General features: G+C 43.7%; 8 protein-coding genes and 1 long non-coding RNA gene across 16 annotated transcripts in view; 2 read left to right on the top strand and 7 right to left on the bottom strand.

Annotated features, from left to right (window-relative positions):
* LOC117046630 (DPY30 domain-containing protein 1-like) overlaps window positions 1-3,480 on the bottom strand; it is a 4,634-nt gene extending 1,154 nt beyond the window's left edge. The window contains exons 1-5 of one of the 4 annotated variants that reach the window (XM_033148762.1): window positions 3,392-3,418; window positions 2,319-2,390; window positions 2,032-2,197; window positions 1,817-1,939; window positions 1,517-1,624 (exon numbers count right to left, since the gene is read on the bottom strand). In XM_033148762.1, coding sequence (XP_033004653.1) covers window positions 1,517-1,624; window positions 1,817-1,939; window positions 2,032-2,184 — 384 coding nt within the window. In that variant the 5' untranslated portion in view covers window positions 2,185-2,197; window positions 2,319-2,390; window positions 3,392-3,418. Of the gene's footprint in view, window positions 1-1,516; window positions 1,625-1,816; window positions 1,940-2,031; window positions 2,198-2,318; window positions 2,433-3,171; window positions 3,224-3,391 lie in introns of those variants that run through there. The other 3 variants (XM_033148763.1, XM_033148764.1, XM_033148761.1) reach the window with 3 other exon arrangements.
* Window positions 3,481-5,117: 1,637 nt separating this feature from the next.
* On the top strand, window positions 5,118-10,222 carry LOC117046629 (DPY30 domain-containing protein 1-like). 3 transcript variants are annotated; one of them, XM_033148760.1, is made up of 6 exons: window positions 5,118-5,263; window positions 5,769-5,960; window positions 6,574-6,696; window positions 7,800-7,895; window positions 8,972-9,088; window positions 10,004-10,222. In XM_033148760.1, the coding sequence occupies exons 2-6, from the start codon at window positions 5,814-5,816 to the stop codon at window positions 10,055-10,057; spliced, it is 537 nt and encodes a 178-aa protein (XP_033004651.1). In that variant the 5' UTR covers window positions 5,118-5,263; window positions 5,769-5,813; the 3' UTR covers window positions 10,058-10,222. The 3 variants fall into 3 exon arrangements, with proteins under 3 accessions (XP_033004651.1, XP_033004649.1, XP_033004648.1); XM_033148758.1 differs by having other exon boundaries at window positions 5,118-5,269; XM_033148757.1 differs by having other exon boundaries at window positions 5,118-5,284.
* Window positions 10,223-24,143: 13,921 nt separating this feature from the next.
* Window positions 24,144-48,112, top strand: MAT1A (methionine adenosyltransferase 1A). Its single transcript, XM_033148756.1, has 9 exons — window positions 24,144-24,535; window positions 34,477-34,554; window positions 36,161-36,283; window positions 41,260-41,372; window positions 42,210-42,353; window positions 42,836-43,054; window positions 44,050-44,232; window positions 45,589-45,722; window positions 47,654-48,112. The coding sequence occupies exons 1-9, from the start codon at window positions 24,436-24,438 to the stop codon at window positions 47,754-47,756; spliced, it is 1,197 nt and encodes a 398-aa protein (XP_033004647.1). The 5' UTR covers window positions 24,144-24,435; the 3' UTR covers window positions 47,757-48,112.
* A 5,469-nt stretch (window positions 48,113-53,581) lies between these two features.
* On the bottom strand, window positions 53,582-63,252 carry LOC117046627. Its single transcript, XR_004426598.1, has 2 exons — window positions 62,986-63,252; window positions 53,582-53,998 (listed from the first exon to the last, which is right to left on the bottom strand). It is a non-coding gene; the product is annotated as an uncharacterized LOC117046627 (long non-coding RNA).
* A 3,186-nt stretch (window positions 63,253-66,438) lies between these two features.
* LOC117046250 (pulmonary surfactant-associated protein A-like) lies at window positions 66,439-73,879 on the bottom strand. Its single transcript, XM_033148048.1, has 4 exons — window positions 73,789-73,879; window positions 73,018-73,101; window positions 67,371-67,448; window positions 66,439-66,843 (listed from the first exon to the last, which is right to left on the bottom strand). Exons 1-4 carry the CDS (start codon window positions 73,877-73,879, stop codon window positions 66,467-66,469), a joined length of 630 nt encoding a protein of 209 aa, XP_033003939.1. The 3' UTR covers window positions 66,439-66,466.
* Window positions 73,880-79,225: 5,346 nt separating this feature from the next.
* Window positions 79,226-103,948, bottom strand: LOC117046249. Its single transcript, XM_033148047.1, has 12 exons — window positions 103,824-103,948; window positions 101,937-102,111; window positions 100,526-100,633; window positions 98,796-98,879; window positions 97,161-97,530; window positions 88,326-88,536; window positions 86,331-86,505; window positions 85,070-85,193; window positions 84,148-84,338; window positions 82,787-82,897; window positions 81,426-81,503; window positions 79,226-79,858 (listed from the first exon to the last, which is right to left on the bottom strand). The coding sequence occupies exons 2-12, from the start codon at window positions 102,100-102,102 to the stop codon at window positions 79,482-79,484; spliced, it is 1,995 nt and encodes a 664-aa protein (XP_033003938.1). The 5' UTR covers window positions 102,103-102,111; window positions 103,824-103,948; the 3' UTR covers window positions 79,226-79,481.
* Window positions 103,949-109,282: 5,334 nt separating this feature from the next.
* Window positions 109,283-115,791, bottom strand: LOC117046625 (pulmonary surfactant-associated protein D-like). The gene is made up of 5 exons (XM_033148755.1): window positions 115,398-115,791; window positions 113,827-114,008; window positions 112,648-112,728; window positions 110,773-110,856; window positions 109,283-109,884 (listed from the first exon to the last, which is right to left on the bottom strand). Exons 1-5 carry the CDS (start codon window positions 115,421-115,423, stop codon window positions 109,511-109,513), a joined length of 747 nt encoding a protein of 248 aa, XP_033004646.1. The 5' UTR covers window positions 115,424-115,791; the 3' UTR covers window positions 109,283-109,510.
* Window positions 115,792-119,118: 3,327 nt separating this feature from the next.
* Window positions 119,119-127,831, bottom strand: LOC117046622 (mannose-binding protein-like). Of its 2 annotated transcripts, XM_033148750.1 has the most exons (5): window positions 127,716-127,799; window positions 121,932-122,149; window positions 121,063-121,152; window positions 119,775-119,858; window positions 119,119-119,560 (listed from the first exon to the last, which is right to left on the bottom strand). In XM_033148750.1, the coding sequence occupies exons 2-5, from the start codon at window positions 122,131-122,133 to the stop codon at window positions 119,181-119,183; spliced, it is 756 nt and encodes a 251-aa protein (XP_033004641.1). In that variant the 5' UTR covers window positions 122,134-122,149; window positions 127,716-127,799; the 3' UTR covers window positions 119,119-119,180. The 2 variants fall into 2 exon arrangements, with proteins under 2 accessions (XP_033004641.1, XP_033004642.1); XM_033148751.1 differs by lacking the exon at window positions 121,063-121,152 and having other exon boundaries at window positions 127,716-127,831.
* A 1,614-nt stretch (window positions 127,832-129,445) lies between these two features.
* LOC117046623 (pulmonary surfactant-associated protein D-like) lies at window positions 129,446-138,693 on the bottom strand. 2 transcript variants are annotated; one of them, XM_033148752.1, is made up of 5 exons: window positions 138,555-138,693; window positions 135,740-135,898; window positions 134,199-134,306; window positions 132,180-132,263; window positions 129,446-130,156 (listed from the first exon to the last, which is right to left on the bottom strand). In XM_033148752.1, the coding sequence occupies exons 2-5, from the start codon at window positions 135,894-135,896 to the stop codon at window positions 129,780-129,782; spliced, it is 726 nt and encodes a 241-aa protein (XP_033004643.1). In that variant the 5' UTR covers window positions 135,897-135,898; window positions 138,555-138,693; the 3' UTR covers window positions 129,446-129,779. The 2 variants fall into 2 exon arrangements, with proteins under 2 accessions (XP_033004643.1, XP_033004644.1); XM_033148753.1 differs by having other exon boundaries at window positions 135,740-135,906; window positions 138,555-138,658.
* Between the last annotated feature and the right edge of the window lie 2,093 nt (window positions 138,694-140,786).

Raw genomic sequence — 140,786 nt, 5'->3', positions numbered from 1 at the left:
AATGTTCACTTCCTCTCTCCTTATATTAGTTGTTCTCCCGCTGATGATTGACTTAGTTTCCATTTGTTTTTGTTTTTCCTGTTTCAGGGTGATCCAACAGTGTTGTTGCATTTCTGCATATGTTGCAGATGTTTCCATTTTTTAGTTGGAGAGTGATAGGTAGTTACTCCCACTATACAGGAAGTGGCCTTTCAGCCTTGCCTTTCCAACCCCCAGTGTCAGACCTAATCCAAAATGGAACAGCCTATCTGCAAAAACAGAAGTTCTCTAGATGAGAGCTTTGGTTATTTCCCCCCTGAACTGTACCTGTTCAGACTGCAGTTAGTAAGACTGCATGTTTGAATGTGTCTAAGAAAATTAACCTCCTTGCATGTCGAAGACTACAACATTGGGGAGAATATGCATTTTTTCTATGTGCAGGTTACTTGGGATATACCTTAAAACAGAGAGCACACCCCAACCAAGACATGAAGTGATACAGCTAAAGACTTTTAAAATTTGTTCCTCTGTAGGTTGTCCTGGTTGCATGAATAGGGTTAGTTTAAGTAACAGAACAAACACTCACTGAGAGAAAGAAGAATTTCAAGCAGCAGTGAGAAACATAAACTTGGAGAGCACAAGCAATATTCACGAAGCGAAGACAAACAAAACTTGTTGCAACGTTTCCCCAGCTCCTAACAGGTGCTCTCGTTCCAGATTAGCTGAAGCCCTGAACAAAAGCTGTGCAACTCTATTTGAAACTTGCAGAGGAAACACACCACCACCAAAAAAAGATATCCCTCTTCTGCTATACAGTACTAAAGGGCACAGGATCAGATCTCGCCACCAGTCCTGAACCAAACCATTTTGTTGCTATACAGGGAGGCAAGTGGAGTATAGTCTGGGGAGGAGACTTTAATCTCAAGACCTACATCTCTCCTCATCCAAAACGAATGTTATTCTTCATTATAATATAAGCTATTAGGATCTTGACTGACCAATTAATTTCCTTTCTCTTCCAATTTATTTTATTCATCTGATTCCATGCATTGACCACAGGCTTAGTTTTTAGACTCATACAATCTGCTCAACCACTTCCCTTTGACCCAAGCTTCCCAGATGGAAGTGAGAAATGTCCATAAAAAATAATGGAGAAATTGAGGATTTCATTAGAGCTATTACTGGCCAGCCACACACACCTGACTCCAAGCAATAGAGATAGGAAAGACAAAGGAGTTCCTGTCTTAAGTGTTCATTGAGAATCCAGAAATTCATCCTCCAAACAATTAATTACTCTGTTTTCTTATCTCGGTGCCCAAAACATTTTTGGAAGGTCACAGTTCGTGGAAGGTCATAGAGCAGTTATTTTATTTAAAAAGAAAGCTTTTTGTTTACACTTCTGTATACGTGGGTATGTAGAAACTACTCAATTTTTTGGTGGCCTCATTTTACTCTCAAACTGAAATACTCAACCACCCAATTTCATTATTAAAAGGGAATTCTGAGACAATAAACCCACATACATGTTGTTACTCACTTCATTTATATGATTTTTGTCAGTTTCTTCAATACTCTGCAGAATTGGTGCCCCATCCTTCTCAGATAACTCCGCAATTGTCTTCTTGGATTGCTGCTCTTTAATGATCTTTATAAAATAAAAATGTGATTTAGCTAACTAAAACAAATGATTGATGGTGTCTCAGCCACTCATCATTTAAAACCCAATAGCCATTCACTACAATGGCATTACTGGCTTATTTTTGGTTCTCTGCTGTCATTACAGATCACTACCTATTCACGTGGTAAACTTAATATTGCTTAGGAAAGGGTTTCAGACCTGCTGCTGTTTTTCAAATTTCTTGGCAACCAGGAGCTCTTCTGCTTTCAGTTTTTCCATCCTCTTCGCTTCTGCAAGGGCTTCTTCATGCTCACGTTCCAGCTCGGCCCTCTCTACCCTCCTCTAGAAAAAGCACAAAGTATTGAGGAAATGCACAAAGGATTAATGGGAACCCTGTCTCCTTGATGCTTTTAAATTAAGAAGAGACGCATTACCTTTTCTTCTTCATTTAATCTGTTCTTGTAGTTGTAAATAAAGTGTGCCAGGAAATCGATTGGGTCCACAGGCCGACGGTCCGCTGCTTCCGCAAGTCCCTCAGCCAAACATCTTCCTATGCGTTCCTTGAGGTATTTGACATCCATCCCCATCTTCTGCCAAGCTCTGCATGGATATGGCACATTGGGTGAACTCTTGCCAGATCACATTCCTTCATTCCAAGTTAATAAAATCAATGTTCCAGAAATAATTCCCAAGATCCTGCACTCTAATCAGGTTTCTTTACCTTCCGCCTTTGCCAACGTCCTCCCTGCACTTTCATACATCTCAGCTGTATTTTCAAAGCATACTTTGCTTTCTGCAGCGAATGAAAACATTTTTATTATTTATAAAAAAATTGTAATATCTATGGGTCTAGATAGTAACCGGAACTAAACCAGTTGGATCATTTACATGCACCATTAGGCACAAGCAGCTGCCCTGCCGATGCACCTCTGCATGCACAGGAGGGATGCCGGAAGGGGCCTCCCACAAATCCAATGGGAGATAAATATATGCAAAGGGAGCAGGAAAAAGAGAACAGACCAGTTACTTAATATTTGCATAGCACAATGATCACATCATCTTGGCGATCCTGACAGCCCTTCACAGGAACACTGGCTACACTCATTTGGTGGAGAATGAGACTCTTAATCTCAGGGCTGTGGGTTTGAGCCCCACCTTGGGCAAAAGATTTCTGCATTGCGGGGGGTTGGATTAGATGACCCTCGGGGGGCCCTTCCTTTTTTTGCAATAAGTCTTTAAAATTTTATTATTCAATCATCTTCTGATACAAAACTAAACAGTCATTTAGTAATATACATTATGCATTTCTTCTAAACATTTTTCCCTTAGATATTTTTACAAATCGTTGGAAAAAAGTGAATAGATAAAAATGGAGACTACTACATTAAACTCCTACCGCCCAATATTGGGCAGAAACAAAACAAAACTGACCTCGGGGCCCCTTCCAACTCCATGATTGAGTCTGTGATTCTATTAACTCCCCTGATCATTCTTTTTCCAAAGACTTGGCAAGAAACGGCGATTGCTAGCCGGTGGGTGCCCCAAAGACCGGGGCTCGCAGAACAAAGCCTTACCTTTTACGGGACCAAAGTGAGCAAAAGTTTTAAAACTTTGCAGGGAAGCCTTATGCAACCCAACCAACTAAACAAACCCTTTATATTAAAAGTCTACTTAAAAATTAATTCAGAAATAAAAAGAAATGTGTCCCAGGTACAGAATTTTTTTTAAGGCAGCTTTATAAAGGACATTAATGCTACTACCCCTCCAAAGTAAATAAATAAATCTGCATCGTACCACTAGCCAGCCAAGCTTTAGTCTCGCCGGATTGCACTCTGCCTTATGGGGCCCGATCGCGGGGATTCGGGCTCCCCGTCGCCTAGCAACCGGAACGCCTTACTCGACGCGAGGCGGCGCAGTACGTCCACAAGCGTCTCGTCTCCGCGTGCGCGCGCTGTTGCTGCCGCCTCATTGGCTTAATCGCCGCGCGCCTACTGTTTCCGTCTCCCGGCATCACAAGAGATAGGAAAGGGAGTTAAAAAGAAGAGAAGCCATGGTGCTGTCATCTTCAGGGTGCCGTTCCGTCTCCCTGCCTGCAGCAGAGAGATAGGAAATGAGAGAGAGAGAATCCCTTGCTGCTCTCATCGGGATGTTCTGTGTATTATTACCGTGGAAACAGAAAAGCACACTAGCTGGTTGTACATGAGATGAAAATAGGAGGAGGAGATAGCAGAGCCCAAGTCTCCAGGACTGGAAGGCGCTGCTGTGCAAGAAGAGTTCGAGCTTGAACCCAACTGCACAGCACGATTTTTGAAATGTTTAATTTTTTTACAACATTTTTTGCTTATTAAAAGTATTTACGATCCGATCTTCATTCAAAAGTCCCAGGGTGGAAATGTACACAGTGTAAATCGAAATTTGACCTTAATGTGGTGGTGGTGGTGGAACACTCCCCACAGATTGTTGTGGAAGTCCACCAGCTGTTTCTGAACATCTGTATTTGTGAACACTTCGTGTGCCCAGCAGAAGTTGTATCACTTCTGTATGTGTCCCCTTCCTTCTTTGGTGTTGTTGCATGTCACTCCACTCTCCTAGCAGTGCAAGAATCCAGGTGTTCCCCCAGGGTTCATGTTTCCTTTTGGAATGAGCACAGCGGAGACTATGGTGTCTTTATGATCTATGGGTTATTCAAACTGAGCCTACGACCACAGCATCATCACCCCCAAAAGGGACTTGTTTCTCCCATAACTGCAGCCTTGGATTCAAACAGACATCAAACATTGCGCTCTGACTCTTTCTCCACCTTGCTGCTTTACTTCTAGGTCCTATCACTGCTCTGAAACTTTCTACTCTAAACCCTGGCTTTATCTGTTGAGGGAAGGACCCCCACCCATCTGCTGTCTCGCACCAAACCCCTTAATCCCCCTTAATGGCTTGTCACCCAGGCTATCGCCCTCACTAGGAGGCTAGCTTGGCTATTCCATGAATTAGAAGCCTTGATTAAATTCTAACACTTGTTGGATCCAGGGATTAGGGGGGTCTGGCACCCAGATTAACAGCCTAAACAGTGTGTATGATTCCTACCTTTTTGTTGCAGCTGCTAATTGGCTAAGGGAACCGCTTAGCTGTATATACTGGAGGTTGAAATTAGCATTAATTTATTGATAGATGCTTGTATAAAAAACAAGTACCTGTCATTTCTTGTTACAAGTGGAATACTGTACTGATGTGTTTACCTTAGTGGAAAGGAAAGGAATAAAAGGGTTTTTTAACCTACCTTTCAAAGGTGGAGGTTTGTTTTTAAAAGGGTTCCTTTTCTGAATATAGTAATATGCGAGCTTATAAATTACCCACATGATACAGGCATCCAAAAATAAAGTAATGCAATGTAAACATTTCAACTTCATATATTCCTTTTTCCAATTGATAACAATAAAAAACACAAAGAAATACTATCTATCCAAGAAGGAAGGAGATACAGAATCTTCAGGGAGATAGCAGCATAGGGCTAGAACACTGGTCCGTTGCTAGGATACCAAACAGCAGCATCCAGACTTAACTGTTTCCTTCTTTGGATACACACAGATCTTATTCTTCTAGACAAGAGTGAAGAAAATACCAGTAAGGGTTTGGTCACCCTTGCATCAGGAACAAAGTTCTCCTCTTCATATGAGTGTGAGTTATCTTTTAGTAAGTACTCTTTCCATGTTCTTAAGTCGATATCAAATGGCAGTTTAGTACCTACTTAGTTTGAATAGGCTCTGGAATCTACATTGAGCTAATCCAACCGCAGGTTAGTTTACGCATCAGTGTGGTTGGATTAACTGCCACGGGCTTGAACCATCCCGAAATCTGGCTTTTGTTCTGTTGTGCAGCTGCTGTCCATTTTCATGGGGCTTATGCAGAAGGATTTCTGGGGTGGATAGCACTAACCTGAAATAAATTCTTAGGAATTGCAGCCTTTAAATTCCACAGAGGAAGCTTTTAATCATAGATTTTCACCCAGGTCAAAGCTAGCTATTAATTTATTGGTTTCTTTAAATATCTCAGCAATTTTTTAAACTGGTAAAGGTTGTTAAAGCAGCTTATATTTCTGTTTGTTAAATTACTGTAATGTAAACATTCAAAATGTTTCCCTCTTCCTCCTCCTCCCACTGCTTGCCACCATTTTTAGATCCAAAAGGACTAATCGCCGTCACAGATACTTAGAGAACTGAAAATGGAGACTGCATATCTCAAAAAATGCCTAGGCAGATGCTTGGCAGAGGGCCTTGCCGAGGTGGCAGAACGTCGGCCAGCAGACCCAATCCTGTACTTGGCATGGTGGATTTATAAATATCGGAAAAATATGGATGACGCCCTCCACGTGAGTCCTCTGCTTCTATACTTCATATTGCAAGGCTCTTCAAATATTAAATGCTAATGTTGGTTATTATATTAGGGGAACAGTCTTGTGTGTGTTAAGTAAAACACAAGTATCGGCTTTGCATCTTTTGATGCTTGCTGAGTGGCCAGGTGATAATCCTAGAGCCATGAATGAGATAACACATACTTTCAGGGCAGGAGCTAAAATTACTTTGTTCCCATTCTGTCCTGGCATTTCCTGTTATTAAATTAAAGGTGTTCACTACTCTCATTGTTAATAACACTTGAGCAGAGCTTTACACTATAGAGATGTCAAGGCTGAGCTATGCCCCTTTCTGCAGCTAGAGAGAGTCCTAGCCAAGGACAACTTTCTATTATTATTATTATTATTATTATTAGGCTAGGGACTGCACTCCTGCTTGCTCTGCTTGCATATTTGTAAACAGACAAGATATTACTGTAAAGTCCCAGATACTTTTGCCTAGCAATAGATCTGAGCCTATCATTTTCTGTTGCCTGAACCTTTTGCTACTTAGGGAGATGTGAAACTCTGTATCTCCTTTTCTGTTTTCTCTTATGCCGACTTTTTTAATTAAAAAAACAATCATTGCCAGAGGAGACTGGAAAGGGAAGATCTGGAGCGAGAGCGCGAGGAAGCCAAAAGAGAACTGGAAATGATCGAAAGAATGAAGGAAGAAGAACTTTTGTTTCAGCAGAAGCTAGAAGAGGAGAGGCAGGTAGGGCAGAACAACCAAACAGAGAAACAGTCAAAAAGCCCAAGCTGTGTGTGAGTGCTTCCAGAAGGGGGCATTATCTTAAAGATCTGATTCCCCCCCCCCTTTGTGGATAGCATCCTCACATTCCCGAAGACCAGGGGGTAACCGGAGCCTTCCATTGCATGAACAGAAGAGCATTGTGCCTGCACAAGGGATTCTTTTGAATGTTCTGAGGTTATACATTGATAATTTTTGAGAGCTCATACAGTGGTACCCCGCTAGACGAATGCCTCGCAAGACGAAAAACTCGCTAGACGAAGGCATTCGTCTAGCGGAAGGCTGCCCCGCAAGACGGAAAAGTCTATGGGGCTGCCTCGCAAGACGAAAAATTTTCGTCTTTTTTTTTTTTTCGTTTTGCGGAGCGCGGCTGTCATTGCCGCTCCGCAAGACGAAAAACCCGCTAGACGAAAATTTTCGCAGAACGAATTATTTTCGTCTAGCGGGGCACCACTGTATCTCAGAGATGAATTAAAAGGCACCGGCAGGGTTTGTAATGTTTGGGCAGAAATGTGCTTTTGCGCTAGCTAATGCAATTTCATTTAATATACCTGTACAAGTCTGCTGAGAAGTAAATCTGGCTGAATTCGGTAGGCTTTACTCCCAGGTACCTGTGTATGGGATTGCAGCCTTTGTGTGCACCATGTGTGGATGGGTGGATATTTTCCCTTTGGCTGATCTCTAATCCCAACCCACAATTCATAAAGCAAAGCCAACTGGTCCTTTTTAAATGATATAAACTATTTATTCATACATAGGTGGTGGTGGGGGAACCCTTGATTAAACATGGAGCTAAGGCATAAGATTATAAATTTTTCTGTGACCATAAAGCAAGAAAGTGTAAAATTATATGATTTCTACTTTCGTTGACCAATCTAAACTGAACACCAGAGAAGTTGGCTCAGTTTGCACACAATGCTAAGTCGGCTGGTGGGTCTCATTTTTTTTAATGCCGCCACCCCACCCGCCATGCAAAAACTCCCTGCAAATCAAGAAGAAAGAAAGAAAAAGACTAGCACACCAAGGGAGAAATTCCTTTTCACCAACTTGCGCTTTTGCTTTTGCAGGCCCAAATGGAACGAGAACGGGAAGAACAAGAGAGATTAGAGAGAGAAAGAGAAGAGCAGCTTCTATTGGAGCAGAAACAACAAGCAGAGTTGGAGGTAGGATAAAATGCCATTGATGATCATTTCTATTTTGCATGCCAACACTCATCAAATAGCCGTCTCCCAAATTATGTTCCAGCAGCTTTCAGGTGAGGAATGGCATACTTGGGGTCTCACTTTTTTTAAAAAAACAACTGTGTTCAACTGCTATTTCTTTGACAGTTTTAAAAAAATGTTTCCCATTCTTACACCACAGAGTGCGTCTTTTACCCATTTATCCCATTTTTATCCTCAGAACAACCCCATGACATGTAAGCTAGGCTGAGGGAGGGAAAGTTAGTGCATGATTAGCCTAAAGTCATGCCCAGTGTGCTTCATAAGTGAGTAGGGATACGTGTCTCAAATCTGGGTACGTGTCTCAAAGCTACATCACACTGACCTGGTTCGTGCATAATGCTAAGCCATGGTTTGTTTTACGCACTGCTCGTTAACCACAAGTTGCCCTGCGGACAACCCAACAAACAATGGCTTGTTTCTCCTGTGATCTGGTCCCCCCACAAGTGTTCTTGCCTCGTGCTTTTGAAGTTTGGTGAGCATCTAAGTTAGGAGAGCCAAGCAAACCATGGTCAAGGATGAGTTTGCACATAAGGCCAAGCCCAAGCCATAGTTGTTTCCCCATCCTTTAAAACAGGACATGTGCAATAACAATAAGGGCCATTAGCTGCTGGGCAGTGGAGCAGGGGAAAGTTACATGTTGCCAATTTGTTTAAATTATTCCCGAAGAAGACATATTTACGCTTTCGTTGAAAAACAAGCAACCGTCTAATCAGCCAGAATTGGCCTCTGCTGACTATGGTGGATCATTGTCTTAGTCACATTGCTCAGAGAATAGAGGGAGAAATTCAGTGGGTCTCAAGTGCTGCTGTGCATCTCACACAGGTACCATTCATTTCAATGAAATTTTTGTGCGCAGGAGATACTGCCCATTCAGCCCAATGGTCTGAGAAAGGAGCTGGGGAATGGCTTGCACCATGATTTTCGTGTGCTTACATATTTACGGCTTTGTTCAGCTGAATACATTCGTAAAATCGCTTGGATTCGCCGTGGTATTGAAAATGGAATTTGAATTGTAGGCAAAGGCAGCTGCTGAGAAAGAGACACCGTCAAAAACCTTAGCTGAGCTGACCGACAAATATGGGGCTCCTCATCTGAGCAGAGTTGACGAGATAGATGAAATTGAACAATCTGACGTAAGTACGACCAGATTCCTCTAAGAATGCCACTAGCAGGACACAAAGGCAGGAGCCCTCTCCTGTTGCTCCTCTCCAGCAACTGGTTTTCATTGACATTTTGCCTCTGAATATAGAGATCCCATGGCGTTGTTGGTTTCATGTGACCAACAGTCTTATTATCCTCCATGAATTTTCCTAATCCCCTTTTGCAGCTACCTCTGGAAGGAAGTTCTCATTTCCAGTGCATGGTTCCGTTGAGAGCGTGAGCTACTGGTGTGACGCTCACATCAGGGTTTCTGGAATACTAGAGTGTGGGAAGAAAGCAAGGAGAGTGTTGCTGCTCACCTCTGCTCCTCTTCTGGGGCAGTGATTTTCAAACATTTTGCCTCTGGAGGACCGATACTTGCACATGGTCTGGGTGAGTGGAGGGAGGAGATAACCTCAGTCCTATCCCTCCTGAAGTGGTAAAATGCAAGGATCCAGTAATGAGAGAATACTCTGTGGTGCCCAGGTTATTATAGGGCCAAACTAGATATGATGGGAGAAAATCTGCCACAAACACAACAAAAAAAAGCAAGGGGTGTTATCCAGTTTTAATAATAAAGGGAGTGGTTGAATAAAGAGTATAGAGAGATCTCCCCCTATCTGATGCAATGATCTCTCTAGGCAACTTTCTCCCAGTTGAACTTGTTTCTGATATTAAAATAATGGAATCGCAGAATCGTAGGCCTGGCAGGGACCCCGGGTGTCATCTGATAAATTCTAAGAAACCCCCCCTGAAATGTTTGGGTTGAGTTTTTGTTCACTGAGTAGTCTGACAGCCATTTAAACACCTTTTTTTTTTTTTTTTGCTTTTTTCACAGATCATCTTAAGAGTTCCAATAAGTGATAACGTTCTCTCTTTCTCCTCCTCTCTATTTTCTTGACTTCTAGCATGCACTGACTACAGTAGCTGAGACAGAGGAAGGAGAAGAGTCGCCTGTTTGAGAGATGTCTTTCTCACCTGCAGCTGTTTATTCCAGAAACTTCAAGGGTTGCTACAGATGTGGATGGCTGGTATCTGTTTTAGGGCTACTGATACAATGAATTAATGTTGCTAAAGAGCAAACTCCCACCACCAAAATATAAAATAAAAGCAAGCTGTATAAGGTAGTCCCTATTTACTTACTGGATGCGGCGGTGCCTTCATGTACAATATAACCCAATCACTAGTTGGGATTAAACAGAGCTAAGAGCCCAACAGCAAGACCTCTCTGTTGTATTGGCAATGAGGTTGTGCCCAAGCTTGCCATGTCATAGACTTCAAAACACTGCCTCTCTGGGGAAGGCCAGAGAGGGCAGAAGCAGAGCGGATTCTAATGGGTCAGGAGTCATGACTGGCATTGACAGAATCTACATCCGGCATCCCCAAAATCGGCCCTCCAAATGTTTTGGGACTACATTTCCCATCATCCCTGACCACTGGTCCTGTTAGCTAGGGATGATGGGAGTTGTAGTCCCAAAACATCTGGCGGGCCGAGTTTGCCTATGCCTGAATTCCACATGGTCACTCATGGGTGGAGCAAGACAGGTTTGTGGGTGGAATCAATAACAACAAACGTTTACTAAAGACACTCTGAAATTCATCTCTTAACACAGGCATCAGCATAAAGCCATGTTTTTATCATATTTTGTGCCATTTAGACCCCAACATTTCAGGTGTGCACATGGGGAATTTGCATTCCCTAATGGGACTCCAGTTGGCTTCCTTTGCTGTGAAATTCTGAAATAAAACAAGACACATGTACACAGAAGACACCAAAAACAGAAGATCTGCCCCTTTTATATTAGTAACAAAATATGGTTTTTATTTTAATTTTAGGATTATATGATTATATTTGGATGAAGTGGTGTTGCTGTTTGAAAAATATGTCCAGCTATGTGGATTTCTCCCTCTCCCTCGCCTTCCCCCTCAAATGGTTCTTGCAGGTTTATTTAGCTAAACCTGAGACCCCTTACGCAGACACTGAAAAGAATGCGTTGATAGTAATATGCTCCTCACAGCTGTTGCCATCCTACTACTACTGAAAACAGATATGAGGCCCAAAATAAGGTCAAACTGAATTAAGCAGTGTAACTAGACGGGCTCCTCTCGAAGCTGGAATTCTCTTTCTGTGTGTGTATCCACACACTAAATGGTAGCTACACACACAAACTTGTTCTTTATTAAGAGCCTGCATTGCAGAAGCTTATGTGTATCTAGCAAACCTTAGGCAATGCAGTTGTGACTTTCTTTCCCATGTGTTGAACACTTAGGATTTTATTTGCACCGCAGTTAAATAATAGGCCACTTTTCCTACCTTGGGCAAGTGGCTGCCATCAACGCATAGTGGGGTAGTGAGGTTAGCCCTGTGCCCAGCTCACATCCATATGTTGGATGCTACATGTAATACCAGGCATGGGAAATTTACCAGGTTTCATGTTACGGGGCATGTGCATACAGTATTGGGCTTTATGAACCTACATGTAAGCTAGACGTTCTGTCTGACCCATGGAGGTGAGGTGAACCTAGGGAGTGAGGCAGGCATGGCCCAAAGCAAAACAGGCAGGCAGGATTCGGCCATGATTATACCCACTTTGCAGACATGTGCAAAGAGCTACAGTACAACCACAATGAAGCGAATGGCCTGAGAATATCCAAATGCAGTTGGCTAACCAAATATTGCATCAACACAGATTCTAGAGATCCGAATCATATTATGTTTATTTGTATGTCATGTTTCCATTATATTGTGCCCCAAATAGCTCACATATTCATAATCACCATATCAGTAAGTGCAACAAAAATTCTATTCATAAAACATTGTGCAGAGCAATACAAGCTAACCTAATCAAACAGCTGTAGATGTAGAACAAGTACTTCCTAGTTTATCTGCGCAAGAAAACGATGAACCAAATGCGTTTTTCGGGATCGATGCCATTTTGAATTAAACTTCCTAGTATGTCAATATAGAGAAATCCGGATAACGCAGACAAAAAAAAGATCTTGTTGCTACATCTACACAATGGCTCCAATTGTGTATTTTTCATGATGTTTGATGGAGTGTCCGGAGTTATCAACTTTTGACTTCAAAAAATTCGGGCCTGGGGCAGTACAGGCAAAGTCAGGACAGAACCTGATGGGGCAGGGCCAGTGCACGGCCGAGCCTGGCAAGTCGGGGTAGAGGCAGGATGGGTTCTGGTGCATTGTACAATCATAGAATTGTAGCGTTGGAAGAGACCACAAGGGTCATCTCGTCCAACCCCCTACAATGCAGGAATATTGTTACCCAATGTGGGTGTCGAACCCATGACCCTGCAATTAAGAGTTTCATGCTCTACTGACTGAGTGGAACCCAGCATAATTAGGCAAGCCATGGACCAGAGTTAGGCACGCTTGTTGCAGAATCCCAGTTTACTCATTTTCTAGGCTTCTCCTGTTCCAGTTAGCGGGCCCAGAACCCTTAATGGCTGGCCCAGAAAAGTATGGACTTGTTGGCAACCCTACACACGCATACCCAGGGACTAATGATTCGCTGAGGCTCCAAGGTTTGTTTCCTCCCAGTCTTCCCCTATGGACCTTGCCTTTTGAAACGCTTGACAGAAGCTGTGGGGAACATCCTGTACAAATGCAGTGACCCGTTGCTTCTTGTGAGGCGTGACGCAAATTTCCATGTGAGCATTAGCAGATTACAAGGTGGCACTTAACAACTATTTTGGGGTCCTTGTTAAAGGAAACCTGTTACCTGCTGTCAGAAAAAAATGAAGAAATGCACCAGTATTATTGCATTTCCTGATTTGCGGCACTTGCCCAAGGCCGTATGATGTATCGGTGACGTGAATATGGCAGGGACTTGAAAGTGGGTTTCCTAGGTTGGGCAACCAATACTTGACAACTTGCTCATAATGATCTAAGAGCCATTGTGAGTTCATCACACAACTTCAGGGAACAGGCTGGTTCACACACTGTGCCTGTAGGATGTCCATGCACCCAGGTATAGAAATAATGCTAGAGGTTTGTAGGCGCTTGCCCACTGATGGTAAAACTTTTACTGCAAGGCACACTGCTCATATGATGCAGCCACCTTGTTTTGACGGTGGACAAATAGCTGGGGTGTGTGTGTGTGCATCTCACAGGCATTGAAGCACATAAACTTCAATTCACATTCAATATTGTTAGGAAAACATTCTTTAAGAAACAGATAAAAGTTCCTAGAAACTTTAAAGAGGATTCCAGAATTTTCTTTAGTGTATAGGAATGGCACTCTAGGCTTGATTGGTGTCAGTTGGAGGTGCAAATAAAGGGAGGAAGTTGCAGGCGGCAATTTCCGCACAAGGAAAGCACACACACACACACACACACATACACACACTGTCAGCAGGCACACTGACAACAAGGTTGGAAGTAAGACAATGTGTGCTGTTGATGCTGTGAGTTTTGCTGTGTCAGGATTGTTAATTACTGGACTGAGATGATACCATGCTGGAGAGATAAAGAAGGAATGTAAATACAGTGGTGCCTCGGGTTACGAACTTAATCCATTCTGGAGGCCCGTTCTTAGACCAAAGCGATCTTAAACGGAGGCACACACTTTCCCTAAGGAGGCCTCCCACCGCCGGTGTTCGTCTTCCATTCGTCTTCCGGGGCAAAGTGCGCTAACCGGAACACCTACTTCCAGTTTTGCAGAAGTCCGTTGTCTGAAGCGTTCATTAACAGGACTGTTCTTAGACCGAGGTACCACTGTAGCTTGTATATAACAGTAACAGAAATGCTTGTGCAACCAGTCAAGCAGTAAAGAAGCTCTTGACTCTGAATTCGAGTATGACTCCTGCTCTTGTCCTCTGCCTCCGGGGAAATCTCTGCTACAAACAGTAAGAAGTGGTTTTAGCAAGGTGCCACCACACAAGTAGTAAAGCGCAGCAGAAGTGTGTGGGCGGTAACCTCTAATAAATATTTTGTAGCAAGGAAAAGTTCATTGACTTCCATGCCTCACTAACCGTGTGTGTGTGTGTGTGTGTGTGTCTGTCTGTCTGTCTGTCTGTCTGTCTGTCTTATCTATCTATCTATCTACCTACCTACCTACCTACCTACCTACCTACCTATCACTGGATTTGTGCATGACCTGGGAAGCTGTTTTGTAATTGTACACTCCCATGATAATCTTATCCTATTGTGGGAAAAGGTTTTGCTTTCTTCTCAGATAAAATGCACTTCTTCAGTCCTTCACTAGGCAGTGTGTCTGCCAGTTAAATGCAAGAGGCTTGATTGATAATAGGATCTGCAGGCAAAGAAACCGCAGGATGAAAGTGAGAGGAGTCAAGTAGCAAACGCAGACCCAGATCACAGAAATAAATCACATTCTGTGACACCAAACTACTCCAGTTCCCTGCAGCTGTGTCTCAGATGAGTTTCTGGGTGTGTGGCAAGAAACCGGCCAATCGTTCCTCTGTGTTTTCACCCCACCTCCCAAACAGGCTCTGTAACACGGACTATTGGCTGCATTGCAGCACACCTCTTGGTTCATTATTACCTCAAACAATGTTGTTTTTGCTATATGTACCTGGATCAGAAGGAGAGACAGAGACAAAAAGGGGGGGGGGGAAGTGGACGGATTTATTTATTTAGCCGATAACTGTAAACTTGTGAAGAAACCAGCACCGGTGACTGGTTATGAGCATAGCATAGCATGCTCTGCAGAGTGTTCATTTGTAACAGCAAACATGGAAGTTAAATGGAAAGAATTCAATTAAATTTAACAGCACTTGGAAGTGACTACTGATGCAGTTTGTGAAACTTGCTTTGTTACGCTCCTTATTTTGGAATATTGGAATATTGAAACATTTGGAATACTGGATACCTCCCCTTCCCAGGCCAAATATTTAATAGGGCCCATAACTCATCATGGTGGGGAAGGGATACCCAAGAGAAGGAAGAAGGATTCTTCTTCCTGCACCCCCATATTTCCCACATTTCTTGCAAAGGGGCAGAGCAATAGGATGTATCCTAACTCTTGCTCTTCTTCCCTCTCCCCTGTCTTTTAAGAGATACAGGTGGCATGGTTTGGGGAAGGAACATCTTCTGCAATCTGTGTAGAAGTGGAGGTTGGCACAGCCTGAGCTTTATCAGATCTCCAGCCCCAACAAAGTCAATCACAGGGGCTTGCATGAGGTTTAGCGGGTGAAAGCCCTGGCAGGATACACTCTTCCCCTGAGCCCAGCTCAGCCATAGCCCCCTATGATCACTTTGGGAATGACTGTGAGCTGGACCTCCACTTTGCTGACTCCACAGTTTGCGGCTTCACTCATCCACACACGGATGGGTTGCGCTGACAGATACAAATACAACATTTGCCCAAATCTAATAGAGATAGACTTAAAATAAATAAATAAAGCTCTCCCTGGAGATGCTGATGTCATGGACTGGTTGGACACAGAGGAATGGTGGGAGGAACCAGCTGGGGAGCCACCAAGGGAAGAAGGCTTGGCTCAGAGCCTGGGGAGTGATGGTGGGACGACGATCAGAGGGAGAAGAGAGAAAAGACCTGGAGGAGGCGGAGGTGTCAGAAGCTGAGGATGTAACAGGGCTTAGTGAGTGGGGAGAGTTGTGACAGAGGGAAGTCCAGAATCAGAGGCAGAAGCTGAAGCAGGTGGGTGGGAGGAGAGAGGGCAAGAGGCAGAGATGAGTCACGTTGGTGAAAATCATGGGTATCTCTTTCTCTTGCTGCGACAAGTTCCAACCCTCCCTGGTCTCCCATAACCAGAAGAGGCACGAAAACGGTGAAGGAGATACTTCTCCTGGTATGTCCCGGGTTGGACCTTAAGGTCCTCAAATAATAACTTTTTGGAGGTCCCGAGCCACAAGGATGTTAGGTTCGCTTCAACTAGGGCCAGGGCCTTCTCAGTACTGGCCCCAACTTGGTGGAACGGTCTGTCACAAGAGACCAGGGCCCTGAGGGATTTGGCATCTTTCTGCAAGGCCTGCAAGACGGAGCTGTTCCACCTGGCCTTTGGGTTGGTTTCAGTTTAACCCTGATGTTTCATTCTTTTGGTGTGATGGGTGGGCTACTTAAAAATGAGGCTGCAGTCTAAATTAAATTTAAAATTGTATTTTAATCTGTATTTTAATTAATTGTTTTATGTTTTTGTTGTGATTTTATTGGTGTTAGCTGCCCTGAGCCCAGTTTGGCGGGGAAGGGCAGGGTATAAATAAAAAATTATGATTATGATTATGATTATTGACGATGCACAGGTGCAGTCTCTGGTTGCTTGGAAAAAGCCCTGATAAGAAGGGGACTTAGATTGCTGTGAGGAGGCAGGGACTATCAGTCTCAGCAACTGATTTTCATGGAATAAGACCACCAGGAATGAGCTGCTCTGCTCATTAGGTCACTCAACCAAGTCTGTGTTTTTGCTAATAAAGCGTTAACTCCCAACTTTGAACAGTATGATTACTGACCAGCATGCTCTGTGACAGTGAGAATTGAACCAAGGACCTTCTGTATTCGAAGCAGAGACCCCACCAACGAGCTCTGGTGGTTCCCAATACAGCAGGGCAAAGTAATACCATCAGGTCACTTCTTCAAAGTCTTCCATTTTACCTCGTGTCACTGCTGCTGATCTCCATGCCCTGAACTTTTTCTTTTTAAGTTGCATCGTACAAATGGACAAAAGCTGTTCATTTTGTTCTCTGTTTACGGTCCCTCGCTTTTCAGTATCTGCCCATATCCTCGGCACTTTCACGCAGTTCAGTGAAAGTAGAGCTGGCGGCACACCCATTCCACCTATGTTGATTTATGTTATGCGTCACCTGGTTTTCAAGGTAACTGAACGAGGATCAAAACAAAAGATACAGTGAGGGAGAGGCACTCGGGATATGGCTTTCCAAAAGGCTTGCAAGAAAGCATGCTGGGGGAAACTTATCTATGGAAGAAATAATTCCAATCAAGTTTCATAATAAAACATCAGTATCAAAATCAGAGCAGTGAATCAACAATCCTATTATCAGCAAGAACAAGGGGAAGTACTCTCTGGCCTAGGTGGCAGCAGAAAAACAGGAGTATGTGCACACTTTAAAGTATTTCAGAGGAGGGCAAGACTGTTCAGCTGTTAGTAGGAACAGAGTGAAACACCTGGCAGCCTGGATGATAAGCAGCAAATTACCAAATTCCCTCACAGACAATCTGGGGTGTGTGTGTGTGTGTGTGTGCACGCGCTTATATCTGGGGCAGGTGGGGCCAGGAGCAAAAGTGAGTGGAAAAACATTACTGAGCACATAGGTTTCCACACACAACCCACCTTGAACACATTTCTGTATCCTCCATCCATTCAGGCAGGCAAGAGCCAGGCAAACACACCTGAGGAGAGCACAGATCAGGGCCTTTGAGGATTGTGGCCTGAGGACAGGGAATGCGGACTGGGAAGGGCATACCCTCCAACATTTCTCTGATGAAAATAGGGACACCCTATTCAATAATAATAATAATAATAATAATAATAATAATAATAATGCCCCACCCATCTGACTGGGTTGCCCCAGCCACTTCTAATATATATTAAAACATAATTAAACATTTGAAAACTTCCCTATACAGGTGTCTTCTAAAGCCTTAAGAGTTACATAACTCCATACCCTTCAACACTTCTCTGATGAAAATAGGGACGTCCTAAGGAAAAGCTGGAAATCAAGTCAGAAACCCGGATGGCTTCTTTACATCTGGGACTGTCCTTAGAAAATAGGGACACTTGGAGGGTCTGGAAGGTGTGTGTCCTTTGGCTCTGGGGGCCAAACACCTCTTGCTTCCAGGCATGTGTTGGGATCAGAGAGCAGTGTTTTGCTTTAATAATGTCCGCACAGTCACTGTGAGTTCAATACCCCTACATTCAATTCTGAGGACTCCCTGCTTTCAGCAAGCGACATGGTCAATACCAGTAATAGAGGGTAGCAATATAAAAGCAACAGCGAACATCTGCCAGATGCAGGACCCTTCCTTGTTTTTAACTTCATTTCCACACCAGTCCCTTTAAAGATCATCTTGTCCGGAACAAGTTGCACAGGTCATTTGAGCAAAGTAAATGTTTGAAGTCCCTCAACTCCAGTAAACTGTTTTGATCTGTTTAACAAAAGGATCTCTCCTTCTTCTAATGTTTTAAATTTCTGTCTTTGTTGCCAGGCGGTGGAATCGCTTCAAAAGAAAGTTGGAACAAGTTGGCTCCTTTGAAGTAGTTACAAAATAAATCTATTTGGGTGGTGGGCAGAGGGTCATGTAGTCATGTTCTGTTAGGAAGAATTGCATACAAAGATGTGTGCCGTATATTAGGAGAAAGTCACACTAAGATGCTTCTCAGGTGTGTTACTGCAATTCTGCTGCTGTCAATGGCCCATATGGATATGCAGCTCTGTATGATGGCATCATAAGCTGCTCTCTTATACACCCAAAAGAGCATATAGTAGTTGGATGCATGGTATCTCTGGAGGTCCTTCATGGTCTTGGGCAGGGGTCAGCAACCTTTTTCAGCCATGGCCCGGTCCACCGTCCCTCAGACAATGTGGTGGGCCGGACTATATATATATATTTTTTGGGGGGAGGGGTGAACAAATTCCTGTGTCCCACAAATAACCCAGAGATGCATTTTAAATAAAAGCACACATTCTACTCATGTAAAAAACACCAGGCAGGCCCCACAAATAATCCAGAGATGCATTTTAAATAAAAGGACACATTCTACTCATGGAAAAACACGCTGATTCCCGGACCATCCGCGGGCCAGATTGAGAAGGCGATTGGGCCGCATCCGGCCCACGGGCCTTAGGTTGCCTACCCCTGGGCTTGGGGTTCCTCCAATGCTTATCAAGCATTCATTCTGATTTGCTTGCAAAAAGCTGACACAGGAGGTTAGACTTTGTTTTTTTTATTGCACATTTGTTCCAATTGGTTGATGGGGAGGATATATGTTAATGTGCATTCATCCTGATTCATTTGTGTCACGTTTTCCCATTAATAATTTGTTCAACCCCCTACTTTTTTGTCACTTTCTTAACTGCAAAAAGTCATTAAAAAAAAGCGGATTTGCTGCAACAGAGCACTTTAGTGCAAATCTAAATTTCGTGTAGGTACCTGAATCCCTCCCACAGAATTCTTGACAATCTGGAGGTGACCTTAGATAAGTGTCTGTAGTCAGAACAGCATCCTCCCAGCTATCTTACTTGGTAATGTTTCAACGGAAGTTGCAAGGTCAGCTTTTTGCATGGTCATTCAATGGACACCTGGTGCTTTTGTAATACAGGTCTGTTTACAAGTTGAGCACAGAGGAATCGGCTAGCAGCCAGGCACATTGCTAATCATTAAACAGGATGAGCATGCATTAACCAAACCATCCCGGGGCAGCTGCTTTTTGCCAGCTGTGAAGTCTTCAAGCTCTTTCGGGACAACCAAGCTGTCCTTAACCTATCCAGACCCAAGCAGATGGAATATATGAAATAAATGGCAGCCACCAGCCATCAATAGTCATTAAGCTACGGTTAACAGACACCCCCGTTTCCCGGGGACAGTCCCCAGGTTTACAAATCAGTCCCTGACAAAATCCATTCATTCCGACTGAAGTTGAAAAGTGTCCTTGGATTCATTGGGGAAAAAACTGGTAACCTTACATTAAGCAAACATGGGCTAGCCATCTGTGTTAATTACCCATCTTCAGAGGGCTCTCATTTGATGGCCACCATTTCCAACAAGCGGCGTTTAGAGGGACCCATCCAAACCGCAGGTGGATCAACAGCAAAACAGAGTACCCTGTACACATCTCCACCCAATCAACCAGCATGTGGTCACTGCAAATTTTGGAAACGTGGAGAGTACCGGTAGATCCAGAATTGCTGGATTATTCAAACAGGTTTTCAGGGTACAATCAGAATACAAGGCGTTCAAGTATAGACTTATAGATGACGGAATACTGAAAATCTGGATTTTGTGAATCTATGTAGATGGGCCCTTAGTTAGGCCCCCCGATCTTGTTATCCCTCAACGATTCCCTGACAGGTTTGGTCCGACTGCATTCCAGAGCAGTCCAAGGCTTCACCCACAAAGATTTCTTAGAGACGGTCCAGGCCCCTTTTTGAAGAATGGTAACATTTCCCAGATACTTATCTCTCTCTCACACACACAAAAATTACTAGCGTCAGTTCACATCTACCCACTTTTTGGGGGGAACAGTGCAGAAGGCACAGAAACGGTGAGACCTGCTTTAATTATCAAAGTCAGAGGGGAAACCTGGAGAACCTGAAAAAGCAGAATGGCAATTATGCACACATTTAATTAATTCTGGCTGCATTCACGTGCGTTCCTTTCAGCGCAGGCCTAAGGGCTGAGTCGCATTTACTGGCAGTAGCAGAAGAGCCTTTTTTTTTTACTCCAAGGTTTCTCTCAGCACTGCTCCAGTCATGCAGATGGGGGGGGGGGGGGAGAAGAAGAGTTTGGATTTGATATCCCGCTTTTCACTACCCGAAGGAGTCTCAATGCGGCTAACATTCTCCTTTCCCTTCCTCCCCCACAACAAACACTCTGTGAGGTGAGTGGGGCTGAGAGACTTCAAAGAAGTGTGACTAGCCCAAGGTCACCCAGCAGCTGCATGGGGAGGAGTGGAGACGCGAACCCGGTTCACCAGATTATGAGTCTACCGCTCTTAACCACTACACCACACTGGCTACCAGGTGCTTCCAGACGGTTGCTATTTTTGAGTGGAATTCAATCACAGACTAGCAAATGTACGTCACACAATTATAATTGATCAGGATCTGCATAACAAACCTGCTTCTCCCCAAGACTAGGCTTTTAGTGATAAGGAAAGTAATGGGAAAATTAACCCAAAAGCTTGTTTTGATGCAACTTCACCTAACCTCCCCACAGACGTGTCAGACTGGAATACGAAATAAGCAGGTGATGCGAAAGTGCCCAGGAGCATAAGCATTTCAGCCACACAGCTGGTTTATCAACTACATCCCTCATCTCAGAAAAAGATTTTGGCCACTTCAGTCACTTCCAGATTAGAGTACAGAAATGCACCTTGTATAGAGCTGGCTTGGGGAAATGTTCAGAAATTTTATTCGGTGCAGAACAGTGGCCTTCCTAAACTGTAAAACAAAACAAATCTCTTAACTCACATACAATTGGGGAACATTTCCCAACCCCAAGTCAAATTCCATCATGTATCTCCAGGTACTAAAATGTCTCAAAACATATTCATGTGTGAGATATATGATGAAGGGCACTTAAACCTGTTCTTCTGGATTTTTTTTTTTAATGTGGCCCATTTTTTACACCAACATTTCCTCCTAGCTAGGGCTGCGAATTGTGCCATGCCATAACATTTGTTAGCTTTCGAGGTGCCGCAACACTCTCGTTATCCTTGTTGCAACACACTAATATGGTTACGCCACTGAAATTCAGAGAACAAGCATAGCAGATGACTTTTCTATAGTGGAAAGTATTTTCTCTTTTAATTCAAAAGCACAAAGCCACCCAACGAATGGCGAAAGGTTCATGACAGACAAAAGGAAGTACATACAGTATTCACAAGCGCATAGTTAAACTAAGAAATTTGTTGATGGCCACCAATGTGATAAAGGAGAAATCTAGGGGGCCTCTAAATCTAGGGGGCCTCGCCAGCCTGCCTGCTCTCCAGTGCCAGTCTCCCCTCTCCCAAAATTGTAAACCCAAGACTTCATGCAAGGGCAGGGCAACTCAGGCCCAGCAACTATTAGACTCAGGGCTACCCAGTGGGGCCCAATTTGAAGCAGTGGGGCGCAACTTGATCTTTTTTTTTTTTTGTAAGGCCCCAGTTCACACCCAAAGTCGACAAAATCTTATAGATATAAATAAAACCCATCTAGATTGCTATGGTGCAGGGGGCCCCTTGGGAGCGGCCCGCGGGGCCCAAGTTGGCCCAATTGCTCCAATTGCCTTAAGGTCAGCCCTGATGAGACTGTGTAGGGGTTGGACTGACAAGCCCAGCACCTTCTAGGTCACCATTCAGAGTACAGACTCAATGACTTGTTATGGAAATAAAGGGGGGCACTTATTGGAAATCAGTTTTGTCACCTCTTCCCCCCAAACCCTGAGACAATGAGCCCAGCCACCTTTTATTCACAGTCGCATAAGCACTACACTACAGCATGGCCTGCACCCAATCTTGTTTTTGTACAATCTTGTTTGTCCTCAGTAACCAAAATTATATTATCAACGTATACAAGAAGAAAAGTTGTTTTCCTTCATTTGCAAGGAATCATACAAAACAAAGTGGCACTAATAAAGGAAAGTTCCAGTGTGGCAACAAAAAGCAAACTAAAAATGCTTTTGCAGTTGATCAAAACTATCCAGCAATATCAAGTTATAGGAAAACTGGTGCTATTAACAGTAATCCTTCAGGTTGGTTAATTGGTTTGGCAACTTCCAGGCACATGATGTGTGATGCTAAGTATTTCCCCCAAGAGTTAAATGATAAATGATCAGAGGCAGCTACCAGAGAGCTATGAGATTCAGGTGAGGGTGATCAGAGGCAGCTACTGGAGAGCTATGAGATTCAGGTGAGGGTGTGGGTCACCTGACTTGTCAATCCTAGCAAGTATATAAGAGGACGACCCGGCCTGCCCAGGCCAAGCCCATCGCTTTCTATTCCCGTACGTTGTCGCCCATGGAGCGCAACTATGCTCAAATAGACAAAGAGGCATGTTCCATTCCCTCTGATGCAGATGTGATATACCGGTATATATATTGGGGGGGGGGGTTTGCACATGTGCCCATCAAGCTGTGTGTGCGAATTATCCCTCCGTGTGTGGTGCTGTCAGGAGGGGGTCGTGCAAATGATGCACGTTGTGCAGAATGGAAATATTTAGGTGCGATGTTCTATCCATGGATGCAGCTTGCAGAGGCGAAATTCGAGAGGGCAAGGGAGCATGGGTCCGCTGCGGGGAGCGGAGCGCATTTCTTGCGCACGGGTGCCTGCAGAAGGGATTTCTGCTGCAGAGCTGTTGTGGAAAATGCCTATGTGGTTGTGTCGACAGGTGTGCAAAGGAGGGGTGCAGAAGCTAAAGGTATCTGTCTATACAGCCTTTCCAAAAGCCAGGTTTTGCAGTCAGCTGGGGCCTGTAAAAAGCCAGGCCGGGAGCTACCTTAAGTTGAGGCTGCATAGGCCTTGTGGTGCATGTGATTCACATTCTATTCAGTTGAACCTCTGGTTACATAGTTGACATTTTTTTAGCAATGCCCCCCTAGTGAGCCTTCTTTTGTTCACTTCTTTTTATTTCGAGGCAGTGCACACCTATGTTTGTGGAACTGCAAACCTTTCCAGTCATGTGTTACTCCAGCCAAATCCCACATATGAATGTGGGGAAAGATGATGGTGTGTAGCCTGGTGTAAATTAATTTGTAGCCTGGGGGGATTGCCACGGCGTGGACTGTCCCTGAGAACCGTAGACTGTCCCCGGGACAGGTGAGGGTGCTGATCCCTTATTTTCAAATCCGAAACGTGACAGCTATGTTCAGGGTGTCTTGAAAACACACACACACAAAAACCCTCTTTCCCCTCTCCTCCACTGGGGTAAAAATGCCCCCGAGACGGAAGATGATAGTTTCAGCAGGAGACAGAAGGGGAATCGTCGAAGAGGGAGAAAGGAAAGTTACATAACTGGGCACAAGCGCTCCGAATATTGCATCATTTCAGAGCAATCCATCTCCCTTCGCTTCCTGCAAAGAGCCAAGCCAGCTTCTCCGACCGTTGCCATTTCTGTTACGCAACCGCGAAGCGCGCAAACTTCGGGAAACTTTCCCCTGCATTCCTCCCCACGAAAGAAAACGAGAGCGAGCGAGAGAGCGCAGCCTTTTCAGGAGCTGCTGGGATCCGCAGGGGGGCGCAGACAAAGGCATCCTCCTGATCCGTGCGAGAGATCTTCCCTGCGCGCGCACACTTTTTTTTCCTTTCCTTTTTCTTTTTGGAGCGTGCTTTCCCCCTCTCCCCTGCGAGGAAATGGGCTCTCCCGATCTCCTCACATGATCCCCGAGGCACTTTCGCTTTTCCATATATTTGGAGGCGGGAGGAGGTGACAGCTCCAGCCAGAGGGAGACCCGCCGTTTCCGTCGCGTGTGCGTCTCCGGCGCGCACTCGGGGAGCCTGCGCTTTACGCACTCGGGGAGGTGTAATCCGAAGCCGCCGGTTTAAATAAAGCGCAGCCTTGCTGCCTTTTTCCAAGGGAGAGGTTGTCAACGTCTGATCTCTGGCGCTGCTCTTCTCCGAGGAGATTTCTTCTTCCCTACGCAGAGGAAAGCGTTAACAGGAAGGAGGGAGAATAGAGAGCAAAAATGATGAATGGGACGCTGGATAGCCTGTGCGACCACACACTGAATGAAGACGAAGGGACGTTCATGTTTACATCGGAATCTGTAGGGGAAGGACACCCAGGTAAGGATTTGGCGCAGGGGATTGCAGCTCGTTTTGAAAGGTTGCAAGGAGATCCTGTAGTATTTTTTTTGGGGGGGAGGCATACCGCGTGCGTGTGTCTATAAAGCACATTTCAATTATGTCCCCCTCATCCCCCCCAAATCTGGGAACTGTAGTTTACTCCACGCCGAGCTGCAGTTCTCAGCACCCTTAACAAACTACTGTTCCCAGGGTTCTGTGGGGCGGAGGAAGTGCTTTCAACGTGCTTTAAATTGATGGTGTGCACGCCGCCGAAGTTTTGGGCTTCTTTTCCTCTGCTATTGACTCATGTGAGAGCTAAAAGCAGCCTCTCCGGAGATGCCATTGCAGACCCTGATTCATTCCCCAGGGGGCATAGCTTCGAAAACCACTGCTAGCCACCGCAGTTCTTTCTGTATTGCGATTTGACCTTTCAGAACAGCCCCATCAGGAATGTCCATGCCACAGCTTTGATAGCTCCAGATCTGGCACTGATGGACACGATCCAGCCAAAGTTAGATGCTTCTAAAGGTTCGCTGGTGTTAATGACATGCAATGTATTCTGTGCAGTTTTCTAGGATGCAAATCCTGGTGAGTTCTGCCAAGCCTACTTCCAAGTAAAGGGACATAGGATTGCAGCCAGTTTGAAATCAATGGGATTTAAAATACTGAACGTCTGCGTCTGTTGCAGTGAGACTCCCAGAGAACAAGAGTTGGGTGTGTGCACGCTCTTTTTAAAAATGGTTAAGATGGTGTGTTTCATTAGGCCTGTTCCCATTTTGGAGTTATGCAGAAGAGCTCGTAAGCCAAAGTGATTCACCTTCCCAGTTAAAACTTCTGTGCAACTATTAAAAATAAATAGATCTGTATGTTCCTACACCGGTAGAACTGGGCACAACAAGAACACTGGCCGCCTTTGGTCTCTTTAGCTGGGGGCTGCATTAATCTGATATTTCAGTGGACCTTGTGGAATTCTCCCACATGCTTGCTATATCATTAAACTGTAAATCATTCCCCATAGCAGCTGGGCATGATGGCAGGATATATTATCCGGCCTCCTCCCTATACACTAAGGGACTGGTTCCCCACACCTCTTTTTTAATTATTGTAAAAAGCAAGGCTAATTGAACCTTTTTTTTTTTTTTTTAAGAAAAGGGAGCAAACAGGCAGCGGGTTGTGATGTGTGCCAACATTTCAGCTCAAGTTTGTTTTAATCTGGCAAGTCTGAGACTTGCGATGTGCTTGCAGCAGATGCAAACAGACAAATGAGCTTTCGGACAAGGCCGGCGTGTGTATGTGCATGCATGCACGCGTATTAGAGCTGTTTGAGGTACTCAGATGTGTATTTGGCACTGTATATCTTTCAACATGATTCAGGCCTTCTGATTATGTAACAGTCAGCGGAATTAAAGCAAAACAGAAGGACTCGTTTAGTTATTAGCATTCAGTTGGATGGGGAAGAGGTCGCACCAGAATTTGCTCCCCCTCTCGATGCATTGACTGGATATCTTGTGCCAACTTCTTATTTGGCATGTAACAACCTCTGGTGACCGCGGGAGAATTCTGCCACTCCACAACACCGAGGAGCCATTTTTTGTCCTGTTAATGGGGCCGCCAGCACCTTAGGCTTCCATCAGTTTTTTTTCTTAAGTGGCAGTGATGCCAAGACGCTGGCTGATCCTGTTTCTTACATTATATTTATAGACACTAAGAATGACATTTGAACTTTTACATTAAGGGAGGGGAACCTGTAGCCCTTCAGTTCTTGGTAGACTATAGTTCCCCATCATCCCTGACTGCTGGCCAAAGTGACTACAAAACTTGACAAAGGTTTCTGTGGTGTCAGTGGTCTTAGATTTGTGAGATGGTTGGACAGTGTCCTCGAAGCTACTAACATGAGTTTGGCCAAACTGTGGGAGGCAGTGAAAGATAGGTGTGCCTGGTGTGCTCTGGTCCATGGGGTCACGAAGAGTCGGACACGACTGAACGACTGAACAACAACAACAACATTCACACATATAAGTCAATAAGTGATAACTATGAAATGTATGAACCAACCTTGATTCTTCTATTTGAAAGGCCAGGTTTTTGTTCCCTTTTGCCAGAGTGCACTGGTCTGTTTTGAGGTCCAGTTCCCTCTCTAGAATCCCCAAGCTGTCTTTCTCTGCTTAATGGTACGTCCAACCCTTGAACTCTCAAATTAAAGCATGTTTAAACAGGGAAGTTAAACACATGCCCAGTTCTCTCCCACTGAAATAAACAGGATTATTTAAAGTTTACAGCTTAGGATGAGTTGTTTTTTTAAAAAGAAAAAGCTTTGTCTAGATTCTTGGAGGCTTGTCAGTGGATCTTCTGATAACTGGAGATCAATGGGATTATTTGGCCTTCTGGCCACACCCCCATTTCAGATCCTGAGTGATGTGTGCCTGAAAGACTCTAATGCTCTAGGGAGAACATTGGTGTTCCAGAAAGCCAAAGAAGGTATAATTTGGCTGCAAGGGTAGGTTTAGGACAGGGTTTCCCAAACTTGGGTCTCCAGCTGTTGCTGGACTACAACTCCCAATATCCCTAGATAGCAGGACCAGTGGTTGGTGATGATGGGAGTTGTAGTCCAACAACAGCTGGGTAACCCTGGTTTGGGATATGCAAGAGCTACAAGTTTATTTGATATTTGTATGCTGCTTTCCCCAACAACAAAGCTGAGCTCAGTGTGACTCACAGCAATAACAAAGCATAAAAAGAAGCAAACCACAGTTCCATCAATACAATACAATAAAATAACACAGTATAGTTTGTTATCTGTTTGGTGTTCCCCACATACACTAATTCCCCTGTACAGTCTATGTGTCTGGATAGCCACAGTTTTGCAAGGTCCATGACTACCCTCCTTTGACCTGTCACACATGTCTCCTGTTTCTGGGCCAGCTTGTACACCTCAGAGGGCAAGATTTGGCCCTGTGGCCTCCAGTCACTGATCCGTGGTATGTGTGTGAGTCAAGTAGAGCAGTGCAAAACCTACAGTATTTTCCTTGACGAGAAATGAGCAAACTGCAGTCAACAGAAGGAATGTGCAATTGTATACTTTTCCTCTAGTGGTTATCCACCTTCCTTAAGGGAGGGGAGGGTTGATGGTGAGCGACCAGGTGGATGATGCAAACCAAAGACAGGCATCCCACTGGATAGTCCAGTTTCTCCTGGGTAAGACTCAAAAATGTCTACCACTTGCTTCTTCCAAATATATAAACTGACCCATTCTGCAAGCAAACCGGATGAAAGTTCTTAGAAGTGAAGACGTGCCTTTGTTGGGGGGTGGGGGTAATACATTTAGGTCAGGGGTCAGCAACCTTTTTCAGCCACTGTCCCTCAGACCTTGTGGGGGCTGGACTATATTTTGAAAAATATGAACGAATTCCTATGCCCCACAAATAACCCATAGATACATTTTAAATAAAAGGACACATTCTACTCATGTAAAAACACGCTGATACCCAAACCATCCGCGGGCCGGATTGAGAAGGCGATTGGGCCGCCTCCGGCCCACGGTCCTTAGGTTGCCTACCCCTGATTTAGGTCGTCTGTGCAATTGGGGCACAATATTATATAGTGAAAAAGCTAAACTGGACGAAACAAACTGCATCCCAGCATAGCATGAGCCACAATTAAGACTGCACTTCTTAAATGCATGTCTGGGATTAAGTCCAAATGAACTCTGGGACTTCTGAGAAGACATGCTTAGGAATGTGCTGTTCAATCCTCTTGATTAATTACTTGCAAAATTGTCGCCTAGTCTTTACATATTACTTTCCCCAGGCAAGTAAGCATGTTTTACCCACACTTGGGATCATGCTACAGCTCCATTACGCAAAGTTTCACAGCTGTCAAATGAGTTAAATAATCACCCAGGTTTTAGTTATTGCGACAGATTTCTGAGAAGTGCAGTGTCAACCTTGGAAGGCTCTTTTTGTAGCAGTGTAGCGCATGTGTCCCAGTGACGCACACAGCAAGTTTGGACAAACATGGCAGCTAGGACAAAAGACTACTCGATGTCATCTCACTTGGCTCTGACAATATCAGGTTGTCACATTAAAAAAAATAAAAAATTGGGCGCTGCCACTGTTTCAATGTAAACACACCGCCCTTCCTTCCAGAGTTTAACTTCTGTTTCAATTTCATCCGAAATATTCCAAGTTTCTTTTCCTAATCTAGAACAAAAATACGATGCCGTGCATTTCAGTCCATTTAACTGAAACTGTAGAATAGTTGCCATGACAGATGTTATGAACCCCAAACTGATCAGCGTGAATCAGAAAACAGCAGAATCAGAAAACAGTTGCAGCAAACGCACACTTAGATTAAGAATGTCTTTGCTGTCCTCCCCTATGGTAAGAAAGGGAGAGAGAGAGATGCCATGTGGGTTTCTATAGGGATGGACTTCCATTCTCTGGGGCCACCACTGAGAAGGTGGCGTCCCTTGTCCTGAAGGAGTTGGGTAAAGAGAAGAACTACAGAGCAAGACCCTTTTTCATGATTTGAGGAGGGAACAGTTCAACACAATGATTTTGTCTACTGTCGGGGATCTCAGAATTCCTTTAAAGGGGGGAGGGTCAAGGGGGTCCAATATTAAAGATGGATCTGAAAAGGCACAGTTCTTAAGTATTACAAAATAGCAGAGAAGCTAAAAGTTCTCTCAACCTCAACTCGGTCTCCCCGTCTCCATGCTATTGCTCACCTTCTCTCACACCTAAACTCTGTTCCCGAGATACAGCCGGTACGGCACTGCAGGGTCCTGAAATTGCACCCCTCCCTGTCCATTATCAATTAGCCTTGGTGATATCAGCTGGGGTTTTTTTGTGTTTGGTTTCTTTTGGCCACCCCTGGAGATGGGGTGGCTTGCCCTCCCAGCCAATCCGATATTGGCCTCTAACCCCTCCTCCTCTTCCCCCACCCCACTCGGAAGCCATTCCAGAATCCCTGCCTACCGTACAAACACTGGTTAATCATTAATCCTGTGAGGAAGTGGTACATGGCTTTGGGAAGTCCATTATCGCCATGGACCCGTTTAGGAGTTGAAAGGCCGAGCGTTCACGTCCACCCAAAGAAAGCCTGATGCAATCATCACTCAAATCGCTTCTAGATTAAATGGGCCAATGTGATGGAAGGTCATTTGGACGTAAGGTTGCCAACTGGCCGGGAACAGCAGCAGCAAAGCCAGCTTGGTTTGTTCCTGTGCCTTTAGCAGAGGTTAGGCATAACCCGCACATGGACTTCTCCATGGCACGGAGCTGAACACGATCACCTCGTTGCTGCTAAAGGCAAAGTTGACAGGGCCAGTTTGTAAGCTGACTACCCTAGTTGAACTCGGGCCGAGGAAAGCAGAGTTGAGAGCCAAATTGGGCTTTTTAAAATTAACATTAAAAGCAGCCGCTGGCGAATTGAAGGAGGATGTGGATATAGCCTAGCTTACTCCTCTCTCTATATCCCCTATCCCAGTCAGCTGTCCACTGCTGAATTCAAATTTTAAAACGGGAAATAAAAGGGCTGAAGGTCTAATCACAGTTCTCCCGGATCCCAAGTGCTTTGGTCTTTAGCCACAAAGCATACTGGGTGCCCTCTGCTACGTAGGTCACTTTCTCCCTAATCTACTTGTAGGGCTTTTAGGTTAAAATAGGGTGGTCCCCCACTATTCTGGGGTGAGGACACTCAGGATACTGGCACGAAAAGGGGGAAGGAGAAGTATTTCAGATTTACAGTTGCGGGAAACATCTAAGGGTGCAAGCTTTTAAGCAGTGCTTGCTTTGAACACTTCATATTATTATTATTATTATTATTATTATTACTATTATTTATTAACACTAACTGTCCCTCAGCAAAAGTTATCAGGGAACGTGACAAGTGATAATAATACAAAGTAAAAACTTCTGCAATAAAACTACAAAATAATCACAATCCTAATAAGCACAGTATATAATCCCAAAACAACAAACAGTGTTTGTTTACCTTCATGCGCTGAATGGAACGGATGTGTTTTCCATAGGTGACGAAAAATGATGTCAACAAGCATCAATAAACATATCCAACAGGAGGGAATTCCATATTTAGGGAGCCATGATTGAGAAAGCCCCACCTCAAGTCGCCATGGCACATGCTCTGGTTAAGGAAATGCACTGCCAAGTAGGCCCTTTTCCATAGATATGGGAGCATGGCCCGCACATACCAGAGAGGAACTTCATCATGCATGCTTGAACCGCAAAAAGTAACATCTGGACCGGCCGAAAGGCTCACGTGCATCACAAAAGCCTCCTCGCCGCACTGATGATGACCAGACTTGGGCACAAAATGACTGAAAGGCTGTGTAAAGTGCAGTCCTAAACCACGTCTGCTCAGAAACAACTCCTGTTTAATTCACTGGGGCTTACTCCCAGATAAGCAGGGTTAAGATCGCAGCCTTTGTCCCTGTGTACAGAACTGATCTGAGAAACACATGCAAAGAGTTTTAGCTGCACCACCAAGGACTTTGATGCCACTGGCAGGGCAGAGAATCCTTGTACCAACCTCTCTGCCAGCCTGCTTGCCCACACACTACTGAGTGTCTCTTTTCAGCATGATCCAATCTGGCTTTTTTTTCCTGATCCACATGGATTTGCTGTTATCGAAATGTCAAATTCCGCTTCTGTTTCCCCCACCTGGCAATTCTAGAGCTTCTTCTCCAGTGGAAGTTTACATCCTTGCTTCTAGCCATCTTCATTTCCGGTCTCCTTAGCCAGTCTGTTGATTTTGTAGATCAGGCATGTCCACCTGGTCGATCGCAAGGTGTTCCTGGTTGATACTGGTCGATCCTTGGACCCTGAGCAATCTCTATCCCTCCCCCCAAAAAAGCTCAACAACTCTGGTCCATTCTCCAATGAGAATGGTTAGATCACTGCCAGTTTTTTTATACTGTGAGTAGATCACAATCACAATCTCTTGGGAGTCGGATGTGCCTGTTGTAGATTATGTCCAACCCGGACCCTGCAATCACCGTCTGAGGCCCTTCTTCATGTGCCTTCTCCACGAGAGGTCTGGAGAAGGCTCCTTACTTCTGGAATGCTCTCCCCTGAGAGGCTCACCTGGCACCTTCATTATATATCTTTCAGTGCCAGGCAAAAACATCCCTCTTTTCCTAGTCCTTTGCCTAATTGAACAATCTATGGCCTTTTAAGGAAGGGACATGGGTGGCGCTGTGGTCTAAACCACAGAGCCTAGGGCTTGCTGATCTGAAGGTCGGTGGCTCGAATCTCCACGGCAGTGTGAGCTCCCATTGCTCGGTCCCTGCTCCTGCCTACCTTGCAGTTCGATAGCACAAAGTACAAGTAGATAAATAGGTACCACTCTGGCGGGAAGGTAAACAGCGTTTCCGTGTGCTGCTCTGGTTCACCAGAAGTGACAAACGCCAGCTCCCTCGGCCAGTAAAGCGAGATCAACGTGCAACCCCAGAGTCGTTCATGACTGGACTTAACGGTCAGGGGTCCCTTTACCTTTACCTTATGGCCTTTTAAACTGTGTGCGTGAGGAGAATGGTTTTTGTTTGTTATGATAGTATGTACAGTGGTACCTCGGTTTACGAACGGCCCTTTTTACGAACAATTCGGTTCCGCAAAACCTGAAGTAGTGTCCCGGTTTGCGAACTTTACCTCAGTCTACAAACAGAAACCGAACGGTGGAAGGGCACTGGCGGTGGGAGGCCTCATTAGGGAAAGCGCGCCTCAGTTTAACAACGCATTTGGTATAAGAACGGACTTCAGGAACGGATTAAGTTCATAAACCGAGGTACCACTGTATTCTTGTGTTTTTGTATTGTAAACCACCCTGTGATCCTCAGATGAAGGGCAATATAGAAATTTAATGAATTAACAACAATAATAAAAATATTAAAGAAGCATTGTGTCGGCCCAAGTTAAATCAGATATCGTCATATTTGGCATTACTCAGTCCAGTAGCAAGCAGCATGCTGTTACTGTGATCCAAGCTAGGGTATCATGCAGTAAGTGTTCCCTGTTTCCAGCTATGACGTCAGGATTCTGAGAAGTCGCTAGTCAGTTAACATTGGTTGACCCTCTCATGTAACACCATCTACAATATGTTGATGAATATCTGGTGTCCCAGGTTGACAACAGGGCAGAAGGAGGAGGTACATCTCTCCCCCCTTTTTATGCTTTTCATGTTCATACATTTCACTAATTTTACAATCTTTTTAACATTTCAAAGCTTGACTTTCTTTCCCCATCTTTCTGTGGTTCCTTAAATTTAATATCTTCTGCATTTCCAAATTAACTTAATTGCTAATTTATTCACCTACTTTAAAGATATACTCTTATAAAACTGCAGGTTATTACAATAATCCTGCCAACGTTCTTATCTGCAATGTTCTTATTTACAATTTATCTGCAAATATTCCATAAACTATTTCCATTCTTTTATTAAAAAGTTTGTTATCTTGTTTTCTTATTATTCTAGAAACCATTGCCATTTCTGCATATTCCATAAGCTTTTGTATCCGTTCTTCCTTTGCTTGGACTTCTGCTTCTTTCCGCTTTGGGGCAAGTAACATTCTTGCTGCTGTAGCATACATGAATAAGTTTCTATACAGTTTAGGTAGTTCTATCCCTATAATCCCCCCCCCCAAAGCTTCTGGGTTTGTTTGTGTGTTTGTTTTGTTTATTTACAAATATTAGTTTAAACATCCTTTTCAATTCATTATATAGCATTACTGGGAAAGATGGGGGGCACTTCTTGAGCTTTTGTGACTAGCAGTTGTTTTAAGAAATTTAAAAGTCTTATATGTGTGAGGGACTTCTTGATGCAACCTCAGAAGCTTCTTGGTGCAACCTCAGAAACAGGTCATTCAGGGTAAGTGAGCTCTGCACCAAGAACGGGGAATCTGGCCCTCCAGATGTTCTTGGACTCCAATGCCCCAGGCAACATGACCCAACGGTCAGGGAGTTCGAGTCCAGCAACACCTGGAAGGCCAGAGGTTTCCCACTCCTGCTCACTTTACTCTTCCTCGGCATACTTCAGATGACTTCCCACTGTGAATTGGGAGAACTAGAGGATCTCAATCTGGGATGGTGGTGGTGGAATTCGTTTGAGACTTGCTCTGCCGGCAGCTGTGGTCTTAACTAAAAAAGTTGGAGTTCTTGATAGAAGCGATGCAGAAAATAGTAGAAAAACAAGAACTCAGGCCACAATGATTATTCAATTGATTCAAGTTTTTCAAGTCTCTTATGAATAGATTTATTTCTTAAAGTTTATATACCAGGTGAAATTTGTGTGCCAGGACAAGGCCCTGTTTCGGTGATTCTTCTTCAGCTGGAATAATGAGAGACCCTATGTTAATTAACATATCAGCAGTCTAAAGTCATCTAAACGTTTACAAACATATATGCGAGAAGTATAGTAAAAGTTAATCTTACCTAATAGAGTCTTAACGTCTTAGGGTCGACGTGTACTGGTTGCTTAGAGTTAGGTGACTCAAAGTACATTTGTGATATTTAAAGAAAAATTAAGATGTGTTCTAATACATTGGTCACCGGTGGAAGTGAATTCTACTCCGATCTGTCTTTGCTCCTTCAAAGCCTTGAGCTGGAACAATCTCATGGGGAGGGTAGCTTGTCCCAATATTATGAAAGACGCAAAATGAGAATCGGGTCATTCTCCATCTCTGTGTGCTCTATAACAGACATATGATTACAGTAGTAGCTTTTGCTGGGCAAATAGTAGCACATGGCTTGGCTTTTTTATGGATTCAATTTGTTGAAATTTTCCTAGGTGGGGACAGGCGGCATCCATATTATAGAACTATAAAATGCAGAATGTGTAAACAAAACTTTCCGCTTGTCAATCCCATCTGTCGAAAGTGGCGCACGTTTCTGGTTTCTTCTCTCAGTTGCCCAACTGATCTCTTTCAGATAAGATATGCGACCAGATCAGCGATGCCGTGCTTGATGCCCACCTGAAGCAAGATCCCAACGCCAAGGTTGCTTGTGGTGAGAGTCCGTGTCTGAAATGATGGCTGCTCTGCACTTTCCAGCCAAACATAATTGCAATATGTAGTAGGTGGAATGGGGAACCCATATTTTGCAGGGACCTCTATCAGAAGTGCCAAAATCAGGGGAAAGGTTTTGCATAGCCCCTCGAAACTGCTTCCCAGAACTCAAGGGCAGCCTGCAAACTCCATACACTGCATTCCATTCCTTGGTCATGCCAGAATGTGACAAAGATGGAACCCAGGAACTGGCAACCATGCGTATAAAAGTAGATCTCTACAAAGAAATAATTTCGGAGTGGGCCCAGAGAATGAGGTTCCTCACACCCAATTTTGCTTTCATTTATGCCCCTATGACTTTAAGTTCTCACTTTGGTGTTTGTTTGTTTTTTGTTTAAATTATGCCAATAAAGGCGGAATGATGAACGATGAAGTTCTCACTTGAGAGGCTTTGTCAAGCTTAGAGAAATCAAGGGAGCTTCCCTTGGGTAGATAGAAAGTTTGGGGAGCATATCTGTTGATTTGTTTTTTTGCTGGGTGATACTGGTCTAATTACTATTGAATGAGTTGTACAGTGGTACCTTTGTTGTTGAACACAATCTGTTCCGGGAGACCGTTTGACTTCCGAAATGTTCGACAACCGAGGTGCAAAGGGCAGTCGGCAAAGTCAATAAAATCAATGGAGAAAATTGAAAAAACCGAGGCGCATTCGAAAATGGAAGCACTTACTTCCGGGTTTTCAGTGTCCGAAAACCAAAATGTTTGGCTTCCGAGATGCTCAAAAACTGAGGTACCACTTTATTCCTATCTGCCTTTGGTCCCTGGAACAATCTCATGAGAGAGGCAGGTCACTGCAGTATGATGAGCAGGCACAAAATGGGAAGTGAGTTATTCTCAGTGTGTATACAGTTGTACCTTGGTTCTCAAACGGAATCCGTTCCAGAAGTCCATTCGACTTCTTAAAACGTTCGAAAACCAAGGCACGGCTTCTGATTAGCTGTGGGACCTTCCTGCGGCCAATCAGAAGCTGTGGAAGCCGGAACACTCACAAACCGGAACACTCATTTCCAGGTTTGCAGTGTTTGGGAGCCAAAACGTTCGAGTCGTAAGACGTTCGAGAACCAAGGTACAACTGTATACACTCTAGATAGTCATAGGTAAAGGTAAAGGGACTCCTGACCATTAGGTCCAGTCGTGTCCGACTCTGGGGTTGTGGTGTTCATCTCGCATTACTGGCTGAGGGAGCCGGCATACAGCTTCCAGGTCATGTGGCCAGCATTTCTAAGCCGCTTCTGGTGAACCAGAGCAGCGCACGGAAATGCCGTTTACTTTCCCACCGGAGCGGTACCTATTCATCTACTTGCACTTTGCCGTGCTTTTGAACTGCTAGGTGGGCAGGAGCTGGGACTGGGCGACGGTATCTCACCCCATCATGGGGATTCGAACTGCCAACCTTCTGATCAGCAAGCCCTAGGCTCAGTGGTTTAATCCACAGTGCCACCCGCGTCCCCAGTCATAGGTACCCAAGAGCAAATAACATGCTTACTGTAGATGAATACTCGAGCCAACCTAACAGAGTTTCCCACTTGTTTTTCCTTCCCCCGTAGAGAGTGTGTGTAAAACAGGGATGGTGCTGCTCTGCGGGGAGATCACATCCAGAGCGGTCGTGGATTACCAGCAGATCGTCCGAGACACAATTATGAACATAGGCTATGATGATTCAGCTAAAGGTTGGTGATAAAACAGTGGAATGATGCCGGGTCACTCTGCTTGGCCAAAAAGCTGCAGAACTAGTCCCATCTCTGCTTGCCTGCTTACCCAGGACAAGGAAGAGCCTGATGCAATTGGTGCTGTGGATTGCTTAGCTGCCACCAGGAGACAAGTTCCCAGCTCCTTTAATAAGGAAAAGGGGAAAACTATTTACTAGGAGGTTAAAGGTTATCTCGGGGTTGAAGTCGTGGATGTCCTTTTGCACTGGGCCACTTTGTAGCATTCCTGCTATTCATGGCATACTTGACTTCTTGAGCCCACAAAGTTGTCGGGCCTTAAACAGGCTTTAAGACTTTTTACTGAGGCCAAGATTATATTTTTACATCAACTCATGCGGTGCAATTCATCAGGAGGTCTGCTAGCTGGTGGCAGCTGGTAACATTATTCTCAGTTTTTACCTGTTGCCTAAATATAGCTGATCTGGAGGGTTGCCCTAGTTCACTTGCGAGCGAGTTCCATATGCGAAGCGTGGACACTTAAAAGTTATTGGGGGCGGGGGCCGGGGAGAGAAATAAAAGCACATTTGGCATTTTTTGGTGCCAACCACACATTTAACATTGCATGTCATTTTGCCCATGGCTTGTTCCCAGTGCATCAGAATGCGTTGCAGTCAATTAACGCATGGAAACAAAGCAAAGACGAAACAATGTCAATATGAAATGAACAGGGCACCAATAGAGCAGCAAAGCCCAGAATACACAGGCACCTACAGGAAAGTAGACTTCCTTAAGCCAAAAAAATGTAGGGCCCTGTGTTTATTTGTTTTGAGCATGGGGGTATGTTTGAATTAGTCATTACACTGGATTGAGCTGGTGGGGTTCACACCCAGAAATTATTTATTATAGTACCGTATTTTTCGCTCCATAAGACGCACTTTTTCCCTCCTGAAAAGTAAGAGGAAATATCTGTGCGTCTTATGGAGCGAATGCTGGTCCCTGGAGCTGAATTGCCCAGGGGCCAAAAGAGGATCATGCTTTTTATTTTACAAAGAGAAAAGGGGGTGTTGAAAGGACCCCCCTCAGCAGTTGATCAGCAAGAGATCGGGAGAGAGATAAGAGTCCCGGCTCCCTTTCAGCCCCGCCATCTTGCCCCGCCCTCCATTGTTGAAGGTGCTGCAGAGGGAGGTTTTTTGTTTCCCCAGCGACATGTGACTCGCTGATTAAATTATCTGTCTGGAAACTGTAGAAAAGGCTCCCTTTCCGTAAGATTTTTCAGAAATATGAGTTGAACCCCATAAAAACGGGGCTTTTCCTCTTTGCTTTTCCCCCTTTGCAAAAAAAGCTGTAAAACTTTTAGCTGATCCTCAAAAAAACAGGGCTTTTAGAGGAGGAAAACCAGGAATTTTTTTTTCTTGTTTCCTCCTCTAAAAACGAGGTGCGCCCTATGGTCCGGTGCGCCCTATGGGGCGATAAATACGGTAAATCATTTAAACCACTAGCATCTCTCTTTTATGTGGTAGAGTCAGTTTGGTGCTTTGCTTCTGGTTTTGGTCATGTACAAGAGCGTAGCTTCTTAAGGAAACAGATCAGACTCCCACTGAAATTGAAGTGGGAAGGATTAAATACTGCATGAGTAAGGCATTCATTTATTTATTGCAGTTACTTCCCACCTTTTTCTCCAAGGAGCTTAAGGTGGCCTACAAGGTTCTCCCTCTCCTCCTTTAATCCCCACAACAACCTTGTGCAGTAGATTATGCCGAGAGGCAGCGACTGGCCCAAGGTCACCCAGCGAGATTTGGAGTCGAGTGGGAATTTGAACCCTGGTCTCCCAGATACCAGTCCGACACTCTTAACCACTAAACCACACTGGCTGGGATAGCTCAGTTGGTAGAGGATGAGACTCTTAATCTCAGGGTCGTGGGTTGGAATCCCACATTGGACAAAAGATTCCCTGCATTGCAGCGGGTTGGACTAAATGACCCTTCTAACTCTTCTTCGATTCTGTGATTAACGAAGAGCTTGCTTCCCCGGGATGTTGGCTGCAATGTACAAATCGGCAGCAGTATCCCTTACAGGGTGTGCGGGGGATGATGGGCCTCCCAGGCAGAAGATCTACTTGTGAGCCTTCCCCACAGATGCAGCCAATCAGCTGCCTTGGAGAGGCTCCATTCCCCAATCAGCTGGCCGCTGCATCTCTCTGCCCCTCGAAGGGGTGCAGTAGTGTGGCTGGGGAAATGGCTGAGTTTCAAGTGTCCAAAGGGGACGTGTTGCAGCTGAAGGGGACGTGTTCTCGGCTGAAGAACCCAGGCCTGTCAGCTCATCTGGCACGCTGGGTTGCTTTACTCATGGACGGCTCTGCTGCCGTTCTACATGCCAGGAACGAAGACGGTCAGTTTCTCATTCCTGGAAAACAACGCATGGGCACACATTAAGCCTTAGTAGCCCTGCGCTTAGTAAAAGAACATTTATTCCAAGAGGAAAAATTATACCTTGTGGCGGGGGGCAGATGATGAGAAAGCAGCTCTTTTTCGAGTGAGGAAAAAGGGAGACTTGACCGTTTGTTCCCCGGCTGGAGTTTCAGAACAAATTGGGGAGGGGGGTTACCCTTTTGTACTTCGTAAAATATCCTTGCTGCACCCGGTGGTATCATTTTTGAAACGCTGCCCTCTTTGGTCCCACTCGTGAAGGGAATGCAGGCTTCAGAGTTTTTAACAGCACTGTAGGTGACTTTAATGATAAAAAACATCCAACATTTTAATATACGAAGAGGGTTTCTGCAATCTGCATAGATGCTCTCATGTCGTAGAACTTGCTCCTTAAGGATCAAATTATCTCTTACCCAGGGGATTTGTGATTGATTTCCCAAGGTTTTTTTTGTTTTTTTTGTTTGTTTTTTGTTTTTTGTTTTTTTAAAAAAACCTGATACCCAAAGAAGGCTGCTGATTTGTTTTGAGATGATGGGATGGGGAGAAGAAGCCGCCCTGCGATGTTGCTGCCAATCAGTGCAGACAGTACTGAGCTAGACAGGACCATTGATGTGACTTAGTATAAGACAGCATCCTACATTTGGTCGGTGTTCAGTGTCACCACCGCAACTTCTACTGCTCCTAAGGCTGAATTTTGGGGTGTGGTTGTTTTGCTTTTCGTTTAAAGTCAGGAGATCAATCGTGGAGGTCCCATGAAATTTGTAGCAGAAATTTGGCCTCAATCTACTCTGCAAGAGCTAAATGAGATGTGATGGGGGCATCATATTTCTGCCCCACCCACAAGTAAAGTGGACCTTGGGGGCCTAAATCTTTTACAGCAAATTGGCTGTGCCGGTGAGAGGACCAGAACTCTCTCTGCCGTCTTCCCTCACCTCTGTCCTCAGATCCTAGTCTCCAGTATATGCTGTCTGCAGTTTTACCGTATTTTTCGCTCCATAAGATGCACTTTTTTCCTCCTAAAAATTAAGGGGGGATATCTGTGCGTCTTATGGAGTGAATGGTGGTCCCTGGAGCCGAATTGCCCAGGGGCCAAAAGCAGATAGTGCTTTTTATTTTACAAAGAGAAAAAGGGGTGTTGAAAGGACCCCGCTCAGCAGCTGATCAGCAAGAGATCGGGAGAGAGATGAGTCCCGGCTCCCTTTCAGCCCCGCCCTCCATTGTTGAATGTGCTGCAGAGGGAGGTTGTTTGTTTCCCCAGCGACATGTGAATGGTTAATTAGATTATCTGTCTGGAAACTGTAGAAATGGCTCTCTTTCCTTCAGAAGCTGCAGAAATGTGAGTTGAACCCCATAAAAATGGGGCTTTTCCTCTTTCCTTTTCCCCCTTTGCAAAAGGAGCTTTGCTTTTCTCCCTTTGCAAAAAAGCTGCAAAACTTTTAGCTGACCCTCAAAAAAACCAAACAAACCCCAGGGCTTTTCCCTTTGCAAAAAAAGCTACAAAACGTTTAGCTGATCCTCAAAAAAACCAGGGCTTTTCCCTTTGCAAAAAAAGCTGCAAAACTTTTAGCTGATCCTCAGAAAAACAGCGCTTTTCCCTTTGCAAAAAAAGCTGCAAAACTTTTAGCTGATCCTCAGAAAAACAGCGCTTTTCCCTTTGGAAAAAAAGCTGCAAAACTTTTAGCTGATCCTCAGAAAAACAGCGCTTTTCCCTTTGCAAAAAAAGCTGCAAAACGTTTAGCTAACCCTCAAAAAAACAGGGCTTTTAGAGGAGGAAAACCAGAAAAATATTTTTTTTTCTTGTTTCCTCCTCTAAAAACGAGGTGCGCCCTATGGTACGGTGCGCCCTATGGGGTGAAAAATACGGTACATAAAATGACTCTGATGTTTTTGATCCAGCTCAGTCTTAGAGATCTCAAGGCATGGGACTTGGATGATTCTCCTTGCCTGGGACATCCGCCAATTAGCGAACGTATTAAACAACCTCTCTGCGTTTGGCAAACCTAGCTGATGGACCATGCCGAAATGGCAAAACTGACTGGAAAACTCAGAAACCAAGAGGATAAAAACTTTATAAAAGAATGGGGGAAATGTATAAGTTACTTAGGAGACCACTGTAAGCAGATGGAAACAAAAGCAGGATTTTGATTTCACTTGTAGTGTAAAAATTACCATGGATAATATGGTTCAATATAAAAATTGGATTATGGATGAATATGCAGTAGTAGATATTTAAAACGAGACCCCATGAAGGGGATTGGGGGGGGGGAAGTCCTGAGATTTGGAGGTATTTTTTCTTATTCTTTGTTTATTTGTTCTTTGTATTTGTAAAACCAATAAAAACGTGGTTAAAATAAATGGAATAAAATACCACCATTTTTAACACTGCTCCTTCTGAGAATTATTTAGTCTTCCCTTCCTGGAAGGCCACACTCTCTGTAGAACTAGATCCTGTCAGCCCTGCTGGGGAGGGATGTTTGCAACCTAGTAAAAACGTTCCCAGCGGTCTTGTGGGACATGGCTTCGAAGGAAGGGGGGGAAAGGCAATTCACGGCTTCCAATTCTCCTCCGCAGGCTTTGACTACAAGACTTGTAATGTTCTTGTTGCATTGGAGCAACAGTCGCCCGATATCGCCCAGGGCGTACATCTGCACAGGTCGGAGGAAGAGGTTGGCGCTGGGGACCAGGTAATCATTGCGAGAACATTAAAAAAATATTCCATCTTTATATTCACCGGAAGTATTCATCTTGGTGAAAAGTGCCAGTAAGCAGCTGGGCAGTTGATTTGCACCTTGCATTTCAGGATTCAGTCACCAAGATTATGAAAGCAATTATTGCAGGCATCAGCATGTACAAGACCCAAGGCCAAATCTGCCCCACTTAATGCTACCACCTCTCAAGTCCGATGCAAGAATTAGGAGCACAGAACTGGTGATGAAAGACAGAGGTCAGGTCCTCACTTAGCCACAAACGGCTACGTTTGTCATACGTTTCGGTTCTCAAACGCCAAAAACCCGGAAGTAAATGCTTCCGTTTTCTAACGTTTTTCAAAACCCAAACGTGCGACGTGGCTTCCGCTGAGTGCAAGAAGCACTTGCAACCAATGAGAAGCCGCACCCTGGTTTTTGAACATTTCGGAAGCTGAATGGGCTTCCAGAATGGATTTTGTTCGAGAACCGAGGTGCCACTGTACTAATTTGTGTTTTTATACTGTAAACTGCCCTGTGATCTTCAGATGAAGTCTCCAGTATTCACTCTCTCTCTCCTCACAAGGAAAGAGAACATGTAAAATGCTTCCTCAGGAGCCCTACCACTCGAGAGAATACAAAATAGCATTTATAAAAACGAAACACTAAAGGGAGGAGCTGTATCAAGGAGGAAAGAGGAAGCTGATTCTAGAATGGAAAAGGAGGAAGAATCTTGTGAAGCGAATTCTAAAGATGCTAATACATGAAAAGTAGTCCTCGTTGTTGTTGTCGTCTTCTTTTTGCTGATGGAAAATAATTGCTCCTTTCCCACTGCAGGGCCTGATGTTTGGCTATGCCACCGACGAGACAGAAGAATGTATGCCCCTCACCATCATGCTTGCTCACAAACTGAATGCCAAAATGGCCGAGCTGAGGCGCAACGGGGTCCTCCCTTGGCTTAGGCCGGACTCCAAAACCCAGGTACTTTCGTGGGTTTAGCCCAGATTATTTCTCTTCTCCTCATAACTAGGGCCTATCCATTTGACCATTCTTTGGTGTTGGGAGGCCTATGCATGTTAAGTTTTTTGGAAGTGATTCTTGTTGTTCTGTGAGAACCGTGGGTTGGAGGAACGTGAGATCTGTAAATGGAATGAAGTTCCCTCCTTTACCCAGCAGACTTCTCTAAAAGCCTCTCTGGAGGACTTGGGGACCCTCTTGAATGGTACGGGTTGGGCCATGGGGGTCTCTGCCGTGGGAAGAGGATGTTGCCCCCCAATGGGCAGAGACCCCTTGGTGCAAGCAGAGTTGTCCATATATTTTTTTGGCAGGGAAGCCGTTCAAAGTCGGGCCAAGCCCCAAATGGGGGCGCAATTGTTGTTTTGGGGTTGGGTTTGCCAGTTTTTGGGGTGTGCTTTTTCTCCCGCCGCCACCCTACAGTTCACAATTGCTTCCTTCGCTCCCAGATCACGGTTCAGTACGTCCAGAAAGATGGTGTCGTCATCCCAGTGCGTGTCCACACCATTGTCATCTCAGTGCAACACGACGAGACCATCTCTTTGGAGGCCATGCGCAAGGCCCTCCAGGAGCATGTCATCAAGGCTGTGGTTCCACCCAGATACTTAGATGACAATACAGTCTACCATCTTCAGCCCAGTGGCCGGTTTGTTATTGGAGGACCGCAGGTAAATATGTGTTCCTTCATATGTTGTTAGACATGAAGAAATCTATTATTGCTCCTCTTAGGCTCTCTCTTGAGAGCCAGTGTGCTGTAGTGGTTAAGAGTGGTAGACTCGTAATCTGGGGAACCGGGTTCGCGTCTCTGCTCCTCCACATGCAGCTGCTGGGTCACCTTGGGCTAGTCACACTTCTTTGAAGTCTCTCAGCCCCACTCACCTCACAGAGTGTTTGTTGTGGGGGAGGAAGGGAAAGGAGAATGTTAGCCGCTTTGAGACTCCTTCGGGTAGTGAAAAGCGGGATATCAAATCCAAACTCTTCTTCTTCTTCTTCTTCTTCTTCTTCTTCTTCTTCTTCTTCTTCTTCTTCCTGAAACACATATTTATGTTATGACTGGTACTTTCCCCCCCAAATCAAATCTGGAGGCATACCCTCAAAAGGTACATGCCCAAAAGAAAACAAATAAAAAATTCCCTCCGTCACAGCGGTTTTCAAGCTTTCTCATTTCAGGGTACCATTTCACGTTGTCTTAGCCGCTGAGAAAAACTTGCATGTCTGCCATGGGACCCTTGTGTGTTGCAGAGAATTCTGAGGGTGCTTTTAAGGATACATATACAGTGTAAACTTGCAATTATTTTATATCATTTATTTTCACGTATATTTACTTAGGGCTACACATAGTTCCCCATAATAGGCAGGATCTTAAGTCCTGAGATGAAGTGTTTCTCAAACTTGGGGTCCCCTGCTGTTGTTGAACTACAACTCCCATCATCCCTAGCTAGCAGGACCAGTGGTCAGGGACGATTGGAATTGTTGTCCAACAACAGCTGGGGACCCGAGTTTGAGAAACACAGGGCTAAAGAGAGGAAATGTGTGGCAGTTTTCTGGGGCATCTTCCTCCGAGGCCTCTTGATAGGTTGTTGTTGTTTTCCATTTTGTAGCATTTGCCGCCTTGCCATCCCATTAAGATTTAGAAGTGACGCTTGCCATTGCAATATTGCAGGGGGACGCTGGAGTTACTGGACGGAAGATCATTGTGGATACTTACGGCGGATGGGGAGCCCATGGGGGTGGGGCTTTTTCGGGCAAAGACTACACCAAGGTGGATCGGTCAGCAGCATACGCAGCCCGGTGGGTTGCCAAATCCTTGGTAAAAGCTGGGCTTTGCCGCCGTGTCCTGGTCCAGGTAAGTTCTGCTTTTGTCCTCTTCCGCCCTTTTCTCACCCAGCAGCTGTCAACGGAAATGAAGCGTTGTGGCAGATTCGTGGTTGCCTGATGCTGAAGCCATCAAGCCCACGTTTCCTCCTCCTCTTCCTCCTCCTCCTCCATTCCTCCTGCTGCAGGGTCTGAAGTACAAACTGCACTGTATCACGGCTAAGAGAGCGGAAGCAAAGTGTGTGGCTGCTGTTTCTGGGGGTAGTTGTAGCCCTGCAACAGCTACTTCCTGCTTGAGAGATGTGGCTTCCTGTGGAGAACTGCTATATTAAGGATATCATTGAGGCAGTTGTATCTGATAGGTTCAGTGTATAAGAACCGGCTGTATGCAGAAGCAGGTCGGTAGCCCCTCTAGCCCTCTGCTTACCTGAATTCCTTTTCTTACCTGAATTCTTTTAAGCATAGATAATGTAACAGTTATCTTAGCAGTCTTTGAAACAATTCTATAAGGAAGTTCAGTACTGCATTCTTGAGGTTCAGCTCCCCTCCAATTTGGGTCTCCAGCTGTTGCTGGACTACAACTCCCATCACCCCTAGCTAGCAGGACTGATGCTCAGGCATGATGGGAGTTGTAGTCCAACAGTAGCCGGGGACCCAGGTTGGAGAAACACCATTTAGAGTCTGGACTTAACAGTTGCCTTACATACAGCAAGTCAAGCAATTAGTCTGTCTGTCTAAGTAGCATCTACACTGATTGGCAGTGACTCTCCGGGAATTTCAGGTAGGAATCTTTCCCAGCCCTACCTAGAGATGCCGATGATTGAACCCAGGAGCCTCTGCCTGCTTAGCAGATGCTCTGGCGTTGACTTGTAGCCTGTCTTCCAGTGCCCTTAGGGTGGGCTTGCTCTGGGCTTAATGCTCTCATAGGCAATCCACTCATCAGATGGCAATGTGTAGTGTGGTTCACTGCTCTACAATGTGGTCCTGCGGTCCCGCTCCATTTCTCCACCGAAGCCCTTCCCTGACAGCACCACTGGAGGCCCTGCATTGCTTCAGCTTTTAAAACCAGACGCGTGCGCCCTGCACACCAGTGTTTCTCAAACTTGGCTCCTCGGCTGTTGTTGATTTACTACAACTCTCATCACCCCTAGCTAGCAGGACCTGGTGGTCTGGGATGATGGGGGTCCATCAACAGCTGGGGCCCAACAGCTGGGAAACACTGCTTTACACCAATGATGCAGTTTTATATGCCTAAGTCTGTCACCACCACATGTCGTTGTGCCTTCGCAAGAATGGATTTCTCCAAGCAAGTCTTCACCCATTGCTTCAGTCATCAATTGCCACATACACACAGAGAGGTCTAATTGTTGTTTCTTTTCATCCATAGGTTGCCTACGCCATTGGCGTGGCTGAGCCACTCTCCATCTCGCTGTTCACTTATGGTACCTCCACAAAGCCCGAACAAGAGCTGCTAAACATCGTACACCAGAATTTCGACCTCCGGCCAGGCGCTATCGTGAAGTAAGCACTTTTACAACGGGCTTTCCCCGTTGAAGGGACAATTTTACTGCGGCGCCCCTGGCACACTGAAGATACAAAGCAACCAGAAGTATCGACTACTGAATTTCAAACACCGAGAAAGCAAAACAGCAAATGCACTTTCTCAAGTGTACCAGCTTTCTCCACTCTGGTTGCTTCCAACTAAATCCTGTTCCAGGATGGTGCAACGTTCCAGTGGAGATCTAGTTCTCCTTATTTATGAGGGTTCAGCTGCTGCTCTTAATGGGCTCAGAGTAGCACACCCCAAAGAACAGCAGCAAGATAACAAATGAGTTATGGAGTCCAAGGCAGTATCATAACATTTTAAGCAGTCACGGCTTCTCCAAAGCACCTTGGTAACTGTAGTTCACTAAGAATGCTGAGAGTTGTTACTTGCAGCGCTACAATTCCCAGAGTTCCCTGGGAGCAGGGCTTGACTGTCAAACCATGCTGAGAATATTTTATTTTATTTATAAACGGCCATCATCACAGGATCTCAGGGCGGTTCACAGGACGAACTGTGGTTCTGGGAGGAGAACAGGGGTCTCCTTACAACTCAGAGCACCCTTAACTACAGTTACCAAGATTCCTTGGGGGAAGCCGCGGCTGTTTAAAGTGGTATGATACCTGCTTTAAATGGGACCTTAGATTTGCTGCCTGGGAAGGCTCTAGTTCCGTGTTTCACAAGCTTGGGTCTCCAGCCGCTTTGGGACTATAATTCCCATCATCCCCTGAGCACTGGTCCTGCTAGCTAGGGATGATGGGCGTTGTAGTCCAAAAACAGCTGGAGACCCAAGTTTGGGAAGCACTGCTCTAGGCTGAAAGGTCTGCTGTGGGCTGTGCAGTTCTTCCAGCTAGGGAAGGGAGACCTGGTTTCAGATGTTAGAGAATCCCAGTATTGCCATCGCTGATTGGCAGGGCTTTCAGGTGTTTTGGGCAGGAGTCCTTCTCATCCCTAGATGGAGACGCAGGGGATCGAACATGAGTTATGTTGTCTACCACTCAGCTACCGTCATAGACTGGCTGGATGTAGAGGAGTGAAGGGAGGCACCATCTGCGGAGTCCTCAAGGGAAGAAGGCTCAGAGTCCAGGGATTGGTGATGGGTGGTCAGAGGGAGAAGACCGAGAGGAGGAGGAGGTGTCAGAAGCTTAGTGAGCAGGGAGATTCTGTGGCAGAGAGAAGTCCAGAAGCAGGAAGAGAGGCCAAGGGGCTGTGCTGAGTCCGGCTGGCGAAGAGGCATGGATGTCTCCCCCTCCTGCTGTGACAAGCTCCCCTCCCTGCTGGTCTCCCAGGGACCAGGAGGGGTATGGAGCGGGAGGAGCAAAGGCAGGCAGGCCAGCGCAGTCTCAGATTGCTTGGGGAAAGAACTTAAGGCAGGGACCTTCAGTCTCAGCAGCTGCTTCACATGGGCGAGACTTACCAGAGATGAGTTGCTGTGCTCATTAGGCCTGGACACTCCTGGTTTTTCTAGACTTCACTTACTTTGTGTGATTTGCTGCTGGCCCGCTCCTGTCAGCTGCGGCCCCTCTTTAAAGAGGCCCAGTTCCTTCAGCAATGCCAGAATGGGCCATGAAGTGAATGACACTAGGTGTTTCTAGGATACATCACAAAAAATAAACAGGTGCTAATGTAACCAGAGAGAATGGGGGAACTCTCTCTCTCTGTATGTGTGTGAACGGGCACACACACATTCACGCCATATCCATGGCAGCTGCTCTGCCCAACACATATGTGGCCAGCAGCTCGCTGAATAGGCATCCTAGGCTTTTAAAACAGCTGTTCTTTGAAGCTGCTATTACCTATTACGTGTCTCTGGTATTTTGGGCAGCCTCCGTTCCACGTGGGAAAAATTAGCACGCCCATTATCGAGCTGTACTTAATGACTTCTTCTTTCTCTCTCTGAATAAACCAGGGATCTGGATTTGAAGAAGCCCATCTATCAGAGGACCGCCTGTTACGGCCACTTTGGGAGAAGCGAATTCTCTTGGGAAGTACCTAAGAAACTGGCCTTTTAACAACCACGGTCCCGACCCCTGAGCTTAAGGGGAGAGGACTCTGTTACGAAAGGTGCTTCCACTGACCATCCTCGAAAATAGAGAAAAAGTTGTTTTCATGGAAATCGACGACGCTGTTTGTACTCTCGACATCTCACCACACGCACATACAAAAGATGTTTCCTATTGCTGCTATTTTTGTTTCGTTCCACTTAGAAAAGGCGCAACATAGGACTTGGGCCCACAATCAAAACGGTGGAATACCAGCCTTCAGCCCGACTTCTCTCCGTTCTTGTGTTCAAATGGGAGGAAAAGATTCCCTCAGGTTCCATAAGCTTCCTTACTACAACTGGACAATTAGAAATTATGGGGTCTAATTTCCTTTCTGCAAATACTTGGTACTGCAAATATTCCCTGGACTCTCGGTGTGGAAGAGGATTTTGGGGCCTATATTCGACACATATTACCCCAAAGGGTTCTGTCAGCTTTTCTTTCGCCTGTCTGCTATTCTCTTTCTTCTTCTTCTTCTTCTTCTTCTTCTTCTTCTTCTTCTTCTTCTTTTTTAAAAAAGGAAACTCTTTTCTCTTTTATAACAGCCTCGTGACAAAACATTTTAGATGGGTACATGGCCAATGCTGTTTATCCATGAGCTTACATATTGGTAAAGTTGCCGCAGCCCATTCCAGGCAGGGCTGTTTTATATACAAAATGTTAGACTATTGCTTACAAGCCCCCACGCCTCACCCCATTGGCTGAGCTGCTGTGATTTCAGGGAATGCTTTAGCACGTCAGGGGAGGAACATTCGGCTAAGATGGGATGCATAAGCCAAGTGGGAAGGGAGTTCCAGATGGGAGATGGCTGACCAAAATAAGGAATACTAGGTCAGTAAGCCTTTTTCAAAAAACCCTCCAACTGCTAGAAGGATGTTATGAGGATGAAAGCAAGCCTTTAGCAGCAAGAGAGTGGACCGTACCCTAGACCAAAAGGGAAGTGGAACAGTGCCGGCCCCTTGGCATGACGGGGAAGTGTCATCCTTCACTGTGTGGAGAGGTGTAAATGAAGGCAAGAGTCGTTGGCCAGGCAGCGTGGCCCATAGGGGAATAGATTTGGGATCCTCTTCAGGCAGGAAAACATCTAGCACTGAATGGAAGATGCAACAGATAAGCAAGAGTGCTTTGGGTTTTAGAAAGCTATGTATCGAGTGGGGTGGGTGGGCTAGTGGTGGGGCTGAATTTAGCACTGATACAAGCCAATCATCCAGGCTGGATGCCCATAATTTTGCCTTTCATGGTTCCATTGAAAGAAGGGGGGTTCAGAAAGTGCAGTCCCCCCCCACACATCTCAGCGTTACCCAATTGTACCAGAATAGCCTTCTTTCTGGATTCTTGACGGAACAGCAGCCCTCTCTGGAATGGGATCTGGCACTTCTCATGCATCAGCAGTTCAGGATCTTAATCTCAGTATTTTACTGTGTAAAGCATCACGTACACTGATGGTGCTATATAAAATTAATTATAACTGTAATTTAATAATAATTAATGGCTGGCACTTAACCCTATCTCAGCATCCTCATGTGCACAGTTTGCTAGAAATGCTGTTTCTTCAACATTGGGAAAACTTGATATCCTATCAGTGCCTTTGTACAGGCCTCTCTTTGCATCCGATTTGAGTTGTTCTCTCTCTCCCCCCCCCCATATATACACTTTCCCTCTCCAAAGCGATAGCCGCGACAATTAGTATGTCAAAACAAAAGGCATTAAAGCGTTCTGCCCCTTGCCGCTGTAGGCTTGAAGAATATCTGAGCGCAATAACAGGCACTGGATCAACATAGTTTGGACACGAAACGGGCAGACGGACTTAATCCTAACTTTTTCAAGGTGTTTTGAGAAGTTCTGAGTAGAAACTGCAACCCCATTGCGGAGGCAATGGCTGAGACACCCACTAGATGGCGTTGTAACCCATATTAGATGCATCACATTCTGCAGAACAACCCAGTTCAATAGCAGAAGAATGAGCCTTAAGTAGAACATTGCTTTTAAAGAAAAGATGGAGGTTTTCCAGCTGAGGTAAATTTATCACCATGCGCCTCACTATTTTCCACACACCTCAACTGGCAGAAGTCACTATTCTTTCCTAGAAGGAAAAGCTTTATTTTTCAGATCTGGCAACAAGATTTTGGAAAGCTTATTATTCGGGCCCCACAGGGCAACCCTCTTGTCAACAGAGAAAGAGGAAAGCACACCTTTAGGGTACAGCTTGAAATTGGTTTCATTGTGATCTCTTCTCTTGGGGGAAATGTACTTTAGACCACGAAGGAGCAAGCAGTCTCTTAAGCAAAATTGTCGGCACCCTCAGCAAGGCTTCATTGAGGTGGGAGTCGAGGGAGCATCCATGGCAATTATACAAACAAAAGCAGTTTTGTACCTGCAGGGCCCAACCAACTCTCCACACCTTGGTTCTGTGCTCCTTTAGCTATCATTGTATTTTAGTTGAACCCAGGAAGCCGCCCTTACATTAAAGTCAGGTGTTTGGTTCACTTAGCTCAGTATTGGGAATACTCCATTGCAAATCCCTAGTCCCTCCTGTTCCCTAGAAGACAGTCTTAAGACTGCTATCCTTGGCCCACATACCTGGGAGCAACCTCCCCAAACACGGTGGGACTTTTGAGTAAACATTCATGGGACTGCAACCCTGCTCACAGTATACACCATTGTTTTCAGCGGGGTTTGCTTCTGAGCAGATATGCCTTGTATTGCGTTGCAGACCTGCAGTGTGGACACCGTCCCCGAGATTCATTCTGGGAGGCTAGTGCTTGCATGCATGCCAATGCATTTAAGACACGTTTTTCTTTCATTTCCGCATAATATTTCCTTTCCAGCCACTTGCTGATCCAAAGTAATCTTCCCTGTACCCACGAGGATCGTCCTCGGGGGAAAGCAAAACAAATGTTGAATTTGCAGAAGTGTTTGTACTTACGCCTCTTCCGTGTTTTATGCAACGTGCTGAATGCAAGGGGATCAAGGGAGGGGGTGGTAAGAGAAAGAACTCGGCAGGAAATAACAAATAGCCGCTTTCCAGATGTATCTTGATTCTGTCAAAGTTCAGCAACTCCAAAAACCGATAAACACTGCAAACGTTTAGGCAGAATCTTGCTAACACCACTGCTTCGTTTAAGAAATTATCACCTTGTTCTAAGAAAGTATATTCACTTCCCTTTGCAAACTGCAGAGGGAGCTTGTGCCTTTCATAAAGGGGGGAGAAAACTAAAAGTCCTCTTAACAAACTCCTCTACATACACTCTTTTGGTTCTCCCCACCCAAAGCCTCTACCCGCTCTGCTCAAACTCCATTCATAGAAGTCCCTGCTATCAGCTATGAGAGCTAAATAGAACACCTATGGTCAAAGGCAGTACAGTGGCATCTCAGGTTACATACGCTTCAGGTTAAGAACTTTGCTTCAGGGTAAGAACAGAAATTGTGCTCTGGCGGCGCAGTGGGAGGTCCCATTAGCTAAAGTGGTGCTTCAGGTTAAGAACAGTTTCAGGTTAAGAACGGACCTCCGGAACGAGTTAAGTACATAACCAGAGGTACCACTGTGTATCTGAATGCTGGTTGATGGGGACAAACAAGGAATCTGTTAATCTCATGCCCTACTTTTAAGCTTTGCAGAGGCACTTGGCTGAGCACAATTGGAAACCAAATGCTCTGAGAGACAAGTGACTTGCCCAAAGGTAAAATACAAAGGATGGGTGGGGCCTGAGGCCCCATGCACAGGCCACCCCTTTCCCCCTAATATTTGTTACTGCACTGTAACATCCATTTTGCAAATGACAAACTAGCAGTTTATCAGTGACCACAAACTGGATAAAAAAAACAGGTGGGGTGTTAGGTCCCTCCATAATTTCTCTCTCAGTTAATTTCCCCCCAAAGCATCCAAATCCCATTCAGTCCTACAACATTTAAGTTTCGAAGCAGATCCCAGAAATCTATATTTTCAATCCTCATTTTCTATCTGCACCCTTCCAAAGGATTTCTCTTTCCAAAAATTAATCCTTAATTGCCCCCTTTTTTCCTTTCTCCAAATAAAATAAAATAAAATAATTGTTTTGTTTTGACTATGGCAGACCAACACGGCTACCTACCTGTAACCCAAATAAAAATGTTACCCACCAAGCCCTGTTTCTGTTCACTAATCTTCCTTAGATCAACACAGTCTGCTTCATTTCCCCTTCAATTTTCTTCTCTGTTTAGGTCGGAGGACCTCCTTTCCCCACCAGTCACCCCATGCCATTGCGGCACCTGTGAAGTGCTCAACAAACAGGAACTCAAGCTGTGTCAAAATGAGCATAAGGAGAGACTTGCTGGATCAAACCAGAGACCCATCTAGCCCAGCATCAGATTCTCACGGGGGTTGACCAGATGCCCATGCGAAGCCTACAAGCGGGGGAACACAAACTTCCCTCCTCCTGAACTGAATAAGGCAGGATACAAGCACTGGATAAGGAGTTGCAACTGTCAATAAAAGTTTTGCAGCTCAGATCTGGCTAAAGCTTGAGAACCTTCCTAGCCTTGCAGCTCCCAGAGAAAATAAAGGCATTTTGAGCTGGATGTTCGACTGTCAGACCGACACATTGCGCCAGCAGCAATGTGGCCGAACCTTTCTTTACAAAACAAATTCTATACGCTATTTGTTTGCATCACCAGTCTTTCCTTTCTGAAGCCTTTCTGGAGTGTATCCCATGTTAAATACACAGTGTTTGCCAGACCACACGTCGGGTAAAAGGCCAACTGTGTGCTTTACGCTTCCGTTAACTTACATCAAGCAGAGGCTGATAAAATCAATTATGCGGCTATGTTTCTTTCTCAGCATTGAAATAGTGGAGGCTGAGCAAATACAGCTACAGAACCTGCCACTCAATTGTTTGCTGCTCTGTCAGTTTTGGTTTCTCAGTTTACCTATTTTAAGTTCCGTTCACAATCTTTCATCAGTTTGCATTAAAAAAAAAAGTCCTCACAAAAATCTGCTTCAGCATGCATTTCCCCCAGACACATTTTTGTATGCAATTTTCCTCGATACACCTTTTCCTTTCTCCATTTTTATATGTAATTTCAAATGTGAGCTAAAATGAACATGTACACACTCTGTAGTAGCAAGGGGAGAGAGGCAGCTGACTAGAGCCATCTTCTGAAAGCAAACCCTGCAAAATCAACATTAATGTCCATTCTCAGATATAAGCTAAAGCCAACTAACCCAATCTGCAAAGCAGGTGCTTTCAATTCACCTGTTTTCCAAAGTGAAGTTAACAGCGTGATCTTAGCTGCATAAGCACAAGGACCAGTAGGTGGCGGTGTGGAAGAGGGTTAGAAGAAGTCGCAAGTTGGGGAATGAAGTTCTGCCTCTTCCCAACACAATGCCCTGTGTCTCTCTTTGAATCCTATGTGTCAGAATGGAGATTAACTGCAGGAGAACACCTGGTTTTATTTTCTGGGAAGTAAGTGAAAATCCATGCTGCATTTTGTAAGGGTATCACAGAAGACTGACATTCAAAGTTAGAAAACGTAACAAAACTAGAAACTGGCAAATATTGAATAAATAAGAAAATAAGATTGGCCATTGGCTTCATTAATCTGTCAAACATTGACTCATATTCCAAATGCACATTGTATGACATGAATACAAGAACTACTGTATGAATATCAAATTTCAGTATAGTGCCACCATTAATAAGTTAAATGTAACAATTCTCTTTTTCAATACTGTTTGCAAGCAAAGTACCATGAGCAAAAAAGGCATTATATGTGCAGAGTTAACAGGGACCATATGCCTTTTCTTTCTCTCCCCCCCCCTTTCTTTTCATCCACTGATATTCTCAAAGAGAAAATGGAACAAAGCAGAGAGGATAGTTACTTGGGCATCAAAAGTCTCAGATGTTGTTTTATATCCAGGATCCTGAATATCAGCATCCGTCGTTTTGCATATATCAGAGGAGGCAAAGCCTGCTCCACATTTATTATGGAGCTTCTCAAGCATCGTCAAGTCCCCGTGCTCACGCAGTCATCTTCAACGAGGCCGGCTAAACGGCTCCCTCCAAAGAGATCTGTGACAAGGTCTTCCTCCTGCAGATCAGCACGACAGCCGGAGGGAGGAACATCAGAAAGCTCATCACGAACACTGTGGCAAAGATGACCAAGGCAATTGTCCACGGTGCCAGGATGGTTTCCACCATGGCTTTCTACTCGGCCGTCTTGGCTCAAACACGTACCTAAGGGAGAAGGGGGGGAAACAACAACCACACACCTCACATGAGTTTTCAAGACAGCTCCAGCAGCAATACCGGCTAATACCTCCAAAAATGACGTGAAAAAAGGAATAAGTCTGAATGGAGCGTTTTCAAAAGGTTGCCTGTTGACCTGTCAAGTCACCTATGGCGTGATCTATAAAGGAAGCCCTTCCTAGCCAGCCCAGAACAGGAGGAATTTGCAGATCTGGGGAGCAGAGGGAGCAGTGGATCACTATCCATGCACCAGCCTCACGTCATGAGTAGTAAGTAGTTTCTGTGACCTGTGCTTGCCTGAAGACAGGGATGAGGAGCCTTGTGCAACCCGAGGGCCGCAACCAAATGTGGGTGGAGCAGAGAGAATGTACATTTTGACTTTCTGCACACACTCACACACCCTCCTCTTATCCTCCATCCAGTCAAGCAAAAGGCATGATCAGAATCCAAGGGCAACATTCCAGCCAGGCAAAATTATTCAAGGACGGTGTTGTTTAAGCAAGGCCAGTGAGGGCTGTCACCTGGGGAGTTGTGTGGCTAGGGAAGCAGTCTAGCTTGGGGGAGAGGCCCATGGGTCAGACTAGGACCAGCCCACCCTTGAGGCAGGTTGAAGCAGCCAAGCCAGCACCCTTGTGGGCTCCCTGCCCACCCCACCGCCGATTTCTGGGCAAGATCTCGCCAGAAATGGGCGCTGGTGCCTGAGCCGCTTCTCCATGGGTGTCGTGGAGGTGGGGGAGGCACTTTGTGTTTCACTTCAAGCAGCAAAATGTGACACGCTGGCCCTGGATCAGACTGAGAAGCCCAAAGAGGCCTTTGGTCTCTGTGTGTGATGTTTCTCACTCCTGCCTAATGGTCTGCTAGCCAGGAGAAAGGAAGAAAGAAAGAAGAGGACTCTGTTGGAAGCTGTAACCCTCCCATGTTTTTTTTGTGTGGATAATGACTTTTTCATGTTGTAACCAATGAACCAGTTGATTATATTCAGACAAAACATGCATTGCCAAGGCCTCAATTTTGGTGTTGCTTGAAGACTCCTCCTCCTCCTCCTTCTTCTTCTTTGTATACCACCTCCAGTGACATCAAAGGAACCAAAGTTTCCCCAAGCTGCATATCCACTCCTTCAGAGGGAGTGTAACCCCATCCAACTGGTCTAGGGAACCACTCACTAATGAATGGTGCCTCAGTTTTATCTGGATTGAGCTTCAGTTTCTTGGCTCTCATCCAGTCCATTACTGAGGCAATACAACAATCCAGCTCACCCTCTGCACACCTGCAGATGTAAAATAGAAGCAGAACTGTGTGTTATCAGCAGATTGCTGACAACGCACTCCAAACTTCCAGATGACCCCATTCAGTGGTTTCATGTAGATGTTGAACAGCATGGGGGATAAAACTGAACCTTGATGAACCCTACATTGAAAGCTCCATGGGACTGATAAGCACTCCCCAAGCATTACTCTCTGGAAGGGTCCATCCCAGTAGGATCAGAACCATCACAAAGGGGTACCACCCACCCCTAACTTGGAAGCCTCTCCAGAAGGATTCTATGGTCAATGGTATCAACATAGCTGCCAACTTTCCGCCCTTTTAAAGGGAAATTCCATTATTCTGAATAGAATTCCTCGCAAGAAAAGGGAAAAGTTGACAGCTATGTGTATCAATAGCTGCCAAGAGGTTGAGGAGAATAAACAGGAATGCATTTCCCTGTTTCTCTCCCAACAGAGGTCATCATACAGGGTAGTCAAAATTAAGATTACCATGTTCTCTTGAAGGGAAAAACAATTTTTAATATTTTCCCTCATTCTCTGTTACATTGGATTACATGCAAACCAAAATAGCTATACACACAAAAATGCCCTTAACTCTAAACCCCATCAATTAAAAATGGCAGACTATTGATCAACTAGTGCTTTAAGGACTCCCTACCCTGGAATAAGCATGAGGAAGTATCCTTGGATGGAGATATTTAAAACACTGAGGCATGACAACCAAAGCCAAAGAGAACTATATAGTGGAAGAAAACAAGTCCATTCTTCTGTCAGCTAAAAATGGCGGCTCAACACAAAAAGTTGGGGCGATATGTGAAGGAAAGAGAACACCAGAACATTAAGAAAACAGTCTCTTGTCAGGAAAGGTTGCTGTGTGAGCTTAAAAAAAAGTGCAACTTTCTTGGTTACCTAAGAAACGTTGACAGGATTTGGGGAGCAGGACAACTTAGGTGCACTCTCAGAGCTTTCAGCCAGAAAACAAGAAGCAAAATAATTGTTTTCAAAATGGACAAACTATGAATCTTGCTCAATGTGTAAATACTTAGAACGATCCATTCCTTCTCATTAATGACTTCTGTTTAGAGAATTCTGATACCACCATGTTTCTGTGGTCCATAAAAAACAGATCCTGTTTGCTTCCCGTTTCTTTGTGCACATTGTCCTCGGAAACCTCCCCTTCCTTATTGTTTTACCTGCTGAGTGTCCCCACTGGCAAATTGTGCAAGGCTATGCTTGAGAAGGGAAAAAAGTCCTTCCTGGAGATCAATTTGCACTTGGGACATACATGCAAATGATACGTTGCTAAGTATGCAGGCATAATTCTATGGCTTTGGAATGCTGCTAGTCAATATGGGTTTTCTTTTTCTGCACCGCACCATCATTATATAACTTTTAAATCACATGAAATCTTTTAATTATGTACCTCAGTGGTTGAGACTGCTGGCCTAATTTGTACGACCTGATTCGATGGTGGCACCATTTTTCTTCCCGGGACCTTAACCTTTCAGAGTGTAGGCACGTGAATGATGCCAGTCAATTGGTGAGCGTGTCATGATTGAGATGATGCCACAACAATACACAGCCAATTAGAACTGGTTATGTGCTGGTGCAACTGTGGACAAAGAAATGTCAGGTTCTGCACTTAGATAGGAAGAGGCAGCTGTACGAATATAAGACAGGGGACACCTGCCTTGTCAGCAGTACATGTGAAAAAGATCTAGGGGTCTTAGTGGACCACAAACTCAACAGTGTGATGCAGCAGCAAAAAATGGTAATGCTATTCTAGGCTGCATCGAAGAAGTATCATGTTCTGATCAAGAGAAACAAAATAGGAAATTCTTTAAATTAAATATAGTAAGGATCTGGTGACTTCTGTTTCAGTGTATCTGAAGAAGTGTGCATGCACACGAAAGCTCATACCAAGAACAAACTCAGTTGGTCTCTAAGGTGCTACTGGAAAGAATTTCCTATTTTGTTTCGACTATGGCAGACCAACACGGCTACCCACCTGTAACTGATCAAGAGACGTCATAGTACCGCTCTATTCTGCCTTGGTCAGACCACACCTGGAATACTGTGTCTAGTTCTGGGCACCAAAATTTAAGAAGGGTATTGACAAGCTGGAATGTGTGCAGAGGAGGGCAACCAAGATGACCAAGGGTCTGCAAACCAAGCCCTATGAGGAACTGTTGAGGGAGTTGGGTATGTTTAGCCTGGAAAGAGGAGACTGAGAGGAGAAATGCTAGCAATCTTCAAATATCTTAAGAGCTGTCACATGGAAGATGGAGCAAGCTTGTTTTCTCGTGCTCTGGAGGCTAGAACTCAAACCAATGGATCCAAGTTACAAGAATGGAGATTCCGACTAAACACCAGGAAGAACTTGCTGACAGTTAGAGCTGTTTGACAGTGGAACAGACTCCCTCAGAAGGTGTTTGGGCTCTCCTTCCTGGGTGGTTTTAAAGCAGAGGTTGGATGGCCACCTGTCTTGAATGCTTTAGTTGAGATTCCTGCATTGCAGGAGGTTGGACTGGATGACTCTCGGAATCCCTTCCAGATCTGCAATTATACAGTTCTATGATTCTATAAACAAAGCAGCCTTCAGAAAAACACACAAACACACACAAATGGGAACTGCCACACAATGTTGCAAGGTGGAGTGTTTCTTTTCTGTGTTCCAGCCAGCCATGCTCTTTTCCAAAATATTCTGTTCTGTTTCATACTCCCTAACAGTCAATCAGCATTCTCTGCCCACTGATAATGCTTAGGTTTCTAGGGATACAGATACAGATACAGGTTAGATACAGATTTATCTAAAACCTCCTTCTGGTGCTTGGAAGTACCATTCAGAGAATCCGTTTACTGTAGAAATGTTGGGTGCAGACAGGTGCATAGCAAGGTAAATTGGTACCAGGGGCAAAAATAAAATTGTCACCCCCCCTCCGAGGCATGGGAAGGTCAGGTGGTACCCGGTACGGAAAATTTCTTGTCAACCCCCCCCCATTGATCCCCCCCCTGCAAAAATGGTTTTACGTTTTTCATATTTTCTTACAAAGGAATAATAAGTAATAATAACAAATAAAACTTTTATTTATATCCCACCCTCCCCGGCTGAAGTCGGGCTCAGGGTGGCTAACATCAGATACATAACATTGGTATAAAATCAAACAATAATTAAATTACCTCCTAAAAACATCTCAAAATCAAATTAAAGTCTAATTAGATGGCTTTCCACAGGGTTAGGGTTGGGAACAGTAAAGTGTTCTCTGAACTGAAATTTCAGCCTTCATGACATAGGAAAACAGCCAAGTGAACAGCTATTTTGGTGGAGGAGGGTCAAGATATTAACCGATATGCATGAAATTTCATATATAGCTATATAATCCCTAGTGTAGTAAGATAAGACCTTCGGAGCAGGCATTAAAAAAAAAATCAAAAAAATTGTTCCTTGATAATTTGTCACCCCCTCCATTATGGAACCCGGGTTGGACTGCCCCCGCCTCCCTTGCTACGCCTCTGGGTGCAGATGAAAATTGGTTGCCCCCATTGTGCAAAGGGAGCAGACACCATGCAACATCTTGTGGACTCTGAGAAAATTGAGGCTATTGCCCTTCAAATTCCTGCAATGAAAAAAAAAAATCCCTAAACTAGTTTTCTAAAAGAGGCTGTAATATTCTATAAACATACACTTTTGCCCAATCACTCCATATTTATGCAACTTGTTTCATAATCCATTGTTAAACTTCAAAGGACTATTTTTGGAGTCGTCTAAAGGTCACTTGGTTCATTTTGCTATTGACTATGATAGCCTTGAGCTGGGCACAAGGCAGAAGGCTCTCATGGATCCTCTTGTAAAATATGTTTGATGAACAGATGATTTTCATGATCATATTATAATCATAAATATGCGTGACTTACAGAATCTGTTTTAGGAAAAAAGATATTTGTAGGATCACTCTCTTGGACATCCTTATTAGCAAACTAAATATGTAGTGTTATAATGATAGCTGAAAAGCTGAGCTTAGGAGTTAGCCGTCTGTAAAACACAACACAGTTCTTTCTTACTTTAAGGGCAAACAAAGAGTTTCAGTTCCTTGTTGAAGTTTTCTGGTTGTTGTTGTTTTGGGAGTTTCTTTGCTGGAGCACAATACCTTTGAAGGATTCCAGATTCCAATGGAAATATTTTTTCAGGTGACAAGTGATGGAGGGGGGAGAGAGAGAGAGAGAGAGAGAGAGAGAGAGAGAGAGAGAGAGAGAGAGCTAAGCATCTCCCTTCTGTCTGCTACTTCTCTGCTGAGAATTTCCTCGATTTCCGAAGTGGCTTGTCAGCTAAGGGCCAAAGACTATGACAGCGAGAGCCCTGAATGGATCTCTCGATATCTTTCTATTTCACTAAAAACAGCCGTTGGGGTAGTGGGCTGGTTTCGTTCATGGCCATTGCATAATTGCCAACTGCCCTGAAAATGCTGGGACCGTCATGAAAACCATTAAGCCATCACAGCTTCTCCCTGTATCATGCGGAGCCCCAAATTCCCATCTTTGTTGAGGTATGCTAACTAGAAATGGCTTCACGCTGTGGGAAGCGGTAGGAAGAGAGGATTGCCGACTGAGGCCTCCCCCTCCACCACTATCACCTCCTTTGCCACCGCTCCTGGGAGTCGGAGAAGGCGAGGTGGGGAGAGACATCTGCTGGATCCGAGAGAGGGAGCCAGGCTGGCCTGTGGAATAGCAGCAGCAGTAATGGGAAGAGGAGGAAGGGAGCGCGAGGCAATGGGGATGCCGCCACCTTCCCCACTGTAGGAGGCTACAACTCTCCAGCCTGCCAGGCCCCATAGCCACCCGTGCAGCTGGCCAAATAAAAAGGAGGAGGAAGAGAGCCAGGTCAGGCCTGAAGAGAAGTTGGTGGCTGGAGGAGACCCTGGGCAGGAGCAGGCCCTGGGGGTCGTGGGGTGATGGGGAAGGTTCTGGTGGGTGGGGTGCAGGTAAGCTTGTGGGGGGCTGGAGTTTGAGGGTTGTGGAGAGGCAAGGAGCACACATTTCTGTTAAATAAATCCCTGCAGCACTTAAGTTAGACCAGATGTAGCTAAGATGGTGCCCTACAGTCAGAAGTTGTTGGACTACAACTCCCATCATTCCCCTAGTCATTGAACATTCTGACTGGGGATGATGGTAGCTGGCGTCCAACTATACCAAGAAGGCACACCATTTGCTTTCCCTGAGCTAGACCCATCCTTGGAAGTGATCCCCACTGAAATGAGAGCAACTTCCACCTAGGCAGATAGGACTGAAGTGCAGAAGCACTGACTTCTGCCCAGAATCATTGTGCCTGTTGTTAATATGGCAGGCTGGTTTCCAGAATGCATTCGTTCATTGCTCTTTTGAGGGGGCCTTGCAGAGCACTGTTATCTATTTCAATTAGAAACCATTTTGTGTGTGCTACGTTTTCTTTTCCTCTTTTCGTTTGAATAGCTATTCATCTCGGCAAGGAGAAACAATGCCTCGTCTATATTTCCTTTGTGAGTGTGATAAGATAAAAACGGTACAAAGAAGCAGAAGACCCTCTCTGTATTTCCATGGTTAATGTGCTACGATAAAAATAGTACAAAGAAGCAGAAATACAGACTGAGTACCCAAGAATACTCATGCGTTTAACATATTCATTAACAATTATTATAGCTGTGCACGGAAAAATATTAGCCTGAGAATCTACCTCGTTGTCTCAAATAGGACATTGCCTCAGCTTAGCTGCTCAGATCGACCTCATATTTCACCTCATATCCATGGCACAAGATTCATTGCCTTGCTTTCCAAAGTCTGAAATTGACTACAATGGAACTACATATAGATGCCTATAACCAGTGCCATTTTTCTAGAAAAAGAGGTGCTGGAACTCACCATGAACACCTCCCTTACGATGGCAATGCCGTTTATCTGAGAAGTGCTGGAACTGAGTTCCGACAAATTCCAACTGAAAAAAAAGTCCTGCCTATATACTTTTTTTTTTTGGCACAAGTGGGTGAAGTTTGCTGTCAAAGTAGCCTCTCCTGAGAGGTTGAAACTGTTGCTTTTCAGTGCAGATCAGCTCAGGGGTCCTTGGCTACACACACTTAAAGACTTTTTTTAAAAAAAATAAAAAGATTTGAGGACCTTGCCTGTGGTTTTGTGGGCAATTAACAGGACCAAGAACATTGAGGTGCCCCTATGCTTTCAGTAAGGAGGGTAGGTGCAAGAGTTAAGAAGCCACAGACCAAATAAATAAATAAAACAGGATTCAATACTTAAAAAACAAAAACAAAAAACAAAACACACCACTCATTTTGTTCCAAAGTCACAGTCTTTCTACATCCCTCCCCCAACCACTGTGTTGGGAAGTAAAGAAGAATCTTGGTAAAGATTGAAATATAGTGCTGTCAGTCAAATACTTCCATCAATGTAGATGCCTGATAAGCATCTCAGAGGAGGGCATTCTGCTGGGGAAAGGCCAACGCAGAAAGGTTCTCTCATTGGTTGCGACCTTCCAAATTTAAGGATGCAGGTGTCGGTCAATTATTTTAGTGAAAGGGGGGCAGAGGCAGATTTAGGGCAGCGTGTGGAGCCCTGGGGTGCTACAGGGCATTTTAAGCAATGGCGAATTCCAAGTATTCAAAATCACTTCACACTCACCATTCCACTGCAACAAAGCACTTTGCCCTATCCTTATAACAGCCCTGTGAGGTAGGTACATACATTTATCCAAATGTTGCAGACAAAGGCTGAGAAAACTCTAGGTCTCCTGAGGAAATTCTGTTGTGTGGATGAGAAAGCAAAATGCATACCAGAGATGGTAAACTTCCTGCCTCATTTCTCACTCAGTTAGCCACTCCATTGTGCTAAATTAATCGTTTTATGGTGCTGCATTAGGTTGTTTTGTGTGTGTGTGTGTGTGTGTGTGTGTGTGTGTGTTTTGCTTCATAGACATAATCGATACCATAACCATCCTGAAAGAATGACAGATGGGAGGATAATTTTGGCAGGTTGACTATTAATGATACTATTTAAAACCGTGAATTGTTCATACGCCATTAGGATGACCAGACTCAAAGGAGAAGACAGGTCCAGTTCTTTTAACAGCTGTGCAAACAGAACCTTACCCAAATTGCACCACAATTAAAAAACATTGGAATCCTATTTTGAGCTGTGCTGATCATTTTTCTTTGGGGCCGTTTGTTGTGTAGAATTAAAACCAAGCTCTCCTGAAGAGTATTTTTTTTGTTGTTTTTGTGGGGAGAAGGTTCTCTGAAATTGCCTTGAGAGCAACACCGCCTCATGTCACCTCCCTCCCAAGGCATTCTGGGAAGTGTGGCCAAAAGAAGCAGGGTCTTTTCATGAGGGTCTTCCCACAGCTTCCCACTAGGCATATTTTGGTCAGAAGCCCACTAAGGTCCGGCAACAATTCCCTCCTCAAAATTTCAGATGATTCTCTTCTTCAAGAAAAAAAAAAACCCAGCAGAAATATCAGCCCCTGTTTCCACAGGGGAATAATAGTTTCAGGCAAACGTGGGGAGGATTCTATCAGAATAGGTCACCAAACATTTATTTTAAACCTAACCTTTTAGGAAAAGCAAAGCTTCCATCACAGTACCACACTGCATTTCTTGTAACTGAGAGAGACAGCTTATCACACACAGGACACACACACAGTATAATTTAGAGGTCTGGTCTTTCCGGTCTTACCTGCTTTTATAAAATATTTTTGCCTCCACGTGCCGTTGATCTCGACTCAAGTTGCTCTTTGTTGTAGGTTTTTATTCAGGGTTGCCAAACTGAAGGAAAGCACATTTTCTTCCCGCAAAAGCTTCCAGCTGTTTAATGAAGCTGTCAAAAAGCAAGGGAGACTAGCAATCTCTAGGACACCAGGATCAGGCAATAGCTGGTATTACTGTAGAAATAGACAACTATTTCGAGCAGGGTGCCTGTATCACCTCCCACCTGCTTCCTCTTAAAGCAACACCGTCCCTTTAGGGAATTTTCCATGCAGTTTTCCATCTGGTCCTGCTCTGTTTGCTTCCCACAGCTTGGGCGAAATACAAACTGGACAAAGTGGCTTTGCACCCCTCGGAGGTTTTACGAGAAGGACAAATGAGTCATTGGTACATTCTCGTTAAAGCCGTTTACATTGGAGGTGGCGGGGATGCTGCTATAATTGATGTCGTGCTGTGTACCAATTACTTTTCAGAAGCTGTAAAGACAACTGCTGAATTTGCTGGACTCTGAATTTGCCCATGATTCGGTTTCAGATTTCTAACTGAAAATTGCACACATCTTTAGCGTTGCCAACTTTTCGACTGATTACTGTTTTATTGATTTCCAGTACAGTGGTACCTTGGGTTACAGACACTTCAGGTTACAGACTCCACTAACTCAGAAATAGTACCTCGGGTTAAGAACTTTACTTCAGGAGGAGAACAGAACGGACCTCCAGAACGAATTAAGTTCTTAACCTGAGGTACCACTGTATTACAAAAGGAGGGAGATACATAAACAATATCCCAACTTACTCCCCTCCCCCCTCTGGGACGAATCAGTCTATTTAAGCTTGCCAAAGTCCAGTCTTCAACTGCATCTTGAAATGTAGGTGATCATGATTATTATTGTGTTGGGAAAAGCTTCGCCTGCTGATTTCTGTACATCACACTGCTCCTAAGGGCACGAGAGCAAGCACTAGTTATTCAGTTAATCTGCATATTAATTTGGCTGACGTAGAAATTCAATCTATTCGCTGCTTTGCGGGACATCTTCAGGAGAAGAAAAGGCTAAAGAGCAAACCCTACACAAATTTGGAGTGGAGTCCCTAAGATGCTCCTTCTGGCAACTCCCGCAGCCCAGCTGGTGCCAAACGTATTGCTCTGTTTTCCTTTGGACCACATCAGCGAGGGGGGGTCTTCTCGTCTGGGCAGCCCAGGATCTCCATACACACTGCCCAGGCTTGTACCCCGGGGAAGTCACTTCAGCGCAGCTAACACAGCAAAACAATGCAGGAGGCAGCAGCTGTGAGTTACCAGTCTCGTTGGAGGAGCCCACATATAAAAGCACTCCCCACCCTGCTGCTGTCATACCTAATGGGCTCTTTGGTAATCCTAGGATTTGATGGGATGCTTTTATATTTAGAGATGGCTGTGTGAAAGTAGTTTTCAACATACCTGTAGTTCAGAAGGACTTAACTGCCTGATAAGCCTGCTTCAGGTAGAGTTACCAGAATGAGGCAGGGAGGGAAGGAAAACCTTCTTTGTAGGGTTGTTATCGTCTGACTCAGAGGAGGTGCCTATGTATTTAAGATTCTAGTTCTGTTACAGAGATGCACTGCGCCAACCCCTGCCATATACTGTAATAATAAACAATAATAGACGTTTTTAAATAGTATCGTAAACCGGCACCCTGCCTAAATTACCCTCCCATCTGTCACCCTTACAGGATGGTTACGGTATTGATTATGTCTATGAAGCAAAACACCCTACCACATTTCCTAATTTAGTTCAATGTAGTGGCTAACGCTGTGAGAAGCTAGGAAGATGATAGTGACGATGATGACGAATCGTTTATACCCCGTCTGACTAGGTTGCCCCAGCCCTCTGGGTGGCTTCCATCATATATAAAAACCACAACAAAACTATACAGGGCTGCTTTCAGATGTCCTCTAAAGGTTGTATAGTTATTTCCTTGGTTCAGAGGTTGCATAACTCCACACCCTCCAACATTTTTCTGATGAAAATAGGGACGTCCTACGGAAAAGCGACACATTCTGGGATCGAATCAGAAACTGGGATGGCTTCTGCAAACACGGGACTGTTCCTTGGAAAATAGGGACACTTGGGGCAGGTCTACACTCATGGCTTTTACTATTAAGGAAGGGTTAAGGAATGGTTTTGATAACATATATGGACACATGACATCCTACTTTTAATGTTTGTAATGTGTTATTAAAATGTTACACCAGAGGGTGCAGCAGAGCAACCAGTAACCAGCAGCAGGGAAACAGCATTTTGACGGGGAAAACCTAAGGTAAACAAGTTTTAATTAACAAGTATGCCCTGTGACATTTTAGAACAACATATCTGATATTGTTCTAGTATTGTTAAACAGGTCAGTGTAGATCCAGCCATTGAAGGTCTGTAAGAGTCTGGTTGTCCTCTTGGCCTCTGCAGGAATCAACGTCCTTGGTGCCCGTTATTAGTTACATAGAATGTAAAACAATTTTGTAGAGGCAAGAAAAGGGGGGATATATGCACAGCATTGCCAAAATTAATAATCTGAATATCTGTGCAAATACCAACACAGGTGCCAGCGTGTCCAGTCGGGGAAGTGTGCTATTCAATAACACAGCAACTACCTTGAACAAACAGTTGTAAATCCCAGGCTGAGTAAACAATTCAGGCATCAACAAAATGGAAGGGGGAGGATGATTTATGTGCCACGAAATGAAAGCAGCATTGAATCACCCATAACAGAAATGCTTTGCTCTGGCACAGGCTGAACAGGTGGAAAACACCTGCTATTTGGCTGGTAGAGAAACAAATGATATTAAGATAATGTTCTCCATCACGTCCTCTTTCTCCTCACCTTGAGTCACCTGTAACTCGTATTACCTTTGAAGTGCGCTTCAACCCTGCAACATGTGCTTTTAGCAGGCATGAACTTCACAAACCAGTAAGTGGATGTATTACTATAGAAGTGGGCTTCTAGCCAGCAAAGCATTGTCACCATCTTTATAATGTTCATTTTGAAGTAGGTTTGCAAACTGAACAAAAAAGGAACCTCACCACAGCATTAGCATCTGCTCAGATCAGCTCATATCTCCCCTCCATACCCCATGGAAAACACATTTATGTCCTAGTCAGATTCCCCCCCCCCCATAACGACATTAGCAACAAATTCTAATTCTTAACTGATCACCCTATTTATTATCACGTTTTCAATCATGTCCCAGACATTCCAATTCTGCATCTAAACAAAGCTGACATTGACCCGGTTAGTTTAGCTCATCCTTTGCACTCAGAAAACATAAAAGAAAGCAATGCGTTGTGCTTTTATTGATTTCCCTTTCTGAACACAGAAAAATCACAGGCTTATCAAGTTACATATCTGATTAGCTGCTATAACCCACAATTACATAGAACCAAAAAACAACACCCTTTATTAAGATCTGTGACAGTTCAGTTTAAAACTCGCAAACAGTGAGGCGGTACACATCACAACGTTTATCATTCCAGGTGCCATCACTGTACATTTCAACACATTTTTCTGCCCCTTTCCCTGTGGGCTCATCTTCATACCAGTTTGTATAATTCAGGGACTCCCCGTTCAGGTACTGAAATTCCCCAGGAACATGCCCCTCAGTGATGCCCAGGTAAACATATGCGTTAAAGGATTTAACAAAGCTCATAATAGCATCATTTTCCTTCTTGTTCATCGGAGAAGCAATGGCTCCATGGGCTGCTTTGCAGATTCTTACCGAATTGTTAAAATCAGCCATTTTTTCAGTGCTGGCAAACACTTTACTGCCAACTGTTACAATCTTTCCACTCAAAGCCAAGGCTGAAAAACAAAATGGAAGACCCGGTTAGTCCTATTAGATGACAGGAGTGATCCAGCAGTAAATCACACTGTGCATGTTGAAGTTAACTCTTTATTACCAAGAACAGGATCTGCACAGGCTTGGCGGAGAGCCTGGTTTAACGAGCACAGGAACTCATTCTCAGTAGGTCTTGCCCCGTGTATCAGTTACTAAGACTAAAGATTCCCACCTCTCCAAAGCTATCTTCCTCTCCAGAGTCCACCCCCCCCCAGCAATCAGAGACTGCATCTGTGTGCTTGCCTTTGCTCCTCCTGCTTCATGCCTCTTCTGGTTCTGGGAGACCAGGGAGAGAGGAGTTGGTTGCAGCAAGAGGGGACGATGCCCATGACTGTTCACCAGCCTGACTCATATCTGCCTCTTGGCCTCTCCTGCTTCAGTTTCTGCCTCTCATTCTGGACTCCCCTCTGCCACAGACTCTCCTAGTTCACTAAGCCCTATTCCCCCTCACCTTATGGAAGGAAGCAATTATTCAAAGAAAAAAAGGTACCTCTTTCTATTATGGTGATTCTGTATTTGATTTCCTTAAGGTCACCTTGCAGTTTAGGATCCTCCGATGCAGACAGACCTGTGAACAAAAGTGACAATTATTAATTTTTTTTGTTTTATCTGTTTGTTTGTTTGTATTGTACTTTGAAATTCACAAAACGAGATAACAGTTTTTCTCAACAGCTGCCTTGAATAGGAATTGATTGTATAAAAGTGGTGTTAAATCATTAAAAAAAGGTGCACCAAGCATATTGGTTTTGTTTTTCATCGGAAATAAACACATTTTGCTGCAGTAAATGGACTTGTGATATATTTGTTATCCAGATTATGAACTGGTGAGGAATGTTTATTATACATTGGAAAGAAAATGCTGGTTTTGTCTGACTATCTGTTCAGGTTGCCTTCCTGTGCATGCTTACCTAGGAGTAAGCCCTCATGAATATACTGGGATTTACAGTTCTGAGTAAACATGCCTAGTTTGCACTTGCCAATAAAACCCAGGAGTTTTCAGACTGCACACCTAGTATCTTTATCAGATCTTTTTAACACCAACGATGACAGAGGAGCTTCTTTAAAAGACAGATTGCCCAACATAAATGTGATGCGTATTGCAAAGGGTTCTAGTATGGACTGATGCACTCATTCAGTTAATGTGTGGCAACAGGGAGATCCCAGAAGTCCGCTGCATGCCTTGCACACTCTGTGTAAGATGTCTGTCCCAGGATGTTCTCCAGAATCATTATGTAAGCACATCTCTGTTGTTGTTGGCATCTGTCTATCTTGGGAGACAACGGAAGAGTGTATCTCTTCAGGGGCAAAGTCTAACTGTTGGAGTGTTACAGAGCCTGCTGTGGCTGTAGAGACTGATAGGGGAGAGATATGTTTTATTGCTGGTGGGGCAAATGAAGGCGTCCATTTTTGCTGCTACGGGTATACTATGGTGTTTCTTAACTCTCTGTGCTTCTCCCAGAATATATACTAATTTTGTACTCAAGGGCTGGGTCAGGGCAGCTACGGCAGCTGAAACAGGGCTACGGAGAACCAAGAGGGAATAATCAGTATATTTGGGGGTATCCCAAAGTTTGCAGATGTAGAAAAAATATCTTTTGTCGGGGGGATGCCTAAGAGGTAACCCATCCCCATAGCCTGATGTGGACTGAGCATGCTCAGTGGGGACAGAATGGCTCGTGGCTCATGGAGGGGGGAACTGGGGAATGTGGGGTGGGTGGGAGGGAATATCCTGAAATAAGGCTTGGCTGACTGCATACTGAACATAGAATTGTAGAGTTGGAAGGGACCACGAGGGTCATCTAGTCCAACCCTGCAATGCAGGGGTCTTTTGTCCAACGTGGGGCTCAAACCCACGGCCCTGAGATTTAGAGTCTCATGCTCTAGCAACTGAGGAGCACTCAACACTGCACCATCATCACTGATGATATTGATGATAATATAAATAACTTGTTCTCTGCAAATCCTCAGGGGTTCCTGAGAAGACAAATCAATCTGGAAGAAAAGGTTTCCTTGGTAGATAGTTTGAAAACTATTCTTCTTCTCCATCAGTTCACTGATCAAAGGGGGATAGCAACTGTCTGATGGACTGAGATTTTGAAACCAATGAAGTGTTGTGTCTGGAGTGTTGACCTGATTCGGGCAGGAAAATTCATTTTGTTCAATTACTGTCAGCTTAGAACTCTGAATATTCTCGCGGAACGATTTTTGCCGAATGACTTTTGCAAGAGGATAGTTTTAAAGCTTATGCTTCCCTCTAGTGGCCTGGCTCTATATTATCGAGTCCAGTGGGAATTGGATGCTGAGAATATGCATTTGCACACAACTGACGAACGGAGCTGGAGTTACTTTTCTAGTTCGCCAGCATTCTTGCAGGGGCAATGAAAAGAATAATTAATATTCGGTGCTTTTAGACTGGTTGAGGACCTTGTATTTCACAGCAGGTTTATGGTTTCGCACTTATGGCCTTATTCATTGGGATTATATGTGCTTTTTCCCCGTAGAGAGAGATTTTCGAAGTAACTTTCCCATTAGCTCGGCTGTGATTCTCAAACTCTCTCTGGAAACATTCATTACATTTTCAGAGCACTAAACAGCTGAGCTGGAGGAGGTGAAGGTGCCCGTCAGCCCTGCCTGGCCCTCTGCTGCTGAGGAACACCCCAAGTCAGCCCTAAAACAAGCATTTTGGGGCAGGGAATGTAGCAACAGACCCAATCTGGGCATCTTCCCTGCTCCTTCCACCCTGGTTGATGCAATCAGTGGGTGCCTATGCCACCCCCTTAAGCCCTGCCACTTCCATCCAGGGGTTTGGACCATAGCCTAAGGAACACAGTGTGGCTTAGGTGTGCTGAAGCCAAGGACAATTTAAAAAATATCAATTTTATAAACTTCAACAGTACTGAAAGGAGTTGAAAAATTAAGGAGTGCATCCACTAGAAGGTAAGGAAATGGGGAGAGGGTTTTGCGAGTGCATGAAATAACAAATAAATAAAAGTGAAGGGGGGGGGGGAACCCACACGTCAGTTCACACCAGGCCATAGTTTAGTCCTACGTTTGCAAGCTAGAAGAAGCACAAGCCTTTATTTTATTTTATTTTTTATCAAATTTATATACCACCCTACACCCACGGGTCTCATGTTCCTCGCTCTCTTATCTTTCCATGTGGCTGGGAGAAAGACTTCTGCAGCACTTAGGCTGTATACAAAGCCATATATTTTAAGCACCCACCTACCCAGTGCTTTTTTCCCTAAAAAAAAAAAAATGTTTAGGGGTACTCTCATTTTCCCACTCATATTGAAATACTGCCCCTCAATGAGGCCAAACTTAGATTCACAAAATGTTTAGGGGCATGCGTACCCCAGAAAAAAAAAGCACTGCCCAGGTATCCTGGGAATGGGAGTTTCTTAAGAGTGCTTTGAGTTGTAGCTCTGTGAAGGCCAAACAACATTTCCCAGGGTCCTTTAGGGAGGGGAAATGTGCTTTAAATGTCCAGCACCTGCCTCAGCAGATTTGTAAAGTAAAGCACGTGATGTCACCCCCTTGAAATTGATGATCTTACAATAACGTGCTGCTGGTCGGTGCCCACCTTATTACTGAGACTGATCACCCACCGCTGGGTTTAGTTAAGGGGCAAAGTGCTTAGTGGAAACTAGAGAAGGTGACCACCCCCACTAGGCATGGGGTTTGCCGTTCTGTCATTTCATCATGTTATTGTAACTCAGACTCAGTCGGCTGTGGTTTGCATCTTGTTAAATTTGTATGATCTTGGCCTGACCTGGTGTTTTGCGAAAATAACATTATTGTTTCCAGCCCTCCTGACAGTGTTGTGAGCATTGCTTACATAGTGGGTATCACTATTTACTGTACTGCTTCTGTTATTCATTGCCCATCAACAAGTAACCAGATGCATGCCCCAGGAGTATTGTGATTTGTTTGTCTTGCAGAGTGGCATTAATTCTGACATACCCCTTTCTATATTTTGGAATCTAATGGGTTTTGTGTTTGCAACTGAACAAAATACTTTGTTTTACCATTTTGCCAGTTTTAAAGTTTGCTCAGTCTTCAATTGCATTGTTGCGCCCTGTCCATGTAGTTTTACTTTAAGCCTTGTAGTGCTGCTGTGTTCTCTTCTCCTGTCCTTATAAAGTGTGACCTTATATTGTGACTGTGAACTGTGACTGTGAACTATGCTGGATGCAACACCCAGTGTAGTAATTTACAGTACAGGCCATATTTTTGCATCCATCCACTGCCATCTCTCCTCCAGGGTCCTCAGTCTGGGTATGATATTTTTGTTCCTCAAGGCATAAATGTCTAAGCCATGGGTAGGCAAACTAAGGCCCAGGGGCCAGATCCGACCCAGTCACCTTCTAAATCCAGCCCGCGGACAGTCCGGTAATCAGCTTGTTTTTACATGAGTAGAATGTGTCCTTTTATTTAAAACGCATCTCTGGGTTATTTGTGGGGCCTGCCTGGTGTTTTTACATGAGTAGAATGTGTGCTTTTATTTAAAATGCATCTCTGGCTTATTTGTGAGGCATAGGAATTTGTTCATTTTTATTTCCCCCCCCCCCAAAAAAATATAGTCTGGTCCCCCACAAGGTCTGAGGGACAGTGGACCAGCCCCCTGCTGAAAAAAAGTTTGCTGACCCCTGGTCTAAACAATTATGATTTTGCAGATTAGCGAACCATTTTATTGGTAGGATTACCTCAGCTACTTCTGGGAGATGATCAGAGAACCATTATTCCTTTTAAAAAAATATTCCCCTATGTACTAGTGCTAGTGCTTTTTTTCCTCCAGGGGGCACTCAAGGGTACACAGTACCGGCACCTCTTTTGTTGTTGTTAAGTGTGGCACTTACTGTAACAACTTCATGGTTTTTCTAGTACTATTAAGCTTTACTACCTTATCCCCTCACTCCAATCATATAATATATGCAGAGAGACAGAATAACAATGAATATTAATGTCTACCATCAAACCTCAATTAAACAGAGTTCAATGCATTTCATCACATCAGCTCAGACAGTAACTCCAAACACCAAACAGAGCACCATTAGCATAATAGCCAGGTTTCAAAAACATTGTCGTTAAATTCATGACTTTAAAAAAAAATAAATAAAAAATCTAGTACAATAAAATATTGCTAGCACTTGCATGAAACCTGAGTTCAGTTACTGTGAAATTTTCCAACATCTCTAATTTCAACCTTAAAGGTAAATGTAAAGGGACCCCTGACCATTAGGTCCAGTCACGGATGACTCTGGGGTTGCGGCGCTCATCGTGCTTTACTGGCTGAGGGAGCCATTGTTTGTTCGCAGACAGCTTCCGGCTCATGTGGCCAGCATGACTAAGCCACTTCTGGCGAACCAGAGCAGTGCACGGAAACACTGTTTACCTTCCCACCGGAGCAGTAACCTATTTATCTACTTGCACTTTGACGTGCTTTCAAACTGCTAGCTTGGCAGGAGCAGGGACTGAGCAACGGGAACTCACCCCGTCGCAGGGATTCGAACTGCTAACCTTCTGATCAGCAAGCCCAAGGCTCTGTGACTTTTGCCTCCATGCACATAGCAAATTTATTTTTATTTTCTTTCAGTTATATCCTGCCTTTATTCCACCATCACTGAAACCATGGTGGCATCCATGAGGTTGCCAAGTGGTCACCCATCCAAGCAGTGAGCAGACCTTGGCCTGCTTAGCTTCAGCAAGGTGGCAGCTCCAAGTATCTCTAAGCCTTACCCTAGGACTGGAAGTAGCACATGCTAGGGAGAGTAGGACTATGTCTGTTGGCTCCACCCTGGTTCCATACAGCCTGTCACTCCCACTCCAACACCCAAACATTTAGTGTGACCTCTGAAAATGGGAGCCTACACACATAAACTGTCACGTCATTCATAAACTTGTGTAACTAGGATTTCCAGTCATACAAGAGACCAGGTGCGTACAGTTTGTAGGTTTGTCTTTTTAGACGTTGCACTAAATGTGCATAGGTTGTGGAAAGAGCTGGCAGGACATATGATGTTAGAGACATGGCCAAGAGGCACACAGTTCCTTGTTCAACCTCCACGCATGTAAAATCTACCTGAAGGCAAACACCTGGACTAAAATGCTGTTTTAAAGATGATACTCATAATCACCTGGTATCCCATGATCTCCCTTCTCGCCTTGTCTGCCCTTTAACCCTTGCAGACCAGGGTGTCCAGGAGGACCCGGAGGACCTGTTGAAGTGAAAAACAGAAGGATGAAAACCTGGCACACACTTTAAAGACCGTCTGCATTTATTTCACATTCATCTTTAGAACTACGTAAATTAGAACTGAACAAAATGCAACAAAGAAGGAATTCTCTTTGGAGGGGTTTTAAACATTTGCATTAAAAGCACAACACCTTAAAGGGGGTGTGCAGAATCACACTAGAATCTTATCCCTCTTTATAATGTCAATTGCATTTTAGTTAAAAAGAAAGTTTGTACATTTTGGAGAAATGTTGGGAAAAGATAAGCAAGTTACTTTATAGTATTTGGTTTGGCCCCACACCCATAACTAATGTGGATCACCTAGTCCTGTAAGGAAAATTATAACAACAAGAATAGGATGCAGAAGCAATCTAGAGAAGCTGCTACCAGGGGAGCAGGGAGGGAATCCAGAAAAGCCAGGAGTCCAGAAAAGCACAGGTCCAAATGGCACAGACCATGAGCTTTCCACATGGTCCAGATTCATGTGTCTTTTGATATGACTGTGTAATCAGTAACCTTCCAGTTTTACTCCGTGGGAAGCATGTATTTGGATTTTAAGAACGTGGAAATCATTTTCTCTTGAAAATATTCCTGTTAATTTCAGCTGTGAAATGCAGACACTTCACACCCTCCTGCTCACATCTCCCAGGCCCTTGATTATTTTCAAGCTTACCTATAAGTTGTGGACATGTTTCCTGAGCATCACTGGTTACAAGCAGAGCAGCTGCTGCCACGAGGATATAAACCAAGCGGGATGAAGCCATCCTTTTCAATCAGCTAAATGAAGCAGTTGGGGGGGGGGAGAGAGAAAAATGAGATAGGTTCATCACAATAATTTTATTCTGTTATTTCCCTTTTCACCGTTTTGTTTCTGGATAGTGTGAATTGGGTAGATTTCCCTTTAAACTGAATTGTATTTTCTCCCCATCCCTAGTTACAACAATATAAAATGACAATATTAAACTCAATGGAAAAAAATACAATCAAAAGAATAATGTGGAACCATATCTATCTATCTATCTATCTGTCTATATCTATCATCTCTCTCTCTCTCTCTCTCTCTCTCTCTCTCTCTCTCTATCTCTATCTCTATCTCTATCTATCATCTCTATCTATCATCTATCTATATCATCATCATCATATCTATCTATCTATCTATCTATCTATCTATCTATCTATCTATCTATTTATCTATCATCTATCTATCATCTATTATCAAAGGCCAGGGAAGCTAAACAATGATGATGCTAGTCACAACTTTGTATTGTATTATTGTATTGTATTGTAAACTAACTTCCTCGTGAGAATATAGTGGCACAAATCAGAAGTAAGTGCCCGTAAAGATCCATTTATTATGGTATTTTTCTTAAAGATGAATTGATGCCCTTCTTGTCTGCATCTGTCTTCGTTATATAGGATTTCTCTACTGATTGTTGTTATGATGCTAGTGTGGTGTAGTGGTTAAGAGCGGCAGACTCGTAATCTGGTGAACTGGGTTCGTGTCTCCGCTCCTCCACATGCAGCTGCTGGGTGACCTTGGGCTAGTCACACTTCTCTGAAGTCTCTCAGCCCCACTTACCTCACAGAGTGTTTGTTGTGGGGGAGGAAGGGAAAGGAGAATGTTAGCCGCTTTGAGACTCCTTTGGGTAGTGATAAAGCAGGATATCAAATCCAAACTCTTCTTCTCTTCTTCTTCTTAGAGCTTTTTAAAACATTATATATAAACGCTTTCAAAAATAAATAGATATTCTCAATAAAATATGATTGGAATGAATTGAAAGAAGAGGGAAAATCTAAATGAGCACCCTAATTTTATTCATCTTTGCCCAGAAGTAAATTTAACTGAGTCCAATGACCTTACTCCAAAGTAAGCATGCAACCTGAGAAATGTTAATGCTACACTAACAACACAATCCATATATATAAGAAATTTTATGAAGTTAAATGGGGCTTATATGGGATTTCAGCCTAAAACAGAGCAGTTTGACTTACCTTCTTCTTCCAACACCGAATACTGCAGAAGCGCTAAAAGGGTCCATTTATACTATGCGTTATTTGATATATATGTTCATGTTAGATAGCGGTTGGCTTAACTTGATTTATCCCCCTCCATTTTATTTGCATAGTTGCTTCATTACATAAAAGACGGAATGGTCAACAGCCCATATTGATTCCCTAACTTTTTGAAATAAGATCTAACATAATGGGCAGGACAATGAACCTTTGAAAAATATTTCTGCTGAGGATTGTTTGCAAAATATAGGGTTTCTATACAACTTAATCTAATTAATAAATAATGATATATCCAGTGCCATTTTTTTTGGGGGGGGGAGGTCAAATCCAGACCAAGATATAGTGCACATAAGCTACAAGCTGTTCTCTGTAGATCTCTATAAAACACACAACCTTTGTATATATTATTTCCTCACATGGTGTAGAATCTACACCTATGAAAAGATTTTTAGTAATCTGACACACCTGACCTAGAAAATTCAACACAGGGAGACATACAGCTCCTCTAGGTCAAACGCTCTGTTTTTCACCTTGACATTGGGACAATGTCAACCAATAACCTACCACCGCTATGTTTTTCTGTGGAATTAAGGGGTATTATACGATGTCCAACAGGGTTTTAGTTCAGACATGGCACAGACCCCACCCCTAGACACACACACACACACACACACACACACGCCATAACAAAAAAACTGACTTGGGAGATTTGTGAGAATGCCTGATTTATGCCACTTTTCCCAGTCAAAAACAAAAAAGTGTGTGTAGGGGTAAGATTACAGAAACAGAAACATTTATATAAAGACCCTTTATGATATGTTACGTTACCATTATCTGAGGGGAAGGTTCTTCCGTTTCCTGACTATGGCTGGGGTAAGACCGGATACACGAGAGAAAGAGCCAGCTCTGTGGCTGCATGCAGAAACTATGGGATTTTCTTCCAATGGATGCCCAATTGAACCTCTCTCTACCTGTCTTCTGCCATCTTGGTAAGAACTTTGCATTTAAAGCAAGCTTTGAGTTTACCTGCTTTGAAATGGTATGTGTTGATCCTATAGATTTTAAACGACTGAGACAGTCTCTAGCGTCTTTTAAATTGCTTTGTTAAGACAATGTACCTATATTTTAAATATTGATGTGGGCTGCTGCCTATAGACAGTGCCACCACAGACTCCCACCACATAAGGAACAGTGGTGGGATACAAATGTTGTTCACACACACACACCACAACCAAACATATTTGTTATTTTAGGGCAGAGGGAAGGGGCTGCACCTCTTTTCTGAAATACTGCTTGATATAGTATTTTATGACCCAAGCATTTTAATTTTGTGCATGTTTGCAGAAGAGTGGTGCTGAGCGGAGGAGTACCAGAAAGATTCATTTAGATTTAGAAAGGGGGAGCAGATTCCGAAGTCTGGAGAAACTCCAGGTTATAAGAACCTACTATTGCTTTAAGAAACACTGGGAACCCCCAGAGAAAGCAAAACAGCAACTGCCTCAAAGGATCAAAGAGTCAAGGCACAATCTTTGCATGTTTACTCAGGGGTAAGTTTCACTGAGTTCAGTGGCACTTGTGTCCAAAGACAGGATCCCACTATGAGACAAAGACAGAACTCTGCTATGAGGTGGCTCAAAGCACAAGAGCCATCTTTCTGTGCCCTGGGGGCAGATGATTTGTATTAGCATTTTTTTTTTTTTTTGCCAAAATGGTAAAGATTGACACCAGGACTGAGTTCAATGTTGGCATTCAGGTTGTGGAACGAGCCAGCACTGGATGAGCAGCTCAGTGTTGTCATGGACCAAGCAACCATGACAAAACCAAAAAAGCAGACTGAGAAAAGCAATGAAACCCATTCCTACTCCCTGGTAAATGTGTATAGGATTGTAGCCTCCACTTCTCAACTCCATATTGGTTGGGATCTGGTTTCAAAAACCATTTTAGATTACTCAATTGATTCATATGTGGCTAGGCAGAAAGCCTTCATAAACAAGTTCCCCAAGTACAGAGCTCTCTGTATTGAGGCACCTTTGTAAACAAAGCTCTGCTCCCTCTACAGTGCGGAATTAAGCCTTTTACAAATAATGTCTCATAATAGAATTCCTCTCATTAAAAGCAACAGTACTTGGACAAGTTCCCAAGCACTCTTCAATGCAGCGAACATCCTGTTTCTCAAACATTCCATTGGAAATTATTGCTCTCGGCAAATACTGTTTACCGATTATACATGTAATATTTAATTAGCTTTTTCTAATGCGCAGACTTTGGAGGAGGGCCAGTAGGTTGGCTCAGTTTTGTGGGTGGAAACAGCAGGCGTGCTCTCTCTCCTCCATCATATGTTCACTATTCATATGTTCACTGTGTAGGGTCATGGTAGTCATGCATGCAGGAATTGTGATGCCCTTTAAAACCTCTGGCTGCCCACCTATGTCTCTGTTGCTCCTGAAGAGTCAAAAGGTCACTAATGCCCTGTTTAAACATCACCTAGTGTGTTATGGTTAACACATATCCATAGCTGCTGCAACAGAACTCCAGGTACACAGGGCTTTTTCTCAGCCGGAACTCTCCGGAACGTTCTGGAACTCAGTTCCGGCACCTCTCAGGTGGGCACCATTGCCATTCTAAGGGAGGCATTCATCATGAGTTTCGGCACCTCTTCTTCTAGAAAAATAGCACTGCAGGTACAGCAATAACATATCTTCAGCACGACTATTTACAATTGCTGAGACAGATGTAGAGAAGGGCAAACTATTCCCCATCAGAACACTTCATTTTTTTAATCCAAAATTTCCTGTCAAGTTTTTTTCCCTGTCTTCCTTCCGTCCTTCTTCTCCTTCTCCTAAAGATGCAGCGGAAACTTTCTGGCCTATAAAAGGCTCTTTAAAAAGAAAGTAAAAAAAAGAAAGAAAGCAGCATATTTTCCCAAGGTAATGGGAAATCAAAAGCTATTGCTGTTTTAGGTCGATGAGAAAACAAGTGTCCCCGAAGAAATACTGAACTCAGATTGCTGGCTATGCAAGAAATATCCTGGTAGCATAAGCTGCTACTTTGAATTTGCCAGGCAAGAATTCACCTCAGCTCTTGGGGGTGTTCTTGCTTCCGTCTGTTTTTTATTTTTATTTTGAGTTGAAATAGTGTAAATAGAACAAAAGGGAGATTAATAATAATAATCCAAAGCACAGCAATATTCGATATATCAGGATGCAACATTCAACATTCTGAAGGAGTGAGCCCTTCCACATTTGCAGGCTGTTTAAGTTTGTGCAGTGTAGTACGTATAGTAGTCTCATCCTTGCTACTTCAATACACTTTATTAATGATTGACAGGCAAGTCCTCAAAGTACACCCTTCCTTCAGGCTAAACTGTCCACTAACTGGCCATTGTAAACATAATGAAATACCATATTGGGTCACACATCTGCTGTTATCACAAGCGCTAGACAAGTCTGTTTGGACCTCTGTTCCCAATAGGCTCAGGGCAGCTTTAATCCAAATAGCAGAATCACAGGAAAGCAAGCTTTTCCTGGACTGCACCATTTCAGAATATTGGGGGGTGGGGAGTCACATGACTGCTACCCTTGTCCTTCCTCGCAATGGTGTAAGGTATTATTTCCTGACTGAGGGCTAATGTGACTGGAATCAGGAATCCCTGTCTTCACTCTCATAGTAGAATCAGAAAATTGTAGAGTTGGAAAGGACTCCGAGCATCATCTAGTCCAACCCCCTGCAATGAAGGAAGCTCAACAAACCGTTCCCCATTCAATTTGAAACCATACCGGACCCTGCTTAGCTTTGCAAATGTGATAGCGGTTTTATCCCTGCACCACTAGGATATTGGTTTGCTGGGGCTCAGCTAACCGAGAAACATCAGAATCGCACATGAAGAGAATTGTGGTTCATGTTCCATTATTCATTTGTCTAGTTGGGATAAATATACCATGTCTTATATTTACTAAATACCAATTAGATGTTTTATGAAATACTAGGAATTTATGCTGAGATCTATTTCTTTGTGACTGATGGTGGAGTATTGCCAGCTACACCTGTGCCTTGAAAGCCAAAAATCCATGCAAAAATCACGAAAGACAACACATAACTTCACACTCATTTTCAATATATTTGAATATGCATTTGAACATCAATGATTCTGCTTTGCTTTAGATCTAACAGATAAATCTTTTTAAATAAATTCTTTGTAAATGTTCCTAAGCATGGAAATCCTAATTTTCTTGATTCTGTGTGGCAGATGTGGGTGAAAAAATAATAATCTGATTTTTATCTGCAGAACCACAATTCCTAAAAGCCAAGGCAGTTTTGTTGGTTTAGGCTTGTACTGTAGATAGAGGAATCTGACTAGAATTCACAGATAGTGAGACGATACTGGTTGCATTTTTTGTCATTCCAGGATCCATCCGTTTGTATCTCAACACAGTTTTCAGCTCCCTTGCCATTTGGTTCATATCGACGCCAGTTTGTATAATTGACAGGCATTCCATCTAAATATTCAAATTCGCGCGGAACAGGGCTCTCCTTAATTCCCAGGTAGGCATATTGGTTTTTCTCTTTCACAATCTCCAAAATAGCCTCATTCTCCTTTTCATTCATGGGTTTTGCAACAGAACCCCCAGAATTCTGGCATGTTTGAAGTATGGTTTCGAAATCAACTACCTGTGCATTGGTGGCAAATATTTTCTGTCCTGCTTTGTTTATCGTTCCTTTGAGAAGAAGCACTGCAACAGAGAAGAAAAATCATGGCTATCCATTTTGTGCTATATTGCAACAAAAATTGATGCTTGCAAGCCACTGCTACATTTTATAGCATCAGGTGAAGAACATGCATCTATAAACTAGGAATGGGTGAATCAACCTTTCTCCAGGCCATATTACTTTTTTGTGCATTGTCCCAATCTCACACCCACATTACTGTGCATTTCCTTTTTTTCTGTGCATTTAAATACATTTTAAAATCTATATTTAAAAATGCTTTCTTTCTCTAAATGCAAATCCAGGGAGGATGTCCTGAAGCCCTATAGAAAGCACCAGATCTCCCTTTGTGAGGATGGATATGGAACCTCAAAGAGCGAGGTTCGATGTCAGATTCCTCATTTCTACTACTGCAGAAACTCCCATGGCCCTTTACCCTATGAACATCAGAGCTCCAATATCAATAGAGCCAAAAGGGGCCAAAAAGAAGACTTGGATCTGAGGAACCAAATGCTTTCTCTTTGACTTGCCCCCAAACCTGAAAGAAAGCTACACCAACCCAGGCAATGGTGTAGTGAGAAGGTGGGATCACTCCTGGCTCAGTGAGAGCCCAATTGGCGTTGAATATTGCAGCTCAACCCCCTTCAGTGCTCCACCCCTCCCCCAATGACTTAAGCTAAAACAGATGTGTAGCTAGGTTCTGATCTGCATGTTAATCCGAAAAGCGTGGCTCAGGCCACTTCCTAAAACCAGCTCTGATATTATTGCAGGAGTTTTTTTGAGGGGGTATAACCACCGTCAGCTTTAAAAGTAGTAGTAGTAGTAGTAGTAGTAGTAGTAGTTTTGCTGGGTTTCCCCAGCCACTCTGGGCGACTTCCAACAAAAGATTAAAAGTACATTAAAACATCAGTCATTAAAAACTTCCCTAAACAGGGCTGCCTTCAGATGTCTTCTAAACGTCAGATAGTTGTTTATTTCTTTGACATCTGATGGGAGGGCATTCCACAGGTTGGACACCACTACCAAGAAGGTCCTCTGGCCTGGTTCTCTGTAACTTTGCTTCTCGCAGGGAGGGAACCGCCAGATGGCCCTCAGCGCTAGATCTCAGTGACCAGGCTGAATGAACGGGGTGGAGATGCTCCTTCAGGTGTGTACCTGGCCGAGACCATTTAGGGCTTTAAAAGTCAGCATCAGCACTTCGCTCGGAAATGTACTGGGAGCCAATGTAGGTCTTTCAAGACCGGTGTTATGTTAAATTTTGATTGGTGATAGGCAATAGAATTTCTCTCTCCCCACCCCTTGCCAAGATAGTTTGAAAGAGGGATTGCTCCGTCTGGTGTGGACGCTCACCTTATGTTCACATTTGGTAAACAGGGTGGGGTTTGTTTGTTTGTTTGTTGGTTGGTTGGTTCTTTTAGAGGCAGCAGAGAGAAAAATAAATAAATGTGTGAATGCAATAGGGCAGTGAGCTTCTCTCAAACCACTTTTAACTGTTTTGAAGCTATCGCTTGAAGTTACACAAAAGAAGATAAGTCAGTTATTCTTAACATTGGTTTTCAGCAGTATTAGGAAGGGTAAAAACAAAGAGATTACCTCCTTCAAGCCTCAATATTTTTTGATTCAGACTTCTGAGGACTTCTTGTACTTCTGGATCAAGAGAAGCAGGACGGCCTGTCAATTAAAACAATAAGAAAAAACTGAGTTGAGTTTGTCGGCATCCGGGGGTCAAACGGCCAGCTGGCTAGCCCCCAGCTGGATCGTCTCCTTCCAGCCATCACGCTGTGAAGATCTCTTGACCTCTAGTGCGACATAAATCAGTCACCCAAGTCTGCTGACATGGGCACACTTTATTTAGCAGAGTAAACTGCGCAACAAAAGAGGCTTGAGGCATGTGGAGACATACTAGCAAACAACAGATTTATTAACCATAAATCAGAACAAAGAAACATGTTGTCTCTGCTTGCTGTCTCATCCGAGAGAGAGAAAGCAAAAACTACAACAACACAATGGAAGTTCCGCTTGCACCAGCAAACAGTGCTGGAATGTAAACAGACATGTGACATGTAACTATCCCACGTCTTTAACTTAAGGTGGAATAGAAAACCCCAACAGAGTTGTGCTTCATTGGCTACAGCAAATATAGTGTTCTTGCTGCAAATCATTTTTGGAGGACATGTGTTCCATTTTCAGCGAGGAATAATTCAGCACATTTGTTGATCTTGAATTTATCAACGACCATGGAAAAATCCCTTCTGGAGTAAGATTTATTCCTAGCATATCCAAGACAGAAATCTCCCTTTCACCATTTAGTTTTAAGCTAGAGAATAAAAACCTATAAAACGGTTAATGCATTTTATTTTGTCCAATGATAGGTGAGTCAGTGAATTGAACACAAATGGGAATGTAACATCTGTAGCAAGTCTTCTGCATGAATTCTAATACACTTTCAAAGTCATTGATTCCAAATAAGCCTAATCTAATTGTGCACATTTTTTACATCAGTTTGTAATTTATTTATCTTTTTTTTTAAAAAAAAAAAAAATCCTCACGAAAATTCACCAGGATTTGGGTGCAAATTTATCCTAAGATACATATTTTGTCTGTATATGGATTGCCCAATATACACATCTTTGTGAAGCAATTTCTAATACAATGCATATTTGCAAGCATATTCACAAATATATGCATATTTATATACACTTTACCCTAGTATATGCATTTTGTACACAGTACATAACTTGGTTAGAGACTTATATTACAAAATTCAGGGAAGAGTGAATGTCAAAAGATGACTGCGTTTCAGTTCACATATTGTAATGTGAAATGGGTCAAATTTCTTCCTCATCTCTAAAAGTAATTAATAATTGTGTCGCCTAAGTGTACAGGGAAACTTGTCACAACAGTTTTCCTGGCTCTCTTTATATTATATTAAAGTTTATGCAATTCCTTTTTACCTTCTGGGCCTCTCTCCCCCTTTTCTCCTTGTTCACCTCTTGGCCCTTGTGGACCAGGAAGTCCATCTCTTCCAGTAGCACCTGGCAGACCATTAGGAGGGCCCATGGGACCTAGAAGAAAACACAAGAACAAAGATATACAAGGCACTCCTCAGTGGTACACTATAGAAGTGGAGACTAAAGAATAATTTCAAGGCTGCAAGTGCCCTTCAAGGAAGCAGATTGCATTACAGTCTGTGTAACTCAATACCATAGTCCAATCTCCTTGGAATGATGACTCAGAAACCAAAATCTTACAAAATCTCTTGTCCCTGATGATATAAAAACCTTATTTCACGGGCAATAAAATATGATGACACGTCAGCTAACCTTTTTAGTGTGTGCTCACAAATCACTGAATACCTCTTAGTTGCTCACTGAATATTTTGATCACATAAAAAAGGAACAATTTAGTTATTCTTTCTTTCCCAAAGTATTTTTTTTGAAAGATTCAGGAAATCATCCTTCTAGTACAAAAGTAGAACCAAACTAAGAAATCTCCTTTCTTGAATGCATTGCCTGATAATTCACACAGTTAACCTTTATTATTTGCTCGACACATTGAATTACCCAATCCAATTTTGTTTATGACCAAGCATAACAAGAGGCATGAAGACAGTCTTCAAATATCGGAAGGGCTACCACACAGAAGATGGGGTAGGCTTATTCTCTGTCCTAAAATATTAGGAGAAATGAAATACTAGGAGACACTTCCAAACGGCAGTGCAACAATCTGCCTTGGGAGGTAGTGGGTCTCCTTCACTGAATGTATTTGAGCAGAGGGTGCTGGACAGCCATCGGTCAGAGATGTTGTAGTTGTGTCCTGCAAACCTCTGGTGAGTCACAGTTTTCAATTCGTTTTGGTGGGTCACAAGTTATGCAGACCTAATCTGAACATTACTAGAGACCAATGGGACCATAGTTTCTTGAAAACACCATGACTTTAGTTTTCTTGTAATTCACAGCCAGCTGTTCTCTTTGGCAGTATCCTGAGAATGCCCTCATCAATCTTTTTAGGCCCACTTTATGTGGAAAGGAGCTCTCATGATCAAATTGATAAGTGTAAGTGTGTGTGGGGATCCTTAATGGTCCCTAATCCCCACCCCAATTTTACCCAAATCATGTTCCTTCCCCATAGCTCTCTGAAAACTGTAATTAAGGGGCATATCACAAATGGTAAAGGAGATGGGCCTTTTTTGACACTGTTATTTGAACACTGATATGAATTGGTCTACAATCAGGTGTCTGTAAGATGCAATACTAGTTCATTACCAGCAATTGTTAATACTAGGCTTTGTATTATAATAATAACAAGTTGATACCTGGTGGTCCTGGATCACCTTTCATCCCATCACGTCCATCTCTCCCAGGCACCCCACTTGACCCCGGAGTCCCTGGGATGCCTGGAACTCCTGCACATTTGTCTCCTGCCTGTCCAAGACATGGAAGCGTAAAAACAGAGACTACTACTGCCGCATGAAGGAACTGGGACAAGACTTTCATTTCTGACCAGCTGTAAAAAAAAGAGAGAATATATTTAAAATAGCACAGCATTTCTCTCAGAATGAGCTCAGTCATATTATTCAATAAAAAAATAATCAAAGCCATTAGTTCTAAACTGTGAAACTTCAAATGTTAAATAATTTTTGTTTTGGTCATTCGAGGTTTCCACCCCCCCCCCCCAATACTGCTCATCTCAAACAAAGACAGACAAAGGTCAATATTACAAAATGAAATAATGATGATTCAAGATGTTGTGATGAAATATTTCCAAATGATGATGATGATGATGATGAAGATGAAGATGTTTCAGCCAGTAATCTTGACTGCTAAATGCTAACTAAAGTCTGCTTACCCTTGTGTTCCACCTGGACAGGAAAGAAGGTTTCAGACCATGCAATTTATACAGTGCCACTGCATGGCTGGCTTCATACTCAAGTAGAAATTTGATATACAGTTGTGGACGTAGATGAAAGTTTGGTAAGGGTGGGTTTGAAGGACTCCTTGTTTTATTAATGCACTCCATTTGCTTGGCAAATACTTCAGATATTATGAAGGACCCAGTGATGACATTTCCCTTGAAAACAGGAGTGGGAAACACCAAAAGTTTTGTTTAGCTAAACGTGAAGGAAAATCTGTAGGAATAAAGAGGATGGTTCCAAAGAACCGAAATCTCAATACAAAGATATAAAGATTTACACATTGAGGGAGGGGGAACGCCATTCAAAAGATTGAAGGACTTACATGAAACTAAGTCCCTTTACAGTTAACACATCATGCTTTTCATCCTTTGGAACTGGTTTCCTGCAACACACTGCAGGAACATGGAGTGAAGAACCCTGTCCTGACGTTCTACAGGGGAGGTAACCTTAACATAAGGGTTTGTCAAACATATAGAAGAGATTCCACAAAAGAGATCCCAAAGAACCAGCTCCTTATTCAAAGGATACAAGTGGTTTAAAAGAGACAAGAGAAGGAAGTTACAGTTTCATTGACAAATTAGAAACTAACTATTCACTGGGTCTAGGTGGAGTCCACCAAAAACATCTTATGGAACTCAAATGCGAAATTTCCAATCATCTAACAAAAATGTGGAGCATATCCCTCATGCTGGCCTTTGTATCCAAGGACTGGAAAGGGGCCAATGTACTAATTTAAAAGGGAGAAAGAGAAGAGATATGAAATTTAATGCCAGTTAGCTTAATATCAGCTCCAGGTAAATTGGTGGAAAATATTATTAGAGATAAAATTATCAATCACTAGCTGACCTGGCCACGCGTTGCTGTGGCGTAGTGTGTGTAAGTTGAAAATGTGTCTCTTGTGCTTGTAAGTGTGCATCCTAACATCTGGTTTGACGTTGATCTGGTGTTTCCTTGGTACATATTTGAGTCATTGTTTGTCTTTGTTGTTCATTTCTTGATGAACGTTGTTCCTGAGTTTGTTTTGCAATTACACGTTGTGTTGCTTTCGCTGCGCGAGTACGACGACCTATGTTTTTTTGGGGGGGGTTGGCATTATTTTCAGGTATTAAAGCAGATTGATTAAGCTGAGAAAGAAGAAGGAAAGCAAAACACAAACATATAAGACATGGGAAAATGGGAAAGAGGGCACCATATGTTTTTCCATAAAACCACGTTTTTAACTGTGAAAGGTGTACTATCTGTACAATGTAAGTAATTCAAGATGGCGTCCAGCACTCTCACTCACCCTTCCTTGCCACCACCATCTTATTTCCTGGCAGACCATCTTCTTCCAACTCGTCCCCAGCCCCTCTTGTCCCCACAGTCGCACGCCTTAGACATGCTTCCCACATGCCTTGCACCACGTGGCCTCTGTGCGGCCTTTCTGGGGCAATCTCGGCGGGGTGGGTGCTCGACTCAGAAGCCAGCACTGCTGCCGCCTAAGCGGCCTGCTCTTGAGCCCAGGAGTTGGGCCGGGGCAAGTGGGTTGTGGAGAAGGAACCAGGCCAGGGATGGGAAAACTGGGGCTGTCCCGTGCTCCTTACCATGTGGGGTGGCTGCGGCCTCCGCGCAGCCTTTCTGGGGCGATTTTGGCGGGGCGGCCGTTCGACAGCGGCCTCCGTGCGGCTTTTCTGCGACAATCTTGGCGGGGTGGGCGGTCGACTGAGAAGCCAGGGCTCCTGCCACCTGAGCAGCCTGTTCTTGAGCCCAGAAGTGGGGCTGGGGCAAGCGGGTGGAGGAAAAGGAACCGGACCAGGGACGGGAAAATTCCGCTCCGGCCTCTAATTTCCTCAACTCACCACTGGGAAATGGAGGGGTGGTGACGTAAGAGGAGGGGGGTGGGGTGGGTGGGGTGTGGAGGTAAAATGAGATGTGTGGTGTTTGTTTCCACTGGAGGGTGCTATTTTTTGCACAAAATCATGTTTTTACCTGTGAAAGGTGTGCCATCTGTACAATGTAAGCACGTACAAACACTCCCATATGGCCATGGAACGTTGTGTCCAAATTTGAATGGAATCGGTCAAGCGGTTACGGAGCTTATCGATCGGTCACAAACACCCACCTTTTACATTTTTATATATAGATATAGAAGAACAAGACCCGCTGATCAGAAATCAGCATGGCTTCTGCAAAGGTTCCGCTTGCCTCGCTAAAGGTTGAGATTGTCAGCAAGCATACAGATAACAATGATCCAGGTGGCATGATGCATTTTAATTTTCAGAAAGCTTTTAACATGGTTCTTCACCAAAAGCTATCCAGTAAATGTGATAGCTATGGGATAAAAGAAAGGGTCCTCTTATGGCTGACAAATGGACAGATGTCACAATGAGCTAGCCCCTTCAAGGATCTTTACTGGAATTAATGCTTTTTGACTGCTCATAAATGACCTAGCGTTGGGGTGAGCAATGAGGTGGCCAGATTTGCCCCTCTCCCCACATGCCATTTACTTTGTATGGAAAGCTTGGTAGTAAAATGCAACCAATTTTAACAGATATTTGGAGACTGCCTGTCTGTTGGCATTTACTGACCACCTTGGGAATTAGGCTTTGGTGGTCGCCTAATTCACTTTGAGCGACTTTGGAGAAATCTAGCACCACCTTGTGCAAAATCTGAATTGCCCCAAAGCAGTACTCTTTGATTCTGACTTCCTCTTGCCTACTAGTTATTTATTTGAAAGATTTAGTGCAAGCAATCTCAATGTGGCCTTTGGTCTGATCCGGTAGGGATCTTCTGGTATACTTTAGCAGCTCCCATAATGCTCCAGTCAGAAATAAATCGGGCCATTTGTGGACCTCAGGACAAGTGGTTTAACATGATGGTTATGGGAATCCAAAGGGGCCAGTTTTGTACTTACTTCTGTATCTACACATCTTTCCCTGTGGTAATTAGTGGAACCATGTACCACAAAGGGCAATTAACATTAAAAAATGTCTCACATAGGGAGAAGACATAAAGTTCAAGTGTGCCATCAGTTTTCTGGGAAACAATACTCTCAACTTGACTGTGAACAAATAGGACACAGTGTTCACTGTGTACTGCTCTTGATGATTCAAGCAGAAAGAGGACACTGCTGGCTGACCTTTAGCTGTTGAAGCTCAGGTTCTCCTAGCAGAGAAGGTTGAATGGAACGCAGAAAATGCATTTATATCTCAGAATCCTCCCCTGCTGTGTTCTTCTAAAACCACTGATCAAATAAGTGCTTTGTGAGTTGCAAAATGGGAACACATTTATAAAAGGGAAGAGAGAAGCAGAAGAAACTCAGGTGTCCTTGTTTGATGTACTCATGCGGCCCAAGACCATAGAAGAGTGAAACAGTTAGAAACAAATAAAAACCTGCTTTGCACACAACATGGGAAAGATCTTGAGATGCAGCTACATCTCATTCTTATTTCTCTCAACAAACAGTGAAAGCAGAATCACCTTTCTGGAGAGATGGAGCTGCTCTGGAAGCAGACACACTGCAGTTCAGTTCAAGCTACCTGTTCCTCTCCTGCAATGCTGTTTCATGGATAGTGCTAACTGGCTGGGCTCTGTGATACTGTGATATCTCCTTTTGCCTCTGAATCCCTGGAATGTGAACCTCTGATAACATGCTGGGCATTTTCACCAGCTGTCGCAGAAGCAGATGTAGGGCAGTATGAGCGATGCAGCCACATTGGGCGTGCAGCCGAGGAGGGCACTTTCTCAAAGCCCAGTAAGTGCTTGGCTTGCCTGGCTACAGTAAGGAGGCACGAGAGCTCTGACAGGCTCCTAGAGTCATAGAATCATAGAGTTGGAAGAGACCACAAGGGCCATCCAGTCCAACCCCCTGCCAAGCAGGAAACACCATCAAAGCATTCCTGACAGATGGCTGTCAAGCCTCCACTTAAAGACCTCCAAAGAAGGAGACTCCACCACACTCCTTGGTAGCAAATTCCACTCTTGTCTCCTTCCCAAAACCGGGAAAACATGCACCGGGTTTGGGGAAGGGGGGGCTCTAGGACCCTGCCAGAGCCTCAATCTTCCTTCCCAAAGCCCAGTTTGAGCCAGGCAGAAGGCTAGGGTGGGGTCTTTCTGAGAGAAGGGACAGCATAACCTACCCCCTGGAGAACTATCCAAGTTGAAGTTTGAACATTTTTCAGATGTACTATTGTTTACTTCAGCAGGGGGTGAGGGCAAGCTCTGTGGACCTCTTTCTTTTCTGCAGCACAGCTGACCCATTCCATGAGGTGAATAGGGAATACTCTGTAGTTCCATGTTAAAATAAATATCCTTCTGTTCCACCTGTTCATGTAACAAAAAAATCTAAAAGATACATATGATATAGATATGTTAAATTGGGTCCTCCATTAAAGGAGGGCATGTGTTGCGGTGCGACCTGCAACCCAACCCAGTGTTGTGGGGGTAATTGGAAATCAAGGCCACAACCCCTGATAGGTTGGTCCCACATTGCTGGGGGGAAATCTAGCCAATGGGGTGTCGTAAAATGCAGCAATGCGGGACCTATTTAAGCCCATGCGAGGCTGCTGAGCTTCCTCTTTGGGGCCTAATGCATCGGAACACCCACCCACCACTCCCTATATTTAGGGCTTGCGTTGACCTTGCTATGCCGTCGTGTGTCGTCTGTCGTTGGGACAGGGGCACGGTAGGAATTTTCCCCACTTGGCTGATTGGCAGGTGCCATTTGGGTTTCGCCTGCCGTGTAGCAACTAGTCACAACTTGTAAGTTGTGGATAGGCTCTGGTTCAGGTGATAGGCATGGCACGTGATGTGGCCATGCCTATGGAAATGCAGGATATTCCGGTATAGGAATCCAGGGACTCAATGGTTTGTTGATCCCCGAAAGGGGTCTGGCCAGTGGCTGAGTCCTGGGGACATCAGAACGGCTGATTGGTGAACCTTCCATCAGCTGTCCATGGTGTTCATCCTTGTCTGTCCTACGAACGTGACTCTGGGACAGGGCTGCCTGCAAGGGTGCAGGGAGATAATCGAACCTGAACCTATGCAACCACTCACTTGGTTGTAATCAATAAAGTTGTGGCCTAAATTCTGCCAAAAACCAAACCAAATATCTGAGTCATGTGTGAACAGAGGCACAGGAAGGTCAGGTGGTACCCAGTGCAGAAAATTTATTGTCACCCCCCATTGATCCCCCCCTGCAAAAATGGTTTTATGTTATTTCATATTTTCTTACAAAGGAATAATAACAAGTAATAATAATAATAAACTTTTATTTATATCCTGCCCCCCCACCCCCCGGCCGAAGTCGGGCTCAGGGTGGCTAACATCAGATGCATAACATTGGTATAAAATCAAACAATAATTTAATTACCTCCTAAAAACATCTCAAAATCAAATTAAAGTCTAATTAGATGGCTTTCCATAGGGTTAGGGTTGGGAACAGTAAGTGCTCCACTGAACTGAAATTTCGGCCTTCATGACATAGGAAAACAGCCAAGTAAACAGCTATTTTGGTGGAGGAGGGTCAAGGTATTAACCGATATGCATGAAATTTCATATATAGCTATATAATCCCTAGTATAGTAAGATAAGACCTTTGGAGCAGGCATATTTTTTTAAAAAAGTTTTTTTTAATGAACCGCCCTAGTAGGGCAGTAATTGTTCCTTGATAATTTGTCACCCCCTCCATTATGGAAACTGGGGAGGACCGCCCCCTACGCCCCCTTGCTACACCCATGTGTGTGAATTTATTTTGGGGAAGGTTGAAGGTCTAAACACGCAAATAAGATACCCTTTTCCATTGAACAATGATGCTCAATTTCTTCACTGTGCCTTTTCTTCCATTATCAGGTCATTTTTGAATAATCCATCTCCTTGACTAACTTGCTATTATTAGTTGTCTTGTTCTAACGCCTGGGGGTTCCTATAATGGATATATTCATGTAGTCTACGTAATTCATAATTCTGCCTTCCAGGGACTAATATAATCTGCTAATTGAAAGAAAATCTTTCACAGAAGAAGGATATTAGTCCATTGGTGCAAACCAGCTTTGTTTTTTTCCCCTGGATGAGAATTTTGAAGGAATTTTGTTAAGGTGGGTGCTTTAGACAGAGTCATCCCCTCTATTTCCAAAGTTCAGAGGATGGTCCTTATGTACCCAGCAGGCTGAGAGTACTCAAGGGACAATGAAGTGCAGAAAATATTTAGGGGGGAAACCTGTAAAGGGCTGGGGGGGCAACTTTCAAAACAGCCCAATGAGAGAACTGAGCATGCCAGCTGATTGCTGTTGGGGAAATGGAAGACTTTGGAGAGGAGGGATCTTGTACTGTACAGGCATCTCCTCACTTATGTGGGGGTTACATTCCCAGGTACCACGTGTATATGTGAAATAGTGTATAGTGAAGAACACCATCTAAAAAGCCTATGAACACCCTCCAAACTGTTAGCAAACATCCCGCTGGGGCAAGTTGTGAGACTGCCCCCCCCCCAGGTAGGGACGAAGCACTCCTGGCTACTTGAGTCCAGTGGCAAATTGATATGCGATTGTTCCCCAGCGTGAAGAACAACACACACAAGCCATTAAGGCTAAACTATTTTATTGTTTATTGAGAGCTGGACCATCAAGAAGGCTGATCGCCGAAGAATTGATGCTTTTGAATTATGGTGCTGGAGGAGACTCTTGAGAGTCCCATGGACTGCAAGAAGATCAAACCTATCCATTCGCAAGGAAATCGGCCCTGAGTGCTCACTAGAAGGACAGATCCTGAAGTTGAGGCTCCAGTACTTTGGCCACCTCATGAGAAGAAAAGACTCCCTGGAAAAGACCCTGATGTTGGGAAAGATGGAGGGCACAAGGAGAAGGGGACGACAGAGGATGAGATGGTTGGACAGTGTTCTCGAAGCTACTAACATGAGTTTGGCCAAACTGCGAGAGGCAGTGAAGGATAGGCGTGCCTGGCGTGCTCTGGTCCATGGGGTCACGAAGATTCAGACACGACTGAATGACTGAACAACAACAAATTTTATTGTAGATAAGATGCAGAGTGTGTCTCTGCTTGCCAGCTCAGTAAGTCAGAGCTGTGCACAATGCATCTAGCATCTCTTGAGCCAGAACAGAAGGAGTCTGCCTGCCTCCTCCCACTCAGCCACCCTATTGTTGAGGGGCCTGGCCCCACCGCCCTCCTTCCCCCGTCCCTAGTCCTGTCTCTATGTCCCATATGCTTTTCAGGACTGATACATTTTCTGTAAGTCAGTGGTGGTTTTTGCTGTGCACTTAATAAGTTTTAGATGGCCATAAGCCTGGAAGAATGAATATTTCCAATGTATATAAAGTGAGGGTACTATGGTGCTTACCAAACATCAAATCTCATCTCATAAGCAGTGGGTTTTTCTGACTAGTATTTGGCAAGCAACTGTCTGTCAGCACATAAGAGGCCTATGACATACATCAAACAGGCTCCACCTCTCCAGGATTGCCGATTCGAGGAGCACTATGGCTCTAGCCCCACCTGGGTGTCCGAACAGAAGACATTTTCCTGGATCCCTTTAACAAAGAACATAATACAGATTTGATGGATTGTTTGGGCAAATCCTTAACATACTGTGAGGATTATGGCAATTTCCCATTTCCTGGTTGTAACAAGCAATACAGAAAAAAATGGCTTTTTGAATTTTCATAATCACTCAAGAAATGACAGCTCTTCAAGCCTTTCTATGGCTCTTCGCTCATCTTTATCTGAGACACACACTGAAGCTCCTTACACACACACACACACACACACACACACATACACACACACACCTTTTTGAAAAACCAACTAATCGGAACTCCCGCAAGAGTTCCATTAGCACCATATGAACAGGCTCAGATTAGTGCTAATACAACAAATGTATAATTAAATGCAAAATTAAATGACCAGCAGGGACTTTCCAGAAAGCCTAACAGCTTGGAAGAGTAAGCACCACCCAGCCTTTGTGTTATTTAAGTTGCATTTAAAGAAAAGAAAAGAACAAGAGCTGTTCGTTCAGGCAGCAAAGTGTTCAGTACACATCTGAGTCATGCTGATAGCATTTTCCGAGAAGTAGCACATCATGAAGCAAATCAGGTGCCCTCTATTATCCCCTCTCCGAGATGCTTTGGCACCTTCTGAAAAGAACAGCTTGCCAACAATGAGCAATTAGCAGTTTCACCACTTTTGATTATATTTCTCTTTATAAAGCAACCAGACAACTTACAGGAAGTTGCTGTAAGGCACCTGAAGTTTGATGTCCACCCCCCCCCACCAGACGCCTTTGCAGAACATGGTCCATGCTCATTATGTCGCTCGCCTTCTGGATTGCAAAATACAGAAAGATGATGTTTAGAAGGGAGGGGGCTGTGTGGGAGGCAGACAAGAGTGGGTTTTTCTCAGGGTGTGAGGCAGAGGAAAGGGGGAAACTTCCCAGATGGGAGCTGGGGAGATTCACTTCTTTTTATGTGGATTGAATATTACAGTATAATTAGAATAAAGGTAAAGGTAAAGGGACCCCTGACCATTAGGTCCAGTCACGGATAACTCTGGGGTTGAGAGCTCATCTCACTTTACTGGCTGAGGAACCTGGTGTACAGCTTCTGGATCATGTGGCCAGCATGACTAAGCTGCTTCTGGTGAACCAGAGCAGCGCACGGAAATGCCGTTTACCTTCCTGCCGGAGCGGTACCTGTTTATCTACTTGCACTTTGACGTGCTTTCAAACTGCCCAGTTGGCAGGAGCAGGGACTAGCAACGGGAGCTCACCCCATCGTGGGGATTCGAACCGCTGACCTTCTGATCGGCAAGCCCTAGGCTCAGTGGTTTAGACCACAGCGCCACCCGCTGTGAACAGAATAGAACAGAATAGAATAGAATAGAATAGAATAGATGTGTGTGTGTGTTTTATTTCTGTTGTCTTTCTCCTCTCTTTTCCTTCTTCCGTTGCCTTCCTCTCTTTTCTTTTGTTATTTCTCCTTCTTTCTTTCTTTTTTATTTCATTTGTTCTAGATATAATTTTATTGTACTGTATTGTGAAAACTTTAATAAAAAAAATTATGTGATGGATTGCAAAATTCACAAGCAAAGACAAAATTACGCTCGCATGTTCCCCTTTGGGTAAAACACAGCTCTTCACTGGAAAAGCAACCTCTATGAAATGATATAATGCAAACAAACAAACAAAAACAAAACTGATTTAACAAGGAATAACAAAAGCAGGGTCACAAGTGGAGGGGGGGGAGGCTAGTGAGGTTGATCACAACTTCCCCAGGTCATCTGATCATATGGAGATCAGGCTTCTATCCCTTGCTAAATAGAGGATTTCAGACATAAATGAAGACTGTGTGAACTTCACCCTTCCCTGCCCAATGTATCCATTTTAACAATGGTGAAATCCAGCCAATCAGTGCTTCTGGAAGTGACACAGGGTGCAGGATTAACCCCCCTCCCCAGCTTCCCCATCAAACAACTTCTTTTCAGGGACTATGCTTAAGTAGCTATGGCTACCCTGAAAACACAGGGATCAGCAAACTTTTTCAGCAGGGGGCCGGTCCACTTTCCCTCAGACCTTGTGGGGGGCCAGATTATATTTTGGAGAGAAAAAAATGAACGAATTCCTATGCCCCACAAATAACCCAGAGATGCATTTTAAATAAAAGAACACATTCTACTCATGTAAAAACACGCTGATTCCTGGCCTGTCTGCGGGCCGGATTTAGAAGGCAGTTGGGCTGGATTCGGCCCCCAGGCCTTAGTTTAGACTGTCCCCACAGGAAGAACATGGACATGGACACAAAGATGTTCTGCATATGCATGCAATGTGTCCTTTAAAAATAAAGAAATAGTAGTTCACCGTAATGTTGTTCAAATGTATTTATTTAGCACAGCTTGTCTTTAGACAGCTTTGTAAATGGCTGCCTGGGAGAATGCTGAAAACAACCCAGACGTATGGACAGTGCCTGAACGCATGAGTCTTTTCCTATACAATCACTGCTCCCAGCACAGCGACAATTTTGTGGGAATCAATCAGCCCTGGGCCATTTGGTTGTGCCATTTAAACATTCTCCCAGGCATGCAGGAGCTGCCCACATATAAAGACTTTCACACAGTGCTGGGAGTATGTTCAAGGGGCATTGAGTGTTGAGAAGAAATTGGCTTAATCTGAGCAGAAATATCTTCTCATGCTAATGTAGTAATAAAACAGGCTGATGAGGAGTGGCCTACAGGGATTATGGGTAGATATGATTATGAGACAGAGGTATTGAAATAAATTGAAGATAGGACTTCCGATATTTCTAGAGCAATCCACCAAAATGAATAGGGTTTGAATTCAAACATTTACACATTTAAGTCAGACTGTGACAGGCTACAAATTACCCTTCTTTGCATTGTCTCCTTGTTAACAATTCTTGAGTTAATCTGTTCTTTTAAATTCTGTACAAATTCCTTCTTCATATTATTATGAATGCTGGATAAGTGGTGAGAGTTATGCAGGCTATACCTTTCGTCAGGTGAATTGTTTAGATGTGCAGCGAACATCTCTTTATGGGAACTAATTGTTGGAAGGTTGTCCAAATTGTGAAACTCATTGTTGCTTCACCTAGGCATTTCCCATTCTGGACAATTCCTGAACTGAGTTGGGGAAATGACTCATCTGCTCCTCCAGCTGAAGAAGGGACCAAATTAGATTTGCTTATGAAGAGAACTATAGGAATGTTTTGGAAACAGAGAGCGAGAGATGCAGAGAGGAGCAGAAAGACAGGAGCCAGGAGCTGCAGGCTGAAAGACCTCTATGGTTTAAAGGTATTCCACCCCCCTCAGTTTGATGTGAGGCAGTGGATTTGCTAAAGACTTACCTTACAATGTTTGTCTCTGCCTTTGCTCTACTTGTATATTTGTTAATAAACTCTAAATGCCACACGTGTCTAGGGTTCCCCATTCCTGGGAAAACCAACCACTTTGGTGCCAAACCTAGCAACACGAATGCTAGAGAGATATAATCCTTCCCCCAAATTGAGAAAATGTGCCAATCTTAAAGGAATTCAGTAGAGAATGCCTGTAGGGATTTTCTACTCCAGGACCCACTAAATTAGTTTCAGACTTGGATTTGCTAAAATCAAATTGACCCATAAAGTCCTACATAGCTTGAGACCTCTTTCATATATACCTAAGCCCCTAGATCATCTATGGAGGCCCACCTCTATGTGACCTTTCTGTCTGAACCACAGGAGAGAGAGGGTTGTTGCCTAGGGAGGCTTGCCTGCTAGGTATGCTAATTTCCTTGTGATCTGAGCCTTAAAAAACCATCACATGAAATACGCCAGTCTCTGCTTTTATGGTGGTTGTGTTTTGCCCCATGGGATTTGTTCTAGTTCTCAGTATGATTAATGCAGGTGATAGCGGGCGTAATTTCATTTATTCTTGGTTCTGATTTTGGGTTGCTTTGTTCTATTGATTTTAGTGTTGTGTTGGCATACACAGACCTCCCCTCCCTCATTTAATCCCCACAACAACCTTGTGAGGTAGGCAAGGGCTGAGAAGGTAGTAACTGGCCCAGGGTCACCCAGTGAGCTTCATGCCCAAGTGGGGATTTGAACCCTGGTCTCCCATGCCCTAGTCCAACACTCTAACCACTGCACCACACTGGCTCATCTCTTTTAACAGAATCCAGAACCAATCAGAGTCCTCTGCAGCATGTACTGTCAGCGTACCTGTACTTAGAAATCAATTGATATGCATCTCACACACTGCATGTAGCACTCTAGACACTGTAGTATACAAGTATCCTCTTGCTACTCCTAAAACATAAGGACAGTTCACAAGACTGCAATTACACCAGAACAGAATCTAGTACATGAAAGAGATTCAGCTTTAAATTTGTGAAAACAACAACAATAAAACAAAAGGGCAGATCTCCAGCCTTTTCAGGTGCACATCTAGGCATAGATGAGGCATGTTGATGAGGTTAAATGGTTTCCCACAATTAATAACATATTTGAATATTCTGCAAATTAGACTAATAAGGTTCGTGGGTGGTGGTTTTGCATATGGCACTCTTAAGCCTAAAATGGCACGTCCGTCATTGAGGTTGGCAGACTGGCAGGAGCCCCCTCCCCCAGGTTGAAAGTGGTGCAATAGAAGCATTGCTGCCCTCTCTATCATTCTGCTAAATATGTTTTGCAGCTTTTTGTAACATTTGAAGAAGCCGAAAAAGCCCATTGACCAAAGATTACTGTGGCACAAAAGCTGTGTGTGCAGAGCAGCAGAAAATAATCCTTCTGTCATGCTACTTTTAGCTATCTTAAAAACCACCTCTCTCTCCGCCCCAAACTTAAAAACTACAGATTTTCTGTGCCATTAAGCTAATAGCTGTGAGCACAGGCACCCACAGGGTTAGGCATCTTTGGGAGGGGAGAAATTACAGTTCACAAACAACCAGTGTTTTCCGTTCACAATCCAAATCGTTCCACAGTCCATCCTCAAGTACAATAACACAGTCCTCCTTATTACCAGCGTTATTGGGCTCTCCTTGTTTCCAATTTGTGTAACTTAGGGGTGCCCCATTCAGATACACGAATCTCCCTTCAGTCTGGATATCGTTGATACCGAGAAAAACAACCTTCGAATTCCTCTTTACTATTTCTGCCATGGCTGCATTTTCTGCTGCGTTCTTCGGGGCGGCAAGAGCTGCACCTCCATTTTCACACAGTCTTTTCCCACTGGAGAAATTTACTTCTTGACCAGTTGAAACAAAAATTTTCTCTCCGACTTTCACATGCTGCAACATCACAACTAGACACGGAGAGAAAAGCACAGCACAGTGAGAAGCATATGAGAAATAATTGCTGGCAGCCTGAATAGTAACTGTTCCACACTTACGCACATGGGCACGATCCACCCAGAGTCAAGCACTTTAAACCACTACCAATTTGAATGGTAGACAGTTGGCTATATGCTTCCAACTTGTAATCAATAAAGTTGTGGCCTAAATTTCTGCCAAAAACCAAACCAAATATCTGACTCCTGTGTGAATTTATTTCGGGGAAAGGTAAAAGGTCTAAACACGCAAATCGGGTCCTCCATTAAAGAGGGCATGTGTTGCAGTGCAACCTGACCCGGTGTTGTGGGTGGGTAATCCTGGAACAGCTACAACCCCTGATAGGTGGGTCCCGTGTTGTTTGGGTGCAATCTGGCCAATGGGCTGCCTTGAAGAAGCAGCAATGCAGGACCTATATAAACCCATGCAAGGCTTACGAGCTTCCTCTTTGGGGCTATCGCATCGGAACACCCGCCCACATCTCCCTATATTTACAATGAAATAAATGGGATTAAAAGGCAATTAATTCTGGATAAGCCGTGCCTTTTATAAACCTCTCCCAACTTGCTGCCCTCCAGATGTTTCGGACTACAGCCACAACTCCCATCAGCCCTAGGTAGCATGGCCAGTTGTTAAGGATGATGGGAGTTGTAGTCCAACAACATCTGGGAGGTTCCAGGCTGTAGGAGGCTGCTCTTTATGTTCATCAATCTCGAACACACTGAGAAAAATCTGTCATTTCCCTTCACACCCCACCCAGAATAATCAGTCCTTTGAGTCCCATTGTCCCACCTCAAAAGCAAAACAGATTAGCACCCACTGAAACCAAAATTTGTTCACACATGCAAAATGTTGAACAAGCTGATTAATAAAGGATCAGTTTTCTTGGTTGTAAAATCTGCATGGGATGACATGATCACCTCACTTTTTGTGTGGAGGGCATAACCTGGCTCCAAGTAACAAAAAGAGATGAGACGATAGTAGAAAGTTTGCAACATTTGAGCTATTGACAACACAGACTGACTCCTTTATATGGGCAAATCTTAGTTAGGCCCATCTGTACTATACATTAAAAGTTGTATTATACCATTTAAACAGTTATGGCTTCTCCCAAAGAGTCCCTGCGTACCTCCCTATTAGCTTGTTGTTTTTGCACTCTCTCTCACGCGCACACACAACACAAGCAACCGTTTAAAAATAAATATAAAAACAAGCATTGAAAATGCATATTCCATCTTACTCTTTTTATACTTGGTAAGGTCATCTTGAAGAGTCTGCATTTTCTTTTCCAAAGCAGTTTCTTGTTGTTGAGTGGAAGTAATGCCTAAGTTGAGAAAATGAAGATATGGTTCATATGGTTAAGCGCAGATGATTTATATTGGAAAGTTGCCACCCAGACCATTGCCAATTCCTGACCCTGTACTACCTGCTGTCCTTTGTCACCCGTATATCAATTATTTTTATATGACATTTGCATCCTGCCTTTCTTCCATAATATAGCTGAAGGCATTGGGGGGTCCCAGGTGCCCTAGTCAGGGACCGACTAGATCCAGACCTACTTAGCTTCAGCCAATGTTCCTGCATTATGTGCCTTCAGCCCATTCCTTGGGGGCATAAATGCCCACATTCACAAGCACAGATAATGTAGCCCTTCTGCCTAAAAGAGAGATGCAAAATATAGTGAAGGAAGAAGGGAGATAGGGACCGCTTATTCACTGTGGGCAGAAGCAAGAAGCATCAGGCATGAACGGCAGCTGCCCTTGCCAAAATGGTGTTCTCCTGATGTTTTGGACTACAACTATCAGTGCTGGTTGCGGCTGATAGGAATTGTAGTCCAAAACATCTGGAAGGTGCCAGGTAGGTGAAGGCTGAACTACAGGAAAGGAGATTTTCGCATATATATTTTTTACTAATGTTTAATCCAATTATAGGACCAGTTCAGCAGCAGATTAAGCTGTATAGGGAGGTCTGTGACTTTCTTGGAAGCATTTCTCTTGGGTTCCTGTTGTGGTCCTAAAGGATCTCCACTGGTTTCTGGTATGTTTCCAAGCACAATTCAAAGTGTTGGTACTGACATTTTAAGCCCTAAACAGCCTTGGCCCATTATACCTGAAGGAGCATCTCCACCCCCATAGTTCAGCCTGGACACTGAGGTCCTCCTCCAAGGGTCTTCTGCTGGTTCCCTCACTGCAAGAAGCAAAGTTACAGGGAACCAAGCAGAAGGCCTTCTTGGTGGTGTTGCCCTCCCTGTGGAACACCCTCCCAGCAGATATCAAGCAGATAAATAACTTTACAACTTTTAGAAGACATCTGAAGGCAGCCCTGTATCGGGAAGTTTTTAATGTTTGATGTTTTATTATGTTTCCATATGTGCTGGACGCTGGCTGGGGCGGGGGTACAAATAATAACATTATTATTATTATTATTATTATTATTATTATTATTATTATTATTATTAATTATTCCTGATTTACAGTAGATTATCCATGGGGTACTTTCAGATTTCTGTGGTTCAGTTTATCCATCCAGCAGCCTCAATGTGGTTGCTCTATGTGGGTCTGCTGCTGCCAGGGTCATGCTACGATGATATGAAGACATCATTGTCTGAATTGCCTCCTCCACATTAGTTTATCTACAAGCTGCCCCTGTTTAAATGATGACAGCATCTTTAAAAGGTGCCACTTGAATAATGGGGAACAGGATGGCTCTGAATGCCCAAGCCCCATTGTGACACTGGTTGACATAAATGGTGCTTCTACATGAACCCACTGATGTATTCCCAGGTGCAATGGCTTGGGGACCACCGGATGCATTTTGGCCCTATGGTTTTCTAAGCAAAGCTTTCACAGGAGAATAATTATCGTGCAAACCATTCACTGGCATTCACAAAGAAAAGGTTATGTTGCTCTTGCAGTGCCCATTCATGTCTTCCTGAAAGCAAAATTAAGCACCAGAAAGTTGATTTCTTACCTGCCATTTCTCCCTTTTCTCCTTTCTGGCCTGGGGGCCCTGCAATTCCAGGTGGCCCTGGAGGCCCCGCCTTCCCAGGAAAACCCTGTTGGCCCCTTACTTCGACTCCTTGTGTTTGAGAAAAAGAAACAGCTTTTGGATACTATTCCCCCCGTAACAAACAGCCAGCAAGGAAAAAAAGGTCACTTTAAATAATGCACATTCACATTCCTGATGGCAGCCTTCAAGTGACAAGATGTTGCTAGAGCTCACCTTGTTCTCAGCTGATAATTGCGATTCTGTGCTGATGCCACTGCAAATCATCACAATTGTTTATTCTCCTCCTGGTTCCTATATATTTACCCTGCTTACTCTGTTCCCTGACTCCCCACCAGCTCTGCCTAGATTTGCTTTGCTCCACAATCTCTCTTCCACTACAGAGTACATACATGTACTCAGCACATACATACAGACCAGGCATATCTCCCGCTCCTACCTCCTTTGTCTCTCTTGCACATTTCACATATACACAGCTTCACATACAATTATACCTTCTACCCCTCTCCCTCCCCCCATCACATAGATCCTTCTCTCTCTTCTCAAGAGGATCTCCGCACTACAAATCCGCCTTCAAGCTGTCTGAGAAGCTCAGTGTGTAAATAGGTTTAGAACTGGTTGTTCCAAGCTCAGACCACATGGCTCTAACAAGCCTTTCTTGTGTTCCTATACTAATAATGTAGGAACTTTCACTAGTGTAGCTAATCCAAGTTTTATTGCCTGTGTGTTCCGACTCAGGTATGGAAAAGCACATGAACCCAACCTTTGAAGAGATTGCAGGTAAGCCACTTTTAACTTACCAAGCGTATGGTCTTTTCTATGCTAAGGGAAGAGGGGAGTTTTGGAACTCACACGGGCATATTTCAAAGGCCTATATTTCCATGCTTTACTTTCCTGCATGTGTTGTGATTAAAAACACCTGCTAGGGTTCGCTCAACAAAGAGTATCAGCCCCAAACTGGGATCTTGGCATCCAGGAATTTTTAAGTCCCTATTTTAAGACCCTATTTCCCCCTTGCCACCAACAGGGATAAGGGAAGCTATTCAGTCACTTCTCTCTCTCACCTCCAATGCTCAAAGAAAAGAGCTTGCAAAAGTGCTATGAAGCACCCACCCACCACTCAAAGCAAAAACATGCTTTTCAGAACCATGGAGACAGTCCCCACCCTGTCCCCGTGCCTTTTGGGACCTTGGAAAACAGTACGACGACAATGTAGTGCAAATAGAGGAAGTGGAGGGGGGGAGAGAAAGAGAAAGAGAGAAGGGTTAAATACATAGCACCCTGCCAAGTCACACACATACATGAGAAACCCAGCTGAGATATAGATGAGCTATCATAAGGCGCCAAAGATTACCATATAACTATATGGAGATACCTTGGTCTCCCTTCTCTCCTTTGGCACCATCTTTCCCATCTCTTCCAGGTAAACCGGGGATTCCTGGGTTGCCGCATGCCATTACTGGGCAAGTGTTTGTTTCAGAAGCAGCGGCCAACACCGGCGATGTTCCCAGCATCAGGGCGATGAAAATTCGAAGATACATTGCTGATACCTTAGACAGATAACCAGTTAAGAGGAAATTATTTTGAGATCTTTTAGAGGTTGCCTATGGCCACTCTGCTGTTCTTTCTCTGCCAGTGAGAGAGGACTCCCATTTTGGCCTCCTAAGATGAGACTCTCAGAAAGCCATCAGCAGCCCTGTCAGTGTGTTTTGTGCCATTGAAGGCCATCGGTCTATCAATTTGAATTCTGAACAATTGTTACTTTACCCAAATGATCTTGGTGTTGTGGATGTGTGAGACAACCGCAAATGCTGTTGGAGAACTCTAGCTTCTTCACAGAGCTACAGTTCCCAGAATCCATTGAAAACCGGTTTGAATATTAGTTTAAATGTATGCACCACAGGCTTCCATGTGTGGATTACCTGCTGGATCACAAATTGTGGTAGCAACTCAGGCTGCGTATACATTACTGCCTTAAAACACAGCTAGGTCATTATTTTTCTCAATTCGGATCGAAGCTGGTTTGCGGGGAAATGCATCAAAATGCAGTATTTAATAAGAGACTAGATACAGGATAGATTTAGACTGTGACTAACAGCATGTGAACCAAACCAGTGGCGCAAATGCATTGGATGCAGAGTAAATGGGAGTATGTACACAGCCTCAGGTGTGTACCTCTGAATGCAGATGTTATCTGTCCAACTGCATTGTTTCAGCTGCATGTGCATCTGAATGCAAATCTTCATCCACTTTGTTGCAGAACATTTAACAAGGCACAAGTGGAGCTGTATTTCAGCATAGGTCTAGGCATGTCCTGGTTTATATTTTGTGATATGAGGCTTAGAATAATAGAATCATAAGAGTTGGAAGAGACCACAAGGGCCATCCAGTCCAGCTTAGTTTGGCTAGAACTGAGTATACACTTCCAGAACTGATGCTAAATACATTACTCCTGATAAATGAGCCACTGTGGCTGCTAGAGGGCCATGAAAATTTGTGCCCTGGGCTTTTTAGACCCATCTACCTGCTGCTCTGGTTCAGCAGAAGCGCCTTAGCCATGCTGGCCACATGACCCAGAAGCTGTACGCCGGCTCCCTCGGCAAGTAAAGTGAGTTGAGTGCGCAACCACAGAGTCGTCCGTGACAGGACCTAATGGTCAGGGGTCCCTTTACCTTTACCCATGTACTATCTGAAACCAAAGGGGCACATTGGTTGCCAGATGTGATTTCCCCCCATCTCTCCTACCCCCACTACTATAAATAGTATTTCAGCTGTCATACTAAAACAGATGTGTCAATAAGACAAGTTTATCTGATTAACTGTCTGCCTTTGAACCAATCCATTGCTTAATCAAATAAATTTAAATAAATGCCCATATTACCAACTCTTCATCGCCAACAAAATAAAGCCTGTTGCATATTGTAAAGAAGACATTTAATATTTTATTCGCATTCCCTGTCACAGGCAAACATCCAAACTAAAACAGTTTGATAAAAAGCATGCCTCTAATTCAGTCCCACAAATTAAAGCAATTTAAAGTGGAATGGTAAATCAACTAACAGCACACTCCTAGCTCTGTCTATTCCAAGATAAGTCCTATTGAATTCAAACTTGCTCACTCCCAGGTAAATGGGGTTAGGATTACATTCAGGCTTATTTTGAGAATGGGGAAACAGCCGATGGATTAAACTATTTTGTAGAACCTGGGGAGTTTAACAAGCAAAGTTTTCATCCAGCATTAATCCGAAGCAGCATTACTTACCAGATCCTCATATGTTTCCTTGATCAAGTGAAGCAGCTCGGCTGATCTGAAGAGAGATGAAGGCTAGCCAAGAAAGGGGAGGATTTCTGTTCTGCTTAGAATGGTGGGGGAAGAAATCAGTAAAAAATCCCACAGATAAGTATGTTTGATTTTACCTCTGTGGATTGCAAAATTGTACTTTATACACCAGCACTTACTGGCACGACTTCATGCAGTGTTTCAGCATAACCTTTCCAACCCCCCCCCCCCCCCAGTCAATTTACTGGAAAACAGGGACAAATTCTAGAACTTGCCCTTTCATATAATCACTGGAAGTGCTTCTTCCAGCAAATAGATCTACAGACATCTTATAGAATTGTGATACAGAAATCTGTTATATTATGAATTATAGTGATACAGAAATCTAAAACGCTTTATACTTTCTGCAGCATTATCGGAAAGGTTGGGCTGTCAATCTATAACCATTTTTGAACCTTCTGATGAGTTTGTTCAGAGTAACCTTCCTTGTAAGCTCTCGGATAAGTAAGATAGGTGAAACCAATGGGAAGTAAACATGTTTTTGTTAAAACCATCCAAGTTTCCCCAAAGTAATGATGATTAAATCCACATATGACCTCTCCATGCAGTTAAACAGAGTTCCAGAATATCCGGAGAGGCCATAAAGCTCTTTGCAAAAGATTAAGCTAGCAGTGAACGGTAGCTTTAAAGCCAGTTGAAACTGAGGCAAAAGAGGGCGGGTGGTGAACATTTATCTATCCTCGTTTCAACACTAGGCCCTGTTTCCAGTCACAGAGGATATTCCCTATTCAGAAAGGCTGGATGTGGCTGATTCCATCCCAGCTGTTACACCAGAATCTAAAGTGGAACATGGGCAGTACTTTTTCTTCCTTTCCACCCTGAGAAGTATTCTGGAACCTAAGGGGAAAGCACAAGAACAAAAAGAGCAAGTTCAGGTAGAGTGGATGGCCGCACCTGAGAAAGAAGAAGGGTGGATATACACCCATGGTTTATAATGTTAAGGAAGGGTTAAGAAATGGTTTTCACAACGTAGTTGGACACATTGTGCTCTGCTTTTAACGTTCATAATGGATTATTAAAATGAGACACCAGAGGGCTCTGCAGAGCAACCAGGAACCAGCAGTAGGGAAATTACGTTTTGACGGACAAAAACATGGTAAGAAACGCTTTTAATCTACAAGTCTGCCCTGTAACGTTTTAGAATGATATATCTAATATCATTCTAATAAAGTTAAACGCGTCCCTTGTAGATCCAAGCGAAGTAAAAAACAACAACAACAACCCATTATTCTTCATTGAGCAGCAACATCATAGGACAGCCTGGAAGTAGGGTGGCTGTGGGTCCTACTTTACAGAGGACCACCCTTTATTGGAAAGGGTCCTCTTTTGGAAGGGTAGCCTGATTCAAGTATAAATCACCATAAGGATGGAGAGCAGGGACCCATGAACAGGTAGCAGCACCCTGAGCAGCAAACAGACGCAGCTCACCTGATCAGTCTCCCCCACAAGCCCATTCTGCTTATATCGAAATTATTGCAAGTTTTATGCAAATGTGTGTCATCTTTTGTACTCTTTTTTTGATGACGTGTACATGGCTACCTGACCTGAGGGACTTTCATGAATGTGGAGGGGACAACAAAGTATATCACAGGGTAACAGGTTAATAGAATTGCAGAGTTGGAAGGGAGCATGTCTAGTACAACCCCCCTGCAGTGCAGGAATCTTTTGCCCAGCATGAGGCTCAAACCCATGACCCTGAGATTAAGACACTCATGCTCTACCGACTGAGCTAACTCAGAGTTTTCAGGTATAACTGGCAATAATACAAAGGCATCCTTCCCATTGGTAATAAGTATTTTGTCTCCAACTTTATTTACCACTCCTGTCAAAGTGAAGGAAGCATAAGAGAAGAAAAGTAATGTTTTACCATTCTGGGTTTATAAAGTCAGATCTAAGGGTTTATTCACACGCATGTACGTTAGGCAACAGAGGCTTGGAATGGAGGCAAGAACATCTTGGGATGGTGTCCCACAAAGCTCAGAATGTTTAGCAGCAAGAAGAAGAAGAAGAAGAAGAGTTTGGATTTGATATCCCGCTTTTCACTACCCGAAGGAGTCTCAAAGCGGCTAACATTCTCCTTTCCCTTCCTCCCCCACAACAAACACTCTGTGAGGTGAGTGGTGCTGAGAGACTTCAAAGAAGTGTGACTGGCCCAAGGTCACCCAACTTTCCTCCTTCTGTTTCAATATTCATGTTACACGATGGGCTACCATAGTCTCAACAAGGGGTTGGGCCTTGAGCTTCTCAAACAGCAGCTCTTCATAGCAAACAGCAAACCGCCTTTGAAACCAAGAAGGCTTTCTAAGGTAGCTTGTGATGTTTGCAGAGAATCTGCTCAAACTCTTTGGACCTTGGCCCCATGTTTGTTAGTGACAAATATAATCCATTGCCGTTGCCGTGACACACATCACGTGGAAAGAAGGGGGGGGGAATAAAATAAATGCATGATAACCATTCTTACACATGCATGCATCAACTAGTCCATTTTAAGGCTATCTGCTCCAACTGCCAGAAATCTTTTATTTTAAATGACTATTCCTTAATTCAAAACATGTCAGTTGCTCAAGAACATAGGGCAAGATCCTTCTTTCAGAGACCTACCACTCCATTGTGTAGTACAGTGGTACCTCAGGTTACAGACGCTTCAGGTTACAGACTCCGCTAACCCAGAAATAGTACCTTGGTTTAAGAACTTTGCTTCAGGATGAGAACAGAAATCGTGTGGCAACGGCGCAGCAGCAGCAGCGGGAGGCCCATTAGCTAAAGGTTAAGAACAGTTTCAGGTTAAGAATGGACCTCCAGAACAAATTAAGTTCTTAACCCGAGGTACCACTGTATCCAGAAAATATCAGGGTTCTGAAATGCATTTTAGATTTGAAGTTTCAGGTGGATCTAAGGCCTTAATTTGTTTAATTGTAGAATTTAATCCTAGATGGGCCACTGACCTGATCCAGCAACTCTTCTTGTGTTTTTGTTGGATCTGTCAGATGCTGGACATTGGAGTGGTTTTGTTTTGTTTTGTTTTGTTTTGTTTTGCTTCTTTTGTATATTTGTTAAACCTTGCAACTGGGATAGAAGAAAAGACTGGCACTCTCTATGGAGTGTTTTTCTGAGGATGTCGTGAGATGACAGAGATAACAAAGATGACCTTGAGATAACCTAGTGTTGGCCTTACCTGAAGTTGGCCTTACAGGGAACATGTGTTTGCTGATGAAAGTGTAATGCTCCTCAGCTCAGGGTGAGTATTTAGGGCTTTAACTTATAGTATTGTTCAGTCAGAAGGAAGATCCGAAAAACTGATACAGCTGACTGACTCATAATGTGACTCTGAAGGTGGCATCACAAAGAACCAGGGCTTTTTTTCAGCTGAAACTTGCCGAAACTCAGTTCCGGTACCTCTCAGGTGGGCATCATTGCCATTATAAGAGAACAAAGTGAGTTCATGGTGAGGTCTGGGAGCTGTATAGAACCATGATTGATTCGTTCATTATGGCTGCACTTTAGCTCTTACTCATCACTGGAGTAAGTGTAGGAGAAGACGGTTCAGGGAGGACGGATGACATGGGATGCACCAGGCTGTATAGATTAGACAGGTGTGGAATGACTAATCTGTACTATATCCACACCTTAGAACTGGCAATGTAACCTAATGAACTATGCCTCCATTGACAAGATTACTTGAGAGTCTCCATATCTTGGCAACAGGTTCTTTTCACAATCATAGTACCCTCAGGGATCCAATATCCCTTTCCTTGCAAGGTCTGTGGTTTATAAAGATATCTCCATTGACCTAATGTCTGGTAATAATACAAAACATTTGGGATTACAGCTAGAAGGCAGTTTAAAAGCATGGATTTCCCCCACCCCTCTGCCTTATGCAGCATGCTTTGACCATGCTAGTTGTCACAGGAATACAAAGGAGGATAGATATTCTGCTATGCAAAAGTGCCCCACTTTTCCTAGATTTTTCCGTATCCCCAAACTGGTTAGCAATAGGGTCCTGCTTCTGATGGTCAGAAGTTTAGCTGGGCTGTTGGCCTGGTTGAAAGGAGACAATGAGAGATAGCTAGTTCCAGAACAACCCAACCTATGTCCAAGTAACAAATAGCACAAATCTGGGAGATATGTCAGAGTCAGTAGCCTTATAGCAGGCACGTACAACTCCCAAGAGACTGCGATCGAATCACATTATAAAAATACTGGCTGTGATCATAGAATCATAGAGTTGGAAGAGACCACATGGGCCATCCAGTCCAACCCCCTGCCAAGTAGGAAACACCATCAAAGCATTGCTGACAGATGGCTGTCAAGCCTCTGCTTAAAGACCTCCAAAGAAGGAGACTCCACCACACTCCTTGGTAGCAAATTTCACTGCCGAACAGCTCTCACTGTCAGGAAGTTCTTCCTAATGTTTAGGTGGAATCTTCTTTCTTGTAGTTTGAATCCATTGCTCCGGGTCCACTTCTCTGGAGCAGCAGAAAACAACCTTTCACCCTCCTCTATTTGTCATCCTTTAATATATTTGAACATGGCTATCATATCACCCCTTAACCTTTTCTTCTCCATGCTAAACATACCCAGCTCCGTAAGCCGTTCCTCATAAGGCATTGTTTCCAGGCCTTTGACCATTTTGGTTGCCCTCTTCTGGATACATTCCAGCTTGTCAGTATCCTTCTTGAACTGTGGTGCCCAGAACAGGACACAGTATTCCAGGTGAGGTCTGACCAGAGCAGAATATAGTGGTACTATTACTTCCCTTGATCTAAACGCTATACTCCTATTGATGCAGCCCAGAATTGCATTGGCTTTTTTAGCTGCTGCATCACACTGTTGACTCATGTCAAGTTTGTGGTCTACCAAGACTCCTAGATCCTTTTCGCATGTACTGCTCTCAAGCCAGGTGAGCTACCCATTGTTATTGACAGGCGAAGTTGTTGAGCTTTTTTTTGGGGGGGGGGGAGATCGCTAAGCACCACACGATTGAACGCAATCTACCATAGACGTCCCACAATCTACCTGTTGGACATGCCTGCCTTATAGGATCAATTGGAAGTCTTTTGGCCTCTTGTGTGGGTAGCTACAATTACTGTTGACCACCTGAAATGATGGTGAGTGTTGTTGCTCTGCAGTTTCTTCCTTCAGCAAGCTCCCATGCTGGTACAGAGAGCAACATTCCTGAATCCGAATACTAGAATCACTGGTATGATTCCTTGAGCGCCTTATGAAATTATGCCATGGTCTGAGCTGGAGTAGCCTTTGTTATACGTTCTTGTGCAGGTGAGGAACAAATGGCAGTTTTGCATTTGGGGGATTGACTGAAAAGGCACGTGTGGTTTTCTTGTTGTTACCATGGGGACGGATGTTGCCTGAATGTCTGTGTGTACTCATAACCTGTATTTTTTATTCTTGGACATGCTTTACAAGAAATCACATGCCTCACATTAAATTTGCCATATTCTTTCTGCACACAGTCAGGTAAAGGAAAGCAGCATCTTGAATATCACTTGTGCAAATTACTGTTCAATCTAGAGGGGTATTGAATTTTGAAAGAATTAGAACAAACTATTCCTTGACCTCACAAACATGGCCACCCCCCGTACCTCCTGATTTTAGAATTCACAAATGACTAACCACTCAAGTGTGCAGCCTCTGTCATGCCACTTGCCATCCTGATGCATTTCTACACAGTCCTCATTGCCAAGATTATTTGGTTCTCCTTGGGCCCAGTTTGAGTACCCAATGACATCACCGTTCAGGTTCACAAACCTGCCTTCGGCTGCCATGTCATTGATCCCGAGGACTGCTCTTCTGTTATACCAGGTCACTATTTTTTGCAGGGCACTGTTCTCTGCTGCATTCCTCGGGAAGGCAAGTGCGCCACCCATGCGCGAGCAGGTCTCACGCGCAGCATCATAATCACCTCTGGAACCATCTGTTTTGAATACCTTTTCACCGACCATCACACCATTGGGGGTAAGGAGAACTAGAAAGAGAAAGGATTGCAAGGCTTTCAGATCTCATGCTGTAAAACGGCAGGTGCATTGATGGTACGGGCAGCGTTTTATATTTCAGTGGGAGGAGAAAGGTTCTCAGGGTGGTTTAAAGCAGAGGAGAGGATGGGAGTGGTGGTTGCACAACATATAGATGGCCATTGGCCATGGGTTCCCCATCACTTTTGTGAACTCAAATTGCATCAATAGTAAACTTGAGAAGACAAGAGCTGAGAAGACTCATTATTTGTAGGTGCAGTGATGAAGCTGCATGCTCCGCTACCGGGGGCGGAGAGCATGCAGGGGTGTGGCCGGCGCCCCCCCGGGGGTGTGATACACGCCCCAGGGGCATGGTGTGCATCCCGGAGGGGTAGTATGCCACCCGTTGGGGTGTGGCGCACCGCCCACAGGGGCGTGGTGCGCATTCTGTGGGCACGCCGCACCGCCTGTGGGGACGTGGCACCTGGCGCGCATAGAGGTGCGCACCGCATGTCTGGCAGGGCCACCGTGATTGCACCCTATCGGAATAGTGGTGCCGGGGGTGGTCTGCTCCCTCCGCACTCCCATTCCTCTGCCAGTGTGTAAGTGAAGATTAAGGTATCATTATGACAGAGGGCTAAATATTTATATAATTTTATTTTTTATTATGATTATGACTATTGATATTATTCTTAATGTTTCCTTATCTATCTGGTTCCTCTTTTTTTCTTTAACTTTTCTTCTTCTTTTCTCTTTTAATTTAGTCTTTCCGATCCTATTTGTTGTAGGTATTATTTTACTGTATTGTGAAAACTTTAATTAAATATTTTGGGTGGAAATAGTCCACTTGAAGCTATATCAGCCGATTTGGACAAAAGCAAACGATAATCCCCCTTTCTTACCTTTTTGAGTTTTGGTGATGGCAGCTTTCAAACCCTGCAGCTCTGTTTCCAAGCCCCTTATTTGTGTTTTGAGGTTTTCCAGCTCTGGATGAGAAAATAGTTGCATTAGATTTCCTGATCAACTGCAAATTGCAGAAGTGAACTTTTTCAAAATATGTATGGATAACAATCTATATGGCCAAGCTTTCATGTAGCTACAGAGCGCAGAGTCCCTCATTTGAGAACAGTGCACCTAAAACTATAATGTGCCAAGTGGTCCTCAGTTGATCATTCTTTTAGGTTATTCAAACATATTTTTTTTTTTACTGTACACAAGAAGCAGAATAAACTTCCTCCTCTTTAAAGAAGTCGAAGGGCGTTTGCCAACAGAAACAATAGCTATTCTGTCTTCCGACATTCAGTATTTCTCAGTATGTAAGAAGGAAATGTAATACAAACAGTTCTTGACCTCACTCATCTTGGCTGGTTCACTTGGAAATTTTTCTTCAGGTGCAAATTTTGTTAACTTCCTGGATGGTGAGTTGAACTAGTTGCCCTCTTGTTTGGAGATGGAATTAAAATAACCTCATGTAAATAATTGCAAGTGACAGATTTGTGCACCCAACTATGGGAAGAGAAAGAGACGTTTTGTGGAGAGTCTGTGTAAGTTTTTGCCTTGCAACAGGGCAATAGTAGGTCCAGCTGAAGCCTCCTGGGGAAAGGGGAAGGGAGGGGAAAACTGCCAAGAGATTTTCCTCTTAGGGTTGGGATTGTGCCTGCTGTGGAGTTTCTTTTCTCCCAGAGCTCAGAAAGTGCTTCTGCCTGAAGACCAGTAGCCCTGTGTGTTGGCTCTTAAGATTGTACTTGCGAAGGAGTGGTCAGTATTTGGATGTGGCTCCTCTTTTTGCACACACTGACAACGCCACATCGGGGTAAGAAAGCTGACAATTGCCCTCCAGAACCCCTAAGTGAGAAATGCGCACATGTGCACACCAGATTAGTAGTAACCAGGGCTTTTTTTCAGCTGGAACTTGCCGGAACTCAGTTCCGACACCTGTCAGGTGGGTGCCATTGCCGTTATAAGAGAACAAGGGAGGCGTTCATGGTGAGTTCTGACACCTCTTTTTCAAGAAAAATAGCACTGGTAGTAACCATACAGAGGCATTTTATTTTTTAGAGGGAGAGAGTTGATTCAGAAGGAGAGAGCATCTTTGTCCCTCATGGAGTCATGATTGGCCCAGAAACCAAAGGTATATATTTCTTCCTCACTTCTTGACTTTGAGTAGTGCCTGTGGACTTTCGGCCTAAACTTCAAGTCTTTGTATCACTTTTTTTTGCTAATCTCAATATGAGGCGGTTTTGAAATTTGATCCTCAATATATTTGCACATTGTAGAGGAAAACACTTTCTTCCAATCTATTTTCTTCCCGCTTGGCTGGAGCAATTGTAATTATGTTAATACTTTTTCGTTTTCTTGCCGATTATGTGCCAGTTGTGTGTTATACAGTTATACAAATTTCACTTTGACCAAATAAAAACATAAGGAGGTCAAACAATGCAATTGATATTGGATGGACTACTAGCTCTCACCCTTGCCTACCTCACTGGGTTATTCTGATAATAAATGAGCAAAATGGTGTCAAATGCTTTGTATACTGAAGAAGAGCTGTCAGAATGAATCGTTGTCATCATCTTTGTCCTCCTGGTACTTTGGACATCGAGGGAAAAAAAGTTTAGCCCCCCCCCTTTAGATTATAAATCTCTGGTAGGGCTTATATTATTTATTATTTTTGTACAGTGCCTGTGTTGTTGCTGATGACGATAATAATAATAATAATAACTGACAACAACAACTTTTACCTGGAATATTTCTGTTTCCACATGATCCCTTTCCACCTATACAGCCTTTATCTCCTTCTGAACCAGGAATGCCAGTTGGTCCTGCTGGACCCTGTAGTTCTTGAGGTCTTGGTAATCCTGTAACAGAGGCCCAAATCAGTTAACTGATATGTGACTTAAAACAACAACAACTCTGTTTCATAGTGCCTATCATTTGAGGTTAACGTAGACAGTACTCCACACTCTTTTGTCAGAACAGTCACCTTGTCTCCAATGAGATTTTACTTGAGAATTGTGCCTCAGAGTTCTTTGGCTCCTATACTATTGTCCGTTAGTGAAGTGCTGATACCATAGTCCACCATATTCAGGCATTTATTAGTTGTTTCTGTGGAAGGGCCACAGAGGTGTAGGGAGCTGTGAAGCAGACCACCCTCTTCCTGCTTTGCCAGTCTGATTGGCTTCAGTACCAGCCACGAAGAAAGCGGATTGGTGCAGTGTTCATCGATCACAGAATTGTAGAGTTGGAAGGGACGCTGAGGGACAGCCCCCTGCAATGCAGGAATATGCAGCTGTCTCATATGGGGATCAAACTTGCAAAGTTGGCATTATCCATGCTCTAACCAACAGAGCAATCCATCAGTTGGGATATCTACCAACTATCCAGCTATCCCTCTGCTTCCCCAGTCCAATATCAGAAGCCTGATACCTTTTGCTAGCCTGAGCAAAGGACACCCAAGTGCACAGAACAGGGCAAGGGGCAGGAACTGGATAGGGCCTGGCAAGGTGGACTGAGAAGCCTGGTGGGCTGCATTTAATCTGTGGGCTGGAAGTCCCTCAACCTTTCTGTAGCATGTTAAACACCAGCTTGAGCATTGTGGCATGAGCTTTTCACTTTTTTGATCTGCTATATGTGTCTTTGTCTGATTTTAGTGCATGTGATGAAGTAGCCTGTGGTTTACCTAAATTACAGTAGTTAGATATTCTAGCCTTATGAAATACTATATTACCATAAAATAGTTCTTCCTGACATTGCTGCTATAAGGAACAGGAAGGTGCCGTGTCCCCCATTTCCTGTCACAGGGGCTTTGATCTATTGTTGTTAGCTAAAAAAAAAGAGCCCACACACACTCGCTCCAAGCCTGTATGCGAGAACAGAGTGGATCAAGCTAATACAGAAGTTATTTACCCCAAAGTGCACAAAAAGAGAGTGCACTCTCCCCATAAATGTTCTGGTACCTTGATCTCCCTCTTCTCCTTTTGGTCTGGTCTCATCAGATGCACATATAATTAATGTACAAGCATTAGGAACCCATCCTGACAGAACAAGCCTTGGAGCAGAGCTGGTGGTTCTCTGCAGAGATGCTCCCCTTACCAATGGAGAAAGTATTAGAAGTATCAGCATTGTCTGGGTGTATGGTCTAAAGTGGGGACAGAAACAAGCACAACGTCATTAGAAAAGAAGACAACTTAAATTCTGGTCACATGCATATCATACACCGAAAGCACATTTCAAGGACATGGTTTCCCCCAAAGAATCCTGGAAACGGTAGATTATCACCCACAGAGCAACAGTTCCCAACACTGTTAACAAACTGCAGTTCCCACGATTCTTATTTTAGAGTGGCGTGCTCTAAATGTGCTTCAAATTTATGGTGTGGGCGTGACGTTTGTCCTAATTAGCAGCTTCTGATTTTAAGAAGGAGATGGAAAATATCTGACAGAGAATCGGAACAGATACGGATTTTCAGGATTGTGATTTCAGGTTCTGATCTGGAAAGACAAGGTTCAGCAAACATTGCTTGATGCCTTGTTGAGAGGTGAGAACCAGGGGAAACTGGGACCTTACAAAAAAAAAAGAGCAAGTTGGTGACCCAAAGATTAGAACAAGAGCCCAAAGGTCCTTACGTGTGGCACAAACAGGAAGTACCACAAAGAGCTAATTCATTGCTGAATCAGGCGAGGGGTGCAGTTTCAGCACCACAGTACACCAGCCTGTTATGCCAATCATGTTATAACTTGTGCCACCTGTTCTCTACAGTCTTTACATGGTAAGGTTTGGGTAAGGAAAATAAAATGCTAAGTATTTCTAATATGCATTGCTGCTTTCGTCAGCGATGCCCAAGTTTTGGATCCGGAAATCTCCCAATTGCATCCCTTGAGTTCTTTGTGTCAAAGCAAATAGGCTATGATCCCCCCTCCCCTCCCCGGAAAAATCATGCTGTCCTACAAGAAACTATTGTCAGTAGTGATTAGGGTTTACCTCCTACCCCATTCTTGTCCCTGAGTGCTATCACGGTCAGCTGCAAAAGAGAGCTGGGCTCCTGTAGTTTTAATAGTCAGGTGGAAATTGCATGCCTCTGTTAGCTACAGAAAGGCGAGGAAGCCCTGCCATCTGTTGCATCTGGTTACCCTACAGAATACAGATATATAGGCTACTTTCTCTAATCCAAGTGAATGGGTGTGATTCCTTCCTATACAAAAAAAAGCATAACTTCTGCATCTCGGGGAATTGCTGAAGTGATGGTGAAATGCTGCCCCTGTCTGGGGCCTGGCTGCAACTCCAATGCATGCTTACATGGGACTAAGTCCCATTGAGCACAGTAGGACCCTCCTTGTACAGAAAGAGCACCAAGAAATATAGCACAGCCTCCTGGGGGCCCTGTGATATATGGTACCTCTTTCCACCTTCCCTTCACTCCCATTATTATCACAAGCATTTTACTAATCAAATGCATTTAGAGTATTTCGGTCCAATAAGTCCCTGTTGATTTTAGCTCACTGAAAGAATAATATATAAACATTTATACCTGTTAGGATTCTTTGTTTGGTCCATGTTAGGAGTTCATATCAAAAGTCCACTCACTTTGTATTTTCCGTTTTGTTCCACGAAAGTCGTCTTAGCAAGAATAATTTAGGAGGCATTCAGGATTCCATTTATAGACCAAGGGTTATGTAACAAGAGCTCATGTTTCTTACGCAAAGCATTTTAACCATAAATATGTTGCTTCGTGACCCTCCAACTATCAAAGCAGGTCTGTTGCTTTCAAGTGGGACTTCTCAAGAGCATGGTTCCTGGGTTCTTCCTGCTATAGACGCTGTTAATCCAAGAAAGTGAAACACAAAGGAAGTATTGTCCAGTGGTGGTAAAATACATGCAGAGAACAATGGAGCTTGCCACTTCAAAGTAAACAATTCAAAACACATTGTTAACTCATTACGGAACAATTTACAGTACTTGTTAAGAGCAATTGCTTAAATCAATCCACTGGTGGTAGCAAGCGCATAATATTTGTGGCTTGGTTTTCTGTCTTGGGGGTCCTCTGCTTGTTGTTGTTCAGTCGTTCAGTCGTGTCCGACTCTTCGTGACCCCATGGACCAGAGCACGCCAGGCACGCCTATCCTTCACTGCCTCTCGTAGTTTGGCCAAACTCATGTTAGTAGCTTCGAGAACACTGTCCAACCATCTCATCCTCTGTCGTCCCCTTCTCCTTGTGCCCTCCATCTTTCCCAACATCAGGGTCTTTTCTAGGGAGTCTTCTCTTCTCATGAGGTGGCCAAAGTACTGGAGCCTCAACTTCAGGATCTGTCCTTCTAGTGATCATTCAGGGCTGATTTCTTTGAGAATGGATAGGTTTGATCTTCTTGCAGTCCATGGGACTCTCAAGAGTCTCCTCCAGCACCATAATTCAAAAGCATCAATTCTTCGACGATCAGCCTTCTTGATGGTCCAGCTCTCACTTCCGTACATTACTACTGGGAAAACCATAGCTTTAACTATACGGACCTTTGTCGGCAAGGTGATGTCTTTGCTTTTTAAGATGCTGTCTAGGTTTGTCATTGCTTTTCTCCCAAGAAGCAGGCGTCTTCTAATTTCGTGACTGCTGTCACCATCTGCAGTGATCATGGAACCCAAGAAAGTGAAATCTCTCACTGCCTCCATTTCTTCCCCTTCTATTTGCCAGGAGGTGATGGGACCAGTGGCCATGATCTTAGTTTTTTTGATGTTGAGCTTCAGACCATATTTTGTGCTCTCCTCTTTCACCTTCATTAAAAGGTTCTTTAATTCCTCCTCACTTTCACCTCCTCACATTAGTCCTCTGCTAATGGGACTTATAGTCACTTATGGTGGAAGTGTAGGCAAATACTGAGATGATGTATTCTGTGTGATTTCTAAAATTCTGAATTTTAAAGTGGTTAAAGACCCAGGCTTGACCTTGTTATCATTATTTTGAGGAGCAAATAAATATATTTTATTTAAGTGATTTATTAAAATCCATTCCCTGGGAGAAGCCCAGATACTGATCACATTCTTATGGAGAAGTGATTGTTAACTGTGTAGAACTGGTATGAGAGCATTTGGATAGCATTTGCGCTTGTAGACAAACTAACACATCAGTGCAATAGCAGTCAGAGGTGACATTACCAAATATGATTTTTTTATGATAACTGGTCTCCATTTCTTTCATTAATTCGTCATCCAAAGAACCCAGACCACCTTATGTTTACTGTACTTTTTGGACAGGTATGTTAGACCGAACATCTTGATATTCCAGATTTTCTTTGTTTAGATTACTGACTCTCTCTAAAGTTTAAAGATGGTTGTGCTAATTTTATAAGTATGTTGTCATAATCAATACTATATGCTTGGCATTTTTAGATAACATTCTTTCAAAAGTTTGTAATGAGGATGCAAAGTTCACATGTATTTCCTTTGCAATGTTTTGATTATTTTATGGCATGCTTACTGTTTCCTAACGTTTTGCACTTTTTGAAACAAAAAAAGAGCTCTAAGAGCTTTACTGTATAAAGTGAACAACTGTTCTCCCTCCCCTTTCTAATATCATCTAAAATATTTGAATATGCACAATATGTACACAGTTAATCTTTTCTCTTCTTTAAACTTACTCAAGTCTTTGGCTCCTTTTCATACACCTCATGCTTGTAGCTCTCTCTACTGTAATATTTCTCAATACCTACCATGGAACACAGAACTCCAAATGAGGGACAATGCCAAGATGTTCAAGACTTGAAATCTGAAAATCCTTCAAAATGCTTTCTGAGTGTTGGAATTCCAAAAAGTGGGGGGGGGGGATGCGTTCCAAGGTTCAGAGTTCCCAAAATTCCTGAACACTTGTTCCAGGGGTAGAAATTCCAAAAAAGGCATGACAGCTGGAATTCTGAAAAAATGCTGAAAACATGTTTCAATTAATCTGAAAATGCTATAAAATAATAATGATTTTAAAAAAATGACTGAGGGTTGGAATTCTGAAAATACCGCAAAATGCCTTCTGAGAGTCAGAATTCCAAAAAATTCATGGGAAAGTATTCTGCGTGTAGCAATTCTGAAAATTTACAAAAGGTGTAAATTCATTGTGATCCTATGAAAGCTGGAAAATCTCTTTCCCCAATGCTTGCTAAGGGCATATATGTTCTCTCAAAAATCATTTATAAGCTGTTAAGCTGATAAATTGAAAGAGCAGAAAGAGGGTTGAGCGCCCAGAATATTATTATAATTTTTTGCAATCAATGAGAAATGCTGTTCTCTTGGTATCTGTGTTGGGGGGTTTTCTGCTGTAAATATTGTTTGCTGTATTAGTTTATTATTGAACACCCCTCCTCCAAAAGTGAACTCCATGGGACTTTAGTGGATATTCTTTTCTTTATTTCCCCCCTTCACCCTGATTTGTATATGAATAGCTCTTGTAAAAGTAACAAACAAGGTGCCTTTGTACAGGTGTGTTTCCTTCCAGAATCAACTGCCACACCTCATCCTGATCTTAACAATAGTACAGTATTCATTTCTTTAACCATTATTTGATTTTGTAAATTGAATACTCTTATCCATGGCTACATCCTGGCTGGAGAATTGTTTATCATTATTTATACCCTGTGATATTTTGCCGTTCTGTGTGACAGAATCTGTTCTGGAAGTCCGTTCGACTTCTGAAAACGTGTGACAACCAAGGCACAGCTTCTGATTGGCTGCAGGAAGCTCCTGCTGCCAATCGGAAGCCACAGAAGCTGCGTCAGACGTTTGGGTTCCAAAGAACGTTTGCAAATCGGAACACTCACTTCTGGGTTTGCGGCGTTCAGGAGCCAAAACGTTTGAGTCGCAAGGCATTCGGGATCCAAAGTATGACTGTATTATTAGCTTCTTGGTCTCTATACTATCAGCAAACCTATTACCCTTTGGAATTTGGTACACAGGGTGCCTGAAGTTCTCTAGGTGATTTGGTCAATTAAACAGATTTTTACATGATTTCTGTATATATGAATGAAAAGGTTCTAAAAATTTATAAGAAATTATAAGATAGTATAATTAGTTTAATGTCAAGTTTTGTACAATAGGAAAATAGAAACGGTAAAGGCATGGGGGGGGAGAGTCTTAGCTGTGTATATGTAGGAGTATATGGTGAATTGTATTGTATTTTGAACTGACATTGTTTTGTAATCCCCCCCAAAGACCATATATAATAATATTATGTTATCAAGTGAATTCAATAAGAAACTAAAAGCAAAAATAAAAATAAATAAACAGATTTTTGAATTCTGCTTTAATATATCTAGAAACACCCATAAAGACAGTCAGATCAAAATTCGCACATTATTAGCCGAGCCACATTACATGAGATGTCATTCCATTTGCCATCTTGATACATTTCTATGCAGTCCTCTTCCACCCCATTGGGTTCCTTTGGTGCCCAGTTTGAATATTCCATTGGTTCGCCATTAAGATGCTTGAAGATGCCTTCTGTCTCCTGGTCATTCATTCCCAAAAATACACGCCTTCCCATTTTTGCAGAGAGTTTCAGTGCAGCATTGTTTTCATTTTCATTCCTTGGAGAAGCAACCTGGCCACCAAAATGGTTACATGTCGCTTTTGAAGTCTCATAATTACCGTCATCTCCATTAGTCACAAACAGTTTTCCTCCTACTCTTGTGCTGTTTGAGAAAATGTAACCTAGAATGGCTAACAGACAATACAATCAAAATTAATTATTTCAAATGTGCTTTCGTCATTAATAGCCCAAATTTAGGAACTGGGCCTGATCCATACAGCAATTGCTGTACATTTAGTTGCTCAAATGAGTAGTTTGGTTGCGTTAAAGACTGTGTAATGTCAGAGGATGATATTAATGGCAATCCGTACATCTTTCATCAAGGTACACAAACAACTAGCTTACCTTTCTGGGTTTTGCTTGCCGTCAGCTGCAAAGCCTTCAGCTCTGCTTGTAAATCACTAATATGAGTTTTGAGCAGTTCAAGTTCTAAAAGGTAAAAGGACAGTATTATTCTTGTTCTGTCTGTGTTAAAATGTCAAAGATTATAAAAGAACAACAAAGGAAGAATCTTCTTCAGAAGTGACAAGTCTCAAATCCACCATTGACCTTCTCCCTGGCCCATTCAGTTTCCCATTGTCTTAATTCCAGAAGAGTGTTAGTCTTTGCAGCAAAATCAGCAGTGTCTTGGCGGAACTTAAAGACTAGCAAATGTAATGTCGCATACATTTTTGTGGTTCGGAAGAGCTCACCTCATCAGATGCATAAAGTTGACAGTGTACACAATGAACCATCCACCAAGGAACAAGGAAATTATTTTCAAACTAAAACAAATCAGGTCAAGTCTGGTTCAGAGACTCCACCCACCTCCCTTACCTAACCATAGTGACCTTGAGGCCAGAATAGAGATTCCATATCAGACACTTGTTTGGATCTCCTTTTGCATATGATTGGTGGACTGGTTCACACTTTCCATCAGCCCCAGATAAGTGACTCAGGAGTGCAGGGAGTCACAACCAGACTCACAAGGAAGCATAACTTGTGTAAAGTATTGGCCTCCCTGGAAGGCCACATATGTGGTCATTATGGTGTATACAATTGTAGCAGGCTGAAAAAATGGCACCATACTTCCTTGCTCATAGAATCATTGAACTGTAAAGCTGGAAGAGATCACAAGAGTCATCTAGTCCAACCCCCTGCAATGCAGGAATCTTTTGTCCAAGGTGAGACTCAGCTCCACAACCCTCAGATTTAAGAGTCTCATGTTCTACCGACTGAGCTATCCCAGCTCATGTGTATGTGTATGAATTAGTAGTGCCTCATGGGACTTTATATGAGACTGTTTGCTTTCATCAATTAGAATCTGCTTGAATCAATAAATGAAGCATTTTTGTTGTTGACTGAAGTACCAGTTTAAAGGAAATCATGGGAGTACACAACCCCAGTTTAACCAGGCTGATTTTGCAGCTGTAATCAATTGGCCATTTTAATTAAGACGGATATCTAAAGCAACTCTAGACTTTTATACTCTCATATTTCAATAAAGACATATCCTTTCCCATCGTTTGGAATGTCTTACTTATCGTACGGAACCACAAAGCTTAGATTCTTATTCGCCTTGTGTTTAGAACCCAGACAGATTTCAGTAAAATCTCTTGGCTTGTGTGTGTCTGCAGTTGTCCACATCCCTTACCTTTTCCTCCACAGTCACCTTTCTGACCACTTTCCCCTTTAAGGCCAGGAGGCCCAGCTTTTCCTGGGGGTCCCTGCATTCCTCGTAAACCTGCCATTTAATCCAATGGATAAACAGAAAAAGATGAACAAGTGAGAAACATAATTCATGGGCATTCTTGGGTTATAGTTAAACATATGAATGCACCAACAAATAGTTATTTGAAAGAATATTCTGCAGGAAATGGGGGGTCTTCATTGTTGCCCAAGTGTGCTCTATGTTCCACCTCTTTGGAGGAAAGTGACCAGCAGTCATTTCTAGACGCGTTATTTGAGATCCCTTTTGCGTGGAGAAGCCACAGATGGAACATGGGACCTCCTCCATGCCAGGTATGTGCTTTGTCACTGAGCTTTGATTTCCTCCTAATACTGAGAGAGCCACCAAGATGGTCAAGGGTCTGGAAACCAAGCCTTATAAAAGGAACAATTGAGGGGGTTGGGTATGTTTAGCCTGGGAGAGAGGAGACAGAGGAGATATGGTAGCCATCTTCAAATATCTAAAGGGCTGTCACATGGAAGATGGAGCAAGCTTGTTTTCTCCTGCTCTGGAGGGTAGGACTAGAACCAATGGATTCAAGTTACAAGAAAGGAGATTCCGACTAAACATCAGGAAGAACTTTCTGACAGTAAGAGTTGTTCAACAGTAGAATGGACTCCCGATGGAGGTTGTGGACTCTCCTTCACTGGATGGTCATCTGTCATGGATAATTTAGTCGAGATCTTTGCATTGCAGGGGGTTGGATATATAGCCCTCAAGGCCCTTTCAAACTTTACAGTTCTATGATTTTATGACCACCATTGGATAGCTCTTGGAAATTCCTTAAGCCATACCTTGCTCTCCTTTTTCACCTTGAGGACCTTCCTTCCCATCTCTTCCTGGCAGTCCATTGCTCCCAGGGATGCCTGGCAATCCATTCCTTCCAGAAATAACCGTGCAGGCTCGCACTTTCTCTTCACAATTGCATTGCTCCGGATCTGACATTCTCACCGACGACACGCCCAGCACAAGAATGCAGAGGACATGGCGTTCCATGTCTCAATGATGAGATCTAAGGCAAAGCACAACAGCATTTGTATAGTTGAAGGTGACATCTCTGCCTGGGGCCATGCCAGATAGTACATCTGAGCTCACATGTCTGAATGCTCTTCCCTACAGAGAGTTCCCCCCACACAGCAAAAAATGGTCCTCAGCAGTCTTCTCTCACACACCAGGAATTTGTGTATAGGAATCTTTTTCTGTCAGGGGCAAATTCCATCACACACTTGCAGTCTAGTTTGGTTTGGACTGACTCAGATTTTGCCACCTCATAACTGGGCCATTGTTATCCTAAGCTGAAGTGGAAACAAGATCCTACAGCGGTGGTCACAGGTTTCAAGTTCTGCAAGGCAAATACTTATAACATAGATTATGATCTTCAGATTTCTGAGGCTTATTTGCCACAGTCAGGGTCAAACTAGATGGCATGTTATCCAATGCATTATTGCTTGTATGAATGGTTAAAAAAAAAATAGCAAGAGAAGGGTTAAACCTGACTTCACCCATGGTATAGGTTTCAATTCATGCAAATAACACATTGCTATTTACTCCCACTGCCCCTCCCCAAATCAGAGTGAGCATGAGGGGTTTTTTTGGGGGGGTGGGGTGGGGGAGAGAAGCAGCAGAAATGTGGCAGCAGGTCCTAGCATGACCTACAATGCTCAGGGGACATAAGTCCTCTTCAGGCAATTAGTGTCAAATGTGTGCAGGAGAAAGTGGGCCACTGGCCTTTCTCCATCGGCCTCCATTGCTGGAATACTGCAGTGGTTGAGCCTGCTCTCTCTGTGTTGCTGACATACTATCAAGCCATTCCATGGCTGGGTATACATCATGTATCTAAAGCACATAAATTGCCCCAAAGACTCATGGGAACTGTAGTTTATTAAGGGTGTTGGGAACTGTAGCTCTGTGAAGGTTAACCAAAGTTTCCAGGATTCTTTGGGTGAAATCATGTGCTTGAAAAGTCCAGTGTGTATGCAGCCAATGACTGTTAGCAGGAAGCACTCTCTGATCCCTGCTAGCAAGAAGTAGAAATCTGCTTGCTCTTTCCATTGCAACAGCTTCATTACAGAGGTAGAGATGTACCGGTATGTGTATAACAAACTAGGTCAGCAGTTGCAAAACCAGTTAATCATCAGTTTCATTCCTGGAAACAGTTTGGAGTGGTTTCCCCCACAAAATCGAAAGTTTGCTAGATGTTTACCATAGGCGAGGGCAATTGACCTGTGACCCTCCAGGAGTTGCTGGACTCCAGTTCCCATGCTGTTTGGGGATGATGAGAGTTGGAGTCCAACTACCTGTGGACAGATTCCATGAACTGGCAGGACAACAGGGAGGAGGAAGGGGCTCCTGGTGAGGGGTGTAGCTGGGACTGGGACACATTGGGGGCAAGCAGGGGATGGGGATGGAGAGGTTGGTGGAAGAAGTTCTTATAGGGTGATGGAGGATGACGAGGGGGTGGGGGCCAGTGCACAGGAACCAAAGCAGCAGGACCCATCACCAGAGCCAGAGGGGCCCCTGTCTCAATAAACTCAGTGAGCTCTGAGACATTGGGAACAGTGGGCAATGTGCTCTAGGAGGCTGAGGCAGGCAAGGGCCCACAGCCCAGTTTCCTAGCTGGCCAGGTGGGGCTCGCTAGCTCTGGGAGAATGTGTGTGATTCCTCTGCTGGAGTAGGCTTAGAACAGGTGAGGGTCATATTGCTCATCAAGCCCAGGTGCTGCAATCAGTATGCAAGGCACCAAAGGTAAGCAGAACTGAGGTGCTGTGTCTGCTGAACTGCCCATGTTGAGGGGACCTTGAAGTGGGTGTTCCTGGATTTCCACAGGACTTTGTTTTGGGTTTGACTCTGGACTGTACCCTGATTGCTGGACTTTAGACTTGGCTACTTGGATGGACCCTGAACCTCATTTCCTGACCTTCAGACTTTGGACTTCGCTTGTGTGGATTGACCCTTGGACTTTGAGCTTTGGACGTGGCACACTGACTTGCCGCCAGGTAGGCCAGGGGTTCAAGACACCCAATGGGTGACTGACTGCCCCTTTAGTATATGGGGGGCGGATTTGGGAAGCACCGATTTTGATTATTTTATCCCTGCACAAGAGTAAAAGAAATGGATACCTATGAGGACAACTCTACCTATGTTACAATCATGGTGACAGAGTCAAGCAGAAATCTTGTTAGGTTTGAATTTGAGGCCTTAACCGATGGGAGAATTAGGCAGTTCACTCTAGTCTCTTTATTGCCCAATGTTTGACGTGACATTTATCCATGTGGGAAAGGTCGGCTAATCTGATGATATATGTGTCTTAAACTGCTCACCCTGTTCCAGTAAATAAGGAAATGGTGTTTTTTTTAAAGGCCACTGTGAAGTGGGTTGGAGTATGTGCTGGGAAATCAAGAGTTCTGATATCTGGCAACGCCAGCAGCTTAGTTGATCCAGATAAAATATTTATGTACACGAGAACAGAAGGTGTGTGACCCTTCTGGAAAATCCATCCAGGGTGGCAAGCCAGATTCTGCTGAGTGTTTACCAACGGGGGCTGGTGTAATAGTAATGCCCTGTTGTTAGTCCTCAGCTCAGGAAACAGCAACCAAAGGTATCTTGCCTTCAATTATGACTGGACACAGCTAATATCAACTGCTGGGCCTATTTATGTATGAGTTTAGCCATCTTCAGGCTTTCATTTGAACAGGTGAAGTCTCAAGCTGCATAGGGGAGAACAGGCACACAGCCCCCCCTGCTAGTCCCAGTTTATATCATCCCCCCAAAAAAAATTGGGTCTCCAGCTGTTTTTGGACTACAATTACCATCATCCCTGACCACTAGTCTTGCTAGCTAGGGATGATGGGAGTTGTAGTCTAAAAAACAGCTGGAGACCCAAGTTTGGGAAACACCGGTTTATACTATTAGTAGCAAAATGGCTCCCATCATGCTAGCTGAGGTGGGGGCGAAGGGAGGGTTTACACACTGTGGTATCCCCAGGGACCTTGTCTGTCCCTGTACAAAGTCACAATGCACCCTGCTGTGGGGTCTGTCAGGCCTAGACCATTCAGACTCAAGTGTGTGAGGCATCCACCTTCCATATTGTATGTCACATTTCCACAGTTCCAACCATGCTCAAGGCGGCTTACAACATGAAAAAATCATAAATCTGCAACGTAACAACAGTAGTCCTAGACAATAAATAAAGTTAAAAAGCACACAGCCAAACTAAACCAATTCCACATAAATCACAAGCTCTAAAATAAAGATACAAACAAATTATTCTCATAACGGCGCTATCTCCCCATGCGATAATTTATTGTTCGCTATGGCAGGGATGGGAGACCCGAGGCCATCCAGATGTTGTTGGACTTCAACTCCCAGCCAGCATAGCCAATACTCAGGGATGAGAGTTGGGAGTTCAACAGCATTTGGATGGCCAATAGACTCCATTGGGGTTGGGGTTAAACATGCTCACTGCCCTTGTTGACCCCAGATGTTCAGTGCCAGGTTTGTTCCTATCTACATAGTGTAGTGCAGGCATAGGCAAACTCGGCTCTCCAGATGTTTTGGGACTACAACTGTCCCATCATCCCTAGCTTACAGGACCAGTGATCGGGGATGATGGGAATTGTAGTCCCAAAACATCCGGAGTACTGAGTTTGCCTATGCCTGGTGTAGTGCCACCCTTTCATATGAATGGCTCCGTGCTGATCATTTGCCCAAGTCATACTGTTGCCTAAAATGGAGCCCATCCCAAGGGCCAGCATATTTACAGATCTTGTTGCACCATTCAGACACCAGTTCCATTTTTTCCACTGCTCTCCCCCCCCCCAACCCCAAATGGTGTAGCGGTTAAGAGCGGTAAACTTGTAATCTGGGGAACCAGGTTCGTGTCTCCGCTCCTCCACATGCAGCTGCTGGGTGACCTTGGGCTAGTCACACTTCTCTGAAGTCTCTCAGCTCCACTCACCCCACAGAGTGCTTGTTGTGGGGGAGGAAGGAAACCGCTTTGAGACTCCCTAGGGTAGTGATAAAGCGGGATATTAAATCCAAACTCTTCTTCTTCTCCTCTGCTGAATGCCACTCCTGACACTGATTTTGGCTACTTGGCCATGCTGGGTTGTAAGGAAGTGGCTTTTCTAAGAACCGATTGCCAATTGACCCAAATCAGTCAGTGCTAATCCTGACTTGTTTGCTCTCTATATGTATAATGCATTTGCAGAGCTGAAGCCAAGATGCTGAACTTCATTTTCCCACCCTCACTCTCACCCATCCAGCAGAGTTATTTATTTCTTGAAACATTATTGCTTTGTTCTTTGTTATTACTTTATACCCATGCCAGGCATTGATGCAGACTTCCAGTGTCAAGTTTCAAAATCCTGCTGTAGCTTATTTTGTTGCCTGTTTGGGTGCATAACTCAGGAGTAGGGCTAATAAGCTTGGTCAAGCTGGATTTTATAGGAGAGAAATAAAATGAAAACATGTCAGATTTAATCCTTGGGGGTATTGGTAGTTTTGGCAAGTTCAAACTTAGATACATGATATATCAGTCTGTATAAATAGCAGCATATCTATATGAAAAGTAGTGTCCCGTATGTATGTAACTGTTTAAGAAAATGAGCAGTAAGTGACCACTCACACCATAAAATAGCAAAATAAATAACTATTAGCCAATGTGCCCCCCCCCCAATATTACCATCTGTCTTGGATCTGGTCTTCACCAACAGGGAGGAACTGATAGACAAAGTGGAAGTACTGGGAACCATGGGAGGAAGTTTATCATGTCCTCTTGGGTTTTAGTATACAGAGACAAGGGAAGGTTGAGTGTAGTCGGACATGCAATCACAGATGACTTGAGGGAGGACACCCCAGTGGTGGGTACTACCACTGAGAAGACCCATTTGTCACCATGTGATAACTGTCTGCTGGTCATGAAATGACCAATAGGGTCTCTTTGGAAGATCTTAAAGATTGGATTGTTCTGCACCAGGGTAGGTAAGCTGTTGTAGTACATGGGGTTCCTGGGTAGTCTTCCAACCTGGTGCTGATCAAACTTAGGCCTGCTTAGCTGCATCATGTTTACCCATTGTCATGCCCTGGGCTCAAAGTCTATGGCAGGGGTCAGTAACCTTTTTCAGCCATGGGCCCGTCCACCGTCCCTCAGACCATGTGGTGGGCCGGACTATATTTGGGGGGGAGGGGTGAACGAATTCCTATGCCCTACAAATAACCCAGAGATGCATTTTAAATAAAAGGACACATTCTACTCATGTAAAAACACGCTGATTCCTGGACTGTCCGCGGGCCGGATTTAGAAGGTGATTGGGCCACATCCGGCCCCCGGGCCTTAGGTTGCCTACCCCTGGTCTATGGCATGGCACAAGGCCCCACTGTTCATCCACCAGGGAGTACGGCCAACCTTGAAATACGAACCTCTTCTTTCCCTGGGATCCCTTTTTTAACTCTGGCAAAAGCGATTAAGATTTTGGCACAGCAGCAACACAGCATAGATTAACAGGTTATTAACACTGCAGGTTGTTTTGTGAAAAGTCATGATTTATACAGCAGTGAAGGAAAAATTGCCAGCTTACCTTCTGCAGATCCTCTCCAAGTATGACCTAGCAAAATATGAATCCCTCCCAGCCCCATATCACTTAAAAGTGGTTTACGCCCTGATGGATCCACCCACTCTCTACCTTCTTGTGAGATTTGCATCTCCTGACCCTAACCCCATGTACAAAATATGTAGCAATGGCTCCCAGCTGAAGAAAAATTCCAGATGAAGCAAGAACTATCTGGGGAAACTGCCAATATACCACTGAGGTTGCTATTTGTCAAAGCAATTCCACCCCCACCCCACCCCCACCCCGTTTTTAAAGCACAGCATTACACAACAGTGTTGCAACATAATATGGCAAAGCGGTCTTTGGCTGCTACTAAAAAGACAAATTTCACTTGAGGGAAAGATAGATTCAGAACTAAATCAAGCAAACAAAAGGTATTTCTGTATATCTTTTATTTTAATCTTGCACACTCTTTGGTTAAACTCATAAATCCGGTTGGGAAAGATGGGACTCCACAGCGCCATCTGGTGTCATAGTGTTAAATTGCATAAAGGTAAAGGTAAAGGGACCCCTGACCATTAGGTCCAGTCGTGTCCGACTCTGGGGTTGCGGCGCTCATAGCTTGTTACTGGCTGAGGGAGCCAGCGTACAGCTTCCAGGTCATGTGGCCAGCATGACTAAGCTGCTTCTGGTGAACCAGAGCAGTGCACAGAAACGCCGTTTACCTTCCCGCCGGAGCGGTACCTATTTATCTACTTTCACTTGGATGTGCTTTTGAACTGCTAGGTGGGCAGGAGCAGGGACCGAGCAACGGACGCTCACCCCGTCGCGGGGATTTGAACCGACAACCTTCTGATCAGCAAGCCCTAGGTTCTGTGGTTTAACCCACAGCGCATATACAACGCATATAAAACACTTTTTACCAATTTAGCTGAGTCCTTAGTTTGCAAGTTTTATTCTGCACCCACTACTTCAATTTTGGTAGAATTAGAGCACGAAGTTGGCAAAAGTCCTTTCCCTGCATCTGAAGTAGTAAAACAGAGTTACCACATCGTGGGCGAAGCAAAATAAAAAAATTAAAAAAATCCTTCCAGTAGCATCTTAGAGACCAACTAAGTTTGTTTTTGGTATGAGCTTTTGTGTGCATGCACACTTCTTCAGATACACTGAAACAGAAGTCACCAGACCTTTATATATAGTGAGAGGGTAGGGAGGGGTATTACTCAGAAGGGTGGTGGGAATGGGTCATTGGCTGATAGGTGTGGAAAACCTGTTGACGACTGTTAACGACTGTAGTTGGCCTTGCAGGAAAAAGCAAGGGCTGAGGTGGCTAAAAATAGCTTTGTCATGTATAATGAGATAAGAATCCAATGTCTCTATTCAGACCAGGTCTCAATTCCTCCATCCTTTCTTTTTAAAAGTCCAAAAAAGTAGAAAAAGAGAACATTAGGGAGAAGGCAAAGTGGCTGGTACCTGCTTAGCACAGTTTTTGCAATATTGTGAGACACATTTTGCCAACTGGTAGTCTCAAGTGCCCCTATTTTCCTTTCAAAAGAAAAAAGGTGTTCCATAACAACTATAACAATAATGGGAGGAAGCTGGTGAAGTATCTGAGATTTCAGAAAGTAAAAGGCCAGGAAATGGCAGAAATCAATGCCAAAAATGGAGGAGGGACAGAAAGATTTCCCAACTGATTCTGCAAATTAAGCCACTCCCAGTGTTCACAGGTCATAAATCAGGTTAGGTGGAAAAAATACTGGAATAGACAAGTGGAAATCACAGATGGAATGAGCAAGCAGAAATGCAGTGGGTTTGCTATTGCATTGTGTGGCTTCATAGTGAGCAAGATGGTACCATAATGAGCAAACAGGCTGTTGTGGGTTGTATCTCTTGAAATGGATGCTTGAGTTACATAAAAAAGAGGACTCTGTTAAAATACGGGCAGAGTGGAGGAGATGGTTTCTTGCTTTGTACAGGAACTGGGGGCCAGTGGATAGTCCCCATTCTCTAACAGGGTTCTCACTGGATATTCCCAAATACAATTGGAGATCTTGCGACTGTGGGCAGAAGATTAAAGACTGTTAGCCAAGATTAAAACTCGCACACTATTAACCGCCTTTCTGTGCAGGACTTGTCATTCCACTTGCCGTCCTGATATATTTCAATGCAGTCCTCCTTCCCGCCAGCATTGTTGGGCTCTCCGCTTGCCCAGTTGGTGTAATTTGCTTCAATGCCGTTCAGGTGGGCAAACGTGCCTTCCGACTGCAAGTCGTTCATTCCCAGATAAGCTGCCTTGTTGTGACGAGCAACTATTTGCTGGATGGCTGCGTTCTCAGCAGAATACCTCGGAGAGGCAAGCAGACCACCGGCCTGGAAGCAGGTCGCTTTGGCTGCCTCAAAACTGCCTTGGGAACCGTCGGTTTTGAATAGCTTCTCACCAACACTCCGGCCATTTGGGAATAAATGAGCTAGAGGAATACAGAATCAGTTACAGCTGCGTTACGTTTTGGCTTCATTGAATGGCACTTGATTAGTTTATTCCTCCTCCTTGTAGTGCAAGGCAGTCTGGGAAGGTTGTACAAACGGAATTTCTAGGTTGGGTTCTAGGTTGGGCAAAAGATTGCAGGGGGTTGGACTAGATGACCCTCGTGGCCCCTTCCAACTCTATGATTCTATGATCCCTGGTCCTTTTAAGAGAGTATATAGCAGGGACTGAACTGGGGGCCTTCTGCAATCAGAAGCAATGAGAAGTTATGGTCTGATCCCTTTATTGGGAAAGGACTAAACACATCCTTCTTCCACTCTTAACTTGCATCTTGCCCAGAGGAAAGAATCACGGAACTTGATGGGAAAACGTATTTTGAGCTTACATTTTAGCTAGCTAATGGGTGGCACAGCACTCTCTAGCACTTTTGTTGTTCCATGCTGATGCTTAGTTTATTAATATGAAGTTTGGGTGGTGTCTTTTAGTTTGAACCTTACGAGTTCACATTGATATTCGAGTAATCTTTAGTGTGGGGACTTATCAGAGTGCACTGTCTCTCCGCTGGTTTCAGATGCCCTTGGGAAATGTAAACCACTATGGTTAGAACAGCTGCTAAACCTGCTGTAACTTTAACTATATAATTATGTACAAATATGAGTGGGAATCAGGTTCGTCATAAATCATACAATTAATGCTTTGGTTATATGAAGCTTAGCATTTCTTCCCATGTCTAATCCTCACGTCCATAGCCAGAATCAGGTTTAACTCAACGATAGCAAATCAGAACTAATGAACTTATTAGCAATGTAAAGCCAACACAGTTACCATTTTAGACAGTACGGGCCCTCTCTTCAGTTGGCAGTTCAACTTTCAAATAAAGCAAAGTAACACCACTGTTATGTACTGAGTTGAATAGGATCCAAAATGCACCAGTCTGATTGGTCCTAGAACAATAGGATTGAGATTGCAGCAGTCTGATTGGTCCCAGAACAATAGGATTGACATTGCAGCAGTCGGATTGGTCCGCAGGAGCCAACCAATCCAGCTCCAGGTGGAAGTGAATCCGCACTCCGATTGGCATACAGGAGTATCCCAGAATTAGCCAATCACGTGGGGCCCATTGTGTAAATAGTGTATATAAAGCAAACGTTTTGGGGGAGCTGCATTCCTCCTCACTACTATGAGCTGAATAAAGAGCATGAAATTCACACTGGACTCCGAGTATATTTCAACCACAGTGAAGAGTTTGTTAGCAGCTGTGTGTGTGTTGTGGCATGGCAGTGCATTCAACTGCCCAAACCCACCTTCAGAGCTATTTTAGATACAGCCAGTAGCAGGGCTGGATTTAGGTTTGATGAAGCCCTGAGCTACTGAAGGTAATGGGGCCCTTTATATGTCCTGCTTTCCTTTGTCAACAACAAATTGACACTGTTTTTTGTGTTGAATATACACTATGTGGTAATTTATGGACCTAATAGTTATCTAAAGCCATTTGCACATGACAAAATATGTATTTTATCAAAGTAATTGTTGAACTGAAATACAATTAAGAAGTTTATCTTATATTTTCGAAATGTACACCTAAGCTTTTTTTCCTTTAATTTTTTGGGGGACCCCCAAGAGAGTGGGGGCCTAAGCTACAGCTTGTTTAGCTTATACGTAAATCCGCCACTGAGTAGGATCAGCTGAGCTTCCTTCCTAACATACTAATCTATACAGAAGGAGATTGTTTTGCCCTTTTGGATGGGGAACCTTCAGACATGCAGCCCTGCCCTTGCCACTTGAAGTGGGTACAGTCCTGAGAAAGCTTACAATCTGTTGATTTTATAAATTATCTCTCAGACCTTTAACTCTAAGAGCCAGAGCAGCTGGATTTAGGCTGCATCATCATATTAAAATCAACATGTAGGTCCCTCTGCAGGACACTTGATAGATAACTTCATGCGTTTTGCAAGAAAATGATATCAGATATCCACATTCTCGTCAGTCCACTCCATTTTTCTCACCATTTTGGTTCTTGAGCATAGCGTTTCTCAGAGCCTCCACTTGTTCTTTCAAATGGGCCACTTCAGATTCCAGTTGCTGAAGTTCTAAATGATGTAACAATAAAGACAAAATTCTTAATACTGAGATGTAAAGCATATGCTGAGAAAAGCGTGACAGCCAGAGGAACCACCTCTGTGATAAGCCACAAGTGCAACGTCAAAAACCTCTGGATTCTCCACCTCTGCTTCTCGGTTTTTGAAAAAGTACTTTAATAAACACAGCAAGTAATGAAGTTCAGAAGTCAAAGTTGGGCGCAGTTGTGCTGGGGAAGAAATTGTTTGGTTCACATTTTCACGCAAGCCTACCTAATTGACATCTCCAAAAACTAACCAAAACTGGAATCCTATCAATCAGCTGTCCCAGAGCTGGTGATTGAGGCCATCTCCATTTCCCTTTCTCCACTAAATAATTTGTTCTTGGTAGGATTCTAGGTTCTCTTTATTCTATTTCTTTAGTAAACTTTTCCAAAAACACAGATAGGAGGTAGATCAAAACTGAAGCAAAATGGGTACAATGGGTGAGTGTTATCAGGCTTAAGTCAGCTCATTAAATAGATTCCAGTTTGTTTGTTTGTTTGTTTTTAAAAATGCAAATGCAGTCCCGGCTGCTCTGTGCAAATGCTGCAAATCACCACCACCACCTATTAGGAACTTGGACCCACATATCTTGTTTGAGATGTGACTGTTCTCACCTTGAGGCACAGGTAAAAGATTTTGCCAATGTGGTTTCTCTAACAGCACTCTTAGCAGATAATGATGGAAGCATGATACTACAGTATATCAGGCATAGGCAATCTCGGCCCTCCAGATGTTTTGGGACTACAACTCCCTAACAGGACCAGTGGTCAGGGATGATGGGAATTGTAGTCTCAAAACATCTGGAGGGCCGAGTTTGCCTATGCCTGTACTATATCCACCAAGCATGCTGTTATAGGAATCACATAGGTGGAGGCATTTAAGCAGACTTCCTAATAGGTGTAGGATGAACTGTATCAGCAACTGAGTACCTATAGAGAGGGGAGTCTTAAACATCTGACATTATTGTTATATAATGAGCAAAAAAAGGCCAACCATTATTCCAAACTAACTGGCATAAAGCCAATGCTATTGTGGGCATTTCTTGGTGACACCTGGGGAAATACAGTGTGGCCAAGTCTCGGAGCCTCTGAGCATAGGAATGCTCCGTTTATAGGCTTACAAAATGTGTACACTTAAAATTTTATGAAACTGAAACAACCAGATGACCCTGGTCTACCGAGGTCTTTGTACTGACAATCATCTTCTTTCAGTGATGGATGCTCTCTGTGGTGCAATGAGTCAGTGCGTCTGGCTGTTTACAGGGAGGGTTGGTGGTTCGAGCCCACTCAGGGATTGCTGTGGGCAGGATCCCTGTATCGCAGGAGGTTGGGCTAGATGACCCTTGGGGTCCCTTCCAACTCTACAATTCTATTATGAGTTTATCAGATCAGGTTTTCCAGAGTAGGTTTTTTGAAGAGTCATCAGGAAGTGGCATTTCCCTGTTTTGGTTGTTTTTGTTGTTTGGTCATTTGTTACTAGTTGGTTTAAATGCGCCCTCTTGTGGTATAATAGAGATATAACCAAAATAAATGTGCAGTTAGCTTAGAAGTGATGGATTTTCTCATCAGTTGTCACAGGGGAATGTCGCCACGAGGCGAGATCTTTCTCTGTAATTATTTGTCAGAATAAATGTGCTCCCTCACAGTGCAGATACAGCCACAGAAAAGGCAATGTTTGTTTGCTTTAGGTGAAATTATATCTTGATTTCAGGTGGCTGGAACTTTACTACTACTTGGTGACGGAAAGTGAAACCATTGAGATGATACCTTGTACTTTGCAAATACTCTTACATGAAAAGCAGGTTGCATTCAGCAGTTGTCTCCTCAGTGCACGGTATGATTTGAACACCAGAGAAGAAAGATGGCAGATTAGCAGGTAGCTAATCTATGAATAGGCTCCTACCTCTTGCTCCATGGTCTCCCTTTGGTCCTCTTTCACCTACTAGACCCCGATCTCCTTTATCACCTTGAGGCCCAGCTTTTCCTGGAGGTCCCTGAATTCCTTGGGGTCCTAGAAATCAAGGGAATAAATGAGCAGCAAGAAGCACGAGGAATAACAGGAAGTAAGAAATACAAATCCATGATCAAGTTCTACAACAACATCCGTTGCATGGACAAACATTTAGATCCCAATCAAACCTTGAGCGGCCAGCCCAATTCTGGCGGTGATGCACTCATACTTCGGCATCAAATACTTGTTTTGAAAAGTTCTGACTAATGGCTTATTTTACACGGAGCCACAAAGCTCACCTCAGATTGCCTTATTGTAAGAATCAGCAACTACTCACTGAGCCATATCCCATCCCATCAGGACTATCAATGGTCCCCTAGATGCCAAACCAAAGCCAAGAGGGGTATGCCCCAAAAGTGACAATTAGGATAGTGTCAGGGGCGGCAGAAATGACAGCGGTCCGGTTTGGAGACAGACACACACACAGTGGTATCATCCGAATGCAGGTCACTTCGCTCCCTCCTCAGAATGGTTCCCAGTCATGGTTTCTCCCCTCTTGCTCTAGCTCTAAGGTGAAGTGTGAGAGTACAAACGCAGGCAGACAATGATCTGGAATTAAAATGGCCGACTGTGCTGCAGAGCTCCACCAGGCGATGGGCCTTTTAAAACATTGCTGCCTGGTTGGGCAGGGCTGGGGCCAATGTCCGGATGGCCAGCAAGCCAATGTCCGGATGGCGATGTAGCTGCTGGCTGGGCTGCCACGGTATTCAACTTTGATGTGTATCTGCCCCTAGCCCCAGGGTATAGGGAATTCCCTGCAATGGCTGGTCAGTGTGTGTGGCAGGTGGTGCTGGATTTACGTATAAGCTAAACAAGCTATAGCTTAGGGCCCCACTCTCATGTTGGCCCTCCAAAAAAAATTAAAGGGAAAAAACATGTGGATGTACATTTCCAAAATATAAGGTAAAAAATAAAATAAAATAAAATCTACATACAGCAACAATATTTTGTGTTGTGTAGGCTTCTATGGTATAAGTAATGGGCCCCGCCTGCTAGCCTGCTCCCTAAAATTATCACTGTTTTGCTCCTTTCTATATATAGGGTGCCTACATTCTGCATATTTTGTTATGTGCAAATTGGCTTTAGATACCTTAGGTCCATAAATTACCATATAGCATATATTCAACACACAAAAACAGCGACTATTTGTTGTTGACAAAGGACAACTGGACATATAAAGAGCCCCATTACCTTCAGTAGGTTAGGGCCTCATCAAACCTAAATCCGGCCCTGGCAGTGGGGGTAAAGAGGCTGGAGTGCAAGGGGCCACAAACGTCACCCCCGGGAAGGCAGCGAGCGGCCATTGCTGAGCAAGGTCCTTACTACACAACAGTCATTTGTGTATACTGTAAGGACTGCTTGCAAAGAGAAGAGCATGGCATAATATTCCCATTCCACTAAGCCCCATCCCTGACAAGTCTTTGTAACTGTACCTTGATCGCCCTTCTGTCCTGCTGGACCCGGTGATCCATTGCTCCCAGGCATTCCAAGAATGAAAGGGCAAGTGTTTTCCTTGCCTGCAGTGGGGATTGTGCTTTGTGAGAATGCCGCCGGCAAGATAAGGAAGCCAAAAGTCCAAAGGAATCCCATGCCTAGAAAGCTGATTTTAGAAGAATGCATGTATAGCCTTTTCAGCATGATCTATTGCCGTTTTGACGGAGAACAGTTCTAAAGTGATCCCAGTAAAACAGTTGTGCGAAATAATGATTTTGTTAGTCTTGAATGGAAAAAATGTTATATGTAAGATATAATTTCTTTTTTTATATATATAAGAATTTATTGGTATTTAACAAACAAAATACAAAAAATACATACAACTACAAAATACAAAATACAAAACAAACATAATAAACAACAACCTACCGGTAACTAAAAAACAAACAAAGACAAAACCTCAAACATTCATTTAACTATTCTAATCTTATTTATAATCTTACTTGGGGGACTTCCTCACGCCCTCTCTTCTGCGTTCATTTCAAATATACTGTAGTAACTTTGTAACCCCTTTAACTCTACTTTTACAATTAATCTTAATCCTTATCTATCATCTTATATCTATCACCTTATTCTTATATGTAAGATATAATTTCAGGTACATTTGAGTCGATTGCCAAATGCACATAAAGAGTAGTAACTGATCATATTTGAATAAAGGCTCAGGAAACATGTATCAATAGCGCCCAACAGGAGGTTTTGTACACTGGATGCTCAACATGGCATAGCCTCCTGGTAAGTCTTGCACGCATGTTGCACAACATGGAGAGTTTCAACTAGGGATGGCCAGTTCTGCATGTGTTCATTCATAAATCTTTTCCATCCCATTTCTACTTTAAGATGTGGCTTTCTAAAAAAGAGATCTACACACACACACACACACACACACACACACACACACATTTTTAAATACTTCCCTCATCTCAACATATGGATTTGCAGTTACATTTTTTATGCTAAAATACATGTTTTATGATCCATTGTGGTAAAAAAAGTGAAATTTATTGTAAGAAATAAGTAATATTCCAAAATAACAATTACATCACAAACTATATAGCCATGCACAATAACAACAAATCTCAAGGGAGGAAGGTAAATGGGGCTTGAATCCTTTGCCCCCAAATACGTTACCAGTTTGGATTCCCTCACAGCTGTCATTTGTATCGAAAGGAAAACCTGTATTGGTGCAAACAGGAGCTTTTCTAGTGCAAACAGCAAGCAGAAAACCTCTGATTTGGACGGGGACCTTAGCAGGCTCCTCTGAAAGGCTAAAGCCCCCCCTAACCAGTTTGTGATCTGAAACCTTCCCTGAACTGATTTGGTTTAGGAAGCCATTCACATTTGTGAATAGCGTTTCACCTACCTCCGTTCTGATTTGCAGCAGTTTGAAACAGTTCAAGACAGAAACCCCCTTGCTTTGCTTGCTGAGATCCTAAAGCAGCCTTTCTCAAGCTTGGGCTGCCAGATGTTCTGGAAGTATAACTCCCGTCCTCTCTGACCATTGGCCAGGCCAACTAGGAGTGATGGGAGTTGTATTCCAACAACATCTAGGGACCGACCCAAAGTTGAGAAGGGCTGTTCTAGAGGTTCCCCCCAATACCTATAACTGAAGGTGCTGTGGACTGAACCTGTACTTATAACAATGTGCTTATATAGAAAATGTCGTTGGGAGAATGACAATTGGGGGACTATGAAACTAATTGTGGTCAGAAAAACCTCAACCTTCTCTGAAAATGAAATTAGAAAGTAAAAATAACAAGATATATAAATTATGAGGGAGTGCATTGGTTCAAAACTGTATTAAAAAGATGTTATAGGTTCTGTTAACAGAGGGTAGATGGAGCAATAGCTGCCTGGAAGGAGACTGCAAGATTTCTTCTCAGGTGAGTCATAGAAAACCCACCTTCAAATGAATTTATTACTATTTTTAGATGAGGCATCCCTCCTGTGTGAGAGTTTTCTCAGGATAGGCTTAGTGGTCACAATTTTTTTTATAAGTGCTTGTATTAATCATCCTTAACATTTAAAAGGTCTTGAAAAATATTTTTATCTAACCAATTAACCAACGAAGACCGCACTCCTGTACCAGTTACCTGGGAACAAACCCAACTGAAATGAATGAGGCTGAATTCTGAGTAGACCCGCATAGGGTTGCAGTGTAAATGTTGCAAATATTATTTTATGTAAAGCATTTAAAATCCTGCCTTTCATCCATATGGAGACAAGGGTGTGGAACAGGCATCCTCAAAACTCGGCCCTCCAGATGTCTTGGGACTACAACTCCCATCATCCCTAGCTAACAGGACCAGTGGTCAGGGATGATGGGAGTTGTAGCCCCAAAACATCTGGAGGGTCAAGTTTGGGGATGCCTGGTGTGGAACGACAAGGAAAACAAATGTATAGTAGCACTAGAATTTTCAAGCAGATTAAGACTGCTAAAAACAATTCACAGAGGAGCAGGTTAAACAATCAAGACTAATACCCTTAAACAGCCTATGCAAATATATCTTATTTACTATTTATCTATGCACATACACAGAGAGATTGTATTTTCATGTGACATAGATACCTACTTCCTCCATGTGCTTTGTTTATTGGCAATCATTTTGTGGCTGGAATCTGGCTGATTTCATGGGAGTTCTTTTAAAATGAAAAATGCTCTCTCTCTCTCTCTCTCTCTCTCTCTCTCTCTCTCTCTCTCTCTTACTAGTGTACAGGCACAGAAAAGGTTCCTGTTTTCAGGATCACACTTACCTTCTTCAAGTCCAAATTTTGTTTCAATATTGGAAGCACCCAAGCGTCCTCTGTGTTTATCTCTCAAGTGAGAATATTCTCTCTCTTTTTCTTCCTCCACCCTCTGTGTTTATCAGTTGAAATTCTACGGAGCAAAGCTCAAGTCCCCACCCACCCCAGAGAACAAACAGCCTGGAGCTTCTACAATGTAAGATAGGGTGGGTTTTGGGTCCCGCCCCCCCCCCCCCCGCAAGGTTGTTGACCTTTGAGAATACATTTTGCAGAGGTGTTTTTTTTAATAAAAATAAAAATAATGTGCAATTCACATATCATTCCATAAATCAATATGATGATTGCAGTAGTGTAGTGTAGCCTAGTGTAGACTTGAGGAAGGGGACGACCCACCTCAGTATTGAAAAAGACACAAGTTCATAGATGAGCTGTACAAAGGCAGCAAGTGTTGAGGTGGGCTGGATCACATATTGGTAGCCAGCATGGTTCACAACCTGCTGTTCCTCAACCATTGTTTCATATAGTTCTTTTGATTCCATTCACAGGAGCAACTATTATTTTAGTAGTGTGCCAGTAAATATTGCCTCCGAAAGTGATGAGTGCCTTTCTCACATCAATGAACCCCCAAGCACCTTTTTAAAATGCACTGTAGGAATGGGGCTTCAGAGGACTCATCTGAAGCTTGGCCATGTATTTTCACCCCCACCCACAGCACCATCCATGTTGTTCCCTGCCACAGATCTTCATTTTGCTCTAAGTGCTTATGCTGGAGTGCCTCAGCAAGTGAGCCCCCCCTCTTGCCTTGAGGTGGGCAAGTGACCTAATGGTCATCCCAGGGACTTGATCTAGAACCTTCTCTGGTGGCTTCCACCTGACACAGCAGGTTTCCCACTGCTTGGCACATCCCCATGCTGCCAGATGATGGCTGTTGCCTCTTGCGCTTCTGCCAAGCAATCTTCCACCCACCTCTTGTGTATGGAGGGTAGGCTTTGGGCGGAATTCATTGGCTTCGTTGAAATTACTTGATCCATACTTGCTCCACTTCAGACAGCAAAATCTGACACAACTGGTCACCAAGCAGCTCAAAGTTTTGATGGCAGCCCTGGCGAAGGAGGTTTAAGAATTGAAAGCAAAAATCAAGAAAATCACTTGATGCAACTTTTGCTTGACACTACCATTTCAGACCATGTGAAGGGGGAAAGCACATGATGCTCCCCAACTAAAAATGCTATTCTGAAGCAAAGTTCTTAACTTGAGGTACTATTTCTGGGTTAGCGGAGTCTGTAACCTGAAGCGTCTGTAACCTGAAATACTACTGTATTTTGTTAAGAAAGAACTGCCCCCCCCACACACACTTTAGGATAGATGAACAAATCGTAAAAAGATGTCATATTGGCCAGATTGCTAAAGCAGAATAAATTTTGTTCAATATTTGAAGTTCTAGTCAATATTTGTTTTGGAGAAGGGCAAGTTAGCTTATCTTAAAACACCCTCTAGAAACACAGTGAGAGACGTTGTTTGATTTACTGTGGTCAAGGCTGTACAGATTTCACCTTGCAATCATACATGTATAACTTACTAACGATGCCCTAATATCAGAAGATTGTTCATGTGTTCAGAAGAAGACCCAAGCATGTATAGTATGACTCATATTACAACCTATAGTTGCAAAATATTTTCTCAGCTAAGGTCATTTCCAAATTACCTACATATTGGGCATTCATCCTGATTTGTTTGCAGGGGGGGTAAGATAATATCCTCTATTAACTAAGCAAAACTTGGTACACTACCACCCAAAATTTCCAACCCTGGGCACTGTCGTTTGGCTGAGTATGAACCATTAGCACAAATCCTTGTTATGTCCAATTCCACCGTTTATTTTTCATCAGCGGAAATATAATCAGCATGAATTATAGTGCAAATGAGTCGGAAAGTGAAATCTAGCTGGATGCAGAGAATGTTGTACAAGCTTTGGGGGAAATGGTGAACCATTGTGGAATTTAATATGTGTATGTATATCTTTCCAATGTTTGCCCAAATGTGCATCCCACAATGAAATAGAAAGGCAGCATCCTGCATTCTGGTCTACGTCCTATTGGAAGTAATGGTGTAGCTCGTCAGTCTCCATGTTTGGGTATGAATGCCAATGAGCGTCTGATTTGCGCAAGTGATAGAACATGAGGCAAGAACAATGGAAAGTAGGTTATTGCCAGCCCTCCCCAGTTAAATGATTCAGTGTAC

This window comes from Lacerta agilis, chromosome 5 (assembly GCF_009819535.1).
Source record: "Lacerta agilis isolate rLacAgi1 chromosome 5, rLacAgi1.pri, whole genome shotgun sequence".
NCBI classification, from domain to species: Eukaryota; Metazoa; Chordata; class Lepidosauria; order Squamata; family Lacertidae; genus Lacerta; species Lacerta agilis.
Note: the sequence above shows the minus strand (reverse complement) of the source record. Positions and strands in the feature narration are given on the sequence as shown.

Bases quoted from the DNA above. Each gene is read 5' to 3' on its own strand.
- LOC117046622 (XM_033148750.1), bottom strand. From the start codon at position 122,133: ATGGAACGCCATGTCCTCTGCATTCTTGTGCTGGGCGTGTCGTCGGTG. The intron at 119,859-121,062 runs GTAAGGGATGTG...TTTACCTTTTAG, and splicing joins AGGTGACTGTGGAGGAAAAG to AACTTGAACTGCTCAAAACT. The intron at 119,561-119,774 runs GTAAGCTAGTTG...ATTGTCTGTTAG, and splicing joins GGCAAGCAAAACCCAGAAAG to CCATTCTAGGTTACATTTTC.
- LOC117046250 (XM_033148048.1), bottom strand. From the start codon at position 73,879: ATGGCTTCATCCCGCTTGGTTTATATCCTCGTGGCAGCAGCTGCTCTG. The intron at 73,102-73,788 runs GTAAGCTTGAAA...TTTTCACTTCAA, and splicing joins AACATGTCCACAACTTATAG to CAGGTCCTCCGGGTCCTCCT. The intron at 66,844-67,370 runs GTACCTTTTTTT...TTTGTTTTTCAG, and splicing joins AATCACCATAATAGAAAGAG to CCTTGGCTTTGAGTGGAAAG.
- LOC117046629 (XM_033148760.1), top strand. From the start codon at position 5,814: ATGGAGACTGCATATCTCAAAAAATGCCTAGGCAGATGCTTGGCAGAG. The intron at 6,697-7,799 runs GTAGGGCAGAAC...TTGCTTTTGCAG, and splicing joins AGCTAGAAGAGGAGAGGCAG to GCCCAAATGGAACGAGAACG. The intron at 9,089-10,003 runs GTAAGTACGACC...CTTGACTTCTAG, and splicing joins ATGAAATTGAACAATCTGAC to CATGCACTGACTACAGTAGC.
- LOC117046249 (XM_033148047.1), bottom strand. From the start codon at position 102,102: ATGTATCTTCGAATTTTCATCGCCCTGATGCTGGGAACATCGCCGGTG. The intron at 84,339-85,069 runs GTAAGTCCTTCA...TTTTTTTTACAG, and splicing joins GTAAAGGGACTTAGTTTCAT to CTGGTCAGAAATGAAAGTCT. The intron at 81,504-82,786 runs GTAAAAAGGAAT...TTTAATTGACAG, and splicing joins GGGGGAGAGAGGCCCAGAAG to GCCGTCCTGCTTCTCTTGAT.
- MAT1A (XM_033148756.1), top strand. From the start codon at position 24,436: ATGATGAATGGGACGCTGGATAGCCTGTGCGACCACACACTGAATGAA. The intron at 34,555-36,160 runs GTGAGAGTCCGT...CTTCCCCCGTAG, and splicing joins CAACGCCAAGGTTGCTTGTG to AGAGTGTGTGTAAAACAGGG. The intron at 45,723-47,653 runs GTAAGCACTTTT...TGAATAAACCAG, and splicing joins CGGCCAGGCGCTATCGTGAA to GGATCTGGATTTGAAGAAGC.
- LOC117046625 (XM_033148755.1), bottom strand. From the start codon at position 115,423: ATGGACCAAACAAAGAATCCTAACAG. The intron at 112,729-113,826 runs GTACCAGAACAT...CCTCTGTTACAG, and splicing joins AGGAGAAGAGGGAGATCAAG to GATTACCAAGACCTCAAGAA. The intron at 110,857-112,647 runs GTGGAAAGGGAT...TTTCTCATCCAG, and splicing joins AGGAGATAAAGGCTGTATAG to AGCTGGAAAACCTCAAAACA.
- LOC117046623 (XM_033148752.1), bottom strand. From the start codon at position 135,896: ATGGGATTCCTTTGGACTTTTGGCTTCCTTATCTTGCCGGCGGCATTC. The intron at 134,307-135,739 runs GTACAGTTACAA...CTTGATTTCTAG, and splicing joins AGGACAGAAGGGCGATCAAG to GACCCCAAGGAATTCAGGGA. The intron at 132,264-134,198 runs GTAGGAGCCTAT...TACATCATTTAG, and splicing joins GGGAGACCATGGAGCAAGAG to AACTTCAGCAACTGGAATCT.